This window comes from Lontra canadensis, unplaced genomic scaffold, assembly GCF_010015895.1.
Source record: "Lontra canadensis isolate GAN:19392208 unplaced genomic scaffold, GSC_riverotter_1.0 scaffold4, whole genome shotgun sequence".
Lineage (NCBI taxonomy): Eukaryota > Metazoa > Chordata > Mammalia > Carnivora > Mustelidae > Lontra > Lontra canadensis.
Window position 1 is genome coordinate 37,291,319 of NW_022630998.1, and position 138,545 is coordinate 37,429,863.

General features: G+C 40.1%; 3 protein-coding genes across 7 annotated transcripts; 1 reads left to right on the plus strand and 2 right to left on the minus strand.

The window, feature by feature from the left end:
• Nucleotides 1-3,613: 3,613 nt before the first annotated feature.
• NSA2 (NSA2 ribosome biogenesis factor) lies at nt 3,614-11,757 on the minus strand. Its single transcript, XM_032848428.1, has 6 exons — nt 11,653-11,757; nt 9,978-10,165; nt 9,735-9,885; nt 7,882-8,061; nt 5,363-5,555; nt 3,614-3,874 (listed from the first exon to the last, which is right to left on the minus strand). Exons 1-6 carry the CDS (start codon nt 11,653-11,655, stop codon nt 3,807-3,809), a joined length of 783 nt encoding a protein of 260 aa, XP_032704319.1. The 5' UTR covers nt 11,656-11,757; the 3' UTR covers nt 3,614-3,806.
• Nucleotides 11,758-11,957: 200 nt separating this feature from the next.
• On the plus strand, nt 11,958-79,145 carry GFM2 (GTP dependent ribosome recycling factor mitochondrial 2). Of its 5 annotated transcripts, XM_032848451.1 has the most exons (22): nt 11,958-12,065; nt 17,021-17,147; nt 18,174-18,260; nt 19,760-19,844; nt 21,977-22,034; nt 22,471-22,568; nt 39,934-40,059; nt 40,739-40,827; nt 45,457-45,545; nt 46,744-46,804; nt 47,254-47,433; nt 51,555-51,635; nt 55,357-55,505; nt 57,325-57,465; nt 57,549-57,648; nt 60,450-60,639; nt 63,199-63,275; nt 67,058-67,196; nt 72,751-72,930; nt 74,895-75,010; nt 78,063-78,245; nt 78,799-79,145. In XM_032848451.1, the coding sequence occupies exons 3-22, from the start codon at nt 18,198-18,200 to the stop codon at nt 78,934-78,936; spliced, it is 2,343 nt and encodes a 780-aa protein (XP_032704342.1). In that variant the 5' UTR covers nt 11,958-12,065; nt 17,021-17,147; nt 18,174-18,197; the 3' UTR covers nt 78,937-79,145. The 5 variants fall into 5 exon arrangements, with proteins under 5 accessions (XP_032704342.1, XP_032704332.1, XP_032704357.1 ...); XM_032848441.1 differs by lacking the exon at nt 17,021-17,147; XM_032848466.1 differs by lacking the exons at nt 11,958-12,065; nt 17,021-17,147 and adding an exon at nt 12,395-12,509.
• Nucleotides 79,146-79,193: 48 nt separating this feature from the next.
• Nucleotides 79,194-104,635, minus strand: HEXB (hexosaminidase subunit beta). Its single transcript, XM_032848478.1, has 14 exons — nt 104,382-104,635; nt 101,101-101,246; nt 95,990-96,055; nt 93,429-93,475; nt 93,088-93,198; nt 87,481-87,582; nt 84,917-85,046; nt 83,521-83,701; nt 82,958-83,044; nt 81,663-81,735; nt 80,760-80,934; nt 79,866-79,956; nt 79,644-79,748; nt 79,194-79,390 (listed from the first exon to the last, which is right to left on the minus strand). Exons 1-14 carry the CDS (start codon nt 104,600-104,602, stop codon nt 79,342-79,344), a joined length of 1,584 nt encoding a protein of 527 aa, XP_032704369.1. The 5' UTR covers nt 104,603-104,635; the 3' UTR covers nt 79,194-79,341.
• Between the last annotated feature and the right edge of the window lie 33,910 nt (nt 104,636-138,545).

Genomic DNA, 138,545 nt, shown 5'->3' on the forward strand with positions numbered 1-138,545 from the left:
TATACTTCAGAAATGTGAGGGCCCTTCTGAGGCTTCTCCTTAACCCTGCCACTGCCTTTATTCTAGAATCGTATATTCTCCTCAGCTTTCATCCACTTCCCTAACTTAGAGTGATTCCTGCCAAAAGATCTGCCTGCCTGTCTGCCAGCTTATGCCCTTGGCATCCATATCTGGGTAAGTTTGGACTGTGCCCCACAATCTTAGATCTAGACGGCAGGAATGGATCTGCCCAAGGAGCTATAGCTAAAAGAGCTTAGGTGGAATTGGAGGCTTTGGTTGTTGCTCTGGTCTTGCTCACTCTTAATTTGTTTGAGTACAGGTTACAAACTAGCCTGAGTGTATACATTGTGGTACTACAGCAAAGCCTTTGTGTAGAACTTAAAAAACAAATCCTCCTGTTAATTTTTATATAGTAATTTATTTAAAAATGAACAAAATTGTTATTCTTAGAATCCAAAGAGAATCTTTTTTAAAACAGTCTTATTAACTCTTTGGAAGTACTGTGTGTACTCAGATTTGCAGTTAATTTGGAGAATGCTTTGAGACCATTTAGATTGTTTTTAAAACAGCTTGGTCCTGTGTGAAAAAACCATGTTATGACATCATGCCATTATTTGAGGTACTAAGGATTAATGTCAAAGGTTTATCCAGTTTACAGTCCAGTGATACCATTAAATTTTATTTTGGAATGTTGACATTTTAGGTCTAATAAGCTAAGTTAAAATGTTTAAGGAGGCAAAACAGTAAGCCCTCCTGTTCATGTAAAATTTTGAGTTATCCTCTACATTTTCCTTAATTATTGGTCAGAGCAAGCCAAATGATTGCACTCCAAATGAAAATTAAAGCACTTTGGCCATTTGTTTTCTCAACAAATGCTGACTAATTGAAAAAATAAGTATGACTGGTACTAGTACATCTATCACATTTATGCTGTTTTATAGATTTTGTGAGAAACTTTACTACCACAATTAGGAAAATAAAGATTCGAGGATTTAGTAAATTCTTAACCTTTCCATTTTTAATTTCGTAAAATAGACTTAAAAACCTAACACTTAGATATTTTACTTTTTTACTTGGATTGCTCATTGTTCTTTTGAGAATAGTTTCTTTAAAAGGGGGTGGTTTAAGATTGAGCTCACTGACAACTCTTGATATGTGAATATAGTTGCTGAGTTCACAAAAACATGTTTAGTTATTGATATATAATGGGACTAACAGTATAAACTCATACTTGTTAAACTTGTTTGGTTTATTCTTAATCAGCAAGAGCATTTTAAGCAGTTTCAGAACTTTTTGCTTAGCATACAAGAAAACTTTTATGATAATGCTTTTGGGGGGGTGTTACAGATGGTAGAGAAAGCTAGATAACATAGAAAAACCCAACTTTCGTGTTCAGTAACACGTTCACGGTTCAGTAAATGAGTTCTGTACTCAATGAGTATAGAATTTATAACAAAATTTATCCTCAATAAGGAATCTAAATAAAACTAATCAGATACTTAGTTTTTTGCAAGGCATTAGAAAAACTTGAGAATTATAGAGGACTGAAATCTGATTTCAGCCAGCTAGTCTAGTTGTTGTCTAGTCACATTCTAGTCCTTTGTGAACTGCTTTTTTCTGTTTAGAAGTTTTATTTCTGGAAAAGGATTTCACTTCAGTTTGTGTAAATACGTGTATATTTCCTTGTGTAATATAAAACATAGATATTAGAATTTCAGTTCTACTTTCAAGCTTAAATTATCCAATTGCTAGACATCACAGAAATATATTTAAGAATTTATTATAAAGCTCCTCTACAACTTTTAAAAGTGAGAGGATCTATTATGATTTTTTTATAAAATCAAATAGCATGACAGAATGTCTTCTACTTAAAATGTCTATATTCATGGTGTTTCCATTCACTGCGGAGAATACGGCAAGGATAACACTTAATAGTAATTAATGGTTCACTTTTAGCTGACCAGAACACTACCTAAAATTGTTTCAGTGACTTTAGAAAATAATCTTGAAGGTTTATGATTACATCAAATTGAATCTTTATCTAGTATCTAAATATCTGCTCTTATGTACTGCTTCACCCTTAGGGATTACCTTCTAAGGTTTGGTCACACCAGCAAACTGATACAGATCTTAATGTAAATACAGAATTTATACTAACATTACTCATCTGTGTAACAGCATTTTAGAAATTTCTGCCTTGTATGTCCACTAGTAGCTAATCTGGTGTTTAAAGTGTTACTGGTCTTTCATGGATGTGATTAGTTACAAATGTTACGCTTCTGTTGGCATACTTAATATAAAGCTTTCTTTGTATAAGACAATTAATTTGCTTATTTTGAGTTCTAAAAAATAAGCAGAGTGAGTTCTGTGGGATTATGCTTACCTTTACCTTTAGTCTCTTTTTTTTTTTTTCACCTTCCAAATCTTAAAGTTATTCACACATTCCTCATTTCTATTAGTGGCAAAATCAGTTGTTAAAATATAATTGTAAGAAAGGTTCAGCTTCTGTCATCCTGAAATAATTGTATCACACTGGATAGTCATTCCCAAGGAACTAACTTTGTTTTTAAGTGTGTGTGTGTGTTCTAAAACTTCTATGTTTATAGAATTTAGAAAAGATGTTGTTATTCAGAACAGCAAGTGTTACTGAGATACTCAAGTTTGTTTTCTTGGTTTTTTTTGTTTTTGTTTTTTAGTTTAAAAATAGTCCGTTTTGTGATTGTTTCTTGGCCTGTTTTGATATTCTTTCCCTTTTCCCTACTTTAATTGACAGTGATGTGTTTAGATATTGAATTTGTTTAGACATTAAATGATTTTGTTAAAGGCACAATTAATCACATTGGTTGTACTTTGAAGACAGACTTTAAAAATAAACAATTTAAAACCATTAATGTGATCATAGATTAATGTAATATTATGGACAACTTAAAGCTCAAAGCTACAAACATAATTCAGATCACAAAAGTGCTTTGACCAAGTTAAAAACCTAAAAGATTACCTTTTTTATACTATCCAGGTAACTGCAAACAAATTTCTCTAAAAGGCGTCAGTGCAGTCTTTTTCTTTTTAAACAATTCTACCTGGAATCACTTAAATTTTTAATCATTCTAAAAATGGGAAAGCATAAACATTTTGGTGCATTTTTTTCTATATATTTGGCGGAAAAATACAGTTCGAAGTATTACTATACATGATTGAGGAAGAAAATGTTTAAAATATGAATTCACCAACTTACGGTGTGAAGACAGGTAAAAAGTTACCTAAATCCTTCTGAACTCCATTTAGTGTAGTGTGCCTTTTCTCTCCTGTACTTCTAGTAGAGTATACTTTATAAACAAATGCTACCAAGTGTTAATGCTGCATTTCTTAGGATTAATGAAAATGGGGTGAAAGAAACTTGAAGGTCTCAGAAATGACCGTTCTGTAGTTTTGGGTCTATATTTAAGTGTGCACGAACCTTTATAATAAAAGCTATTTTCAACTACACTGGTTTTTCCAGTAACAATAGGTCTGCATTGCTGAGTATCCACTACTTAATGCAGATATGGACCAAGATATTTCTATAATTGCTTTTTAAAATTATTCAAATTTATGAACATCCAAATGCTAAAAAGACAAAAATAAAGACCATTTATTTTAATAAATGTCTATTTTAATGTTTTTCACAATAGAATAAATGCTTCTCTTGATGACTGCAGATACGTAAGGCTGTTTGGTAGTATTCAGAACCACCACAGGAATGGTTGTCTTCCTGATTGGTGCGTAGTCTTCAGTAATTATAAGGAATTACTTGTCTGGAACTGCTGTCAAACCAGCAGGACTGCATTTATGCATCCATCATTTTCAGGATTGTTGGTAACCTGGGCATATTTTCCTGAGGAAATAATGGGAAAAGGAGGGGTGTTAATGCTGATAAAAATTAACTTTGCCCTAAATATTCTTAATCACCACTTTGAAGAAAGAAAAAAAATTATAGTAGGATCAATGAGATTTTTACAAATCACTCAAAATCAAATGAGTTCTGAAAACAATTCTTATATACTGTTTTTACATTTTTTTTACAAGTGGTGTTCAGTTCCATTCTGTTAGTAAGTTGTATTAACAAGCCCTTGTGGATTGACCTGAGCATTGTTGCTTTTCCACATAACTTTTCTTACTGGAAAATGCAACAAATTTTAATTTTCAAATCAATTTAACCTATTTTATTTTTAAAAATTTAAAAAAAGGTTTTATTTAGGGGCACCTGGGTGGCTCAGTGGGTTAAACCTCTGCCTTCAGCTCGGGTTATGATCCCAGGGTCCTGGGATCGAGCCCCATATGGGCTCTGTTCAGTGGGGAGACTGCTTCCCTTCCTCTCTCTCTGCCTGCCTCTCTGCCTACTTGTGATCTCTGTCAAATAAATAAAATCTTAAAAAAAAAAAAGATTTTATTTATTTGACAGAGATCACAAATACAGAGGCAGGCAGAGAGAAGGGGAAGCAGGCTCCCCACTGAGCAGAGCGCCTGATGTGGGGCTCGGTCCCAGGATCCTGAGATCATGACCTGAGCCAAAGGCAGATGCTTAACCCACTGAGCCACTAAGGCACCCAATTTAACCTATTTTAAAACTGAGATCCAGCAATAGGAAGTATGAGTTAGTGATTCATATGAAGATTCAAGAAATTAGTGTATTCTTCAATTTCAGAGAACATTAAAGTTTAGAAATACCTGGACCCAAAAAGCAGAAAACTAAGAAAATGAGGGAAGAAGAATTAAAATTGCTGCATGACACCTTTTATTTTTAATTACTACTGAAATAGTGTGGCTATGTATATGCTATGTCTCTCTTCCTTTGCTCATGGTTAACAACTTACTGTATTATCTTTCAGTATTTTTTGGTTATGACTGTAACTCTGCATCTGCTTCCCTCCTGATGCCTTTTTTTTTTTTTTTTAAGATTTTATTTATTTATTTGACAGACAGAGATCACAAGTAGGCAGAGAGGCAGGCAGAGAGAGAGGAGGAAGCAGGCTCCCTGCTGAGCAGAGAGCCCAATGCGGGGCTGGATCCCAGGAGCCTGGGATCATGACCTGAGCGGAAGGCAGAGGCTCTTAACACACTGAGCCACCCAGGCGCCCCCTCCTAATGCCTTTTAAAGCAGGCTTAAATTCTAACAATATAGTACACTTGTAACTGAAACCAGTTATCTAAGTTAAAAAGAAACACATTCACAACTTTGTCTACAAAAAAAATTCTTCCTAAAGATTTAAATCTGATTTCACACCATTTTAACTCTGCACTGAAATCTGCTGTGTCCTTTCAACTTGCAAATTTCAATTTTAGCATTGTGTAGCAGCAGCCCCATATTCAGAAATTTACTTACCCCAAATAACTTTGCCTCCTTGTGTCACAAGGCCCAACTCGCTCACGTTCACCTCAATTACAGTACCTTTGGTAATAACACCCAAAGTTGTATATAGTGGGGATGAAGGATTTTTTTTTACACCAAGTATTGGTAGGCAAAAGGTGGCTTTCAATTCAGGATGTGTTACATGGGCCTTTTTGAAACGTAAGCCCTAGTAAGTCAAACACAAAAATGTTATGAGTCTAAATTGTTAACAACAATGAGCAATGATGATCCCTTTTTGCTTTTCTAGTTGTCTTTGAAATAAAAAAATCCCATGAACAATTTCAAATCTTAAGGCATCAAATTAAAAACTTCTAATTATATAGACTAAAAACCTGATAAATGTGTGAGGGGAAATCCCAAACACACACTGCTGATGTTTTCAGCACGGAGTGTTACCTAGCATCATACTCGGATTTTCCTATTACCTACATTTTCTGAGGATTTGCAAGCATGCCAGGCACTATGATGGAGCATACAAATAGCTTATTTAAGCAGGATAACCTTACAACAACTCCCCTGTTTTTTTTTGCATGATAAAGAATGGTAGGTGAAATGACTTGTTCCCAGGTTGAATGGTGTGTGGATGGAATTAAACTTAACTCTTCTGATTCCAAGTCTCTGTAGATCTCCGCTTTTTTTTTTTTTAATTTTATTTTTTATAAACATATTTTTTTCCCCAGGGGTACAGGTCTGTGAATCGCCAGGTTTACACACTTCACAGCACTCACCATAGCACATACCCTCCCCAATGTCCATAACCCCACCCCCTTCTTCCAACCCCCCTCCCCCCCCAGCAACCCTCAGTTTGTTTTGTGAGATTAAGAGTCACTTATGGTTTGTCTCCCTCCCAATCCCATCTTGTTTCATTTACTCTTCTCCGCTTTTTTTTTACATGGTGAAAAAAGAGGGTGGATTGTTAGCTTTTCATTGATGGTAATACTGGTCATAGACTGGAGACTAGAGAGGTCTGTTACAGAGACTGGAGTCATCTCATCACCTAGATATGGCCTTTTGGGGGGCAGCACTTCAGAAGCCGCAACACTACAATCTCTTTTAAGTTTGATATCTGCCTGTAAGGGGGTGGAGGGTAGCAATACAAAAGTTCTTAGTAATGGACTCATTAATGAATTTTGTAATAAACTTACATAGCTGGGAATGCCATCTGACTAATGCACAATGAGATTTATCTGCCAAGCTACAAAAACCCTAGAACAGTATGATGACTATATTCTCTCCCTATAGAACTGAGAGTTAAGAAACTATATTTAGAAAATTAGGAAATATGAAATCAAAACAAGGGAGTCCATAATTCAATCCAGGGATAGGTGAAGTTTCTGTAAATGAACAGCAAACACTTTAGGTTTTGCAGGCCATACTGTCTCACCTACAACTACTCAAAATCTACAGAAAAAAACAGCCATACACAATATGTAAATAAAAGAGCATGGCTGTATTCCAACAGAACTTAATTTACAGAAACAGGCTGCTCGACAACATTTTAATCCATCAAAAATTATTCAGGTTGAGAGCTAGGGTAACACTGTCAACTTGCCTCTGTCTGTTTTTCAAAGCAGAATGGATTTCCAGTGAAGAGAGCAATTCAGTGTGTTTTAAAGGGATTCTGCAAAAAATACATAGCTGACCCTTGAACACAGGTTTGAACTGCACAGGTCCACTTAGAGGCAGATTTTTTTAATACAGTACAGTAGTACAAAATTATTTTCCTTTAGGATTTCCTTAACATTTTCTTTTCTCTCATTTTAAGAATTATAATACACATAACATACAAAATACCTATTTATTAACTGTTTATATTATCAGTAGGGCTTCCAGGCATTAGTAAGCTATTAGTTTAGTTTTGGGGGAATCAGAAGTTCTGTGTGGATTTTGGGCTGTGCAGGGGGTGAACACCCCCAACTTGAGTTGATGAATGGTCAACCAAATGTTCAGTTACATTTGGGAAAGGGGAGGAGAATGGTTTTGACTGTCATGGTAATCTATAGAAATTAAAGTTCTACTTTTACATTACATTCTTTTTTCAGTGACAACATAATGTTTTCAAAAGCATTAAGGTAATTTTCTTACTAAATGTGAATTGCTTCTTGAAAAAAACAGTCCTACTCAAGTTTTCTAACTGTTTTCAAAGAGAACAAGTGTCAATAGATTACTTGCTGAATGAGTAAGGTGACTTCATGTGGAAAACAAAGGTTCTAATATGACATATATATAAAAATCAGGACTCACTGACACTGCAGTAAGAATTAGTTTTCATTTCCTGTCTCTCATGAAGCCAAAGACAAGATTCTTGATAGTAGTAGAATCCTTATCAATAACTTAAGATAGTATCCTTATCAATAACTTAAAAAAAAAAAGCCTAAAAAGGTTTTTCAATCTCTTTTCACACCAATTTTAGGAATTTCAGGTAATTATACTTTATTCTATTTAACACAGCAACTAATATTTAATCCATTCCACTCTTGCAATGGACTTACCATTGGCCTAATGAATCTTTCATATTTAGGTGGTTTTCGAGTAAAGCCATCTCCAACAAAGCAGACTTTAGTGACCATTCTCTTCCATGCTTTCTTCTTTCTTTTTCCTGTTCGAATAACTTTTAATACTTCTGTTTCTCCCTGGGCACGAACTTTGGGTAAAGGAACTTCCCATTTTCCCTAAAAATAGACCATAGTTAAAATTTATCATGTTAGTAAAAAGCAATGAGAATAAAAATTTAAATATGTTTTAGCTGTACAAAGTAGTGTATTCACTTTTTTCCTAAACCAACAAGATTTTGGCTCCAATGTTTTCTAGAAGTCTGCACTGTCTCCTCAAAAACCCCAAATTAATTGGAACTAATTAAGTTTCTTATCACGGACACATTAAATAAAATGGTTTGTGGGGTGCCTGGGTGGCTCAGGTCATGATCCCAGGGTCCTGGGATTGAGCCCCACATCAGGCTCCCTGCTCAGCCGGGAGCCTGCTTCTCCCTCTCCGTCTGCCCTTCCCCTTGCTTGTGGGATAAAGAAACTCTAAAATACATAAATAAATTGTTTGCTTATGCTAAAAATCTCAATGCCTTTTTATGAATGAAAAATGCCACCTGTAGTAAGGCAGTGATTTCTCAAAACAGTGTATGTGCTTACTACTAAATAGTGAATAGTATAAAAGTGGAAGGCTGTCTCCACCTCTTAATTTATCTCGAGTGGACTTTTAGATTTCATTACTAGAAGGACAAAATCATTGTCACATATTTTAACTTCTGCAGAATGAAAATTCTATGAAAAACTGAAGCAGTACAAGGTAGAAAAAAGAATGATTTTATTAAGACAGATTTTAGAAGCAATTCTACCACTCTACAGATAATGACTATGAAGAATGATTTACAACCTCCTGGACTTAAGTCTTTTATCTGTAAAACAAGAAGGGGTTAAGCAGATAACCTCTAAAGTTTCTTTGGGTGCTCAAGTTACACCATTCTAATTTTAGATAGCATACACCAAAATACAAGCAGCCTGGCTTTTTTTGTTAAAGATTTTATTTATTTGAGACAGAGTGAGTGGGGAAGAGAGAAGCAGATTCCCCACTAAGCAGGGAGCCCGATGTGGGGCTTAAGCCAGGGACTCTGGGACATGACCTGAGCCTAAGGCAGACACTTAACTGACTGAGCCACCTAGGTGCCTCAAACAGTTGTGTGTTTTTAACTCACTGAGCCACCCAGGCGCCCTACAGTTGTGTTTTTTTTTAAATCAAAATTGGACAGTGAACAATTTCTGATGCTATCTGGATTTCTGTCAATTTATCCACAGATGTTTAAAAGTAGTATATATACCTTTATCTGTTTTTAGCAGGCTTTAACCTAATTTGATACCAAGTGTAATCTAGTAATATTAAAAAAATGTTAAATTTTTGTTTAAGTCAAATCAGTTAGAGGGTTTTCCCACCATTCTACTTTTTAACTAATTTTAGCAATATAGGGCAGCAAAAACAAGTAGCTGTATCTTTTTCCACAAGAGCACAGCATTAGGAGGTGTCAAGTACAGAAAGCTGTTAAAATACTGAATTTGAGATTCATGCCCTACTAACTTTTTAGATACTTTTTTTACACTAAAGATGTGTGGTATTCTAGTAACTTTTTAAAAACCTGTTAAATGCGAATGTTCTCATGATGAGAAAATAAATCTTTTATTACTTAAATATTTAATACAAAATGAACTTTACAAAGGCTTTGATATCTAAATAATGGGAATAGTAGCTGGACACCATATTTCCAATTACTCTGAAGAAAAAGACTAATATTAAGTAATTCTCCTAAACAAAAATGAAGATTTCAATTTTTATTTCTTACCGCTTTCTCTTTTCGTTTTTGTTTAATCATATTAGAAAGTACTTTAGCTCGAGACTGTCCCTCCCTGTCCAGTAGATATGCAGGTACTGCTCCTTGTGGAGTCTTTTCATCATTCTTTTGTTTGGTGTTTCTCTTTTCATGCATCTTGATACTACCGAGAAGGAAGAAGATTCAAGATTTCAGTTTTTAAAAATTATTACTCAAAAGATGTTAACTGGTTACAATGAAGAACTCATCACTTACGTCTTTTTCATCTGTATTTTCTCAGCATGGCGCTGTTTATGGTAGAGCTTAGCTTTCAGACCAATCATCTTTTTTGCCTTCTTTGAACGTTCATGAGCCTCTCGACCTTCTTTCTTTCTCTTTTTCTCATGGTAATCCAAACGATAGCCATAGCGCTTCCGGTGTAACTCAATATATTCATTTTGTGGCTGTAATGTAAGAAACATTAATTTTAAAGAATGTTGACAGAATTATGCTAAAAAACTTTCTGAATACCAAGTAAAGTACAGAAGGCCTTATGTCATCCAAATGTTCACTTGCTTAAGTAACTCTTGCGCTATTAAGCCTATTTACATTATATGAGTTAAATACATTTTGATCCTGAATGGTATGAGGCATCAGGATTTACATCTGTAATAATCTCAGTGAAAGTTAGTGTTCGTTGAAGGGAACTGTCCAAAATCCACTGGACCACAAAAAGGATGACATCATTACAGGATCTCTTTTCCTGAGCATGACTAATCTGGTTTTTCAATAACATCATTATTCTTCATACTTTTTATTTAAAAAAATACCAACTACAGAGTTTTGTAACCACCGCAATAAAAATAGAGACTATTTCCATCACCTCAGAAAATTCCCTTGCATTGCTTTGAAGATAATCCTCCTTTTTCCACCTCCAATCTGTTATCTCTCACTCTGGTTTTCCCTTTATCATTGTGAAGAAGCTTATCGTACCTACAGTATGTAGCCTTTTGCCATCTAGCTTCTTTCATTTAGGGCTTTTGAGATTTGTCCAAGTTGTTACATGTGTCAGTACGTCAATCCTTGTTATTGCCAAGTAGTATTCCATGTATGGATATACCCTCATTCATCCTTTGATTGGTTCATGGATATCTGGGGTGTTTCCCGTTTTTAGCAAATAAACCCTGGCACAGAAGTCTTTTGTGTGGCCACATGCCAAACTGTTTTCACAAGGGGCTGTACTATTTTGCATTGCACCAGCAATGTATGAGATCCCTTTTTGCTTTTTCAGTGCCCATTTTTATTTTATAGGCCACTTTTGTTTTATCTTAAACATGTGGCCACAGTCCATTTGTATTTTAAGACTGCAAACTAAAACAATGATGCAACCTCAACTCTAGCACAGATAACTCCAAATAACAACCAGCTACTATGTATCTGGTGTGGTGTTTTCAACTGCTAGCACAATAAACTTTGCAGAAATCATGAGGAAAGCATGTGGAATGCCATTCCGCAGAGATACAAATGAGAGACATAGTAGAAAGAGAACGGACGTGGCAGTCAGATCTGTGCTTTAAGCCGAGATTAATTCATTAATTAATTCATTAGCTGCTTGGCCCGTGGCCGGCCCGGTCTTAAATTTCCTCAGCAATAAAACTAAGTGGCAGCTGAATTTCGCCTACAGTATAGGGTTATCGCTGGGGTCTGGCACTGACAATACACAAACGTGGCTAAGCCAGGAATAACAGAGTGAAACCGATCTCGCTCTAAAGCGTGTACTCTGGCAAATACCCCAATCTGTGTCCACCAGATGCATTTTTTCCCCCTCACCCTCATTCCCTTCGGCAGTACCTCCCTTCCGCCTACCAGCCCTCGCCTCCCACCCCGGGGCCTCCAGGCCCCACCAACTCTGAAGCCCTACGATACGAGTGCCCCCGAACTACCTCCTCACCATGGTGACGGCTGCAGAGCCGTGGGGTGCAGCTGTCGGGACGCAAAGAAGATCTGTTTTCGGATCTCCCAGACCCACGAGCTAACTCCACGCAAGCCGCGACGGAAAAGAGTCGTAAAACCACGGACTCCGGAGAAAGCGCGACACATTGGTTCCGGACCTCTGTTCTTCACGTTTAGCTGGAAGGGCGGAAGTTGCTCGCAGGCGGCATTTGAGTGTTGCACCGCCGGAACTGGGGGAGTGCGGCTGCTGGAGGAGGTGGGTGTGAAGGGTATTAAGTTCTCTTCTGGAGGGATTAGGACGTTCACCGAGATAGTGACGCGAGGCCTTTGCGGACTTTGGCACAGCCTGCACCTGCGGCTCTGAACACCCAGCGGGAAAAAGCCGGCCTCCAGTATGCGTCCTAGTTCTAGGTGGGTATCTGACTGCGCTGTCCGACCCCCGCGTGCCTGTTACCCTGCGGCGCGTTGGGCACCGTGCCGGGTCTAGGGAGGCAACAGCCAGCTACAGAGAAGGACGAGACGGTCTCCCGAAGGCCTTAATCATCTTCCTAAGTCTTAGTTCGTAGAGTTGAGGCAGTAAGGTGGGTTTGGTTTTGAGGGTTTTCAAGGCTCCATTTTCTAATGTGGTATTTTCTTTAAAACTCTATTTCTAACCAGCGTTTTCAGGTGCAATAAATTATGTAATCTCTTTTCCTACAACACGCTTCCACCAGGGTTTGCTTCCTACACCTTCTTGACGTTTTTGCTTAAATGTCATTTAAATCTCACTTGCTTAAGTGACTTGGCTTATGGTTACGAACCAGTTCCCGGTTCCTGTATAATTCTTTTCTACAGCACGTGTCACCGTAGGAGATGGTATTTTATTCCTTTTTATTGTCTAGTGACTAGGATAAAGACAGTGTGAGTACAAGGATGTCTTTTGCTCACTATTTTTGAACCATTTACTAGGAGGCAGTGGTAGACAAAATAACAATAAATTCTTGTTGAGTAAATGAACTTAATTCTCATACTGGTCCGGCAATGTGATAGATGGAAAGGAAGGTTCAGAGATTTTAAGTTATTTATCCAAGATCGCAGAAGACTTGGGACTACAGCAAGTCTTCTGTAAACTACTCAGGTCTTTGCCCACTTGACATTTCTATTATATTGAAAAGTTTATGGAAAGTTTTAAAAAGGGGCGCCTTGGTGGCTCAGTGGGTTAAAGCCTCTGCCTTCAGCTCAGGTCATTATCTCAGGGTCCTGCATCTGACTGTCTGCTCAGCGGGGAGCCTGCTTCCTCCTTTCTCTCTGCCTGCCTCTCTGCCTACTTGTGATCTCTCTCTCTCTCTCTCTCTCTCTCTCTCTGTGTGTGTGTGTGTTAAATAAAATCTTTAAAAAAAAGTTTTAAAAAGACTTTTTACTGAAGTGTAAGATACACGCAAACAATGCACATATAAGATAGATGCTTCAGGGGGTTTTCAAACTCTGACACCCTGTAAGCAGCATGTGAATCAAGAAATTATATAAACCTGCACCCCAGAAGCCTTCCTTAGGCCTCTTTCCAGTCACTCCCAAGTGTAAATACCATCCTGACTTGTAACAAAATGGATTAGTTTTACCCATTTTAAACTAAATAATTGGAATCATACAGTATGAACTCTTTTGTGTTGGTTTCTTTTCCTTAACATTGTGAGATTTATCCTTATTGTTTCCTGTTGTAGTTCTTTCAGCTTATGGAAATTTTTCGTAGGCTTAAGTTGTGAACTCATCAATGTTGGTTTTTTGTTTTTGTTTTTTTAAATTTGTGATTCTCAAAGCCACTCATGCCTTTTTTGCCTTCTGGACCGGGAATAGAAAGTAAGTTCTTAAAGTGGTCACATTTTGATTTGTGTAAAATAGAGGAGACAAGTGGTTGGCTGTTTATCATTTGTTCTCACTTTCAGCTGTGATTGCAGGCTAAAAATTGCCTAAGCAGATCAATGTCAGCAAAACTTTCTGAGAAAAATTTACTTCCTTTTTACCTGGCAGTAGCCAAGTTGGATATCATCACTTCCTTGTTTTATCTACCAAAAGGTTATAGTAGATACCCACTTTTTGCATTTTGGCAGTCAGGAGCATGAAAATGCATTTCTCTGATTGGATGAAAATTTAGATAGTATTTATTGCTATAGGAGAAACTATAAGTGAAAAGTCAGGAGGATGTGAGAGCTGCTTTAAAAGTTGATTGTGGGGGCACCTGGGTGGCTCAGTGGGTTAAAGCCTCTGCCTTTGGCTCAGGTCATGATCCCAGGGTCCTGGGATCGAGCCCCGCATCAGACTCTCTGCTCAGCGGGGAGCCTGCTTCCTCCTCTCTCTCTCTGCCTGCCTCTCTGCCTACTTGTGATCTCTGTCTGTCAAATAAAAGAAATAAAATCTTAAAAATAAAAAAATAAAAGTTGATTGTGTATGGTTAAAAAGTCAAGCTTATTTACACTGAAGAAGAGGAACAGGTACAGTAAGAGCTTTGTAAAAAGTATTATGATTGAAATGTTTGCTATTGTAATATGCAGGAGACAGGCTAGAATTTTTTTTTTTTTAAGATTTTTATTTATTTATTTGACAGACAGAGATCACAAGTAGGCAGAGAGGCAGGCAGAGAGAGAGAGGGGGAAGCAGGCTCCCCGGATGCAGGGCTCAATCTGAGGACCCCAAGATCGTGACCCGAGCGGAAGGCAGAGGCTTAACCCATTGAGCCACCCAGGTGCCCCCAGGCTAGAATTTTTAAAGCTAACATTTTTCTCCAGATTGGAGATCATGTGCTACTCATTTTTATATTCCTAATAACCAGCTGTTGCTCCAATAAATGTTAAATGAACAAGGGAATTGTACTTTATCGGTACAGTTGACCTAAATTTAAAAGTATCTTTATCTACTTAGGCTGTTTTTTTAGCAAGTAAAAGTTAATTTGGTAAACTTTTTTCTGGTTTAAAAAATCAGGTGAAACTTTTAAAAAGCAGGTGAAACTGATTTTTTAAATTGAGATAAAATTTATATAACTTCAAATGGTTTGTTTTAGAACTTGTGCTAGAAATAGTAAAAACAAGTGTTTAGATTGATAACATGAGATCTGTTGAACATAGGAAAAAATCAAAGATGATTTTAAGATTCGACAGTAATAAACATATTGGCCTAATTTATATGTGATATTTTCCTGAAAAACACTGGATTTGACAAAAATGTGAAAAGGAGTTCTAATTTGGGAGAAATTACTAACTGTAACAAAAACCATCTGCAAACACAGAACAACTTGATGCTTTAGGATCTCCTTTCATATATTACTTGATTCTCAGCAACATCACCTTCAATTTTGCTTGCATACTGATGTATTTTATGATTTTTTTTAAAGATTTTATTTATTTGACAAAGAATGAGAGAACAAGCAGGGGGAGTGGCAGGCAGAGGGAGAAGTAGGCTCCCCTCTGAGCAGAGAGCCCACATGGGGGTAGATCCCAGAACCCTGGGATCATGAAAGTAGAAGCCTAACCGACTGATCTACCCAGGCCTCCCGTGATTTTTGTTTAGTGGTCCATGATTTCTCTCTCTCTTTTTAAAGATTTTATTTATTTGAAAGACAGAGAGTGAGCGAGAGCAGGGGCAGGAGGAGGAGCAGAGGAAGAGAGAGAAGCAGGCTCCCTGCTGAGCAGGGAGCCCCGTGAAGGGTTTTATTCCAGGACCCCCGAGATCATGACCTGAGCCAAAGGCAGATGCTTGACAGACTGAGCCACCCAGGCACCCCCATGATTTCTCTTTTTGTATATTAGGCCTTACAAACATGGTACTCTACTGATTCACAAAAAAAATAATCATGGTTTCTTTTTGTTTATTGGTAATGTAACTTGTTGCCAGTAATGTAGAATGTTACCTGTTTTTCTTCCCCATTATTGCTTTTGTATTATTAGGTGTTAAAACATTTAGTGAAAACTTTATTCTCCAAGGCCTTAGGGAGGTTCGGGCCTTGTAGAATAACTCGCCTATAGCACCTATAGTAGGCAACTATTTTTGTTGAAAGTCATTGATCCATGGGAAAGAAGAAAATCCTCTATCCCTGGAGAATCCTAATCAACTTAATAGGTCAAAAAATGACTCACCATTGTGCCGGGCAGTGCTGGTAGAAGATCCCTCCTTTTGGAGAGCTCACAGTAATGGAGAGAGCTTGTAAATACCATATTTGTCATGAGTAAATACAAGTTCCAAATGTTATGGAAACGTGGGGAAGATAGTATTAAAACTTTCTTGGAAATCAGGAAAAGCTTTCAAGGTGGGGCATGAAGATGAGTGGAAATTGACCAAGAATGGAGTCTTGGGGATTCTAGGATTGCTTTCAGGCAGTGGCAACATTACATATGAAAGTGTGAAGGTGCCAGACTATGATGTTTCTGGGGAATTTTGGCTAGAGCTCCCTGGTATAGAGGGGGGAATGGGAGAGTACAGGCTGTGACTATAGTTGGGGACAGATTTTGTTTTATTAAGAACCTTTAAATGTTTTTGAGTAGGTAAGTGTTGAGAGGAGGTTCTTTATTTGAAGGATATATGTAAATAATGGATTAAAGCAGTATATCCCACTTGAGTGATTTGAGTACTACTTTTTAAGACTGGTCATATCTGAATGTCACCTATGTTATTTACTTAATTTTCCTCAAATTCACATTTTAATGTAAAATTTGACTTCTTAAGTATTAGTATATACAAGATGTGTTAGTTTTTCTGATATTTATTTAGTAAACTTTTTTTTTTTTCTTTCTGTAACTTAAAATAATCGTGGTCATTCACTTGGGGAAACAGGATGTTGGAATATGTTTTCAAAATTTAGTCTATAGCATCCCTTCACACTCTTAAAAATGATTTAGAACTCCAAAGAGGTTTTTTTTTTTATGTAGGTTATAATACATACTCAATTATTAGAAATAAAAACTAAAATACTTTAATAATTCACTTAAATCCACTGAATCTTAATGTATGTAATATAGTGTTATGAGAAATACCTTTTATTTTACAAAAGTAATTTAGTTTGAAGAATATTTTACCTTGCCTTAGAATTTTGCAAGTGTCTTTAATGTTGGGCATAAAGAAAACAGCTGGCATCTGCTATCACCTTCTGTATTTGTTACTATGTATGTATGATCTTTATTTTTGGTTGAACTCTCTGAAGAAAATCCAGCCTCATACACATAGGTCATATAGGTAGTTGGGAAAGGTATTGAGTATTTTAATAGTCTTTACAGAAAATTGTGGATGATCTTAGATGCTCTACCAGGGTGACAAGTGGTAGTTTCTTAGTTGCAATGTGGAATCAAAACCTATTGGGTTTTTTTGTATTTCGTTGGTTAAAATATTTTGTTCTATTTTAGAGTGGATCTAACATGCACGATATTGTAAACTTCCTGAACTTTGACACTGGAAGTGAAAAAGAGGGAATGGATTCAAGATAAATTTAGGAAATAAAATCACAAGGATTTGGTGACTTGCTAAATGAGGGTTAGTGAGGTGTGCCTGAGTGGTTTGTCAGTAAATCAGTCTGCTCTTGATTTCCGCTCAGGTCATGATCTCAGGGTTATGAGATCCCCCCCCCACATCAGGCTCCTCACTGAGTGTGGAGCCTGCGTAAGATTCTGCCTCCCCCTCTCCTACCATCACGCACCCCCACCCGTGCCCCTGTGCTGTCTCTAAAAAAAGAAAATTAAAAAATAAATGAGGGTTAGTGAATGTGGCTGTTTTAAAACACAGATTTAGGAGGAAAAATAATGGATTTTTTTTAAAAGATCTTATTTTTTAAATAATCTCTTCACCCGGTGTGGAGCTCAAACTTACAACTCTGAGATCAAGAGTTGCACATTCCGTTGACTGAGCCAGCCAGATTCCCTAAAATAATGAGTTTTGACATGGCTTCTTATATAAAATGGCACACAATGTTCCCTTGCTCTCTGCTCTCTACCTAGTCTCAGATGCTTCCATGAACTTCTCTTAGCTTTAATAGTGCACTTGGAACATGGTTCATATTCAGTAAATGTTTTTAAACCAAAATTACTTAATTTTTATAATCATAAAAGAGGACTTGCTTTTGTGTATTTTTTTTACATATTTATGGTAGAAAAATCAATATACAGATAAACCACTAAATTACACTATCAATGAGAAATTACCAAGTTAACATGTAGTTGCTTACCTTTCTGTACTAAATTCTGTATAATTACATAAATAACATTGTAATTGCTGTGATATATTTTTGTAATCTTAATCTTTTCCCACAATATGTCCATATCTTTAAGAATTAAAACATGTTGAAAAAATAAAGAACATTTTAGCTTGAGAACCATGTTTCTCATTTTGTCAGAATTTTCACTTTCTGATTGATATGTTGAGTTTTTTGATAGCTGAAAATACTGTACTTCTAAAATGTAATACATTTTTATGATATGTATTACAAATGCCTTACTTTAAATATGTCTTGCTGATACATACTACATAAACTTAGTTTTAAAATTTTGTATTTTTCCTTTTCAGAGAATAACAGTTTAGAGGGTCAACATGTTCTCCAACTTGAGGAAGTTTGGAGTAAATCATAAGAAGATATCCATCCTGCACGTTAGTGTAAGCTTTTCTTGTAAAATTAAATATACTTCAGCAACTTTATTTCCTGAAAGGCCTCGTATACTCTTAAACTATTATATCTTTATCTTCATCAGTTTTTCTTAACAGAGAGTGTGGGAGAAACTGTAACCAAGAAGCAGAAGGCTTTATCCCTAGTCTGAAATGCATTTTGCTACTTCAAAATTCCCTGTGCAGTGTTTTGAAGACTATCCATTTGTATATTCCATTTTGAGGTCCTTAGCACCCCAAGGAGTTACACAGGTTTTCTTTGGTCTTTTCATTGCTGATGCTTTCAGACTGCACACCTGTGGCAGGTAGCACTGTCTTTCCCTCGTCATTATGCAGTGGAAATTTAAATAGTTTTGAGACTCTACTCTTGAAATATTTTATTAGAATCATAGTATTGTATTGCCAAAAACTGGGTAAGTAATGCATAGGGAATATAGAATACACAGGCATATGTTCCAAGATACCATAAAAGGCAGATGTGGCAGCCCAGAGTTATTACTAAATACACTAAATGTCACAATTCTAAATGTATTGGCAGTCAATAATGTGTATCTAGTGGTCTGGGGATGGGGAATATTCAACCTCTTAGTGGAAACACTGGGAGAAGATACCTCAGGAATTTTTAAGAATACCAGTCCTAGTTCTCCCAACTTCCCCTCAGATGTTTTTAAAATTTTCCAGGTGATTCTAATGTGTAGCCACTTTAATTCTGAGTTTCATGACCCCTACCAGTTCTTAGCACCTGTAGAAAATCAAGGAATAGCCAGTGTGAGAGACCTTATTTAACTTTTCTGGCTTTCTGGGAATTTCAGGTCCTGAGTTTCAAACTATAGCTGTCAGAGTCACCTGGAGGTTGGGGCACCTGGGTGGCTTAGTTGGTTGAGCACTGGACTCTAGGTTTCAGCTCAAGTCCTGATCTCAGGGTTGTGAGATCGAGGTCTACATCAGGCTCTGCACTCAGTGCTGTCTGCTTTGGACTCTCCCTCTCCCCTTCATCCCCCATCTCCACTCAAGAGTGGCTGTCTCTCAAATAAATAAATCTTTAGAATCACCTGGAGTGCTTGTTGAAACTCATATAACACTATATTAATTATACTTCAGTTTAAACCTCCCCCTCCCATAGTTTGTTTATCTCTCCTCTGAGTTTCTGATTCTCTTGTCTGGAATAGGTCCTGAGAATTTGTGTTCCCTCTGTTGCTAATGCTGCAGATCTTAGAGAACCATTTTCTAAGATCAGCTCAAAATAGTTTTATTTTTTTTTTTCCTATTGTATAATTTTGGGTTGTCACTTTTTAAAGAAACTGGAGTTAACAAATGGAAAATATTTTAAGGAGATTCAAAGTATTTTCTCTAACAAAGTATTATATATTATTATATATATAATATACAAAGTATTATATATAAAATACAAAGTATTATATATATTAAAAGTATTCTAATAAGTCATGCTAAAATAAAATTAATATCAGGTTTCTTTTTCTTCTCACTAGAATATGTGTTGCTGTAAAATAAAAGCAAGTTTAAAAAGATTAAAGCCATATGTGCCTCTTGGAAGAAGCTACAGTTCTCTACCAGGTACAAATTTTTATTCTTCTCATTATACTTAAACTGCTTGTTTGCTTTCTCTCATTGGCAAACATTCCTTTATTAAGGGTCTCCATTTTGGAAGTAGTGGGGTAGTTTTACTTCTTGGCCCTTTCCTTGAGATGATTAGGAGTTGGAAGTATTGTGATAGAAGCCAGGAGGGAGTATCAGTAAGCCTGTATTCCTCATCTGCTGGCTCTCCAAATGAGCTAAACAAAGAGAAAGGTTGCTGGCTTTAGTAGCTAGCTTAGAAGTTAAGAGGTGTGTACCTGTAGAGTGCTCTTGCTATAAAATACTGTTTTTCTAGTACGTTTCTGATTTTTACACAGAAGTATTTTCTGTCAATGGAGGTTTGCCCAACTAATTTATTTTGGAGATTCTTAAGATTAGTTGGTTAAATATTTATCTGGGGTAATTTGCATTAGGTAAAATGGCTATTAAAAGCTTGATGCTTGGAGCGCCTGGGTGGCTCAGTTAGTTGAGCATCTGCCTTCAGCTCTGGTTATGGTACTGGGATTGAGGCCTGGCATCAGGCTTCTTGCTCAGCAGAGACCCTGCTTCTCCCTCTCCTTCTGCCTGTTGCTCCCCTTGCTTGTGCTATCTCTTTCTCTCTCTACCAATAAATAAATAAAATATTTTAAAAAAACAAAAACAAAAACCCGATGCTTGAAGAACTGACAAATTCTGAATGTTCTTCCTGTGTTTGAAGCAAGCAAGCATATGGGAGACTCTTTGAAACTAGTTTCATTATGTGGCTGTTTTCATTACCATCTTTGTCCTGTGAGAATTATGGAGTAAAAATACTGGTAGGATATGTGACTTGTAATGGTGTGTGAATTTAATGCCCTGCATTATTGATTTGTAACTGTATTTCTATATATTGTCAGGCAAATTTATCTGTAGCAATACAGATGATCTGTAAGTCTTAAAACTGCCATCAGGTTTTCAAAATACAGTAGAACTGTTCTTGATTTATTAGAGAAATATTGCAAAGCTGATTTAAATAATAGGAAGGTAGAGGTTAAAATTATAAATGTAACTGCATTTTTGCTTTAATATTATTAATAAAATATATTGTAAGCATGGAGTAAATTATTATGGGCTCTTTGTACTCCAGAAGTACTACTTGGCCTTTTAGAAGTATTAGGTTGTTCTAGCTCCTGTTCAGTTATACCTCCTAAGCCATCTTTTTTTTTTTTTTTTTAAAGATTTTATTTATTTATTTGCCAGAGAGAGAGAGAGAGGGAGAGCGAGCACAGGCAGACAGAATGGCAGGCAGAGGCAGAGGGAGAAGCAGGCTCCCTGCCGAGCAAGGAGCCCGATGTGGGACTCGATCCCAGGACGCTGGGATCATGACCTGAGCGGAAGGCAGCTGCTTAACCAACTGAGCCACCCAGGCGTCCCGTCCTAAGCCATCTTTAAAGGTACTTTGTGCTTGGAATTACTGAGGGAAGATAGATTTCAAATTGTATGAGAATTCATTATTATCTGATACGAGGATCACTCTTCACTTTTCAAGCCTTGACAATGCACATTTACAGGGCTGTGTATTTTATTTTTCTTTGATTTAAATGCTGTGGCCATAAGATTATTGTTTTGTTTTTAAGATTATTTTTAGAACATTCTAATTCTACAATTCTATCTATTACAGAATTATAGAAAGTGGCAAAGATTGGGGTAAATTTTTATTTTTCTAAGTCTGTGATCTAGAAGTTGATGTTTCAAAACTTTATCTTAGGGGTGCTTTGGTGGTTCAGTTGGTTGAGTGTCTGCCTTCAGCTGAGATCATGACATGGAGGGAGTCCTGGGATCAAGTCCGGCAATGGACTCTCAGTGGGGAGCCTCCTTCTCCCTCTGCCTGCTGCTCTGCCTACATGTGCTCTCTCTGTCAAACAAATAAGTAAAGTCTTAAAAAACAAAAAAAACAAAAAAAACAACTTACATCATCTGTTGCCATTTCTCTACAGATTGCAGGAAAATTTTAAGTAAATCAGAGTTCTATTTAGCTTGAATTTTACTTTAATTGGAATTACAATATTTGCTTAAAATTGTTTTAACTTTCTTGATTTGCAAATTAAAGGGAAATTTCTTAAACTTTTAAATTGTAACCCTCTTTCCATTAGGTTTAGTTGGAAATGATATCAAATCGCTTCATTCCGTCATCAGTCCTCCCATAGCTAAGTAAGTACTATCACTGATACATTCTTTTCCATACCCTGCTGTAAAAAGCCAAGAGGTTCTGTCATGGACTTAATTTAGCATTGTTAATTTAGCTTTCTGCCCTAGCTAAGTATAAGTAGATGTTGGTATGTATCTTAAAAGAGGTGTGGGTACATATCTAAATGCTATTTTTTTCCTGAATTTAATACTAAATGTTTTTAATGTAGGAACAGCACATAGAAATAAGTAAAAGATCATAAGATTGTAGTTTGCTCTTTTGTTAGCTATTTTGTCAGAATAATGTGTTTTATGTTTCTCTTTTTCTGGTTTTTCTACCATTATAAAAATTACTGAAATACCGGCTTTGAAATTTGTGTAGCATACATGTTTTAGTTTTACACTTTTATTAATGTCCATCTTATAATACGTGCTTTTTTTCCCCCTACTTTTTAAACAGAATCCGTAATATTGGAATTATGGCTCATATTGATGCAGGCAAAACTACCACCACAGAAAGAATATTGTACTATTCTGGATACACAAGATCACTGGGAGGTTAGAATGGATTCCTCCTCTCCCCAACCCCCATTAGCAAAAAGCATCATTGGAAAATATTTTGATTAAGAAGTCAATCTAGAGATCTTGTGTATGGCATGGAAGCACTGATGTCTAAACCACAACACAAAGATAAGGTAGTTTGAACACCCATGTAAGAGTCTTCATAGGTTCAAGTAAACATTTAGATTCACAGGACTATCTTGGGCCACAATTCACCCTGGTCTATTCAGAAGGCTGTTAGAACAGGAACCAAAGCTTCCTGGCACAATGGTAGTTTGTTTCTTCATTTCTTAAAGCAGTCCACCTAGTGTCTGGGAGCTACCTTCTTTTAGGTACTAAAAGTGATAGTTTCCTTTAACAAGATTCACAGGAGCCACCCTGGCTTATAATCCTCATGTCCCTTAGGAATGTGTACTTCTTGTTATAGCTCCATGGGCAGTCTTCCAGGTTTACTATAAAAGACATGCCATAGCCCACTCAGGGAGGCCTAAAGCTGTTAATCTCATCACGTATTTACAGTTTCATAAAGCTCTTCTCAGTTCAGATGTAGCTTACAAATTACAAATTGTTTTTTCTATAATACATGTTGCCTAGCACCATAGTTGACATACTTGTGTTCTCTGGCTTCTAGAAGAAAAGAACAAGAAAGTTAACCAAAGGTAAAATTTTCAGGCAGAAGAAGGAAGGATTTTGTTAATCCCAGTCACAGTAGTAGTACTATTTACCTCAGTTTTGATTTTTAAATTATAATATGTCAAAAACTGTTACTCTTGACCAGTTGTGCACATTTGAATCCCCATGTAGTTTTTTGGTTTGGTTTGGTTTTTAATTAACAGTGCCATAGCTCTACTCTGGAAATTAAGATTTAGAAAGTATATATATGGCTAATTGTCATATTTTTATATCATGTATTTTAAAAGTCTACATTAATCTCATACACATTTATGATTGTTGTGTTTCTCTGATGAATCCACTTTTTTTTAATCATTATGAAGTGCCTTTATCTCTGGTGAAATAGTTTGTTTTGAAATTTGAGATTTCAAGGTCAAGAGGTCCCTCTGACCGGAAGTGGAAATGAGTAACTTTTTCAGAAGCTCCACAGAAATTTTGAAATGCGTTATATTGACAACCATTTCTTTAGACCCTTCAAACTGGTTGAGACTTAATAGTATTTATAGAGGAAAAGAACACCCAGGATTAGAATATTTATGGTGACAGTTTCCAAAATGTTTGAACACATGTGTTTCTCATAGAACTATTGCTGTGTAAATGGGGCTAAAACCCCAAAACATGGAACATTATTAGGCTTCCTCTGTTGTGACACAAATATGTTCCTTTTTTTTTTTTAAAGTTAACATATAATGTACTATTTGTCTCAGGGGTACAGGTCTATAATTCATCAGTCTTAACACAATACACAATGCTCACCATAGCACATACCCTCCCCAGTGTCCATCACCCAATCACCCCATCCTTCCTACCCCTCTCCCCTCCAGCAATCCTCAGTTTGTTTCTTGACATTAAGCGTCTGTTATGGTTTGTCTCCCTCTCTGGTTTCATATTGTTTCATTTTTTCCTCCATTCCCGTATCATCCTCTGTCTTGTTTCTCAAATTCCTCGTATCAGTGAGATCATATGATAATTGTCTTTCTCTGATTGACTTATGTTGCTTAGCATAATTGCCTCTAGTTCATCCACGTCCTTACAAATGGCAAGATTTTGGTTTTTTGATGGCTGCATAGTATTCCATTGTGTGTGTGTGTGTGTGTGTGTGTGTGTGCGCGCGCGCACACACACCACATCTTCTTTATCCATTTGTGTGTTGATGAACATCTAGGCTCTTTCTATAACTTGACTGTTGTGGACATTGATACTATAAGCATTGGGATGCATGTGCTCCTTTGGATCACATTTGTATCCTTGGAGTAAATACCCAGTACTGCAATTGGGTGGTCATAGGGTGGTTCTGTTTTCAACTTTTTGAGGAACCTTCATACTGTTTTCTAGAATGGCTGCACTAGCTTGCATTCCCACCAACAGTGTAGGAGGGTTCCCCTATCTCCGCATCCTCACTAACGCCTTTCATTTTTTGATTTGTTAATTTTAGCCATTCTGACTGGTGTGAGGTGGTATTTCACTGTGGTTTAGATTTGTATTTCCCTGATGCCGAGTGATGTTGAGCACTTTTTCATATGTCTATTGGCCATCTGGATGTCTTCTTGGAAGAAATGTCTGCTCATGTCCTCTGCCCATTTCTTGATTGGATTTATTTGTTCCTTGGGTGTTGAGTTTGAGGAGTTCCTTATAGACTTTAGATACTAGCCCTTTATCTGTTATGTCATTTGCAAATATCTTCTCCCATTCTGTCAGTTGTCTTTTGGTTTTGTTGACTGTTTTCTTTGCTGTGCAAAAGCTTTTGATCTTTATGAAGTCCCAGTAGTTCATTTTTGCCCTTGCCTCACTTGCCTTCGGTGATGTTTCTAGGAAGAAGTTACTGCGGCTGAGGTCCAAGAGGTTGCTGCCTGTGTTCTCCTTAAGGATTTTGATGGATTCCTGTCTCACCTTGAAGTCTTTCATCCATTTTGAGTCTGTTTTTGTGTGTGGTGTAAGGAAACGGTCCAGTTTCATTTTTCTGCATGTGGTTAATTTTCCCAACACCATTTGTTGAAGAGACTTGTCTTTTTTCCATTGGACAGTCTTCCCTACTTTGTCAAAGATTAGTTGACCATAGAGTTGAGGGCCCATTTCTGGGCTCTCTGTTCTGTTCCATTGATCTCTGTGTGTGTTTTTGTGCCAGTGTCATACTGTCTTGATGATGACAGCTTTGTAATAGAGCTTGAAGTCTGGAATTGTGATGCCACCAGCTATGGTTTTCTTTTTCAACATTTCTCTGGCTATTGGGGGACTTTTCTGTTTCCATATAAATTTTAAGATTCTTTGTTCCATTTCTTTGAAAAAAGTTGATGGTATTTTGATAGGGATTGCATTAAGTGTGTAGATTGCTCTGGGTAGCACAGACATTTTCGCAGTATTTGTTCTTCCAATCCATGAGCATGGAATGTTTTTCCATTTCTTTGTGTCTTCCTCAGTTTCTTTCATAAGTATTCTATAGTTTTCTGAGTACAAACTCTTTGCCTCTTTGGTTAGATTTATTCCTAGGTATCTTATGGTGTTGGGTGCAGTTGTCAATGGGATCGACTCCTTAATTTCTCTTTCTTTTGTCTTGTTAGTGGTGTATAGAATACAACTGATATCTGTGCATTGATTTTATATCTTGACACTTTACTGAATTGCAGTATGAGTTCTAGCAGTTTTGGGGTGGAGTCTTTCGGGTTTTCCACATACAGTGTCATATCATCTGCAAAGAGTGAGAGTTTGACTTCTTGGCCAATTCAGATGCCTTTTATTTCTTTTTGTTGTGTGATTGCTGAGGCTAGGACTTCTAGTACTATGTTGAATAGTAGTGGTGATCATGGACATCCCTGCCATGTTCCTGACCTTAGCGGAAAAGCTCTCCGTTTTTCCCCATTGAGAATGATATTCGCTGTGGGTTTTTCATAGATGGCTTTTATGATATTGAGGTATGTACCCTCTAACCCTACACTGTGAAGAGTTTTGATCAAGAAGGGATGCTGTACTTTGTCAAATGCTTTATCGGCATCTATTGAGAGTATCCTATGGTTCTTGTTCTTTCTTTTATTAATGTATTGTATCACATTGATTGATTTGCGGATGTTGGACCAAACTTGCAGCCCAGGAGTAAATCCCACTTGGTCGTGGTGAATCATCCTTTTAATGTACTGTTGGATCCTATTGACTAGTATTTTGGTGATAGTTTTTGCATCCATGTTCATCAGGGATATTGGTCTGATATTATCATATCAGATATCATCTGATATTATTCTCCTTTTTGGGGATAATTCTCCTTTTTGATAGGGTCTTCTTCTGGTTTTAGGATCAGGGTAATGCTGGCCTCATAAAATGAGTTTGGAAGTTTTCTTTCCACTTCTATTTTTTGGAAGAGCTTCAGGAAAATAGGTATTAATTCTGTTAAATGTTTGGTAGAATCCCCTGAAAAGCCATCTGGTCCTGTACTCTTGTTTGTGGGAGATTTTTTTTTGTTTTTAAGATTATTTATTTATTTATTTGACAGACAGAAATCACAAGTAGGCAGAGAGGCAGGTAGAGAGAGAGGAGGAAGCAGTCTCCCCGCTGAGCAGAGAGTCATGATGCGGGGCTCGATCCCAGGACCCCGGGATCATGACCTGAGCCGAAGGCAGAGGCTTTAACCCACTGAGCCACCCAGGTGCCCCGGGAGATTTTTTTATTACTGCTTCTATTTCCTTACTGGTTATGGGTCCATTCAGGTTTTCTATTTCTTCTGGTTCAGTTGTGGTAGTTTATATGTCTCTAGGAATGTATCCATTTCTTCCAGATTGTCTGATTTGCTGGTGTATAGTTGGTCATAATATGTTCCTATAATTGTTTATGTTTCTTTGGTGTTGGTTGTGATCTTTCCTCTTTCTTTTGTGATCTTATTAATTTGGGTCCTTTCTCTTTTCTTTTTGATAAGTCTGGCCAAGGGTTTATCAGTCTTATTCTTTCAAAGAACCAGCTCCTAGTTTCATTGAGCTGTTCTGCTGTTCTTTTGGTTTCTATTTCATTGATTTCTGCTCTAATTTTTATTATTTCTCTTCTGCTGGGTTTAGGGTTTGTTTGCTCTTCTTTCTCCCAACTTCTTTAGGTGTAGAGTTAGGTTGTACATTTGAGACCTTTCTTTTTTCTTGAGAAAGTCTTGTATTGCTATATACTTTCCTCTTAGGACCACCTTTGCTGCATCCCAAAGGTTTTGAACAGTTGTGTTTTCATTTTCATTTGCTTCCATGAATTTTTTAAATTCTTCTTTAATTTCCTGGTTGACCCATTCATTCTTTAGTAGGATGCTCTTTAGGCTCCATGTATTTGAGTACTTTCCAACTTTCCTCTTGTGGTTGAGTTCTAGTTGCAAAGCATTGTGGTCTGAAAATATGCAGGGAATGATCCCAATCTTTTTTATCTAATTTGTGACCAAGGATGTGATCTATTCTGGAGAATGTTCCATGTCCTCCAGTGAAGAATGTGTATTCTGTTTTGGGATGGAATGTTCTGAATATATCTGTGATGTCCATTTGTTCCAGTGTGTCATTTAAAACCTTTATTTCCTTGTTGATCTTTAGCTTAGATGATCTGTCCATTTCAGTGAGGGGGGTGTTAAAGTCCACTACTATTATTGTATTATTGTTGATATGTTTCTTTGATTTTGTTATTAATTGGTTTATATAATTGGCTGCTCCCATGTTAGGGGCATAGATATTTAAAATTATTAGATCTTCTTGTATAGACCCTTGAAGTATGTTATAGTGTCCTTACTCATCTCTTATTATAGTCTTTGGTTTGCAATCTAATTTATCTGTTATAAAGATTGCCACCCCAGGTTTCTTTTGATGTCCGTTAGCACAGTAAATTGTTTTCCACCCTCTCACTTTAAATCTGGAGGTATCTTTGGGTCTAAAATGGGTCTCTTGCAGACAGTATATTGATGGGTCTGTTTTTTTTGTTTGTTTGTTTGTTTGTTTAATCTATTCGGATACCCTGTGTCTTTTGATTGGGGAATTTAACCCATTTACATTCAGGGTAACTACTGAAAGATATGAATTTAGTGCCATTGTATTGCTGTGAGGTGACTATTACTCTATATTGTCTCTGTTCCATGTTACTTTTAGGCTCTCTCTTTGCTTAGAGGACCCCTTTCAATATTACCTGTACAGCTAGTTTGGGGCTTACAAATTCTTTAAGTTTTTGTTTCTCCTGGAAGCTTTTTTTCCCCACCTATTTTCAGTGACAGCCTAGCTGGATATAGTATTCTTGGCTGCATATTTTTCTTGTTTAGTGCTCTGAATATATTGTGTCAGCCCTTCCTGACCTGCCAGGTCTCTGTGAATAGGTCTGCTGACAATCTAATATTTCTACCGTAGTAGGTTACAGACTATCCTGAGCTGCTGTCAGGATTTTCGCTTTGTCTCTGAGACTTGTAAGTTTTACTGTTAGATGAAGGGGTGTTGACCTATTTTTATTGATTTTGAGGGAGAGATTCTCTGTGCTTCCTGGATTTTGATGCTTGTTTCCTTCCCCAAATTAGGGACGTTCTCTGCTATAATTTGCTCCAATATACCTTCTGCCCCCACCTCTTTCTTCTTCTGTTTTGTCTTATGGTATCACTTATCTCTCAAATTCTCCCCTCTTGATCCAGTAGTTCTTTATCTCTCTTTTTCTCAGCTTCTTTATTTTGTATCATTTGATCTTTTGTATCACTGATTCTCTCTTCTGCCTCATTTATCCTAGCAATAAGAACCTCCACTTTTTATTGTACCTCATTAAAAGCTTTTTAAATTTCAACTTGGTTAGATTTTAGTTCTTTTATGTCTCCAGAAAAGGATTCTCTAGTATCTTCTATGCTTTTTTCAAGCCCAGCTAGTAACTTGATAATCATCATTCTGAACTCTAGTTCTGATGTCTTACTAATATCTGTATTGATTAGGTTCCTAGCAGTCAGTACTGCCTCTTGTTCTTTTTTTTTGAGGTGAGTTTTTTTGATTTGTCATTTTGCCCAGAGAAGAATAGATGAATGAGAGAACAAAATGCTGGAGTGGTAACAACCACCCCAGGAAAATATACACTAAACAAATCAGAAGAGACACTAAACAAATTGGGAGGAAAAGAAGAAAAAAACATATATATGATCAGGCTAGTGAATAGAACAAAGCCACACACTTGATTTTGGGTGTATTTTATTCTGTTACAAGAATCTGCCTCCCAGAATTTTAAAGAATGAAAAACTTACATACACAAAAATAAGGGTAAATACAGTGAGGGGATGGAATATAATTGTAAAGATGAAAATGAAAAGTTTTAAAAAAGGGATTGATAAGTTGGTTGAAAAAAGGGAAAAAAAGAAAGAAAAAAGGGAGAGAACCATGATCAGGTGGGAGATTAGAACAAAGCCATACACTAGATTTAGGGTATATTTTGGTCTCTTAGAAGAAACTGTATCCCAAAATTTCAAAGAAAAACCTATATATCCAAAATATAAGGTTTAATACAATGAAGGGCTAGAATAGGACTGTAAAAATGAAAATTAAAATAAATTTTTAAAAAGGTATTGGTAAGATAAAATAGGAAAGAGGAAAAATTTTTAAAAAACAGAAAAATAAAATTAAAAATTTAACTTTGAAAGACTAAGGAATCATGGGGGAAAAGCTGTGAATTCTATGTCCTGTATTCCCCTAGCACTGGTGTTTTGCAGTTCTCATTCATCAGTAAACTTGGTCTTGGCTGCATGTTCTTGCTCATCTTCTGGGGAAGGGGCCTTCTGCAGTGAGTCTTAAATGTCTTTGCCTGAGGTAGAATTGCACCGCCCTAGCCAAGGGCCAGGCTAAGTAATCTGCTTGGGTTTGTTCTGGTAGCTTTTGTTCCCTGAATGCTTTCTATACAGTTTTGGAGAGAACAAGAATGAAAATGGTGGCCTCCCATTCTCTGGCCTTGGAGGAGCTGAGAGCTCAGGGCCCACTCCTCACTGGGCCCTCAGAGAAAAGCAGTCAGTCATTCTGGTCTCCCTGGTCTCTGGCCACGCTCTGTGCTCACTGGTCCTTTGACCGAGCTTTTCTATCTCTGGTGCATGACCCTGTTTGGAGTCTCCAAACCTAGCAGATTCCTGTGGCACACTCCTACGCCACACCTCCTGTTGGAGGAAGTGGGGGAGGGTCTCCCCGGATCTGCCAGTTGTGTCTCTGCTCAAAGCATAGTGGTCTGACTGTGCTGCGGGTCACAGTTTACGGCAGCCCTGAGCTGAGAGCCCACTCCTCGGCCCTGTCTTTGCAGCCGGCTTCCCCACTTTGATACCTGGGAGCTCTCCCACACTCAGGCACCCCCAGTCTTTCTGTGACCCCGAGGAGCCTGAGACCACACCGTCCCAGTGAGAATTCCACCCCCTGCTTAGCCACTGGAGCGATGTCCCTCCATGAAGCAGACTCCTAAAATTTTGATTTTGTGCTCTGCTCCTCTCTCACTTGCCAGTAGCTGGGTGATGGAGGCCCCCACCCGCTGTGGTCTGTCTTCCCAAATACTGCCTTGGATTCACTTCTCCACACGTGGTCACTTTTTTGTTCATAGAATTGTGCTATTCTTTTCTTCAATCTCCTGTTGAGTTTGGAGGTATTCAGAATGGTTTGATAACTATCTAGCTGAATTCCTGGGACCAGACAAAATTTAGGTCTCCTACTCCTACATCATCTTGGTCTTCCTACAAATATGTTCTTTTTTTTTTTTTTTTTTTTAAAGATTTTATTTATTTTTTTGTCAGAGAGAGAGAGCGCGAGAGTCAGCACAGGCAGATAGAGTGGCAGGCAGAGGCAGAGTGAGAAGCAGGCTCCCTGCTGAGCAAGGAGCCCGATGTGGGACTCGATCCCAGGATTCTGGGATCATGACCTGAGCCGAAGGCAGCCGCTTAACCAACTGAGCCACCCAGGCGTCCCTACAAATATGTTCTTAATTCTTCCCTCACATCCCCAGTTTGTATCCCTGATGCAAGGGCCCAGGTGAGGTGACAGAAGCAATGTTCAAGTTACCTTTTTTTAAATTGTGGTAAAAAATACATAATGTTACATTTACCGTATTAACCATTTCCAAGTGCACATTTGGGTTGTATTGTGTATATTTATGCTGATGGTAACTGATCTTTCAGCACTTTTTAATCTTGTATAACACACACTAAACCCATTAGTAATAACCACCTTTTTTCCCTGCTGCCTAGCTTTTGGAAAGTACCATTCCACTTTTTCTATGCCTTTGATACCTCATGTAAGTGGGATCATAGAGTATTTATCTTTTTTGCGGCTTATTTAATACTTAGCCACATGTCCTCAAGATTTGTCTCTACAACTCTCTCTCTGACTACTCTATAAATTATACTCTATAAATTATACTAGTGCTCACCACTAGTGTAGCTACCATCTGACGTCAGACAGTGTTATTACAATGTCACCAACTGTGTTCCCTATACTGTACCTTTTATCACTGTCACTTATTCATCCCATAACTAGAAGGCTCCCTCTCCCCTTTACTCATACGCCCATCCCCCCATCTTCCTTCCCTTTGGCAACCGTCCATTCTCATTGTATTTATGGGTCTGCTTCTGCTTTTTGTTTGTTTTATATTTCACTTAGCTTGCTACCCTCTACTTCCATCTGTGTTGTTCATGTGGCAAGATCTCATTATTCTTTGTAGCTGAGTGGTATTTGTGTGTGTTTGTGTGTGTGTGTATCACCTCTTTATCCATTCTCTTATAGATGGACTCTTAGATTGCTTCCATATCTTGGCAGTTGTTAATGCTGCAGTGATAATTAACCCTTTATCAGTTATATCATTTGCAAATATCTTCTGGCATTCAGTAGGATGTCTTTTAGTTTTGTTGTTTCCTTTGCTGCACAGAAACTTTTTATTTCAGTGTAGTCCCAGTAGTTTCTTACTGCTTTGATTTCCCTTTCCTCAGGAGACATATCTAGAAACATATTGCTAAAACTGATGTAAGAGAAATTACCTCCTATGTTCTCTTTTAGGATTTTTATGCTTTCAGTTCTCAACGTGTCTTTATTCCGTGTAAGATTATTTTTGTGTATGGTGATAGAAAGTGGTCCAGTTTCCTTCTTTGTGTGTGGTTGTCCAGTTTTCCCAGCACCATTCATTGAAGAGACTTTTTCCTATTGGATATTCATTTCTCCTTTGTGGAATACTAATTGGCCATGTATTGTGGGTTTTTTTCTGGGGTTTGTGTTCTAGTCCATTGATCTATGTGTCTATTTTTATGCCAAGTACCATATATATTTTTTTAATTACTGCAGCATTGTAATAAAACTTGAACTCTGGGGGTGACTGGGTGGCTCAGTCAGTTAAGCATCTTCCTTCTGCTCAAGTCTTGATCCTGGATTCCCAGGATCAAGCCCCACATCAGGCTCCGTGCTCAGCAGGGAGTCTGCTTCTCTCTCTCCCCTTCCTACTGCCCCTCCCCCGCTTGTGCTCATGCACGCTCTCTCTCTATCTCTGTCAAAGAAAGTCTTACAAAAAGAAAAAAGAAATCTGGAATTGTGTGATACCTCCAGTTTTGTTTTTCTTTATCAAGATTGCTTTGGCTTTTTTGGTCTTTTGTGGTCCCATACAAATATAAGGCTTATTTGTTCTAGTTCTGTGAAAAATGCTGTTGATAGTTTGATAGGAACTGCATTAAATATATAAATTGCTTTAGGCGGTTTGGACATTTTAACAATATTTATTCTTAGACATGGAATGTCTTTCCATTTCCTTGTGTTGTCTTGAATTTTATCAGTGTTTCACTGTTTTTAGAGTACTGGTCTTTCATGTCTTTGGTTAAGTTTATTCCAAGGTATTTTACTGGTTTTGGTACAGTTGTGAATGGGATTGTTTTCTTAATTTCTGCTGGTTTACTATTAGCATATAGGAATGCAACATGAACATTGATTTTGTATCCTACGACTTTACTCACTTGATTATTCAGTTTGTAGTAGTTTTGTGGTAGACTCTTCAGGGTTTTCTGTATATAGTATCATCTCATCTGCAAATAATGAGAGTTTTACTTCTTCCATACCTATTTGGATACATTTTGTTTTTTTATGTTGTCTGATTCCGGTGACTAGGAGTTCTAGTACTATGTTCAATAAAAGGGGTGATAGTCTCATTCCTGACCTTAGGGGAAAAGCTCCCAAGTTTTTCCACCAAGATGTTGGCTTGGGTTTTTCATATAAGGCCTTTATTATTTGAGGTATGTTCCCTTTAGACCTACGTTGTTGAGGGTTTTTATAATGAATGGATGCTGTACTTTGTCAAATGCTTTTTCTGCATTTTAGTTTTTATTGTTTATCTTACTGATGTGATGTACTGATGTTGATTGCTTTGTGGATAGTGAGTCACCTGTGCATCCCAGGAATAAATCTGACTTGATTGTGGTATATGATTTTTTTAATATACTGTTGGATTTGGCTTGCTAGTATTTTGTTGAGGATTTTGCATTTATGTTAATGAGAGGTAATGGCCTAGAGTTCTCTTTTTTGGTAGTGTCCTTTACTGATTTTGGTCAGGGTGGCACTGGCTTTGTAGAATAAATTGGAAGATTTTCTTCCTCTTGTATTTTTTTGGAATAGTTTGAGAAGAATATGTATTAACTTTCTCAGCATTTGTTGGAGTTTACCTGTCAAGCTGTCTAGGCCTAGATTTTTGGTGATTGATTCAATGTCATTGTCGGTAATTGGTCTGTTCAAATTTTCTTTTCCTTCCTGCTCTAGTTTTGGGATGTTACTAGGAATCCATCCATTTCTTCTAAGTTGTCCAATATGTTGGTGTATAGGTTTTCATAATGTTCTGTAATAGTTGTGTTTCTATGGTATTGGTTGTTATTTCTTCTCTTTCATTAGTGATTTATTTGGGTCCTCTTTTGTTGTTGTTGTTGTTGTGTACATGAGTCTTGCTAGAGGTTTATCAATTTTGTTTAACTTTTCAGAGAACCAGTTCCTGGTTTCATTGGCCTGTTCTGTTGTTTTTTTAGTTTACATATCATTTATTTTTGCTCTAATCTCTATTGTTTCCTTTTGCTGGGTTTGGGTTTTATTTATTCTTTTTCTAACTCCTTCATGTGTAAGGTTAGGTTGTTTATTTGAGAATTTTCTTGCTTCCTTCTTTTTTAAGATTTTATTTATTTATTTGAGATAGAATGAGAGTGAGAGAAAGAGAGAGTGTGTGCACAAGCATGGGGAGCAGCAGGCAGAGGGAGAAGCAGACTCCCTGCTGAGCAGGGAGTCTGATGCGGGGCTTGATCTCAGGACTCCAGGATCATGACCTGAGCTGAAGGCAGACACTTAACCGACTGAGCCACTCAGGCACCCCGAGATTTTTCTTGCTTGTTAAGGTAGATGTGTATTTTTTAAACTTTATGCTTAGAACCACTTTTGATGCATCCCAAAGATTTGGGGCTATTATGTTTTCATTTTCATTTGTTTCCATGTAATTTTTTTTTAATTTCTTTGATTTCTTGGTTGACCCACTCATTGTTTAGAAGCATGTTATTTAACCTTCATGTATCAGTGGTCTTTCCAGATTTTTTCTTATAGTTAATTTCTAGTTCATATTATGGTCAGGAAAGATTCATGGTATGACTTTGATGTTTATAATTTGTTGAGACTTATTTTGTGGCCTAATATGTGATCTTCTCTGAACAGTGTTTTGTGTGCACTTGCAAAGAATGTATTCTGCTATTTTAGGATGGAATGTTCTGAACGTATTTGTTAAATCCATCTGGTCCAGTGTGTCATTCAAAGCCATTGTTTCTTTATTTTCTGTTTGGATGATCTGTTGATGCAAATGGGGTATTACAAACCTCTGTTATTACTGTGTTATTATCAGTTAGTTCCTTTAATTTTGTTGTTAAGGGTTTTATGTATTTTGGGTGCTCCTATATTGGGTGCATAAATACTTAATAGTTGTTATGTTCTCTTGCTGGAATGAACTTCTTATTATTATATAGTGTTGTTCTTTGTTTCTTGTTAAAGATTTTGTTTTAAAGTTTGTTTTGTCGGGGCACCTGGGTGGCTCAATGGGTTAAAGCCTCTGCCTTCAGCTCGGGTCATGGTCCCAGGGTCCTAGGATCGAGCCCCACATCGGACTCTCTGCTCAGCAGGGAGCCTGCTTCCTCCTCTCTCTCTCTGCCTGCCTCTCTGCCTACTTGTAATCTCTGTCAAATAAAATAAATAAAATCTTTAAAAAAAAAAAGTTTGTTTTGTCTAATACAAGTATTGCTACTCCAGCTATCTTTTGACATCCATTTGCTTGATAAATGCTTCTCCATCTCATCACGTTCAATCTGCAGGTGTCTTTGGGTCTGAAATGAGTTTCTTGTAGGTAGCATTTAGATGGGTCTTGTTTTTCATTCACTGTCTTCTGTTTTTTTATTGGAGTGCTTAGTCCATTTACGTTCAGAGTAATTATTGGTAGATCAGTGTTTATTGCCATTTTGTTACTTGTTTTGTGGTTTTTGTAGCTTTTTTCTCATCCTTCTTTTCATGCTTTGTTGGCTTTTTTTAGTGATCTACTTGGGTTCCTTACTCTTTATTCTTTGCATGTGTATTACTGGTTTTTAATTTTAATTTTGGTTACCATATATATATATGGTGTATATATATGTGTATACATATGGTATATATATGTATATATGTGGTATATATATGTATATATATGGTACACACATATATGTGGTATATATATGTATATATGGTATATATATATATTTAATTTTGGTTACTATATATATATATGTATATATAACATCTTCTGCATATAGTAGTCTATATTGTCGATGATTGCATAAGTGTAAGCCCATTCTTTACTCCTTTCCCCTCCATGTCTTAGGTGTATGGTATCATACTTTACATCCTTATATTTTATGAATCTTTTGACTGATTTTTACAGAAATACTTATTTTTAATATATTTTTTTTATACTTTTATTTATGGTCTTTGCTTTTCACTCAAAGAGTCCCCTTTAATATTTCTTTTAGGTCTGGTTTAATGGTCCTGAGCTCCTTTAATTTTTGTTAGGCTGAGAAACTCTTTCTCTCTCCTTCCAAATGATAGCCTTGCTGGGTAGAGTATTCTTGGGTGCAGGATTTTTTTCCTTTTAGCACTTTAAATATAATATGCCACTTTCTGCTGGCCTGCAGAGTTTCTGCTGAAAAAGCCACTGATAGCCTCGTGGGATTTTCTTTGTGGGTAATGGTCTTCTTTTCTCTTGCAGCCTTTAAAATTCTTTATCACTATTTTTTCCATTCTAATTCTCTGTCTTGGTGTGAACCTCCTTGGGTTGGGGATCTCTGTGTCTCCTAAATCTGGATCTTTGTTTTCCTCCCTTGCATTTGGGATATTTTCAGCTGTTTTTCCTTCAGATACATTTTTCTGCCCTCCTTTCTCTCCCTTTTTTTGGATCGCTATAATGCAAATGTTAATACTTGATTGAGTCACTGAGATCTCTAAGTCTATTCCTATTATGGAGTATTTGTCTTGGATCTCTTCAGCTTGTTTGCTTTCCATTACTTTGTCCTCCAGGTCACCGATACATTTCTCTGCTTTTTGTAGCCTACTGTCTATATTCCGTCTGTTGTATTTTTAATTTCATTTATTAATTTCATGTCTTGTAATGTTATTTTTTTCTCTCTTTGCTAAGGGTCACACTGATAATGTCCACTCTTTTCTCCAGTTCAGTGAATATCTTTATGATCATTACTTTATTTTTTATTTATTTTTTTAGTTATCATTACTTAAAACTCTCTGTCACGTATACTAATTTCTGTTTCACATAGCTCTCCAGTTGTGGTTTTGTCAAGTTCCTCCTTTGTCTCCTCATTCTTCTTCTTCTTTTGCTTTTTTTTTGTTTTTTGTTTTTTTGGTTTACCTCTCTTTGTCTGTTTCTGTGTCTTAGGAAAGTCAGCTATGTCTTCTGCTCTTGAAAGTAGTAGCCTTGAGGCGCCTGAGTGGCTCAGGGGGTTAAGCCTCTGCCTTTGGCTCAGGTCATGATCTCAGTGTCCTGGGATCGAGCCCCACATTGGGCTTTCTGCTCAGCAGGGAGCCTGCTTCCGCCTCTCTCTCTCTCTGCCTGCCTCTCTGCCTACTTCTGATCTCTCTCTGTCAAATAAATAAAAAATAAACCTTTAAAAAAAAGAAAAGAAAAGAAAAGAAAGTAGTAGCCTTATGAAGAGGTTCTGTAGTGCCCTGAGCAGAGTTTCCTATGTGTGTTTCTTGCGTCCCGTTATTGTGCTTTCCCTATCAGTCCCATCTCATGCATAGACTCTGCCTGTTGTGAGCCGTGCTTGCTCTTTGTGGTATTAATGAGACCCAGGCTGCTTTCCCTGAGGGGACGTGACCATAGGAAAGCTCAGGGGTGATGCAGGAGTGTTTGCAAAATTTGCAGGGTTGTTAGGAATAGGTCAGATCTCCTAAACTGAGGTGGTGGCCAGTCACACAGCATCTCTTCGCAGCCTGGTGCAAGGCACGTGGTCTGAGGTAGCAACAAGGGGTGCATAAGTTTTTGTACACAGTGCCTGGGGGCCTATGGCAGCTGGGTAGGGCACACATATGACTTTAGCAAAATCTGCACTGAGCAGCTAGACTTGGTCACATCCCCCAAAGAGCAGTGGCCACAGCAGCACAGCGGGCAGAGGTATTGACTGGGTGGGATATGCACAATGTTAACAAAATTTGCCCTGAGCTCAGCACCAGCAGACTTGGAGTCCATGAGTCCTCAGGCTTGGTGCACTGCCAGCAGGTTAGTAGCAAGTGTCCGTGCAGCACTGCATCCAGCAGGTGTCTCTGTGTTTATGCTGAGGAATAGGGGAGGACAATGGCACCTGCCAGTTCCTCTGTTCCCAGGGAAGTTCCCCAGCTTGCCCTGAAATCCATATAAACAGATCTCCTTTCCCTAGTGCAAACTGTTGCTTTTAGGTTGCTTCTTAACTCAGGCTGTTAACTCTTTAAGGGTGGGGACCTGGCTATCACACACCCTCCTGGCTTCTCTACTTGAGTCAGCTGACTGTCAAAGCTCCAGACTCCCAAGTCTGTGGTTATACAGACTCATGGAACTCAACGCTTCTGGTTTTCAAGACTAGATGTTACAGGGATTTACTTTACCTATGTGGACTCCTTGGTGTTTTCCCTCCTCTGCACCATAGCTCCCCTCCTCCTGTTGGCGACTCTCCATCACCTTTCTGCCTTTCCTAACCTCTCCAGTGCTGGCTGCTTCTCTGCATTTGGCTATGGAGTTTGTTCTGCCAGTCTTCAGAATGCACTTCAGTTTATGGACTCAGATGTGAGTGATACCTAGTTGTAAACGTGGGACAGAGTGAGGTTAGGGTCTTCCTACTCTGTTGTCTTGCACCCCTCCCCCGCCTAAGAAATGTTTTACAAATGGCATCATTTGGAACTTTTGGTTAGCTATTTGGTTATTGTCTCATTAATGGTGTTTGCTTGGTTATGTTGCAAATAACAACACTAATTCTATAACGCAGATATTTGGAGCTCCTGACAAAAACATTTTTCTTGCTATTTCTCCCTCTATTGGTACATATGTATATATACACAAATATACATATACCCACATATACACACATATACATATACAAACAGTGGGGAACCTGGCTAGCAATTCAGAGATTCAATGCTGACATAAGTAGTGGTAGTATAAGGTTATAATAACCTGTGTTTTTGAATTTTGAATAGTAAAGATCAGCTCATTTTCATAACTTCTATATAAATTTAATCAGAATACAGTGCATAATTCAAGAATTTTAATGCAGAATAATTTGACCTCTTGGCAGTCAGGATGAACTCTATCCATGACTTTGTACTGTAGAAATTCTACCAAGAGTTCATTTTCATTAGTACAAATAAATGCCCTTTTTGGGAAAAATTTAGTAATGAAAAAGGTTTGGAAAGGAGAATTTAACTTTGGAGGAATTTTTTCTCTACCTTGTTTCATGTAGCTACCATTTACTTAACATTTACTGAGCTAGGTACTTTATATAGTCTCATTTCATTCTTTTAACAACCCCATAGGATTGCCTTTATTAACCTTATTTTACAAACTAGGTTAAGTAACTTGCTTAAAGTTAACAGAATAGTCATGGTAAAGGTGGTACTTAAATCTAGGTATGTCTGGGCTCATTCATTGCAGTACCCTGCCTCCTGTCCAGGGATCAGGCGTGAGGAACATAAGTAAAGAAGGGATAATGAAAGTTAAACTAGGGGAAAAAAAATGAAAGGAATATCAAGTTCAATAAAAATAAAATATTTGAACCAATTTTATCTTAGTTGTTACAGAAAAATTATTTGTATGGAAAAATTACTAATTTTGCTGGAAAAGCTTTTTCTAGAACAAGGGCTTATTTAGAGAAAGATTAAGGGCTCTGAATATTAAAATATTGTACAAACAGTGTTGGAGCAAAGTAAACTGTCAAGTAGAGGGTCGCCTGGGCGGCTCAGTTGGTTAAGCATCCCACTCTTGATTTCTGCTCAGGTCATGATCTCAGGCTCCTGGGATTGAGCTTCACTCAGTGCACAGCCTGCTTGGGATTCTCTCTCTCCCTCTGCCTCTCCCCTTACCTCCACTTGCATGTGCACACACTCTTTCTCTAAAAAAATAAACTGTCAAGTAAACACCCTATCACAATGAAGTGTGCTTGGTGTCAAACCTAACTGTGTATCCTTTTCTTTGTTAGATGTTGATGATGGAGACACGGTGACAGATTTCATGGCTCAAGAGCGAGAAAGAGGCATTACTATTCAGTCTGCTGCTGTTACATTCGACTGGAAGGGATATAGAGTCAATCTAATTGATACGCCAGGTATGGTACTATTCTAGCACTGCAGAGATGCTGCATCATTGGAGGTTTTAGTTTGTGGATGTGTTTTCTTTTAAATTGTAGTAAAAAAAAATATATATGCATCATAAAATTTACCATTCTAACCAGTAGTTAAGTATATTTACATTGTTGTAAGATTCTCCAGAAGTACCTCATCTTTCAAAACTGAAACGACGTATCTATTATACAACTACTTGACCTTGTGCCCTCCTCCTATCACCAATAAATACCATTCTACCTTGTTTATCTAGGAGATTAACTACTTTAGATACTTCATATAAGTAGAATCCTAAAGTATTTGTCCTTTTGTGACTGGCTTATTTTGCTTAGCATAAAGTCCTTCAGACTTCATCTATATTGTAATATGTGACAAGATTTCCTTCATTTTTAAGGCTGTACAATATTCCATTGTACATATATGGCATATTTTGTATATATGCAGAACTTTATCTATATGCCATTCATCCATTGATGGCCATTTGAGTTGTTTCCACCTCTTGGATACTGTGAAGAGTGTTGCTATGAACATGGCCTGCAAATATGTCTTGACTCTTCTTTAAGTTCTTGTGAATATATACCCAAAAGTAGGTATATGCTGGCTATGCTGGCTCCTTTTTTTTTTTTTTTTTAAAGATTGTTATGTTTCTCATCTTTTTCTTAGGTCATGTGGACTTTACGTTGGAGGTTGAGCGCTGCCTTAGAGTGTTGGATGGTGCAGTAGCTGTGTTTGATGCCTCTGCTGGTGTAGAGGTAAAAATACTGCCACAGTGACAAGCTACAATAGCATGATTTTTTTTTTTAAAGTAGAATGTATCACCTTTAGTTACCTATAACCATATATAAGTTCATATAAGTCAAATTATGAAAGGAAATTAGAATTTCACATTGCTGTGTGATCTATATGTGATATCAGATATTTCATAGTAAAAGGAAAGTAGTTTGCTTTTCTGTAGGAAATATGAAAGTTGGTGTTTGAGAACTATGAAGGACTTGAGATTCTACCTTACTTTCAAGCTAACTGGTTAGTCTGCCACAGCTTTATGGCATGTTGGCAGAAGACACAAGACTCTTGAGTCAGGGACAAAGAACTTTATAGTCACAGAAACAGCAAAAGCCAGGGTGTTAGTATTATCTTATGTTGTTTCCAAGACCCAGTTCTCACAGGACAACCTAAGGGGAGGCAGGTGACAGCTGCCCATGCAGGGGTACCCTCTGCTTAGAAAACGCATGTGTTTTATAATGGGCAGTAGACATGCTTGCTGTTTGCTCTGAAGAGAGTTACTATCTTTCAGGGTTATAAGCAAACCTACCTTTTGATCCAGAGGGAGACACTGTCTCTGTCTTCCCAAGCTGATGATTATATCAGCATCTTTGAAAACATAGTCCAGAACAAAGGCAGTCACTGCCTCTCCTAACAAAATATGTAGAGAGGTGAAAGACCGTGAAGAATTATCTTCCAACAGCTAATATATATTGAATTCTTGAATAAATCTTTTTTTTTTTAAAGATTTATTTATTTATTTGACAGACAGAGATCACAAGTAGGCAGAGAGGCAGGCAGAGAGAGAGGAGAACCAGGTTCTCCGCTGAGCAGAGAGCCCGACGCGGGGCTCGATCCCAGGACCCTGAGATCATGACCCGAGCTGAAGGCAGAGGCTTTAACCCACTGAGCCACCCAGGCACCCCTGAATTCTTGAATAAATTTTAAAAATGGATTTGTAATAAATTACATTGGGGTCAGTTATGCACTCTTTAGTTGATATCCGCATTTGTCTTATAATCTCAAGATGGGCTGTGTTGAATAAAGAATCATCTTCAGTTCTTCTAATCTTAAAATTTTACTAAAAGTGATATCTTAATTAAGTGATCAAAATTAACATGCTCCAAATGGTACAAATGACAGCATGGGCTTCCTGATACGATGCACTAAAAAAGACACAACATTACCAATGTTTTATTCCTGAAAGAATGTTTGGCCCCAATCTAATAATGAGAAGACAGTCAGATGAATGTAAATTGAAAGACATTCTGCAAAACAACTGCCTGGGGCTTTCAGAAGTTGAAAAAAAAATGTAAGTGTAAGGAAAAATGAGTGATTACAAGTAAAAAATTGAGGTACTATTTTAGTTTAAACAATTCCAAAGATACAAGAAAATTAAATATAATATGATCTTCAGGGTTCTGGATCTAAAAATAGTTAAAAAGAACATCTTTAGGAAAAACAAAAAATACATATATGTATTTTTTTGAAAAACAGAAAATTTTTTTTAATAGTTTTTTTTTTTTTTAATATTTTATTTATTTATTTGACAGACAGAGATCACAAGCAGGCAGAGAGAGAGAGGAAGGGAAGCAGGCTCCCTGCTGAGCAGAGAGCCCAACGCGGGGCTCGATCCCAGGACCCTGAGACCATGACCTGAGCCGAAGGCAGAGGCTTAACCCACTGAGCCACCCAGGTGCCCCCAAAAAACAGAAAATTTTTAATACAGACTATATTTATTAGAAAAAAGTATGTGTCAGCTTAAATTTTTCTGAATGATGATTGAAAATAGTTACGTAGGAAAATGTTTGTATGTTTAGGAAATACAGGCTGAAGTATTTAGGGTTGAAGTGTCATGATATGTACATCTTGCTCTAGTGCTTCATCTTCTACCCACACATGAACATATGTTGTTAGTTTGCATACTTTGACCAGTAGATGCCAAGATGGGGGAAATGCCTGTGAAGAGCAGAGAAGAAAAGAGAGCAGTGGGAGAGAACAGTCAAACCACAGGGTAGGTCTGATAACTAAATATCAAGGAGAGGGTAAAAGAAGGAGGATTGGGTAGGAAGAGTCTCAGACTACAGCATAGTTCTGAAAGAGGTTCGGCGAAGTTGATGGGGGAGTCCAAAGTCACCTGTTGGAGAAGTCCCACAGGTCTTAGGAGAATAACCTACATTAGTATTCCTGCTGTATTCAGCCATTAGCTGGGCCTTGAGAGACTATGGCTGTAGACAAGAGGAGCAGTAGTTGGGGCTGGCAGTTAATTATGCTCTACATAGTAGATCCCAATGGCACGTTCCCAGAACCACACGTATAATGTGTGTATATGCACATGTTGAAGAAAAAAAGGCAAGTGTGGCAAAGTGTTCATATTTGGTGAGTCTAGGTGAAGGGTACATAGATTTTCATTGTACTATTCGTCAACCTTTTTTGTTTTTTAATAGATTCGAGATTTTTCTGAATGACAAGTTGTTGGGGAGGGATAACATATATATATAATTTGTTATATTAGATAAGATATTACATGAATGTTAAGTTTCCAGAGTGCATTAACACTATTGATAATGCAGGAAAATATCATTGTTTTAGGAAGTATGTGCTGAAATTTTCACAGTACATGTGTATGATCAAGGGCTTATATCCAGAATATCTAAAGAACTACAAATCAATGATAAAAACTAACAACCCAGTAAAAAAGTAGACGAAGGACTTGAGTGGATACTTCACTAAGATATATGAATGGCCCAATGAGCACCTGAAAAGATGGCCAGTCTCACTGGTTATCAGGGAAATGCAGATTAAAATTACAAAGAGAGACTGTTTCTTACCCACAAGAATGGCTAAAGTTAGAAGAATGATGGAAATATTGTTTGAGAATGTGGAGCAACTGTTTGAACAAGACTTGTTTATAGCAGCTAAACTCATAATAACCCTAAACTAGAAATACTCTAAGTGTTCATCCACAGGTGGGTAGAAAAGCCAGCTGTCACATTTATACAAAGGAGTTTAGCAAAAGGAAAGAAAGAAAGAGAGAGGAAGGGAAGGAGGGAGGGAGGAGAGGAAGAACCAGTACACCTAACAACACGAATGAATGTCAGAAACTTTACGTTGAGTGAAAGAAGCCATGCTATTTATATGAGATTCAAAAATAAGCAGAATGAATCTGTGGTGACAGATATGAGAACAGGTTTTTTTGGAGGATGGGGGATATATGCAAGTGTATATACTTATCAGACTCACTGTACACTTGAGTGTTTTTTATTCTATATAAATTTTACTTAATAGAATTATAAAGTGGCTTCTGTTTTAGGTAATGCCATTACATTAGGCTTTTTATGTTCTTCTTCAGGGCTTTGGGACTCCACTAGGCACAGATACTATAACAGACTGGAAGTATTGAAATATGTATAAAAAGTAGAATTAAAAGAAATCAAATAGAAAAGCACATGAGAATTGCTACTTAGAAATACAGTTGCTGGCTTTTTTTTCTCCTTTTAATCTTTTTTTCATTTTACATCAGCATCCAAATATTCATAATAAAAATTTTTATCACAGTAGCATTTCGATAGTACAGTCCTATTTGGTTTTTTAACATGACAATAACTATATGAACTAAGGCAAAAGTCCGTATTTCATAGGTCAGCAAACTTAGGAGTTCAGTATTGTGTAAACTGTATTAGGTAAAGTGAAACTTGACAAAAAGATACATCTTCTAATTCTTTCTCTTTTTAAAACTTTTTAAAAAAGATTTTATTTATTTGAAAGAAAGCAAGAGAGGTGGCTGGGTGGCGCACTGGGTTAAGCCTCTGCCTTCAGCTCAGGTCATGATCCCAGGGTCCTGGGATTGAGCCCCGAATCGGCCTCTCTGCTCAGCCTGCTCTCTCTGCCTGCCTCTCTGCCTACTTGTGATCTCTGTCAAATAAATAAATAAAATCTTTAAAAAAAAAAAAAAAAAAGAGAGAACATGAGCCGGGTGAAGGACAGAGGCAGAGGGAGAAGGAGGCTCCCCACTGAGGTGGGAGCCTGATGTGGGGCTTGATCCCAGGACTCTAGGATCGTGACCTGAGCCGAAGGCAGATGCTTAACCATCTGAGCCACTCAGGTGTCCCACAGTCTTCTAATTCTTGATGAAGTCTTTTTTTAAATTTTATTTTATTTATGTGAGAGAGAGAGAATGAGAGAGAGTATGAGAAGGGGGGAGGATCAGAGGGAGAAGCAGACTCCCTGCTGAACAGGGAGCCCAATGCGGAACTCCAGGATCATGACCAAAGGCAGTTGCCCAAACAACTAAGCCACCCAGGTGCCCCAGTGAAGTCTTTTTTACATGACTCTCAGTTATCTTCCAGTTGTTTGTTCTCTTTGTGTGGCAATGTAAGTCACCCAAAGTAGTAGTCTCAGTTTGAAGCACACTGTTCATCACCCTTCATTACGTTCTTAACTCTGTTAACCTACTAACAGAAAAGTGACTCCAGAAGTGTAAATGCAGCAGCACTAATTCTTTGCTAGAACAGGGCCCAACTCCATTATAATAGCTTCTTAGATCTGTTTGTTCTGTATGTAGTAACATAGTTATTTTTGTTTCATATGAGTTTTTTTTTCCTTTGTCTTTGCCTTAGGCACAAACTCTCACAGTATGGAGGCAAGCTGATAAACACAAGATACCTCGAATCTGCTTTTTAAACAAAATGGACAAAACTGGAGCAAGGTATTTTTAAGTGTTTTTTTTTTTTTTTCCACATGTTAAAGTAGAAATACAGTTTGAGCTTTTAATGGACTATAACTTAAATTTACAAACAACTGTTCCCCATAGAGTATAAATATTCTATGGAATCTCAATTCAGTCCCATTAAAAAATTTCTTTTTTTTCCCCCCATTAAAAGGTTTCATAGCAGGTAGTTCATAGGTTGAATAACAATGTGGGATTAATAGAGAAGTGATAGGTGTTGAATCATCATGATTCTAATGCAGAGAGGCTATATCCTGTTTTCTAGAATCCTGACAGAGTGATGTCTTAATGATTCCACTGGTTCTGTCTAGAGCAGTATGAAATAATCCCTGTATTGCTAAAGACTGTGATGCTCCCCATCATTACTAATGGTAGAAGGTAGATGATTGTTTTCTGTCCCCTGATTTTCTTTAGCTACTGGCTAATATGCTCTCACTAAAAGGGAACTGGGAGAGAATGTAGATGTTTTAAGACCTGCATAGAGGGCAAAAAAGTTAATACTAAGATGTGGTGGTAATGCTCAAAGACTCACAGAATGGTAATCCAAAATAGATTCATGGTTCTGAGAACAGAATTCAGAGAATCAAGAATATAAGGGATTTTGGGGTAATGGGATAGAGAGATCCTGGTCTGTGGTGTGAGAATGACAAAAACAAAACCTAAACTGTCCCTCTCCTAAAACCACACAGTATTATTTCTGTTTATGTAATTTTCTGCAGTAATTCTAAAGCTGATAACAGGATACTAAGAATGCCTGTGATAAAGATACAGAAAAATTAAGGCTGCTTTTTGGGAAAAAGGTGGGAATTATGTGTAATAGCAAATATAATTGATAGAAGAAACAATCCTTGACTCATAATCACAAATCATGCATTTTAATCTCATAACTGTAATTTATTATCAGTGACCTTGATCAGTTTATCTAATCTTAATTTCAAACTGTAGGTAGGTGAAGTTTATAATAATATCCTAGATACCTGTGCAGCAGATTATGGTAGATAGTCCAGCACTGTTATCTGAAATTGACATTGAAAGTTTACTCAACATATTGTCCTATGGAAAACTGTTAAATGGTGAACATTGGAGACAGTAAAAAGGGATGTAATTTTAGGATACATTCTGAAACCTGTTTTAAGAATCTTAACATTTTTAACTCTAGCTATTTTGCTTTCTGCAGTTTTAAATATGCAGTTGAAAGCATCAGAGAGAAATTGAAGGCAAAGCCTTTGCTTCTACAGGTTGGTTGATACTTGGTTGATTAATAGCAACAACTCCAGGGGCACCTGGGCGGTTTAGTCAGTGCGACTCTTGATGTTGGGTCGGGTCATGATCTTAGGGTTGTGGGATCGTGGGGGACCCTGCTGAAGATTCTCTCCCTCTCCCTCTGCCCCTTGCTCTGTGCTGGCATATGCCTGTGTTCACTTGCTCTATTTCTATCTCTGTTTAAAAAAAAAAAAAAAAAAAAAAAGGCAACAACTTCAGATATCCTCATCAGTTTATTTTATTGTGACTTGTATTTTTCTAAAACTATCTCAAATCTTTTTTGAAAAAGTTGGCATATAAATATTAGACTGCGGTAATAATGATAATAGACATGTGGGGGGAAGTAGGGGAAGATAAACTTCATCACCAAATCGATTGTAATTGAGTGGTCATGTAACAAAGTTAATCTCACTCTGACTTGAAGTTACCACTTGGTGAAGGCAAAACTTTCAAAGGAGTTGTGGATGTTGTAAGTAAAGAAAAACTTCTTTGGAATCGTCCATCAGAGGATGGAAAAGACTTTGAGAGGAAACCCCTCTTGGAAACGAGTGATGCTGAATTGCTGAAGGAGACAGCTGAAGCAAGGAATGACTTAATTGAACAGGTAAACTAAATACTTGGAGTTTACATTTGCATAAGTATTTAGAAACTTTAAAAATATTTTATATATTAAATTTTTATAAAATTACATATGGAATATGTAAAGTGTAATGAATAATAGAATGAACACCAATGTTTGCATCACTCACATTAAGAAATAGAATATTAGCAAATCTCTTGAATCTCTGTGTGCCATTTACTGTTTATATCTCTCTTTTCCACCGATCATTTACACCTCCCACCACCACTATCCTGACTGTAGTGTTTTTCTTGCATTTGCTTTGCTTTTATAGTTCGTTACAAATGTATGGATTCATGAAGGACTTCATTTCCCATGTTTTTGCCCTTTACCTAAATGGAATGATAATTGTTTGTATTTTATAACATTTTATTGCAGATTCATCCTGTTATGTGTGGTTATGCTTCATTTTTAGTATTTCAGTATTATACCACAATTTATTGTCTCTTCTTCTGTGGATGCACTTTGAGGTTTTAATCTTCTTTTTTGTTGTTGGGAACAATGTTGATGTGAACATCTTTGTTTGTATCTCCTTGTGTATATGTGTAAGAATTTGTTTAGGGTTAAACTTGGAAATGAAATTGCTGGGTCAAAGGGTATGTCCATCTTTTACTGATCAAATGACACATTAACTTAGAAAATTTTAAAACCATTAATTTTATAGTTAAAAGAGAACTCTGGACCTCTTCCACCATCAAAGTTGGTGTTTTTTTTTTTTTTTTTAAAGATTTTATTTATGAGAGAGAGAGAGAGAAACAGAGAGAGTGAGTCTGAGCAGGGGGAGGGGGCAGAAGGGAGAGGGAGAAGCAGACTTCCTGCTAAGCAGGTAATCTGTCTTGGGGCTTGATCCCAAGACCCTGGGATCATGACCTGAGCCAAAGGCAAATGCTTAACGAACTGAGCCACCCAGGCACCCCCACCCCCAAACTTTTAATGGAAAATAGTAAGATCGTTAATATTTATAATACTTACATAGTACTGTTCATATATAGACTAATAAGTAAAACATACCTTAAATAACCTCTGAATCTTATGGTAGAGAAAAACATTTGCATCCAAACCCTTTGACTTTTTTTCTTCTAAATTAAACTATTCAAAATAGATCCTCTCATCATTAATTTTTTTCATTCATCTTTGAATTTATTTTTGAAGTAATTATTTCCCATTATATTACATACTGATCTTTTTTTTTTTTTTTTTTTTTTTTTAATTTGACAGAGAGAGACACAGCGAGAGAGGGAATATAAGCAGGGGGAATGGGAGAGGGAGAAGCAGGCTTCCGGCCGAGCAGGGAGCCTGATATGGGGCTTGATCCCAGGATGCTGGGATCATGACCTGAGCTGAAGGCAGAGGCTTAACCCACTGAGCCACCCAGGCGCCCCCATACTAATCATCTTTATCATTACCAGAATGTTGATTATTATTTTTATTATCGGGTAACAGTTACTGAGGACCTATGATGATCTGGTTTAAGTGCTTTATGTATATTATTTGATCATCACAACTTGTATTATCCTTGTTTCACTAGTGGGGAAACAACAGCTTAGAATTCTTTTTTTTTTTTTTTAAGATTTTATTTATTTATTTGACAGAGATCACAAGCAGGCAGAGAAGGAAGCAGAGAGAGAGAGGGTGGGGGAAGCAGGCTCCCCGCTGAGCAGAGAACCTGACTCCGGGCTCCATCCCAGAACCCTGGGATCATGACCTGAGCTGAAGGCAGAGGCTTTAACCCACTGAGCCACCCAGTCGCCCTGAAGCTTAGAATTCTTAAATAAGTTGTTACACAGCTAATAAGTAGCAGAGCTAGAATCCGAACCCAGGTCTGTCTTCATCTGGAGGTAGAGCTCTTAACCACTTCACTATACCACTTCTTTAATTTGGGAGGCCCTAAACAGAATATAAGTGGAATTTACATTCATTAATCAGTAATTGGGTAAATAATTGGTTCCCCTTTGAGGTTTTTTGGTTGTCTTATGCATGTCTTAGGACATAATGGTATATAATGAAAATAAAGAAAATTTGAGACTATATGTATAAAATAAAATAAGTGCTAATTACAAAGAATATATATTTATAAGGAATATATATAATTATAAAGAATATTCCTCAGGGAATATATATTCCTTGTAATTAACAGTTTATTATTTTGTCCAGATAGTCTCACATTTCTTTATTTTCATTAGAGAAGAAGATCACATCATACCCGTTAGGATAACTACTGTCAAACAAAACCCCACAACACCCCCCCCCACCACCACCAACCAAAAAACAAGTATTGACAGAGATGTGGAAAAACTGCAAGCATTGTATACTATCGGTAGGAATGAAAATGATGCAGCCACTATGGGAAACAGTGTGGTGGTTCCTCAGAAAACTGAAAATAGAATTACCATATTATCTAGCAATTCTGCTTCTGGATGTATATCCAAAAGAACCGAAAGCAGGGTATTGAGAGATAATTGCATATCCTTGTTCTAGCAGCATTATCCATAGTGGCCGAAAGGTGGGAGCTACCCAAGTGTTCATCTATAAGATAAATAAATAAAATATGGTGTATACATACAATTGAGCCTTACAAAGGAAGGACGTTCTGACACATGCTACAATGTGGATGAAACTTGAGGACATGCTAATTGAAATAAGCCAGACACAAAAACAAATACTTTACTGATTCCACTTACATGAGGTATTTAGAGTAGTCATGTTTGTAGGGATAGAAAGTAGAATCATAGTTGCCAAAAGCTAAGAGAGTGGAGAGTGAGGAGTTTTGTTCCATGGTAGAGATTTTTGGTTTTGTGAGATTGGGAAAGTTCTGGAGATTAGTTTTACAACAGTATGAAAATACTTAACACTACCCAGTTGTTCAGTTAGAAATGGTAAAGATGGTAAATTTTATGTTTATGTTCTATTTTATCACAATTAAACTTTTTTAAGAGAATAAGATTAGTGTGGACTAGAATCAACTTCCTGTGTTCTGAAGGTGAATAGTGATCATTACACTTACTGTATACTTACTGTATGTCCTAGAAGCATGCTCTGAATTGGTTATTTAATCCTACCCCTGTGAAGTAGGTAATATTATCTCCATGAGTAACTAAGGTAAAAAGAGGTGATGTAACTTGACCTAAATTTTTGAACAAGTTAGTTAGTAGTGGAGCAATTTCCAGGCAGTTTGGCTCCAGAAGATGGAGTCATATATACTTCTTTTCAGAGGAATGGTTAGGTATGTTTCTATAATAGTTAGCGGGTAGGAGTGTATTTTTCTTCCCAGGTTGGAATGTTTTGCTCCCTTGTACTAATATAAACTTTTGAAACTTTTTTTTTTTAGATATTTATTTATTTATGTATTAGAGAGAGATCATGAGTGGGGGTAGGGGAAAGAGGGAGAAGCAGACTCCCCGTTCAGCAGGGAGCCTGACTTGGGACTCGATCCCAGGACTGTGGGATCATGACCTGAGCCGAAGGAGAGCTTAACCAACTGAGCCACCCAGGTGCCCGCTTTTGAAATATTTGTTAAATTTATTGTCAGCTGAATTGTTTCATACAGGCAGATGATTAAGAAAAGAAGGTGAATTAGATAATAGCATTTTTATTGCTGAGTTGATACCTTTGACCCCCAACTTAAATCTGTTACCTCAGTGCAGGATTACAGTAAGATGAGTTACTTTAGTTGGAGTGTCTTAGGAGATCTGGTAAACATTCATAATGTTAAAGGAATACCAAGGGAAGCTTTTTTTTATGAACTAAGACTTACAAATTTATCTGAAAATAGTAACCCCTCACATATATTATCAGTGGTGTAAATTGTGTATCTTACTTCTTTTGAACATCTGAGTAAATAGCACTTTATTGAGATACTTTATCTGGCTATTGCTTCCCATGACTATAAAGAACTCATAATTGCCTATCTTCAGTTTTCAATCCCTTCTCCTTTCCTTTGAAAGAAACACTATTTATTTCTTGAGAAGATGTGGAGAGTTCCTTGGCCTGAATAAGATAGATCATGTAGCTGTCTTGAAACATCTGAATAATGTACATTTATGGTATTTGGACTTAACAGCTGTGATAATAAAAGCAAGTTATAGAACTAAAATCTTTCTTTATAGGTTGCGGATTTGGATGATGAATTTGCTGACTTGGTTTTAGGAGAATTCAGTGAAAATTTTGATTTGCTACCAACTGAAAAGGTAAATTTTATTATTCATTTACTTTGATAAAGTTTTATTAATTGGATGTGGTTTGATTTTTCTGTCTCAGGTGTTTTATTTTTTTCGACTTTGCATAGCATTAGAAAAGGCTGACTTAATTGGGAGAACAGTAGGGTAAAGTCACTATTAATACAAGTACTTAAATAATAGTAGTGATTTACTGTTGTCATAATGGGCTTTGTAAAATCAGAGCTTGTATCCTTTTTACTGCTTTGAATCAGCATAAGTTAATTATTCCTTCTTTGCAGCATTTTCATTGTGATCATTTTTCTCAGCAGTTTAGGGAAATTATATGTAGAAATTTTGTATTGAAAATTTATTGGTTTTGTAGACTGCTGCAATGATTATTTTTCTTACATTTTTTCTGAATATGATTTAATTTTTTTTGGAAGCTCATTGTAGGTGTTTATTTTTTTGTTTTCTTTTCAAATACATTAAGCCAGAGAATAGGCATGTTTTAAATAGTGATAGTAATTGAATTAGGACAGATTTCTTCAAAGCATTTCCGTTATTTTCTACCAGACACCTTCCCCCATCTTTAGTTTTCTTTATGAAACAAGAGTTATCAAGTAAAGCTGGTTTTTTGTTTATTTGTTTTTTTTTGTTTTGTTTTGTTTTTTAAAGATTTTATTTATTTATTTGACAGACAGAGATCACAAGTAGGCAGAGAGGCAGGCAGAGAGAGAGGAGGAAGCAGGCTCCCCACTGAGCAGAGAGCCTGATGTGGGGCTCGATCCCAGGACCCTGGGATCATGACCTGAGCCGAAGGCAGAGGCTTTAACCCACTGAGCCACCCAGGCGCCCTGTTTATTTGTTTTTAAGTAAGCTCTATGCCCAACATAAGGCTTGAATTTAGGAACCTGAGGTCAGGGGTTGAATGCTCCACCAACTGAGCCAGCCAGGAGCTAGCCCCTGCCACACCAAGTAAAGTGTTTTTAGATGGGAGTATGTGTAATGGGATCCAGAATGAGCCCAGCAAATTTACCTAGTTATTTTTCACAAAAGAAGAAGGAAAAACACGAGTCTCTAGATTAATTTTGAGACCTTTGGGGTTAGAAATGGAAAAAAGTATTTTTATTTTGAATGAAATGTCCTAATTACTGAAAATTTTTGTTTAATATTTGAAAGTTAGATGTGATGTTTATTGTGCCCTATAGTCACATGATTTCTGTTTTCAAAGAGCTTATAATGTGAGTTGAAATTGACCCATCATGTCTTTTTCAGTAGCTTACAAGCACATCCAACCTTTTCCTGGCTTTTGAGTTCTTTCAAATTTGATTTCTACTTTGATTTCTGATTTTCTTTGGATTTGATTTGATGTGGGTCTAATTTCTTTGAAAAATTATAATTCATATTTATGTTTTTAATTTCTGGTCAGTTCCTCTGTTAAGGTAAATTAGAAGTATATTCATTTATTCAAGACTTATTTTTAGATACCTACTTATTTTAAGTACATTTCAGGTTTCTGGGGATTCAGCAGTGTTTTTATGGGATTTGTTACAATGCTTATATGGATTTTGTATTCTGGTGGGTGGAGAGACAGACAATAAACCATTAAATATATATGCAAGATACTAAGTAGTGATTAATGTTATTAAAAAAAAAAAAAAAGAATAAGAAGGCCTTAAAAAATGATGACCAGGAAGAATTTGCTACGGCTGAGGTCGAAGAGGTTGCTGCCTGTGTTCTCCTCAAGGATTTTGATGGATTCCTGTCTCACATTGAGGTCCTTCATCCATTTTGAGTCTATTTTCGTGTGTGGTGTAAGGAAATGGTCCAATTTCATTTTTCTGCATGTGGCTGTCCAATTTTCCCAACACCATTTATTGAAGAGGCTGTCTTTTTTCCATTGGACATTCTTTCCTGCTTTGTCGAAGATTAGTTGACCATAGAGTTGAGGGTCTATTTCTGGGCTCTCTATTCTGTTCCATTGATCTATGTGTCTGTTTTTGTGCCAGTACCATACTGTCTTGATGATGACAGCTTTGTAATAGAGCTTGAATTCCGAAATCGTGATGCCACCTACTTTGGCTTTCTTTTTCAATATTCCTTTGGCTATTCGAGGTCTTTTCTGGTTCCATATAAATTTTAGGATTATTTCTTCCATTTCTTTGAAAAAAATGGATGGGATTTTGATAAGGATTGCATTAAAGTGTAGATTGCTTTAGGTAGCATAGACATTTTCACAATATTTGTTCTTCCAATCTAGGAGCATGGAACATTTTTCCATTTCTTTGTGTTTCCTCAATTTCTTTCATGAGTACTTTATAGTTTTCTAAGTATAGATTCTTAGCCTCTTTGGTTAGGTTTATTGCTAGCTATCTTATAGTTTTGGTTGCAGTTCTAAATGGGATTGACTCCTTAATTTCTCTTTCTTCTGTCTTGTTGTTGGTGTAGAGAAATGCAACTGATTTCTGTGCATTGATTTTATATCCTGACACTTTACTAAATTCCTATACAAGTTCTAGCAGTTATGGAGTGGAGTCTTTTGGGTTTTCCACATATAGTATCATATCATTTGCAAAGAGTGATAGTTTGACATCACCAAAGGCAAGGGAAGCAAGGGCAAAAATGAACTATTGGGATTTCATCAAGATCAAAAGCTTTTGCACAGCAAAGGAAACGGTTAACAAAACCAAAAGACAACTGACAGAATGGGAGAAGATATTTGCAAACGACATATCAGATAAAGGGCTAGTGTCCAAAATCTATAAAGAACTTAGCAAACTCAACACCCAAAGAACAAATAATCCAATCAAGAAATGGGCAGAGGACATGAGCAGACGTTTCTGCAAAGAAGACATACAGATGGCCAACAGACACATGAAAAAATGCTCCATATCATTCGGCATCAGGGAAATACAAATCAAAACCACAATGAGATATCACCTCACACCAGTCAGAATGGCTAAAATTAACAAGTCAGGAAATGACAGATGCTGGTGAGGATGGGAGAAAGGGAAACCCTCCTACACTGTTGGTGGGAATGCAAGCTGGTGCAACCACTCTGGAAAACAGCATGGATGTTCCTCAGAAAGTTGAAAATAGAACTACCCTATGACCCAGCGATTGCACTACTGGGTATTTACCCTAAAGATACAAACGTAGTGATCCGAAGGGGTACGTGCACCCGAATGTTTATAGCAGCAATGTCTACAATAGCCAAACTATGGAAAGAACCTAGATGTCCATCAACAGACGAATGGATAAAGAATAAGTGGTATATATACACAATGGAATACTATGCAGCCATCAAAAGAAATGAAATCTTGCCATTTGCAATGAAGTAGATAGAACTAGAGGGTATCATGCTTAGTGAAATAAGTCAATCAGAGAAGGACAACTATCATATGATCTCCCTGATATGAGGAAGTGGAGATGGAACATGGGGGGTTTAGGGGGTAGGAAAAGAATAAATGAAACAAGATGGGAGCGGGAGGGAGACAAACTGTAAGTGACTCTTAATCTCACCAAACACACTGAGGGTTGCTGGGGGGCGGGGGGTCGGGAAAGGGGGGTGGGGTGGTGGACATTGGGGAGTGTATGTGCTATGGTGAGTGCTGTGAAATGTGTAAACCTGGCGATTCACAGATATGTACCCCTGGGGATAAAAACACATTATGTGTTTATAAAAAAATAAGTAAAAAAAAATGATGGCCAGTATACTGCGCACGGAGTACTTAATATCTCCGCTTTATAGCTACAGGCTGCAATACACAGAGTAACACTGGCTCAGACAGCAGTTCCTGTGCTTTGTGGAAGTGCCCTGAAAAACAAAGGGGTTCAGCCCTTGTTAGATGCTATTACTATGTACTTGCCTTCACCCGAAGAGCGCAACTATGAATTTCTGTGAGTATGCAAGTAATAGATTAAAATCTTACAGCCTTGAGAAAACAGCAGAGAGTTCTTGTTTCAAAAAAGTAGTTGGGGCACCTGGGTGGCTCAGTGGGTTGAGCCGCTGCCTTCGGCTCGGGTCGTGGTCTCGGGGTCCTGGGATCGAGCCCCTCATCGGGCTCTCTGCTCGGCAGGGAGCCTGCTTCCTCCTCTCTCTCTGCCTGCCTCTCTGCCTGCTTGTGATCTCTCTGTCAAATAAATAAATAAATAAAATCTTTAAAAAAAAAAAAAGTAGTTAAATCACCATTTTCAAAATAACATTGGCGAATATAATTGTAAACAATATAGAGTTTTATTTGAAAGGGACATTTGTCATTATTTTTGTGACCTGCTGTATTTACAGATGAAGGTAGAACAATGTGTCTTTTTTGCTGTATGAAAGTATAAGTGTTTACCGTGTTGTCTTAGTTAAAAAAAAAAAAGGCAGTATAGTGGGGATGTTTGATAAGTTTTCTGTAAATATGTTTATACTAGATTTTAAGATTTTTTTTTTTAAAGATTTTATTTATTTATTTGACAGAGATCACAAGTAGGTAGAGAGGCAGGCAGAGAGAGAGAGAGGGAAACAGGCTCCCTGCTGAGCAGAGAGCCCAATGCAGGACTTGATCCCAGGACCCCGAGATCATGACCTGAGCCAAAGGCAGCAGCTTAACCCACCGAACCACCCAGGTGCCCTAGATTTTAAGATTTTTAATAAGCTCAAAAATACTTTGTGGCTGTAAAGAAAGGTCATCATTTTACTTCTCTTGGCACTAACAACTTTGTACTTAATAATAAATCCTCTAAAATACCAGTGAGCATTGTGTAAAATGGAGGCAGGAATGGACTTTAATCCTTTAATTAGGACATTAATCACTTTTCGTATCTCTCAATTGGAGATGTATTAATGGTGAAATGATTATGAACATGGATTGTGTACTGCCTGGATTTAAATCCCAGCTCTTCCAAGTTAGTAATCTCTCACCTGTAAAATGCAGAGAAATAGGACCTATCTCACTGGATTGTTACAAGAATCAAATGTGTTAATATTGATAAAGCATATGGAACAGTGCCTATTATATGGTAGACTCTAAGTATTTACTAAAGTTAAAAGTTAGAATAGGGATAAGATTGGAGAAGTTCTATAATAGAAGTGGCTTACCTGCTTTGAGTCATGGGCTTCTTTGAAAGTAATGAGAACATGGAGCTTTTCCTCAAAAAAATATGTGCCTACATATAAAGTTTGGCAATTTCAGAGGGATTCAGGCTTTCTGAAACTTAACAATGCACACTAAGGACATCAGTCTGTAAGAATGTTGGCTATGTTTATAGTTTAGATATATAGTTTAGATTGTTATCAAGTTTATAGTGTAGATTTCTATGATTATGCAACTGGAGAGAAAGTGGGAGGGAGTTGAAAGTAATAATTGGAAAGCATCTACCTGTATGTATACCCTGTACAGGGTTTTGTGAGAACTGGTAAGATGTCCTTACATGTATTTCTGAGGAATGAACTCCATGCAGTAGAATTACTTGCATGTAGAGGTAATATTTGGGAGAGAATCCATTATTTTTAGTTTTGAAGAATTAATGATAAGATCTCCATTAAATAGTTTAGTCAAGTGGAGGAAGGGAGGTAATTAGTACTGACATGATTTAATTAGTCTGAGTAGCTTAACTAGAAGATAATGAGGGAGTACATTAAGGTTAAGTTTGTACAGTGATACTGATCTGATCTGCATAGATACATGGGAAGTGTATCTTAAAGGCTTTTCTGGAATGTCTCATTTTCTAGGCAGTGGTATAAGGATGACTTATGTGCCCTGGCATTTAAAGTTCTTCATGACAAGCAGCGGGGACCACTGGTGTTTATGCGCATTTACTCAGGCATGATAAAACCCCAGTCAGCCATCTATAATATTAATGGAAACTGCACGTAAGTAGAAGCTTAGGTTATTTTCAAAACTACACTCATTTCTTTAGAAATTCTTTTACTAATACAAATTGTGGTTTTCACAGGGAGAGAATAAGTCGTCTTCTTTTGCCATTTGCTGACCAACATATAGAAATCCCTTCACTGACTGCTGGTAACATTGCTTTGACTGTTGGCCTTAAACATGTAAGTGACCAGATGGTTTCTCTAGGAAATGATAGCTTAAAAGTTTATTTAAAAGCAGGTATTTTGCAGTAGCAAAAACCCACAAACAATCCAAATAGCTATAAATAGCGGGATAAAGAATTTTGTAGCATATTCATCAACATGGTTGAATCTCATAATAGAAAGAAAGAAAATTACAGAAGACTGTGAGCAGTATGGATTATACTTGTGTAAAGTTCAAATTCAAGTAAAAAAATACACTATTCCTGGATGCACACCTCTGTTTTAAGTTTAGTAAATATTTTTATTTTTTTTAAGATTTTATTTTATTTATTTGACAAAGATTACAAGTAGGCAGAGAGGCAGGCGGGGGAGGAGGGGGGAAGCAGGCTCCCTGCTGAGCAGAGAAGCCCGCATCAGGGGCTCGATCCCAGGACCCTGAGATCATGACCTGAGCCGAAGGCAGAGGCTTAACCCACTGAGCCACCCAGGCACCCCAAAGTTTAATAAATATTTTTTTACTTAGTTTTCTTCCTGTCTTGATCGCTGCTGACAGTTTAACCTTCCAATCCAGATAGTAACTGAAGATATTTTTCCAGCGAAGTCTCCGTGAGAGCAAGGATTTTATTTTTGTTTTCTCTTTAGTCCCTAGATCAGTGTATCACACATAGTAGGCAATTCATAACCTTTGTCAGTTGAATGGATGAAAATAGTTGATGTTGTATGTGTTTTTTGTTTCTTGTTTTTTGTTTTGTTTTTTGCTGTTTTATTTGTCAGAGAGAGATCACAAGTAGGCAGAGAGGCAGGCAGAGAGAGGGGGAAGCAGGCTTACTGCCGAGCAGAGAGCCCAATGTGTGGCTCGATCCCAGGACTCCGGGGGATCATGACCTGAGCTGAAGACAGAGGCTTAACCCACTGAGCCACCCAGGCACCCCTCTGTATGTGTTTTTTGCTAGGTTAAAACTATAAGGACATTTCATTTACATATAGATTAAATTGAATACATTTTCTCATTAAACTTTGGTATGTTTGGCATTTAGGATAATCATTGTTATTTTGAACATTTTTAAATGTCTTTATGGATAATTGCAGGATTCAGGATCCATTAGTATAAAATTTTCGCAGTCCAGAGCACCTGAGTGGCTCATTTGGTTAAGTGTCTGCCTTTGGTCTGAGCTGGGATTGACCTCCACGTTGGGCTCCCTACTCAGCGGGGAGTCTGCTTCTCCCTCTGCGTCTCCCCACTACTCATGCTCTCTCTCATTCTCAAATAAATGAAATCTTTTTTAAAAACAATAAAAATTTCCACAGTCCAAATAGTGGACTTCTAGCATTGAAAATGTCCTCTGTCCACCCTAAGGCAGGAGCTTCACATACATATTTGAGGGAGTTACAGAAATATGTTTGAAATACTGCTTCAGTAGGAATATCTTTACAGAGAAGGAAGCTAGCACAGATCTTTGTAGTATTGAAGTTCAAAAGTGATACTATAGTTATTAACTGGAGTCTATAAGGAAGCTATCAATTTTGCATAGTCTGGAGAATGCTAGTTAATTGCTTATTTTAGTTAATAGAGGATTTTTTTTGTAAAACAGTAATAAATTTCCACTGGTGGTAAAACTCTATAAGGACTTCTAGGAGAACTAACCTATTTTGACATGATTGAAAATTTAGGAAGGTACTGGGGCATCTGAGTGGCTCAGATGGTTAGGTGTCTGCTTTTGGCTCAGTCATGATCCCAGTGGGATCAAGACCCCCATGGGGCTCCTTGCTTGAAGGGGAGCCTGCTTCTCCCTCTTCTGCTGTTCCCCCTGCTTGTGCTCTCTTGCGCTCTCTGTCAAATAAATACATAAAGTCTTTAAAAAAAATTTAGGGGCACCTGGATGGCTCAGAGGGTTAAGCTTCTGCCTTCAGCTCAGGTCATGATCTCAGGGTCCTGGGATCGAGCCCCACATTGGGTTCTCTGCTCAGCGGGGAGCCTGCTTCCCTCTCTCTCTCTGCCTGCCTCTCTGCCTACTTGTGATCTCTGTCAAATAAATAAATAAAAATCTTTAAAATTAAAGGGGCGCCTGGGGGGCACCTGGGTGGCTCAGTTGGTTAAGCGACTGCCTTCGGCTCGGGTCATGATCCTGGAGTCCTGGGATTGAGTCCCACATCAGGCTCTCTGCTCAGCAGGGAGTCTGCTTCTCCCTCTGACCATCCCCTTCTCATGCTCTCTCTCTCTCATTCTCTCTCTCTCTCAAATAAATAAAATCTTTAAAAAAAAAAAAGGGGGGGGGCGCCTGGGTGGCTCAGTGGGTTAAGGCCTCTGCCTTCGGCTCAGGTCATGATCTCAGAGTCCTGGGATTGAGCCCCGCATTGGGCTCTCTGCTCAAGCGGGGAGCCTGCTTTCCCCTCTCTCTCTCTGCCTGCCTCTCTGCCTACTTGTGATCTCTGTCAAATAAATAAATAAAAATCTTTAAAAAAATAAAATAACAATCTTAAAAAAAATTAAAAAGGAAATAAATAAAATTTAGGAAGGTACATTTGTTTCACCACACGAATTTTGGATATGTAGTGTGTGTGTGTGAGAGAGAGTGTGTGTGTGTGTGTGTGTGTGTGTGTGTATGTGTGTGTGTGTATTTTATTGTTAGGATTTTATTTCAGTATTTTGGATAGAATTCTTACACAAGTTAGCTTTACCTCTGCAAAGTTTAATGAGCTTTATGCATTTGTCTCTGTTGGAAGTGTCACATGAAATTTTTTCCTATTCGCGAATCTTGGTAGAAGCTGAGTGCTTGCCAAGAGCTTGTTTTGTTCCAAAGTATCTTTTTTGCTTACAGACGGCCACTGGGGACACCATTGCCTCGTCTAAGTCCAGTGCATTAGCTGCAGCTCGTCGAGCCGAAAGGGAGGGAGAAAAGCAGCACAGACAAAACAACGAAGCAGAGAGACTTTTACTGGCTGGAGTGGAGATTCCAGAACCCGTTTTCTTCTGTACCATAGAGCCCCCTTCAGTGGCTAGGCAGCCAGGTACAGATAGTTTTAGTGTATTAACTAATTAGTGCTCCGATAATGTAGATAGAAATAGTTACGTTATATTCTCAAAAGATTTATGTGATTTGAGATCAGTTTTACCAGAATTTGTGGGTATTACTTGTGGTTAGTCTTGTTTTTTATTTAAGGTGTTTTGGTTTTTACAAACTCCTTTTACTTACTCTTTTCTTAGATCTTGGCCACTTTTTGCATATCATAGTCTTCCTTACTCCTGTTCTTGTGGTGCTTTCTGTGGCATTCTGAGTAACTGGCATCAGGACTGCCCTTCCAGTTACAGTAATTGATTAGACAGTTACCGATTCCTAACTCATTCATTTTCTCATCACCATTTATAAAATGCTCCTTGTTTTCTAGCTCAACCTTTAGAACTCAGTGAAGATATTTATATACTGTAGTTAATGTTATTTGACCTTTTTGACTGTTATGTGCTTCGTTCTCTAGCCTGCTTACTCAGAAATCGGTAGTGGCTTCTCATTACTTAGAGCACAAACCCACTCCTTAGTATGCTGTATAAATATCATGATTTCAGGTGTATTCTTTCCAGTTAGCTTTGGTTACATATTACAGAAACCCCCTCAAATAACAGTTCCTTTAATGACAAAAGTTTATTTCTCTCCCTTGTAAAATATGCCTTGACTTGGTGGCCCAGGGTTTAGAGGTTGGCTCTACAATGTCATCAGGCACCCAGGCTCCAGCTGTTCTGCCCTGATTCTCTGAATGCATAGCTTCTGTCCTTAGTTATATCATGATGGCTGCTAGGGCCTTTGGCATCACAGTAGAGTTCCTGACAGAGGAATGGAGTAAGGAGGAAGAAGATGTGTCCCTTTCCTTTTAAAGATTTCTTCTATGTCATGGGCTGTCACTTAGACATATGGCTGCTCAGTTGCAAGGGAATCTGGTAAATGCAGTCTTTTAGATGGACAGCAGCAGAATAGAGTGGAAGACTACTAGCAGCCTCTCATACCAGTCTTCTTGCCTGGCCTCATTTCTTGAAACTTCCTCCTTCATTCTGAACCCTCTTCTTTCACCAAACAAAAATAAAATAGAATACTCTCACCTTTTTTTTTTTTTCCAAAGATTTTTTATTTATTTATTAGACAGTTGGAGATCACAAGTAGGCAGAGAAGCAGGCAGAGAGAGAGGAGGAAGCAGGCTCCCCACTGAGCAGAGAGCCCGATGTGGGGCTCGATCCCAGGACTCTGGGATCATGACCTGAGCCGAAGGCAAAGGCTTTAACCCACTGAGCCACCCAGGCGCCCCTGAAGACCACTTTAAATGTGTGACTGATAAGGTTGGTTCATTAATCCATTGCTCAGCTCTTTTCTTGAGCCATACTCAATGTCTATGAAACTTTTTAAATTAATTTATTTATTTGACGGAGAGAGACAGCAAGAGCAGGAACACAAGCAAGGGGGGAGGCAGAGGGAGAATCAGGCTTCTCCTGCCCATTGAGGGAGCTCATTGTGGGGCTCCATCCCAGGACCCTGGAATCACGACCTGAGCCAAAGGCAGACACATAATGACTGAGCCACCCAGGCGCCCTATGTCTGTGAAACTTCTAACATCTTTTGTAGAGAGGGAGAATATACTTGACAGTTAATTGATTGTATTAAAGTATCACTTGTCTTAAGATGCCATATTTAACACAGGGAATAGATTCTTCCTCTTTGTGTGTGATAATACATCCTAGAGTGACCATTTTAGCATCTCTTTATTCAAGATGTCATTTAGTTTCCTTTGGCCAGTTTTTCATTATCACTTCCATTTCTGAAGGCATTTTGCTTTTTTGTCAGCTCCTAGATTGATCTTTGCGAAACAATCAGGTGGTTAGCTGTCCCAGTTAAAACCCTTCATTGGCTTCCCAGTGGAGATCCAAACGCTTCACCCTGGCTTAAAAAACTTCACATGATGTGATTTCTGCCATACCTTCCCCTCCTAATCTAATGCTACTTTCCCTTTTACCCACTAATATCCAGCTACCCTGGCCATATTGTTATTTTTCCACTGGCAAAACCATTCCTTGCACCACCATTTGCTGTTTCTGGAATTCCTTTTCTTCAGGATTTTGCATACATGGCCATTCTTTTCTGTGTCTTCCTCTAAATTATCTTGGAGAGGCCTTTCCAGATCATTCAGTCTCAGATAACATCCTATCACTCTTACCATCTTCTTTTATTCTCTGCAAACTATTTATAGCTGTTTGAAATGTTCTCTTTTTTAAAAATTATTTTTATTAACATATAATGTATTATTTGCCCCAGGGGTACAGGTCTGTGAATCATCAGGCTTACACACTTCATAGCACTCACCATAGCACATACCCTCCCCAATGTCCATAACCCCACCCCCCTCTCCCTACCTGCCTACCCCCAGCAACCCTCAGTTTGTTTTGTGAGATTAAGAGCCTCTTATGGTTTGTCTCCCTCCCAATGAAATGTTCTTTTTCAAAATTTGTTTACTTGTTCATTTTTTCCCCCACTTTAACATAAGTCACGTTATGAAATATAAAGATAACCGTTACTGTTTATCCCTTAGATTTGGATTATGCACTGAAATGCCTTCAGCGTGAAGATCCCAGTTTGAAAGTAAAGCTGGATCCTGATTCTGGACAGGTATGCATTATATTAATATATCCCAGAAATCTTTCAATAATAGCGTGTGTGTGTGTATGTGTGTGTGTGTGTGTGTGTGTGTATTTAAATGGGTATATCTAAAATATGATTGGTTCATGGTAGCATATGTGTGTGTGTGTGTGTGTGTGTGTGTGTGTGTGTGTGTGTGTAGTGTGTGTGTGTATGTGTATTTAAATGGATATATCTAAAATATGATTGGTTCATGGTCCCTGAAAGAAAAAACTTTCTCTTTTGGTTCTCTTGTAATAGAAATTTCTGATTATTGTGTTGATTATCAAGCTGTTGGTTTCTCAGTATAATTAATTATACCTCGCTTACCTAAACCACTGTTTATCATTTCAGCTTTCCAGAAGACAGTCTTTTGTACAATTTTGAAATAAGGTTCAACCCTGACAAGGTCTTAACCCTCTAAAGCTAGGGTTTATAAACAGCATACTAAAGGGAGGGTGTAAAGCTTTTTTTTTTTTTTTTTTTTTAAATTTTATTTTTTATAAACATATATTTTTTTTCCCCAGGGGTACAGGTCTGTGAATCGCCAGGTTTACACACTTCCCCGCACTCATCATAGCACATACCCTCCCCAATGTCCATAATAACCCCATCCCCCCTGTAAAGCTTCTTTTAATGTCACTAACTCACCTAAGATGGGGGAGAAGTGACTGCTTAACATCCTAACACAGTGGGAGGAAGTAGAGAGAGCTAAAGTAGGTGGTAAGAAGTTTGTGTATGTTACATTACAGTAGAAGAACACATGTTCCATTCTGTGTCTTCCTTTTAGGAAAAGAGGTAAAGTTTATCCAAGATTTTAGAAAAAGTTCCTTTAAAAGATTATGAAGTTGTTTTTAAGGATAAACTGATTTAGTTAATCTTTAAAACAGGGAGTATTTTATTTCCCAAATACTAGCTAAATGAGGTAGTAATTTATTTAATTAATGCTGGAGGATACAACAAGCAGTTAAACTTTCTTGAAAAAAAACTTGTTTTAAAAAATGCCAATACATGTTTTTCTTTTTTAAATAGCAAATAACACACAAGGGTACAAAGTACAAAAAAATTTTTTTTTCAAGATTTTATGTATTTATTTGAGAGACAGAATATGAGAGAGAGCATGTGTGGGGTGGGTGAGAAAGGAGGATGTGGGGCTCAATCTCAGGACCCTGGGATCATGACCTGAGCCAAAGGCAGATGCTTAACCAACTGAGCCACCCAGGTGCTCCACGAAGTACAAAATTAAAGCTCCCCCTTTTGTTCATTCTCTTTTACACAGGTAACAACTGAAATGGTGACTAATGTTTCACACTGCCAAATATCTTCTGCTGTGTTATGTTATAAATAAAGCACAGTATACTTTTTCCATATATATATATATATATATATATATATATATGTACAGATATAGATTATAACAAGTCATCCTAGTTGTATTATTCTACAGCTTGTTTTTCCCAAATAATCCACTTGTTTAACTTTGTATTAAATTGTACACAAAATAATCCTTTTTGTTGTTGTTGTTCCTTACATTTGTAGTTCTATTATAGTGAAGGGATAAAATTTGAGCCAACCAAAGGAAGAGTCAAATAGGGCAGAATCAAATAGGGCATATTTTCCTTCATCAAGAGTACTGCCAACCAAGGAGTCTCACCCCAGCCCTGTTCAGAGTTTTTATTAAGGCTGGATCAGATTCTGCTTTTGTGGTTGACCTTTAGTTTCTAGTACATCCTATAAGTTGAGGCTACTACCTTTACTCTCCAGGTTGGAACTGATGGGGCTCTTCCAAAGCCCACATCATAAATCACATCATTATGCAATCTGGTGGACAAAGCCCCCAGACAAGCAGACACTTCTGCCAGGCAGCATCCTGCCGTAAACATAACATACCAGTAGCCGAGGGCAAGGGCCATATCTCTCTTTGGGTGAGGTTAATTCTTCACTATATAGGTGGCATATGAATAAGATTGAGCAAATAAGGTTTCCTTGCATTATACTTTCTCATACACAAAGACCTTCTTAGGAATAACCATTGTTTTACAGAAATTTTCTGAAAAGCATGCCTTGGGTGTCTCAGTTAAGTATCTGCCTTCAGCTCGGGTCATGATCCTAGGGTCCTGGGATTGAGGGCCCCCAGCCCTTGCATTAGCCTTCCTCTGCTTCCGCCTATTCCCTCTCCTCATGCTCTCGCTCTCAAATAAATAAAATACTTAAAAAAATAAAAATAAAAAGCCTGTCTTGCTTAGTTTTGATACAAATTTGGCTTGTTCTAACGAAAGCTCTAAGTAACACTGGTTCATGAAAGATAAACGTCAGTTTATTTATTAAATAAAGATCCAAACCAGTCTGAAAGATTTGACTACTCAGAAAACTGTAAGGTGGTGTCCAGGATGATTGGTAGATACCAATGTGGTTGGGAATGCTTGGGGGAAAAGGTTATCCTCTTCACCGCCCTAGTTAACAAGATATTGTCCTCATCTGCATATTTCAAGATAGTTTCCTGCATCTTCAGTAAGAGAAGGGCTTTATCCTTTCTTTCTTTCTCTCTCTCTCTTTCTTTCTTTCTTTCTTTCTTTTTTTTAAGATTTTATTTATTTATTTGAGGGAGAATGAGTGAGAGAGAGTATGAGAGAGGGGAAGGTCAGAGGGAGAAGCAGACTCCCCAAGGAGCTGGGAGCCTGATGCGGGACTAAATCCTGGAAGTTCAGGGTCATGACCTGAGCCAAAGGCAGTTGCTCAACCAGCTGAGCCACCCAGGCGCCTGCTTTATCCTTTCTTTAAAGGTATAACCCAGAAGTTGCCAGCATCAGTTACAACCCTGTTGCATTGACCAGAACTAAACTGTATGGTTGGGAAGTATGGTACTTCTAGATGCTGCCTGCCTGATTAAACTGTCTTGTAAAAAGAACAATAGCCTAGCAATCACTTTGTAAATCAATTTTTTTTTAAACTGAGCTTTATGTACAGTGTAGGGCTTGAACTCACAACGCTGAGATCAAGAGTTGCATGCTCTACTAAGGCAGCCATGCGCCCCAGCAATTCACTTTTTTTTTCTGATTTTTTTAAATTTATTATTATTTTTTTTTATTTATTCATTTGAGAGAGAGAAAAAGAGTGCTCAAGTAGGGGGGTAGGCAGAGGGAGAGGGAGAAGCAGACTCCCTCAGGCTGTAAGCCTGACACAGGCCTTGATCTCAGGATCCTGAGATCGTGACCTGAACCTAAGCCACCCAGATGCCCCAGCAATTCACTTTTTTTTTTAAATTAAATTTTTTTATTTTTTTATAAACATATAATATATTTTTATCCCCAGGGGTACAGGTCTGTGAATCGCCAGGTTTACACACTTCACAGCACTCACCATAGCACATCCAGCAATTCACTTTTTTTTTTTTTTAAGATTTCATTTATTTGACACACACAGATCACAAGTAGAGAGGCAGACAGAGAGAGAGGGGGCAAAGCAGGCTCCCTGCTGAGCAGAGAGCCCGATGTGGGGCTCGATCCCAGGACTCTGAGATCATGACCTGAGCTGAAGGCAGACGCTTAACCCACTGAGCCACCCAGGCACCCCTAGCAATTCACTTTTAATTGACTTATCCACTCAGAAAAGTTAAAAACTGTTTTGAGGAAGTGCCAAAAAAAAAATTTGCCAAGAAACTTGGTTTGTGATGAATGAAACATAACATTGATAACATACATTTATATAGTATTTTGTGATAAACATAACTTTTTCCTTGGATCTTGTTTTTATTTTATTCTTCTGTTAACCAGACTGTTCTCTGTGGTATGGGGGAGTTACATATTGAGATTATTCATGACCGAATCAAGAGGGAATATGGACTGGAAACCTACCTAGGGCCTCTCCAGGTGGCATACCGAGAGACCATCCTAAATGCAGTTCGTGCCACAGGTAAAACATAAAACACTTAAAATTTGCTATTTTTGTTTCTCTAGGATCTGTTTTCTGAAAGCAGGGTTCATAGTCACTAGTATCTTCCATCAGTGGGCATAGGGTGTTTTTATTTTTAAAGATTTTATTTATTTATTTGACAGAGCAAGCACAAGCAGGGAGGGAATCACAGAAGGAGAGGGAGAAGCAGGCTCCCCACTGAGCAGGGAACCTAACTGGGGGGCAGTGGGTGGCCCTCAGGCTCGATCCCAGGACTCTGGGATCTTGACCTAAGCCAAAGGCAGATGCTTAACTGACTGAGCCATTCAGGCACCCCAGGCATAGGTTTTATGTGTGAGTTTTCTTGTTTTTTTTTAGAATTTTGTACTGTTTTGTTTTAACCCATCTCTCTTTTTTTTTTTTTTTTTAAAGATTTTATTTATTTATTTGACAGAAATCACAAGCAGGCAGAGAGGCAGGCAGAGAGAGAGAAGGGGAAGCAGGCTCCCTACCGAGCAGAGAGCCCGATGCGGGACTCGATCTCAGGACCCTGAGATCATGACCTGAGCCGAAAGCAGAGGCCTAACCCACTGAGCCACCCAGGTGTCCCCCATCTCTCTTCTTTTACCACTCATTACATCAAACAGATGATGAGCCCTTACCAAACAAGTATGCTTTTCAGTGGTGTTCATGGAATAGAATAAGCCCTTGGTGTAGGTGGCTTACACTCATCCTCACTACCAGAATGCGTATAAGAATTTGAAGTTCATGGTTGTTTTTTTTTTTGTTTAAGATTTTATTTATTTATTTATTTGACAGACAGAGATCACAAGTAGGCAGAGAGGCAGGCAGAGAGAGAGGAAGGGAAGCAGGCTCCCCGCTGAGCAGAGCCTGATGAGGGGCTCGATCCCCGGACCCTGAGATCATGACTTGAGCTGAAGGCAGAGGCTTTAACCCACTGAGCCACCCAGGTGCCCCAGTGTATTATTTTTACTCTACAAAGTGAGTGGAAAATAATTTCATCTGTTTAATAAATATGGTAATGCTATGCTGATGATGTTCTTGAGAAAGTACAGGATTTTATATTTCTGTCTCAAAATTTAAGAATTCATATTTTTTCTTTTATAGTTTCAGTTTGCTTTTCTTAAGTATAGGACTATGACAATCACTGCTCTTCCACAAGGAGTGAAAACATGGAGTGATTTCTGAAAAGAGTCACAGAGAAAACATGTTAAGGATAACCAGATGTAACTCGGTGATTTATGAAAAAGCCAGGTAGTTACTCTTCAGTAAAACTTGAAAAATTATACAAGCAGAATGTAGAAGCAAGTGATATGAGGATTTTTATTCTTGGACTTTTTATATGGAAAATGCTGGGAAAATATGTCTTTCATTTATTTTTATTTTAATGTTTTTAGAGAGACCGTGCAAGCCGGGGTTTGGGGCATGGGAGAGGGAAAGAATCTTAAGCAGGTTCCGGACTCCATGCAAAGCCAACATGGGACTTGATCTCATGACCCTGAGATCATGACCTGACTTGAAATCAAGAGTCAGAGGCTTAACCTGCTGAGCCACCTAGGCACCCCTAAATAGTATCTTTTAAATTAATGTCTGAGCTGCTTAGAACATGAAAGGAAGCTGGAGCAGGAATCTCGGAAAAAAGTCAGCACCAAAACTGCTAGCTATTCTGGAGGAAATCTGTAGTAGTTATCTCTAACCTAGTACTTGAGGGTCACATGCTCATGGAAATAATTAACTGGGAAGTCTTCTCCATAAAAAGACAAGGAAACGCGGGGCAAAATTTGTAAGAATTTGTAACCATTGGCTTCTGATAGGGTTTTTAGCCTAAATTCATAAGAACCGCTTTTTTTGGTGAAAAAACTCCACAAACAAAGAAGAATTTAGTATAAAATGCTCATGAATTGATAATATTCCAAGGATCCTGGAAAAAAACAAACAGGGACTCTAGATAAATGTGTCTTTAACCCATTCCTCAAAGAAAATCCTATAGATAAGGGAGTGTTAAATCACAGTTCAAAAAATATTTTCTAGTTACAAAATCATGAGATAAGAAAGGCACAGTGAGGAAAGAGGCAGTTTAAACAGTATCAGTCAGAACAGCAAAGGCTTCTGACACTGGAATTACTGGATACAGAATATAAAAGTATATTTATTTCTAAAGAATAAAAGGACATAGAAATTATTAGTAAGGACCAAGAGACCATTAAGAATAAGCAGGCAGGGGCGCCTGGGTGGCTCAGTGGGTTAAGCCTCTGCCTTCAGCTCAGGTCGTGATCACAGGGCCCTGGGATCGAGGCCCACATCGGGCTCTCTGCTGGGGCGGGGAGCCTGCTTCCTCCTCCCTCTCTCTCTTCCTGCCTCTCTGCCTACTTGTGATCTCTCTGTCAAATTAATAAAATCTTTAAAAAAAAAAAAAAGAATAAGCAGGCAGTAGAACATTATGGTATATTAAAAAGGAAGGAAATGTTCAATCTTTATGTTTATGGGGGACTATCATAAGGACACAGGAACCAACTTGAAGAGGCTCTATTGGCCATATCTGAATGAATTGGAATAGCACTTAAGTCTAGGAATTATAGGCCTTTGAGACAAAGTAGGGATTCACGAATCTTTATTGATACTAGATAAACAGATGGGGAAGAAGAGGAAATTCTTCCTTAGAGTGGAATGCCAACTGCTGACTGTTAGATGCTGAGGAGAAGGGTTTCAGTAGGAAAATAGTCATTTTGCAACTATTGTGATTGCTAAATATTGGGTATCTTAAGGAATAGCATATTTGCATAGTCTTTAAAGGCTTTCTGCACAGACTGCTTATAAGTTGCAAGGTAAAAAACTAGTAAGTAGGTAGGAGCTGTAACAATATGAGGAATAACCCAAAGAAGTGTATCAGGCTTGAATATGTATTATAAAGCCACAGTGTGGTTCTGATACTAATGAAGCTCAAAACAGACCAGTGGAACAAACCAGAAAACCTAGAAGCAGACTTGTACATATATGGAAATTAGATTTATATCAGTATTATTGAAGTTCAGTGGCCAAGGATGGATTGACTATTCTATAAATGGGCCTGTGATAATTATCCATGTGGAAAGACATTTAATTAGATTCCTGCCTCATGCCATACACAAAAATCACTTCCAACTGAATCAGAAAACTTAAACATGGGGGTGCCTGGCTGTCTCTGCCTATAGAGCATGTGACTCTTGATCTCAGGATTGAGTTCAAGCCCTGCATTGGGTGTAGAGACTACTTAAAAGACAGAATCTTTAAAAAAAAAAAAAAAAAAAAAAAAAAGGTGGGGGGAGAGGGGTGACACCTGGGTGACTCAGTGGGTTAAGCCTCTGCCTTTGGCTCAGGTCATGGTCTCGGAGTCCTGGGATCGAGCCCCAAGTCAGGCTCTCTGCTCAGCGGGGAGCCTGCTTCCCCCCTCTCTGCCTACTTGTGATCTCTCTCTCTGTCAAATTAAAAAAAAACAAAAACTTAAAAAAAACCCCTATACATGAAAGAAGAGATGCAAAATTTTCCTTGTAGTACAGAAGTATAAAGAAAATAAATGCTAGTATATGAAAAACAACCCCAAAACTTTATGAAAGGCAAACCTTCAGATTTTGAAAGAAAATTCAGAATTATCTTACTAACCAGGACAGATAGGGTAGGACTTACAGAATACCAAAAGTTGAAACTATGAACTAAAAGATTGATAAATTTGATGTTATTAAAATGAAGAATTTCTTTGCTAGAATACACTATAAAGAAAGCAAAAAGATACATCAAAAGTTGAGGAAAGATATTTGCATCATATAAAAAGTGACACAACATTAATATCCAGAATATATAAACAAAGTTTAAAGATGACTAAAAACATGACAACCAAGTAGAAATGTGAGCAAAAAAGATTCAACAGGTGTTTCACACAAAAGATACCCAGAAGGCTGATGAACATATTAAGAGATTCTTAGTATCAGTAAGGATTAGGATCCTGCAATTTATGACATACTATTTTACACCAGTACAATTGGCAGGAATTAAATCAGACAGTGACAAGTGTTGGTGAAATGTTGAGCAATGGAAAGTCCTAAAAACTTCTGGTGGGATTGTAAATTATACAGCCACTATGAAAACATTTTGATAACTTCCTAGTGAAGTTGGCTGTGTACAGACTTTACCACTCAGCAGTTCTTCTCTTGGGTAGATGCCTAGGGAAACTCTTAACACATGTGCACTCAGAGATAGGTTGAAGAATTTTCATAATAGCACTGTAATAAAAAACCTGTACGTGGAAAAAAAAAAGTCCCAATTATTTATGGACGAGGAATGTATAAGTTGTACTGTGGTCATATCATAGCATATTATACAGCTGTGAAAAAGAGTGAGCTGCTTCAATATGCATCATTCAGAGGACCTACAGATGTGAAGCAGGAGGCATCTGGGTGGCTCGGTCGGTTGAGCATCTGCCCTGAGCTACGGTTGTGATCCCAGGGTCCTGGGATTGAGCTCCACGTCAGGCTCCCTCCTCAGCAGGGAGCCTGCTTCTTCCTCTCCTTCTACCCCTCTCCCCTGCTCATTCTCTCTCCCTCAAATAAATTTTAAAAATCTTAGAAAAAATGTGAAGCAAAAGAAGCAAATAGCAGGGTACATATGGAATAACAAATTCAAAACACAGTGGAGTGAACTGTGTTGTTTAGGGATACATGCATATGTAATATGACTAAGGAAAATCATAGGAATGACTGAATATATCATGGTAGTGGTTACTTTGGAAGGCTTGTATGTTACTGGTAATGGTTTATTTCTGAGTAGTTTTGGGTCTCATAAATGCTCCCTTAAGTAAAAAATATTTCATAATATAAAAATTAGCTTAAAAAGGAATCATTAAAAAAATTTAAAAAAAAAGAATCATAAAGAGGAATTGTAGGCTGTAATTCCTAGATTTAGTTTGAGCTGTATGTTACTCTGTTACATGGTCCCCTCATGTAAATATAGCATTGTTTTGTTTGAGTAAAATACTGGAGATTGATGACAGATGTAGGTTGTCAGGAAATGAGAGATACTGTTTTCAATCTTGAAGTCACAAGTTTGAGAAGAATCATAAATGTGTAAAACATCACAGGAAGAGTATAGAATTTAGCAGCTTGGGTTAACAGAATTTAAAAAGCCTTTTAATTTTCATTAGATAACCTTTTATACTCCAGATGTTTATAGTCAAATAAGTTTTGCAATTAGAATTTTAGTCACATAAGGTATTTTGAAAAGTTTAAATGTGTCATCTGCATGTCAAAACTTGTAGCATCATCTGCCTTAACACATCTCAGCACTGAAGCAGTATTAGTGATTCACACCTGGCTTGTAACATCCGTAAACACAGAAGCAGATGCTTTCTTGGTAGAACTGTGTACTCTGTTGTGTTTATATTGTACTTAGTGTCATTGTAATATTTTTTCCCACTTTATCTTCTATGAGACTTCGAACTTGTTGACTGTAATATTGTGATTTGCAGCATCTTGACATCTTTCTGGAACAAATCTCTGAGGTACTATTTTCAATTTGTTTATAGATACCTTAGATAGAACTTTAGGAGACAAACGGCATCTTGTGACCGTAGAACTGGAAGTAAAACCAATTGAAACATCTTCTGTTACACCAGTTATCAAGTATGCTCCAAGTGTTAGTGAAGACCTTCCAAAGGTCTCTCAAGAGGCCATTGAAAATGGAATTCACAGTGCATGCCTCCAAGGTAAGCTACTCAAGTACAAGTAAGCTTTAGTATCACAATGACCCACTTAATCACTCCTAATATCGTAGATTATTTCCATCTTTTTTTCCAGCTTTGATAGTGTTTTCTTACTGTGTCTTCTGATTATGTGTATGTTATACCTTTTTGCATTGTCCCACAGTCCTTCGATATTCTGTTCTAGGTGGGTTTTTTGTTGTTGTTTTTTCCCCCAGTCTTCACTTTGCTTTTCACAGTTTTAGAGGTCTCTATGGATACAATCTTTTTTTTTTTTTTTTTTAAGATTTTATTTATTTGTCAGAAAGAGAGAGAACAAGCAGGGAAAGCAGCAGGCAGAGGGAGAAGTAGGCTTTTCTCTGAGCAAGGAGCCCAGTGTGGGGCAATGGATACAATTTCTAACTCGGCACTTTCTTCAGCCATGTCCAGTGTACCTACAAGCCCATCAAAGACATTCTTCATTTATTCTACTGTGTTTTTTTTTTTTTAAGATTTTATTTATTTGTCAGAGAGAGAGGGAGAGCGAGAGAGCACAGGCAGACAGAATGGCAGGCAGAGGCAGAGGGAGAAGCAGGCTCCCTACAGAGCAAGGAACCCGATGCGGGACTCGATCCCAAGACGCTGGGATCATGACCTGAGCCGAAGGCAGCTGCTTAACCAACTGAGCCACCCAGGCGTCCCGTTTTTTTTTTTTTTTTTAAGATTTTATTTATTTATTTGACAGAGACCACAAGTAGTAGGAAAGGCAGGCAGAGAGAGAGGAGAAAGCAGGCTCCCTGCTGAGGAGAGAGCCTGATGCGGGGCTCGATCCCAGGATCCTGGGATCATGACCTGAGCCGAAGGCAGAGGCTTTAACCCACTGAGCCACCCAGGTGCCCCTTTACTGTGGTTTTGATTTCTGGCATTTGTTTTTTTTTTTTTTTTTTTTTTTTTTACTTCTCTCTGCTTTAATTGTCCATCTGTCTCTTCTTGCATGTGGTCTACTTTATCAGAGTCCTTAGTATATCAATTATGTGTTTGGATTATTACAACATCCTTACCATGTCTGGTTCTGTGCTTGTTCCGTAGTCATATTGTGCTTTTTGATATGCTTTGTACTTTTTTCTTGATGGCCAAACACAGCGTACTGGTAAAAGGAACGACTATAAATGCATCTTTAGTAATGTGGAGGTCAGGTGAGAGGACAAGGGAAGTATTCTCTAATCCTAGGATTAGGACTCAGGCTTAGGTGAGCCCATGCCTCTGGACCAGGAACTGCACCCATGTTTCTTTTTCTTTTATTTTTTTTCTTTTTCCCCCACTGGCCTCAGGCTGGTTGGACAGGATGGTTAGAGTAGACTGGGGTTTGGTACTTCACCCAAGTTGGTTAGGTCCTGCTAATGCCCCTGCTGGTTAGTCTCTAGTTAGCTAGTTTCCCCTGACAGCAGGCCTTTGTAAGAACAGTGTTCTAGAGTATTTCAGAATGGTTTCTTTACCCTTCTGTCAGAAGCATAAGGAAATTTTTCTCTGATATGTATGGTAAGAATATGCTTGAGCTCCTAGAGGTAAACCTCACAAAATTGGCCGGTGAGGGGGGGGGTGTCTTCCTTTTGATTTATGACAGGATCCCCTCTGGAGTTTCTTAACTCCCAGACTTGCCCACACTGAGCCTCCAGCAGTTCATCAATTGAAGTTGATGTTTTCCTACCCTGGCAGTGGTTTCTGGGCTGGTGAGCCTCTGCTCCAGAAAGCTGTGACTCCCGGTATTCACTGTCTCTCGAGGTTTGGGGGCAGTGGTTTTGTTCTTTGTCTTCTTTCTTATGGATCCAAGAAGAGTTGCTGATTTTTAATTCTGTTCTGCTTCTTACTTGCTGGGACAGAGTGACAATTTATAAGCTGCCTACTTGAATTGGAATTAGAAGTCCTCTCCCTGTATCTACTCCTCATTGTATATTGAGTGCTAACACAGTTGTTTTCTTCCCCTTGCCTAGGACCATTGCTTGGATCCCCAATTCAGGATGTGGCGATTACTTTACATTCACTGATAATTCATCCTGGTACCTCCACAACGATGATTTCTGCCTGTGTCTCGAGATGTATCCAAAAGGTATAGAACTATCCTGTGTTACCCGTTTTGCTTTAAGGTGACTCTTGACAGTACTGTACCGTTGCTTTATAGGCAGCTGTGCTTGGCAGTGAGTGCCTCAGACTGTTAATGTTGCCTTCTCAGCCTTATAGTCAGGAAGGGTTTTTACCTTGGAGAATCTGTGTGTTCTTAATCACCACAGTTATATTTGATAGAGGACCTAGGAAATTACTGTTCAGCACGATGACCAGGAAATATTCTTTGATTTTTGGCAGGGACGTAGGTTTCCTTCACTGGAATTTCTGATTTCCCCATCCCAGACACATTACTATTAGTGGGAAGCTTGGTGGTTTGAGTAGGGGACATTTTGGGGGTCAGCTGGGCCCAAGATGGACTATTATCTTAAGAAAATTGAAAATGTAATATTAGTTCCAATTTTGGAGTTCCTGTTTATCTGAGTAAGATTACCTTAATCAAAGATCATTGAAATCAGAGAAGTCACACTGAGAAAAAGGTTCAAGATAAGCACCTAACCTTACAAAAAGTATTAAGCAATCTGATTTTCTTGGCATGGTTACCTCTCTGGATATCCCTGAGTGTCTTGCATCAGTAAGCTACCAGAGCTGAATTAACTCATGGGATCTTAGTGTGCTAAATGCTGACTATGTGCATTACTCTCAATGTGGGAATACTGTAGTTTTTGTAGGTGACTGATTTGCATTAAAACACTTACTGTTTAAAACAATTTCCTAACATTTTGGACTGTGTTTGAGACTTGATTTTCTACAGCTCCTTTGAATCCAAAATTATGAAGTTAATATGAATACCCTAAGTCCCTGACTTATGAAAGTGGAACTCAATGTCTTGTTTATGTGAGTTCAAGTTCATACTTTTTTTTTAAAGTAGGCTCTATGCCAGTTGGGAGCCCACTGCAGCGCTTGAACTCATAACCCCAAGATCAAGATCTGAGCTGAGACCCAGAGTCTAACACTTAACTGAGTGAGCCACCCAGGCATCCCTCAGGTTCATACTTCTTAGTTTTTTTATTTTAAAAAAGCTATACATCAAAAAACATTCTGTAAATATTGTTTGCTTAAGCTGTAGTTAGAAATAATACCTATAAATCAGTCATGATTAAAATGTTGAGAATCTTTATAAAAATTTTTAAAGTTTCTCCTGAAATTGGTTTTAGTCAGTAACGGTAACCTGGAAGATGTCATATTTCTAAAATAACCCCAAGCCCCATTATATTGATCAGTCCTTCAAAGCTTCATATGCCTTCTAAAAGCAAAATCTGTAAGTGTATCTTAATTGGGTAGTATATTTATTGAGGTCATTAACTTCTTGGGGGCTGACATTTACTCTTTAGTTTTAATACATTAAATGCAGTACTCCCAATAGACTGCAGCCCTTGTTTAGCTTCACCTAGTAGGGAAGCTTCTCTCTGCTTATTAGAAGTTAATGATGTTTCCTGTATTTATTGAGCCATCTTTGTGGAGCTTACAGTGCACTGAGATGGACAAAAGTGGGATATTTATGTTTGTCTTAACCCAAAGGACCTTAAGATTTATAAGACGATTAAATATACGTCTAAGAAAGATTATGAAGCCATCAACAGAAATAAGAGCGAGCACACAGGAATGTTTGTGAAAGGAAATGATGAGGTCATCTGGGATTGCTGGGTATTTGGACACGGTCTTAAAGCAGGCTAGTAGGGTATAGGCTGCAACACTCAGACCATAGTCTGTGAAGTATGAAAGTTTTGAGGAAGCTACGTCGATGTTTTTGAAACTGAATTAGGTGGAAAGAGCATTGAGGACAGATGCTGTATATCTTAGTTATATAGCATTCAGTCCTTTCCTTGCTTATAGCATTTTTCCTTTTTTAATTTTTACCTTTTCCCACTCATTTATTTTGTCCTGAAAGATATTATGCGAACTCTGCATAAGAATTGGAAAAAGATACATAGTTGTTCGCTACTGATGGTCATTATTTTTAGTAGTATCTTAATTAAAGGACTGTTAGATGTATTTTCTGTAGGTGAGTCATTTCAGTTAGATTTTAAAGCTATGAAGAACTGATTATTTACTATGTATGTGTGCTGTATTTTGAAATTTTAATGACAATGAGAATATACTCTTGGTTTTAGAAATGTGGCCATTTTTCATGATTGTGCTGGTGAGGGGCAAGAGAAGAGGTGGAGAGGTGGTGACTGATCAAGGACAAAAGGATTTAGGGTCCAGAACTTTTACCAAATACAGTGATAATGCCCCTTTTCTAAGGCCTCAGTAATAATGAGAAGTGAGTGGTGGTGGAGTGGGAACGGAACAGTGAACACCTCACAGTAAGGGTGAGGGCACATTCCAGAGCCCTAGCTCTCTTACTTTGGTGGTTTCCATTGCTAGGTCTGTTTAGTAAATCCCACCTAATAACCAGAGGCTTAAAATTTATAGGAAATGGTTTTGTTACTTTAGAACTCTGGCAGGGCCCCAGCAGGATAGCTTTTAAAATCAAACCCACTGGTACTTAGAGTGTTTGCATATGCCCTCCAAAACCCATTAACCGATTTGTCTGATGTAGTGATGGTCTGAAAGACTGTGTCTGATGGCAACTCCAGTTCATTTCGTCCCCTACTCACTTGCCCCATGTGCTGCGCTGGCTTTTTTCAGTTTGCATGTTATTTATGTGCTTGGTCTTCTTGCCTTTTGTTGTGCTTGTGCTACCTTATTGTAGTACATTTCTTGATTTGCCCTCATGTGAACTCTATGTAAACACACATTGTTTAAGCGAGGAAGAAACTTTGATTGAAAGGAGAAAACTATTTTATTTCATTGTATCTCTGTCCATACGTTCACAGGTCCTCTCTGTAACCAAGCTTTACTAAGTACCCCCTTGCTGTGTACCTGAGTTCTTATATTAGCTTTATAGACCATTAAAACAGCCTTATTGTATCTTTTTTGCTAGAGCTCTAGGCTTACAAGGACAGGGAACATTTATGTATTTTTTATGAATTTTTAATGGAAATTTGATTTCTAATTTAAGGAAGGGGGTTAACACTATTTAATTTCTTTAGGCTCTGAAGAAAGCTGATAAGCAAGTTTTAGAGCCCCTAATGAATCTCGAGGTGACAGTGATGGGAGATTACCTCAGCCCTGTCCTGGCAGATCTGGCACAAAGAAGAGGAACCATTCAGGAAATCCAGACTCGTCAGGAAAACAAAATTGTTACTGGATTTGTTCCTTTAGCAGAAATTATGGTAGGTACTTACTAACTGAAAAGTACCTTTCTTTAATAAGATTATTTATTTGAGAGACAGCAAGTGAACAGGAGCTGGCCGGGGTGGGGGAAGCAGACTCTCCACTGAGCAGAGAGCCCAATGCAGGGCGGGATCCCAGGACCTGAGATCATGACCTGAGCTGAAAGCAGGTGCTTAACAGACTGAGCCACCTAAGTGACCCGAAAAGTATCTATTTTTTTTAAAATATTAGGGATATTTATGCTGAAGCAAAGTAGACAATCAGGGCTTTGATTTTAGAGGACACCTGTTAAGTTTGAACTGTTAGGTCTTTGGATTTAAACTTACAGATATCCAGGGGATGGTGGATCACGTCCATCCTTCACAAAGGTTGAGGTGTGCTGTACCACGCTGTGGCACCAGCCTCAGTGGCCAGTTTTTTCCCTTCCAAGCACTTACTAAATGCTGAGTCCAGGGACTATATCTGAGTATATATCCTGAAAATGGTGAAATGATAAGCAGCAGGAAGAGATACGGGAGGCTTAAATTTGCTAATGTAAATTATTTTGATTAGGGTTATTCAACTGTGCTTCGAACGCTTACCTCTGGCTCAGCTACTTTTGCCTTAGAACTCTGTAACTATCAAGCCATGAACCCTCAAGACCAGGCGACACTGCTCGGCCGGAGAAGTGGCTTGAACCACGTGCTGTAGGTCTTTGGAGACAACCTCACGGGCACCTTATGTTCAACTGCATTTTCAGTAAGAAGAATTTTTATTGTTTTACTGAACTAGATAAACTTACAGTGGCCCTGGAGCGGCCTGTTCTGCTCTATAAAGTTATGTATGTGAACTGTATTGTGGACCTGTAAAGTTACTGCTGTGGGATACACTGTGTTATCATAAGGTTTTCTGGGTTTTTTGAGCTTTTGAGCTTCTTACACAAGCAAGTATTCTATAAAGTAGAGGGGTTCAGTCTTCAAAAAGATACTTTATTTAAAAACAATATGAAATCTCAATTTCCATGATTTCAAAATCAAGTTGAGTGTCGAACAGATTGCTGTGGGCTTTGTCCCCTTCTGTTTTCTTCTTTGTTTAAGCTCATTTTTGGTTTTGTACTCAGTATTCACAATATCCAGTAAAAAGAGGTTCTGCAGCTATTCCCCGTCTACAGAACAGATAAATTATGAATTAGAGATGTTTTAGATTGATGGAATTCATCTCCATTTTAAAGAACTTTAACTCAGAATCACCAAAGTGGATTTAAAAGTTATATCAAAATTCGGTGCATGGTTATATACACCTTTCCTATAAAAATCAGTGACTTAATTGGAAACTGTTAGGGGCTATACATTTCTGTTTACAGGAAAAAAAGTTAAAGGTCACTTGGACTTAGTGTCCTAGCTTTAAAAAGTTCTTACCTGGTCATCCTGCATCGGTGAACGGTTAGTCTGTTGTAGGCATCTTCTATATCTTTGATGTTCCTTGGACTCCAGAGTCTCTCACCAATGGCACTTGCCCGAGGCCTGAAAATTAAATTGCTCTGGTGAACATGTGGTTTAAATTAATATTTTCTTATATCTAAAGTTTATGCTTGGGAAAATTTCTAAAAAAATTCAAATGTTACCACTTAAATTCCATACCATAATCTTGGAGTGAGGTTAGTTGCATCCACAAATTCTCCCCATAGACAAGCTTCTCCACCAATGACCAGTTCTTTCTGTTCTTGAGAACCTACATTAAAATCATTGAATTGATGTAAATGAAGTAGTTGCTCAAAATTTTTACACAGAGACACTGACTGGTTTCTCATTCCACCTTTACTGTGGGGCAACATTTCTGTTGTGTGGTCAGCAGAACCTTGGGAGATACTCATGCTTTTGGCACCAAAAAAGGGTAGCAAACTTTATTCCCAAGGTGCTTGTTAGCCTATTTTGACTTTTAGTTTTACAAAAACTTACTTGGGTTCCAGAACCACTTTTCCCTCTGCTTGCCAGTGAACAGTGTGCCAGGGGAATACAAGTTGGAATACTAGTGACTGTCCCTTCCTAATAGACCTCCAGTTTTGAAATAGTTTTTTAAGACTAACATCCTTTTTCTTGAAGGAAATTTTGTAAAATCTGGTATATAATAAAGCTGGAAAAAGAAGAACTGTTCTTCAGGAAGAAGGTCTGAGAGCCTAAAGCTCTACCATTCCTCCTACCACCCCTACCCCCATGGATGCAGACCCAAAGACCAACTGGACTATAGCCTTCCTTGTGCCTTACAATGGAAAGGCCCATCAAAAGAGGATACAAGGTTAATGCAATCAAGAGTCTTTAAAATGTAGGGTGAGGAACAGTGCTCATCACCAGTGGAAACAGATAAAACCCAAAGAAATCTACTTTTGAAGTTGTGGTTTCTTTCACAAAGTTTAAAATGTACTGGGGCCTTTCTTTTTAAGTAAACAAAAGTGAGGATAGTGAATCAGTAATATCCTGGTGGGAGATTAGGGAAGAAAAGGAACAAATCAAGGTAATGAGGGGTGCTTTACTTACCATCAAAATCAAGAGGGTCCACGTTATAGAACTTTCTCCAATCTTGTCCGTAAGTAATCCAATCTAAGTACCAAGGAGCAGAAAGGATCATAGGGAAGCCAGCTGCTGTGACTTGAGCTTGTTTTTCAGGATACATTTCCTGTTTCCATACTTGAACAACTGTGCCTGGCTTAAGCTATTAAAGTTAAAAACAGTATGATGAGGTCCAACAATTACAAATGACATTAAAAGTTGAAGCCATTGTAGTTAGAAAAACAATTCCGTAAGATTCTTCAAAAAACACGTATTTTTCCTCTTCAGAGTTAGTACTAAATGTTACTGGTTACTAGCCTTTCTGGAAAGATAATACTGGATTTGAAATTGTCATTTAACGGAGGGAAAATAAAAAGCATATAAATTGACAATTTAAATTTTTTTTTTTTAAAGATTTTATTTATTTGAGGGAGAATGAGTGAGAGAGAGCATGAGAGAGAAGGTCAGAGGGAGAAGCAGACTCCCCAAGGAGCTGGGAGCCCAATGAGGGACTCGATCCTGGAAGTCCGGGATCATGACCTGAGCCGAAGGCAATCGCTCAACCAACTGAGCCACCCAGGCACCCTAAATTGACAATTTAAAACTACCTTTATACCAATAAAGACTCATTCATTCTTGTTTGTTCTGCTCTTATGAGAAAAGAACTTCAAAGTACTCTAATATGTGACAAATAATGAGGTAGTGGGGGGTGGGAGGGAGAGATGGAAAGGTGGCATTAGTCTCAGTCTACAGTTTCTGCCCAAAGTTTAAATTCAGAGGTAAGCTAATTTCCCCATCATGTTGGCAACATTATGAGGGTTCCTTCCTTCCAGCATGTTAAAATAGTAAGTCTCTCATATTAACAGAATCAGATGCAGTCCTCCTACTTACCTTAACATGATCATCAAAAACCTCTTGCCAGACTATAGCTCCCTTGTTTATAGTTGAAACAATATACAAAAGCCTACCGTTGGGGGGGGGAAGAAAAAGTTATTTCAGAGCATAAGCTTAACAATGTTTTTAAAGCATTAATAGTTTTCTATAAAGGACTGCATTGTTGGGAGTTGCTTTTCACTACAGCACAGCTTTATAGCAGAACTTGCTACAGTTGGGTCCTGACCCAGTGTGGTTCCTTCTTTCCAGCACATGCTTCAGCATGTCACGTGGGTTAAAAGTCATTTGCTGAATGAACATGCTAAGCATGTTCCCCAAAGTGGAGAAGACATGGCAACTCACAGGGTAGAATACAAACCACAATCTCTCGTAGTGGCATGGCTAGCTTACAATAAACTGTAATTTAGCCTGTGGTATCAACTACATAGAGTTCAACAATTGCTAATACATAGTCCACAAATATTTCCTTGTATTTCGATAATGCCAGGTATGCTGCAGGTTTAGAAAATTAGAATGTACCACACAAAAGGAAAACAGGAAAAGGCTAGAATCTGACCTTCCTTAATTCAGGATTTGGCAAACTATAGCCTATAACCTGTTTTTGTATGGCTCATTAGCTAAGAATGGTTTTCACACTTGTAAAGATTGTTTAAAAAACAGTACTATGCAACCATGGGTCCCATGAAGCCTAAAATATTTACTATCTGGCCCTTAAAAAAAAAAAAAAAAAAAGAAAGCTTACTTGTATACAACAGTACCATTCATTTCCAAGTTTCTGCAATGATGGAAACAGTCTATCTATGTGCTTTCCAAATGGTAGCCACTAGCCTCATCCTGCTATTGAATACTTGAAATGTGGCTGATGTGACTAAGGAACTGAATTTACAGTTTTCTTCCTTTTAATTCAAATACATCCACATGCAGCTGTGGCTATCATACTGGACATCACAGAAACCAAGTAAATGTTCTTGGAGTTGACCAAAAAGGGATTGAAATCCACAGGCTAGACAGTGATAAAAGCTTCACAGGGAAGCCAGGGGCTTTGAACTGAATTCTTTGAGCAGGTGAATGCTGACCTTCAACATTTATTACAAGTCTTAGTCATCACTTCATTGCTTTAAGGAAAGCAGCAGATATTGCTTCCTTCTGACACTTTGTACGATAAAGTATACAATATCTGCACTTTGACATGGAGTGGAGAGAAAGTACTAAATAGCTAAACCTTTTACAAAGGGTACAGATGAAGTAGGCTTACAAATAACTTAGTAGGAGTAGGCTTACAAGTAACTTACTTCTGAATATAGAAAGATTCCAGTCTTTGAAAATCTCTGCCGAAGCCCTTCCGCTTCATGAAATCTAGGACTTCTGGGTTGGACTCCCTTAAACAGAAACAGTGATTAAAATTGCATTGAAAGTTTGATAAACCCAAGGTCTTTAAAGCAGCATATAGCCCTAACTTCATATGTGCAGATTTAAAACTATTAAACTTTGTAGGGAAAAAATGAGCCTAAAAAACTTTATTATGAGTTATCCTAGTTTTCCACTGCAGATAATTTTTTTTCCGGAAGCCAGTTTCTGTTGGAAATGGCCTCTCCCCTCTATCTAAGGCTATTGGCACAGAGGATTTTTACTTGAAAAAATCTCCCTCACTTAATCATTGCCCTTCCCCAAAGTTGTTCTTCTTCACCATAGTCTTTTCAGTCTCCACTGTCTTGCACATCTTGATTCTCCTTCCTCAAAGCTGCCACTCTTGAGTTATGTTGCTTACTTAAACCCCTGCAAACAGAGATCTGTCCCCCAATCTTCCCTTTTCACGTGGAGACCTCTAAAAAAGGATTTTAAAGAATGGTCATACCAACATGTAAAGTCCACTTCATCTCCTCCCAAGTGAACGAAGTGATCTGGAAACACTGTACCAACTTCTTTGAAAAACTGAGCCAGGAAGCAGTAAGTTGAATTCAGAATAGGGTTTATAGGTCCAAAGGTCCCAGACTGCTCAGGTCCCTTGTAACATGGAGTCAGGAGGTTTTTCTGACCTGGAAGAAGTATTTTAATCACAAAGACAGACATGGGTTTGGAGGTGATTATACTACTTTCTTTTGTTGAAGCTCTAAAAATGGTAAGCACATCTGCTAAGAGTTACAATGGCAACTCCTTCCAAACAGGATGAGGAATTCTTTTCTTGAATCCTATTCCCTGTACCTCTTTTTTCCCTTTCCACTATTCTATCTATTTCAGATATTTCAAATATTAGTAACTCCCAAATCTTTGGCTCACCCAGACCCTTTTTCTTGATCTTCGATCCATATTTCAAATTTCCTGTTCAACACAATTTCCAGTAAGGGTGCTACTATTCTTCCCCTCTATAACTTTTCCTTCTCCCAGAGTTGATCAATTGCCAGGTTCTATGGATCGTATATCCAGAATGTCTCTCAGTTCTGTACATTATTTTCCATTCTCATTGTTACCATTCTGGTGTAGGACTTGTTTCTTTCTCCTTCCAGTCTGTCACTTCTTCAGGTTTCCCTGAAGTGTGGTCCTCCTCATGTGATGCTTCTTTCCTGTAACTTTCAGTGGTTTCCATGTGTCCTGATGGAGCCCACATTCCTCACCCAAGGCCCCCTACATTGTACTTCACCGGATTTCCCAATATTCTCCGAGTCCTCCCTGGTAATACTGAACAATTATAAATGCGAGCTGCTGTGCTTTGTGTTCTATATTCATTATTTAACCCTCAAAAAATTTACATGATAGTTACATTTTAGAGATGGGGAACCTAAGATGAGACACTCTAGAACTCGTTCAAGGTCACTCAGTTTAAAAGGCAAACAGAGGATGCAAACCCAGGTGGTGTGGCTCCGCTGCCAGTTCTTACCCACCCTATAGTGCTTACTGCTCTTGGCTGCACTACACTCGGTCAACTACTGCCTTTCCTGTTACTCCCTTTATCAGAAACATGAATATATTTTTTGAGCTCTCAAAAGCACTTTAAGTGTTCTTCTCATCCAAGAAACCATTTCTTAAATTGACTTAGCATGCTCTACTTGTAATTTTTCTTTTAGCCCTTGTTTTCATACTTTGGGCAGCGCCTAGCATAGTAACTTGCTCACAATAATTACTCAATACCGTCTGTCAACAGTGGTACCTTTGTGCAAACCACAGTTAAGAACAAAATGGATTAACACCAGGTCATAAAAGATGGAGGAACTCAGGTACTCACTCTCTGCAACTTAAAAAAAGACACTCCTTACCTTTTCCCCAAGACTGTGTATGTCCAGGACTATCAAATTCTGGTAGGACTCGAATGCCTCGTAATCGGGCATATTCTATCACCGCACGGACATCATTTGGTGTATACACGTGAGACAAAGAATAGCTTCCCTATAAAAGCCATATTTAATAAAATGTATGGAATGTATTTGTCTATGACACTGTTAATTAACAGTTCTGTTTGTACACTGGTATTGGATAGCTGATTTCTCTAGTATCACAATGTATTAAATAGTCCTGTGTGATTCTGGAGGACTTTTTAAAATTTTTCTTTGATCCCATTTTATTTTCATTCATTCTTTAGTAAACTCTGCAGCCTATGTGGGGCCTGAACTTACAACCCCAAGATCAAGAGTTGCATGCTGTACTGACTGAGCCAGCCAGGCGCTCCTGGAGGACTCATTTCAATTACTTATTTACTGTGTCTTATCAGTAAGCCCTCAGCACACTGTGTGTTAATTCCAGATTTATGACTAGCTCTATCTCAACTAGCTCCTCTTGTTTCAGGAAAATCTACCATCATATAACCATACAACAAAACAGAAATAAAATGTTTGACTCCAAAGTCAAACTTGTGGAAACTCCTGAGTATACGCTTCTTATCAGGTTTTGAATAAAAATTAAAATACTATTACAAAGCTGGGCTGTCACCTTTCAAAGTCATTTTAATTACTATCAGCTTTAAAAATATCCCCAGACAGGTACGCCTGGGTGGCTCAGTTGGTTAAGCGACTGCCTTCGGCTCAGGTCATGATCCTGGAGTCCCAGGATCGAGTCCCATATCAGGCTCCCTGCTAGGCAGTGAGTCTGCTTCTCCCACTGACCCTCCCACTTCTCATGCTCATTCTCTCTCACACTCTCTCTCTCAAATAAATAAATAAAATCTTTAAAAAAAAAAAATATCCCCAGACATGCTGTGATAATTTTTTTTTTTAAGATTACCCTCAATCCGGGGGCGCCTGGGTGGCTCAGTGGGTTAAAGCCTCTGCCTTCAGCTCAGGTCATGGTCTCAGGGTCCTGGGATCGAGCCCCACATCGGGCTCTCTGCTCAGCGGGGAGCCTGCTTCCCCCTCTCTCTCTGCCTGCCTCTCTGCCTACTTGTCATCTCTGTCTGTCAAATAAATAAATAAATAAAATCTTTAAAAAAAAAAAAAAAAAAAAAAGATTACCCTCAATCCCTTTATAGGTCACTTAAAAAGTATGGGTTGTAACCACAGACAAAGGTGTCAGTTAAAGGTGTTACTGTAGCATATTTCTCAAGGTATAAATAGATAAATATTACATGGAAATTATAAGCTGTATCTAATTTTATATGTAAATATAAGTTAAAATGTCTGATCCCATGACCCCCATCAAATTTATATGCAAGATCAGATCTAACTACTCAATTATAATATAAAAGACAAAAGAACATACTAATTGATAGTAGAGGGATGCAAACAGCAAAACCCAGACTTTGGGAACTAGAAAAATGATTTAGTTTTAACAAAGATAAATTACAAAAAAAATAAAAGAAAAAAGTAAATGGCCTGGGATGGTCACCTATATATCAAAAGACAAGGAATGGACATACTAACTGACCACTACGTGTGGAACTCATATGCATCTCATTGCAGGTAAGCTTTTTTTCTTTAAGAAAAGGTAAAGGCTCTTGGGAAAATGTAATGACTGGCTAGCTGGATGGTTAATTTTTCAGCTGCAATAATATATTATGGGCCTTTTGTTTTAACAAAAACAGAACTTTTTACCAATGAGATAATGCTGTCCGGGATTTTCGTAAAAAATAATGGTGCCAAGGGTGGGTGAGCGCAGGTGATTCAAGATTGGCCAAGTACTGATTACTGAAGCTGGATGACAAGGACATGGAAGTCATTATTCTACTTCTGCATGTGTTTGAGATTTTGTGTAATAAAAAGTAAAGCAAAAGCAAACAAAAACGGAGTGCCACTAACATTTCAACCTGTACTACATCATAACATTGGATAAAGCTTGAGAGTGTGGACAAAGGACAACATTTAGAGGCCTGGTTTTGTCCCTTCTTAACTCCAATTTGGAATGAGGTCAGCAACTGCCTCTGAATTTTATAGGGGGATTAAAAAAGATGACATGAGGCTTGCTCCCACCTCCACGGTTTCATAATACAGTTAATCTGAACACTGCTGAGACAGCCATTTATTTTTTAAGGAGCTCTCTAAAATTCTCTATATAGCTTTTCAGAGAAAAAGGCATTTACAGAATCCAATTACAATTCTAGGCTACATGATAAAAATACTCAACCTTTTATTAGTTGTGAGTGCTACAGGTCTCCTACATTAAGCTTCTTAAATTTTGTGTAACTACTAGAGATTATTTACATTTACAATAACAATTATAAGAACAGTTTTCTGGACCTACATTGCTAAGCTACAGCCTATTAAAGTTTTTAAACCATGAACATCTACTTTTATACTTTAATTCTATCCATAAGAAACATTTAAGCTGAAAACTTATGATGAAACCATACACACATTTTTGAAGACAGACTACAGTAACATTAATTACTCACTTTGTTGCTTAACTCAGGAAAAGCAACGCTCTGGTAAGGGAAAGACTGGTCATCAACAATGTGCCAGTGGAGAACATTAAACTTATTAAAAGCCATGGCATCCTGCAAGCAAACATGTTAAAAAATTATATATAATACACAGATGTAATATACAGATATAATACATACACAATCCAATTATCTATATTCAGGATCTTTTCCAACATGTCTACTTCCTTTTAAATTTTTTTCAGCAAAGCAGGAATGCAAGAGAAGTATAAATCATTTATCTTATACACTTCAAGTGGGTGGCACCTGGAAGGCTCAGTTGTTTAACGTCTGTCTTTGGCTCAGGTCATGATCCCAGGGTCCTGTGATCAAACCGAAAATCGCAAATCGGGCTCCTTGCACAGCAGGGAGCCTGCTTCTCCCTCTCCCACTCCCCCTGCTTGTTTTCCCTCTCTCCCTGTCTCTGTCAAATAAGTAAAATCTTAAATAAATAAATAAATAAATAAAATCACACTTCATTTGGCATGTCACTTTTCAAAAAGCCCATTCAGCGTTTGTGTTTATTCTAAACAAGGAGTTAGAATTTTGTTCTCTGAGAACGCAACAATCTTCTAAATTCCAAATATTTATAAACGGAGTTGGGCAAGAATGGAAAAGAGTTCTTAGAAACAATGGGGATATATAAGTACCAGGACTTATAATCCCCAGAGAAAAAGTCATTTACAGAATTTAACACAATTCTGAGATCTGAGGGGTGGGTGGGTGGCTCAGTCATTGGGCATCTGCCTTCAGCTCAGGTCATGATCCCAGGGTCCTGGGATTGAGCCCCGCATCACATCGGGCTCCTTGCTCAGCAGGAAGCCTGCTTCTCTGTCTCCTGCTCCCCTTGCTTGTGTTCCCTCTTTTCACTGTCAAATAAATAAAATCTCCAAAAAAAAAAAAAAAAATTCTGAGATTTGAGTGCCATCCCTTCCTTTAGAAATGAAAGAAACCTGGTAAGAGTACAGTACTCTCAAATTCTGGGGGAAATTGGTATCAACTTTATGTACATTCTGGAGGAATAAACAATGTAATACACAAAACATAAGCTGACTACTTGACAAAGATTAAAAAAATAGTAAGAGAGGGAGACTGGTTTGCCATACCAGATAACTAAAACTTAAAGAAGCTTCCCTTCTCCATCAGGACTGAAAAGATTTGCTGATGCATTTGGGAAACAGCTTACCTAACATGGGAATTATGCAAAGAGGTCCAAGTTTTTTAGTGGATAATGGCAAGATTTTTACCATCAGAGGAGGGAGTTCCTCAGTAGAGACCAGGGGCTTGCAAACTTTTTTCATAAAGGGCCCAAAAGTAAATATACTGGTTTCATGAGTTACACAGTTTCCATCACCATTTATCCTGTTGTCACAGAGCCACACAAAATGGAAACAAATGGACGTGGCTGTAGTCCAGGAGAACTTCATTAGCAAAGACAGGTGACAAAGTGGATTTGGCCCTCGGGCTCTAATTTCCCCAACCCTTGATACTGATAATTTTTTAGTATATGTGCTGCCAAAGCGAGCACCTTTAATACTGATAAGATACAGAATTAGATAATGATGTGAGGGTCATGTAGAAGATAGGGTAGGAAGATCGCAGGTTCATCTTGTCCCACTGACACACCAAGGTAATAGTTACATGTAGACAACTAACACTGAAGGCAGAATAGACCTTCCACGGTCTATCACAGAGAGATGACCAGTGAAACAGCAGTGGAGATACGGTTGGGCCCTAAAGCCCTGACGAGACCTAATCCTAAGCAGGAGGGACTAAGCTGCACAGAGAAGTGAGACCCCACACCAGGCACCCCAGGTACAGGGGACCTGTACTGGGAGGATGAGTCTTTTAACATCTGGCTTTGAAAACCAGTGGGACTTTTAACCCACTGAGCCACCAGGCACTCCCCTACACCAGCCCCCTGCCTCCCGCTGTGGCCCAGAGGGCAACAGGAATCGAAGTCTGCTCTTAAGAAGCAAGAATAATAAACCAAAAGACACAGCAACAAAGTAGCAGTTTGAAAAAAGCCTAGGGTATACTAAAGATTTATTTACTAATCTCAGAACTTGCACTAGAAGGGGAGAGATCTTTAGGAGGCTTCCCTAAGAATCAAAACGCTGGCAGACACCATTTATTTCTCTTATTTCTCTTCTCTTCTCTTCTCCCCCAGCCCAGATAGCTAACACTTCACCCATCTTGCTAGACCACATGCCCTGCCCCATTTAACCCACTGGCCTTGGCAAGTATCCCTCCAAAGTGACTCCTATGTGGAGAGGAGGAGAACCCCATCTACCAGCACACCTGCAATGGAGAAATCTAGCAGACAACGTCTGTCAACATCCTGGCAGTTAACATTACCAGTACTGGAGTAAGTCACCATGCCACCTGACAAGCATGGAGAAGAAAACGGCCTCACTTCGATCTTATTCCTGCCCAAAGCTCGTGACCTGAAATCCAATCATGTAGAAAACAGGCAGAGGTGTATTCTACAAAGTAACAGAGTCATACTCTTCCAAAGTGTCATGGTTTTGACAGACATGGAAAAATAAATGGTACAAGATTAAAGGTGGCTAAAGAGACATGGCCAATAAATCCAACACCTGATCCTGGACTGGGTACTGATGCGAACAACTAATGTAAGATGAATGAGGTCTGCAGAGCAGGTGATCACATGATGTCAATTTCCTGAGTTTTGATGGCTGTACTGTGGTTACTGAGGTAAGCAGTTGTAGGAAGTGAAAAGGGAAATCTCAAGGGGTGTGGGGCCTCATACGTGCAACTTGCTTATGTTTTAGGAACACATCTTTAAAAACAGAGGGGGAGAATAAGGCAAATGTTCAATTTTGAAACTGGGATGTCTGGGTAAACAGTCTGTGGGAGTTCTTGGCACTCTTAAGAGCTTTTCTTTAGGTTGGAAGTTACTTCAAAATAAAAAGAAAAAAAACTTCTAACATTAGAGAAATGAAAACCATCTGTATTGGCCCAAGAAGACAAACTGATAGACTGAGAGTTCAGAAAGGGACTCATGTATTTGCAGGGAGTTAGTATTTGCTACTCATGGCACTGGGAGCAGTGGGGAAATTACAGATTGCTCAAAAATGATGCTGAGACTACAGGCTAACCATTTGGAAAATAAAGTATCATCCAGAACACAATGAAGTAAATTCTAACTGAATCAAGAATTTTGTAGGAAAAGGTAGAAATTTTTTTTATGATTTTATTTGTTAGAGAAAAACCACACAAGCACACAACCAGGGAGAGCAGCAGAGGCAGAAGGAGAAACAGGCTTCTGACTAAGCAGGGAGTCCAATTCAGGGCTCAATGCCGGGACACTGGGAACATGACCTGAGCAGAAGGCAGATGCCTAACCCACTGAAGTCACTGAGGCACACCTAGAATATGCCTTTTAAACATTTTATTTTTTAAAGTAATCTCTATAGCCAACGTAGAGCTTGAACCCACAACCCTGAGATAACCCTGGCTCTACCAAATGAGCCAGCCAGACGCCCTGAAAGAGTATATTAAGAGAAAATCTGAGAGGTGATTTTCATATTTAAATCATTGTTCTGGAGGCTTCTCAGATCACTTTCCAAGGCCAAAAATAATAAAGGATTAGATAGAAAAATATACTACATATAAAACTGTTTATACTTCTACAGAAAAAGATACTAGTTTAAAAAACACATCTAGAAAACTTCACTACAATACAGAATGGGTAAACATATAAAAACAAGCAAATACCAAAGTACCACTGACACACATATAAACAAATTAACACCGAAGAGCTCTTAAGTCAACAAGGAATCAACATTCCGGAGGATAAAATGGACACTGAAAATAAACTTGCTGCTTGCAATATAAAAAATACAAATAGCTAATAAGTAAAAGAGGCTTCTATTCACTAAAAAAAAACACAGAAGTGCCCGGCTGATGTGGCCACACATTCACTCATATGTCCCCTCTAAAAGGCCATCTGACACTAAGAACTAACTTACGATATCCACCAAGATAAAATGTATCCTTCTTTAAGCCCGGAAATTGACTTGCAAGAATTTATACTCAGGAAATAATCCTGAAGATTGTACATATATAAGAATACTTACTTCAGGGATGCCTGGGTGGCTCAGTGGGTCAAGCCTCTGCCTTCAGCTCAGGTCATGAGCCCAGGGTCCTGGGATCGAGCCCCACATCGGGCTCTCTGCTCAGCAGGGAACCTGCTTCCCCCTCTCTCTCTGCCTGCCTCTCTGCCTACTTGTGATCTCTATCAAATAAATAAAATCTTAAGAAAAAAAAAAAATACTTACTCTACAGTACTGTTTGTGATAAGTTAACCTAGATGTCCATCAGCATGAGAACAGTTAGATTCACATCATGCATCATGATATATAGTATGTAATATTCAACTCCTTAAAAAGATGGTATAGACCTCATAATTCTTTTTTTTTTTTTTTTTTTAAATGACTTTACTTATTTGACAGTGCACAAGCAGGGGAAGCAGCAGGATCCCCAATAAGCAGGGAGCCTGATGTGGGGCTCAATCCCAGGACCCTGAGGTACATGACCTCAGCTGAAGGCAGAGGCTAAATGGCTGAGCCACCCAGGCACCCCCAGACCTTATAATTCCTTCATTAAAAAGATGTCCACAACAACTTTTTCTGAGGTAGCAAAAGTGCAATTCTATACAAGTTTTTATTAATTTTTTTTAAAAGATTTTATTTATTTATTAGACAGAGGGCCTAAGTGTGGGAGAGGGAGAGGGGAGCTGGACTGGACAGAGGAAGAGGGAGGAGACTTCCCACTGAGCAACATGGGGCTCGATCCCAGGATCCTGAGATAATGACCTGAGCCAAAGGCATTGCTTAACCAACTGGGCTACCCAGGTGCCCTCCATTTAAGTTTTTTAGAGAGTTATGTCATATGTGTTAATACTTTCATTTTTAAGTGTAAAATGAGATAAATGGGACATAGAAATTGATATCAACCTTTGGTAAATGTAAATACGGGATTACCACCTCTGCACAGCTACATCCCAACTTCTTACACTAAGCATTCCTTTCTTTCATGAAAGTGATATAATGTCTTTTGAAGAAAAAAATTCAGGGTATGAGTGCAAATGCAAAAACTACTTTTTAATAAGACACTGTGCATAATGATCAAGTGAAGGTGCAGAAAAACACAGGAGGAAAACCTCCATACCCCTACAAACTGGTGGTCACTGTTGGGATGAATCAGTAAATGGACAGGAAAAAACGGTTCCTATCAACCTCCACCCCAGCTCCCACCATCTGAAGTCATGTATTCCTTTGAAACATCTCCCTAGGGATAAAGCAGCTTCCAGCCTCCTTTAAGCAAATTAAATGGAAATCACAATGTTAAAAGACACTAACTTTCTCGACTGAGGAAAGAGATTTTCCAAGGGAGGCAGGAAAAGAAAGCTCAATGCTTTACTATATGACAAACAACCACCCCTCCCCAACCATGTTCCAACTTATAAAACGGAGTCAAGAACCCATGTAAAGTAATACCATAAAAGGACACGGCTTCAGCAGAGACAATGGGGAAAATAAAATAATTACCTACCAGAGTTTTAAGTATACTCTTAATGGGCAGGAAGTGTCTAGCTGTATCAATTAAAATTCCTCTGTGTGGAAACCGTGGAGAATCAATAATGTTGGCCTCATTGATGGTGAACTAGAAAACAAAATAGAAGTGCTTTATTTTTAGAATTTTTCTCTTGACTTGAGCTAAGTGAAGACTGTATTTATGCAAGTACTGCATAAAAGATTTAGAAGAAAGTGAAATTTTTACCAGAGAAGCTAAACATTTGGAAAGAACATTCAAGAACCAAGTAAGTAGCTAAAAACTTTATATTTTTCTTGTAGTAATCCAACAATTTTTAGTAACATAATAATCATACTTACAGTCCCATAAGAATCTTGATAAATTAATTGGCTAAAGGTCTCTAAACCTAGGAAGAATAAAATTTATAATTTATTGCATTAATTTATGTAACAGATTGAGTGAATAAAAGTCATATTATGCAAACGTACACCCATAACCAGAAAAGGCAAATAAAACTAAATACAATGTCACACCTATGACCTCTAACATATTTTCTAAAATCAAAGCTCAGTTTTTATTATTTTTAATTGTTTTTTTAAAATATTTTATTTACTTATTTGACAGAGAGAAAGAGAGAATACAAACAGGGGGAGTGACAGGCAGAGGGAGAGGGAGAAGCAGACTCCCTGCTGACCAGGAAGCCTAATGTAGGACTTGATCTCAGGACCCTGGGATCATGAGCTGAGCTGATGGCAGATGCTTAACCAACTGAGCCATCTAGGCACCCCCAAAACTCAGTTAAAAAAAAAAAAAAATCCCTGTTGCCATCTCATTAAAAGCTTTACTTCACTGTCCCCACACACTGGGTTTTGTCTGAACAAGAACACAAAAATGAATAGTGATTTAATACAACAAAATACTAGTTACTTAATAAATTAGTAGCATTATAAAGAATTTTTATGATAAAATATATTAACTTTAGAAAGTACATAAAGTTAACAGAGAGGGGAAATGGTTTGAAACCACCATGAACCTATATTAAGTAAGGGCCCAAGTTAAAACTTAAAAATGTTTTACTCATAGCTGTAAAGACTATCTCCTGAACATTTTCACTCAAGTGGGTTGTTTCCTTAATACACTATATTAAAAGCCAATTCCTTTAGCTGCCCATGACTTTACCATAATTCTTTTCTTAAAAGCTTTTAATTTTTAATGGATCTCTACACCCAACACGGATCTCAAACCCACAACCCCAAAAATCCAAAGTCACATGTTCCACTGACTGAGCCAGCCAGGCACACAACTTTACCCTAATTCATCATTCTAGCTGACAGTGAAAATTTCAACCGAATAGTCCAAAGTCAGAACGAAAAGAGGAGACCTAACTGGATGACACGGAAATAAAAAGGATCATCAGAAACAACCATGTACAATTATAAGCCAGAAGATTTGACAACCTAAAAGAAATGGATTAATTCCAAGAAACATATATCCTACTAAAACTGAATCACGAAGAAATCAAAAACACTGAAAAGACTGCTTACTAGTAAGGAGACCGAATCATTAATCCAAAACTCTTTGACAGACAAAAGTCCAGGACCAGGCTTCAGAGGTGAATTCTACTAAACATTCAAAGAAGAATTATCACCAATTCTTCTCAAACTTTTCAAAAAAAAAAAAAAAAAAGGAGGTAATACTTTCAAACTCATTTTACAAGGCTGACATTACCCCAATACCAAAAACAGGTAAGAAAATGACTGCCCAATATCCCTGATGAACATGAATACAAAAATCCTCAACAAAGGTGGCAGGGGCACCTGGGTTAACACTCAACCTGAATCAAATCCAAGGCCTTCTTTATTTTTAATTACTGTAACCAGTTAGCTCACACTTAAATAATTTTTTAAAAACCCTACTATTTGGAAGTCAGAAGAACAATATCTCATCAAATTAGAGGAAGTAAAAGAAGCTTCTGAATGAGATAAATAAATGTCCCAATACCCAAACCTTGTTCCAACTCTGAAATTCAGAAAAAGCTTTTAGGATTTCTCTCTGCCTATCATCTCTAACCCCTCTAGGTATGTATTTAACACTGTTCCTGTAAACGTGGTTATGTTTCTGAATCCACAGGAATTTAAAATGGTAGAAGGGCCCGCTCCCTCTTCCCACTGTTACAGTGTATGTGGTTGACTGCGCCTCACCAAGACTTTCATGATCAAGTGATTCCTGGCCAAAAAACAAAAGCAGAATCAACCCCGTTCCCCCTAGTGGATTCAGATAAGAACTGGTAATAAAATCAGAAACAATCCCAAAAGGAGACATTGGAGAAGAGCCAAGAAGACTGAGTAAGGAGTCACACAGGAGATGAGATGGCCCACAGTTATTTACGCTGTATGGAGATCACTAGGGTCTCACTGTATTAAGCTGAAAACTTCATCACTAGCTGGAGGATGTGTTTTATTGAGAAAGTTATTTTTCTCTTTGTTTCTATGCTTCTGCATTAGCAGGTTTAGCAATAAATCTGAGACATTTTGCTTGTAAGTAAATACATTTTGTAAACGAGGGGAGAGAGATACTTGCTACCGAGGGTGACAGGAAATGACAGTGAAACAGACTGGAAAGAAATGCCCTCCTCCGAGCAGGCCGAGGCATTTATAGCTTCGTCCACATTACAGTCCCAAGAGCATGAGCTAATTACATTCATACATACATATGGTAACGTCCAAACATTTTTCCAAAAGTCAAACGATCTTTCTCGCATGCTTTAAGTGTACATGTGTGATAGAAATAATTTTGGAAATACCTGACAAATCATCTGTGAAGGGCCCAAGGAAACAAACTTTTGCTGTGCTTGATATCCCCAAGCACCAAACGGAGATATCTCTTTACTAGACAATAACAATCAAACTACATAACTTACCTCGTAATACTCCCCAAACTCTGTTGGCCTTGAGAAAAGCCACTGGTCCTGCCACAGCTAACGAATCTGCATTGGGGGCGGGGGGGTGGGGGGAGAAGTTTGTTAATCCCTCGGTCACACAACAAAGTATTCCTTAAACATATAATTGATATTTCTGGAGCATTCCTTTCTCCTGAGCTCCAGGCTTATTTCTCCAACTCCTCCTGTACATTTTCACAGAGATATCCTGTGGATTCCTACAACCCCGCAAACCCAAAGCCAAGCTCCTCCCTCCTTCCTACTGCAAGCTGTCCCTGCCTGTCCCCACTGTGCCTCATCTCTGCAGGGTACAGCAGTGCCCTCCAACCAGGAAAGATGCTCAAGTCAAGAATCTGGGTGTCATCTCCACAATTCCTCATTTTCCTTCAGGTGCATTATTGTCTCCACTGCCCCTCAACAGAGTAAGTTCCTACTTTGGCTATGATTTTAAATTCCTCAGTTCTGTAATTCCTTGTGAAGCCTCAAGGAGCATTCAAATCTTCCACTCCACCTAAGGCCAAGTGTTATCTCTACTCTTTATCTTCTACTTCTACGCTTCTCTACTTGCCTTGTACCCACCTTTTTCCCACTATCCTCCTAAATCTCCCTTAAGATTCACCTCTTAACTCACTTTAGCTAAACTGAGCTGTGCCCCACTCAATAAAGGTTCACACCCAGCTCCAGGTGGCTGCTTCTGGGCCAAGGGGGGACACTGACCTTTCAATCTTCTAAACCACACTCTCCCTAAGGCTGCACCAACAGTCCTTGTAGACTTTTGGAGAGGTTTAGAGTGGAGATAACCACAGATAAAGCACCAGACATTACAGAGACTGGAAGCTAAAGGGCATGCCAGACGTGGGCTCTGCTGCAGTACACTGCGGCGGCAGGTTAATGGCCCGTGGCCTATCTGGACCACACCATCGCCCTCCACCACCACTGCCCACACAGGCACCCAACAGCAGGCTGCAGGTAGGGGAAGGAGCTCTAGCAACAGCCCAGAATCACGTAACCTTCTCAGATGACAATCTTCTGACTAGGCAGCCCTTTCCATGAGAAGACCGCAGTGCTGAGTTAGCAAAAGGCCAGGCTAAGCCAGGGACTGCTGTTTTGAGTACAATCTAATCGTGTTTCCTCTCCAGCTCTATGAAGTTCTTAGCCACCAGACTCACTGGCTGCTGTTTAAAACTTTTTTTTTTTTTTTAAAGATTTTATTCACCAATTTGATGGAGTGCACGCACACGAACATAAGAGTAGGGGGAGCTATAGGCAGAGTGAGAAGCGGACTCCCCACTGAGCAGGGAGCCGGATGTGGGGCTCCATCCCAAGGACCCTGGGATCATGACCTGAGCCAAAGGCAGATGCTTAAGCTGTTGAGCCACCCAGGCATGCTAAAAACATTTTTTAATGCATCATAGTTTTCAGAGCTCCAGGAGATAGTTTTAAACACAAAAAAATCATCTAAACACATCAATACATTGCATGGACTCAACACTCATTATTTAGGAGCTGCTGATCTTGAGGACTTAGACTCCACTCAATGCAAAACCCATGAAGAGAAAGCAGTTAAAAGGAGATTTTGTTTTCTAAATGTATGGACACCTAAGCTGTAGAATTTCAATTTTTTTTTTAAGGATTTTTTTTTTTTTAATTTATTTGACAGAGAGAGGGAAAGCACAAGCAAGGGAAGTGCCGTGCAGAGAGAGAGGGAGAAGCAGGCTCTTCGTAGAGCAGGGAGCCCGATGCAGTGCTCGATCCATGGACCCTGGGATCATGACCTGAGTTGAAGGCAGAGGCTTAACCCACTGAGCCACCCAGGTGCCCTGGAACTCCAATTTTTTTTTTTTTTAAGATTTTATTTATTTATTTGTCAGAGAGAGAGAGAGAGAGAGAGAGAACACAAGCAGGCAGAGCAGCAGGCAGAGGCAGAGAGACAGGCAGGCTCCCTGCTGAGCAAGAAGCCCGATGTGGGACTCAATCCCAGGACCCTGGGATCATGACCTGAGCCGAAGACAGCGGCTTAACCAACTGAGCCACCCAGGCATCCCTAGAACTCTAATTTTTAATTCAAAACCGAACTACAGCTGTTAACAGCGATTACCCTCCCTGATGTGGGATCGGAGTGGCATCTTGCACTTCTCAGTTATCCCTTTCTGCTTTTTGCACTGTAACTACTTTGTCTTCAAGAGTGTACATACAGATAACATCAATAAGTGATTCTTTAAAAATAAAACAGATTGGGACGCCTCGGTGGCTCAGTTCGTTGGATGACTGCTTTCGGCTCAGGTCATGATCTCGGAGTCCTGGGATCGAGCCCCACATTGGGCTCCCAGCTCCACGGGGAGTCTGCTTCTCCCTCTGACCTTCTCCTCGCTCATGCTCTCTCTCACTGCCTCTCTTTCAAGTAAATAAATAAAATCTAAAAAAAATAAATAAATAAAAAATAAAACAGATTGGGGGATGCCTGGGTGGCTCAGTCGGTTGGGCCACTGCCTTTGGCTCAGCTCATGGTCCTAAGGTTCTGGGATCGAGTTCCGCATCCGGCTCCTTGCTCAGCGGGGAGCCTGCTTCTCTCTCTGCCTACTTGTGTGCTCCCTCTCTCTCCCTCTCTCTGACAAATAAATAAATAAAATCTTTTTAAAAATAAATAAATAAGTAAATAAATAAATAAAACAGACTGGGCGCCTGGGTGGCTCAGTTGGTTAAGCATCTGCTTTCAGCTCAGGTCATGATCCCAGAGTCCCGCCATCTGGTTCCCTGCTTCTAGTGAAACCAGCTTCTCCCTCTGCCTCTCTCCAATAAATAAATAAAATCTTAAAAAGTAAAATCAAATAAAAATAAAATAAATGAGGTTAACATCACTTTTGAGATGCCCACTCAATTCCCTCTATTTTGGCCAGAAAAAACACACTTACCAGACCTTCCCCTGGGCATTTACATACACGTATGTATTACAAATGTTGTCCTGCCATATATGTGTTCCTGCATATGTCCTGATACACAAACAGTACCCTACTTTTCATATGCCCTATGCCCACCTCCGCAGTTTATCTCGGCAAGCTCTCTAGGCTGTTCTCTCACTCGGCCTCTTTATTCTTCCCTCTAGTACAGCATTCTTCAGCGCCCACGGACAAGATACACGCAGTCATTCTTGTACTGATGAACATGTGGTTTTGTTTATAACTCTTCACTATGACAGGCAAGCTGCATCAAACAGCCTTGTTACACGTAATTAATTCTCTACAGTAGACACTAATTCACTTCCAGTTCAAGGGCATATATGTTTTCGCTTTTAATACAGAATACTGTGGCACTTGTCACTTCCTTCAACATTTTCTCACACTCCAGAACAACATCGATATCATTTCCATCATTACAATAGCGGATTCATTTTCTCATCATCTTCATCAACGAGTTCAAAACTGAAGACTAATTTCTCCTTCAACCAGAAAATTTCACAGCTTGTCCTAAGAAGCCTCCCCTTCAGAAAAAAGGTTTGCAAAGCTGAATGGATGACAAACTATACCTTTCTAGTCTCAAAACACGGCCATTTTCTGGAATTTACGATATGTCATCAGTATTGCTAACAGACAGCAAAGATTCCTTGGCAAGTTAATGACCACTTCCATCTCAATGCATATTGCAAAACCTAATTCATGAAGTGTATGAGTGCTGTCGACTAAAATCACATGTCTGACGGTCACAGATAATCCTGTTTATCTTCTAAGAACAGCTAGAGAACTGAAGAGAAATGAACTTACTTTCCAGAGATGCAAAAGAGATCTGATCTAGGGGCGCCTGGGTGACTCATTCGATAAGCATATACCTTCGGCTCAGGTCATGATTCCAGGGTCCTGGGATCAAGCCCCGCATCAGGCTCCCTACTCGGCAGGAAGCCTGCTTTTCCCTCTCCTGCTCCCCCGCTTGTGTTCCCTCTCTTGCTGTGTCTCCCTCTGTCAAAGGAAGGAAAGAAGGAAGGGAGGGAAGAAAGGAAAGAAAGGAAGGAATCTGATCTACACTCAGAGAATGAAGAGATGAACCTAACTGTAAAGCCGTCTGAGGACAAAGGGGTCACTCTTCTCTTAGATATGGGGTAGCCCCTCTATCCTTACACTCCGCTCCCCCGTCTGCTCCGTCTGCACTTACCCTAGCATCTACGTCCTCACATTGCTCCCCTTGGTTCCTTGCTGTAATTCCACAATCTTCCCAGTCATTAGGCCCTATGAAAACAGCCTGACCAATTGCTTCCTTCCAAAACAATCGGGGAAAAGCCAAAACATTTTAGGCAACAAGAATATATAGCTAAACAGTGACTGCACTGTAAAATGAAACAACTCCACCCCACTCCCGGTTCTGCAGTATCTCTGTGTCAAACTAGATTATAAATAGAGATCACAGATATAAGCAGAGATTGATTCTCAAAATAAAAGTTAAGAAATTACCAAGATGTCAAAAAAAAGGGGGGGGGGTTAGCAAAGTACCTTATTGCACCAAAAAGTACTTAATACAGGTTTATAATGTTAGGCCAAAGAGCAGACTACAAAAGCCATATGGACAGTATTACACCATTTTCATGTCATTTTTATATGTTTATACTTATATTTATGTATATTTCAAAGTTTAACTCTAAAAAAAACCACATCTGAAGTAATAGCGATTAACTGAGTGCTGGGGTTATGATGATTTCTTTCCTCCTCTTCACTTACTGTACAGATTTTCCACAATGACTATGAATTACTTTTTTTTTAAGGTTTTATTTATTTGACAGAGAGCAAAAGATCACAAGTATGCAGAGAGGCAGGCAGAGAGAGAGGGGGAAGCAGGCTCCCTGCTGAGCAGAGAGCCAGATGCAGGGCTCGATCCCAGGACCCTGAGAACATGACCAGAGCCGAAGGCAGAGGCATAACCCACTGAGCCACCCAGGCACCCTATGTATTACTTTAATCATCAGCCTTTAATGATAATTTTAAAAATCAAACTTATAAACTCACTGACCAAGAACTCAAAATAGTTCACGGCATGGAACCTATTTGTGGTACATAAGCCCCTCACGAGCAGCTTAGAACATGATACACTCACATTACACGGGTACTCACAGGACTCATCTGAAGTGATATTGGGGTAAAGATCACACTCCGATTCCAGGACAACTGAGACGAGAAGTTGCTTTAACTCCACTGCACTATTACGTTTAGGAGGGCCGAGCTGTGAGTTTTTGAGATCAAAAATATAGTCATGGTATCTGTGTGAGAAATAAATGCAAACAAATTTTTAAAGCACTGCAGCCAAGTTTTAGATACACGTGTAGCCGTGGACATTGCAGCTGACTCCTCCCATCCATGCTACCCAGTACTGGTCCAACAAGAGGCTCTCACCCCAAGCTGCACATTGCAATTTCTGGGGGACCGTTTTGGAAATACTGATGTCCAGACCATCAGAATTAGAATCTCTGTGAGTCGGATACAGGCACAGGAACTTTGGAAGTTACGACCCCCACACTTCCAAGTGCCTCATACGAAATTGCTGTTAAGAACTAGTAATCAAACCAGTGATGGTAATCCCATCACTCTTCCTTATGCAAGCCAATTAATTATAACTAGCGATGGAGGTGGGGCATCAGGGGTGGTGGTGGCAGGAAGTTTCCTACACTAAGTGTGCAACAAGAGTCCCATTTCTCAGTATGGACACCTGGACTAGTTGCACCCTAGTTGCAGCCACTAAAGGTGGCAGAAATAGAGTATGGATTCCCTAATGATACTGTTGAATGCCTTAATCAACTAGAATCCTCCCTGATTTTGGACTTCCTCAAGTGTGAGATAATAGGTGTTATTACTGCTTGAGCTTGACTGAGTCAGAGTTCCTCCTCCAACAAAAGTATCCTAGCTATTGCATACTCCCCTCTCGAGGGCCTTCGACAGGGCCTTGAAAATTTACCTTCTGCTGATACCCAAATACCGGAGAAACGGGATATTAAAACAACATTTAAAGGTGTTCAAGGACCAGGTAGACTTCAAAGCAGTTAATATTTTAGATTTTGGTAAGCCAGAGGTTGTGTATGCTACTTAAGTGTAAGAACATCTGGTGTGCTTCCAGAAAATTAAGGAGAGCTAGTTAAGTTCCAGTAAGTTGGAAGCATGAGTTAGTTAACGAGTCAGAGAGTGGAATGGATGAAGGTGCTGAGAGCCCCTTCCTTGGGAAAACCTCAGTAGATTCAGAAGCAAATTAAGATCAATGAATTGTAAACTTAGAAATGGTTAAGATGGTCAATTTAATTTTATGTGTATTTTACCACTCTTAAATAAATTTTTTAAAAGGAAATTAAAATTGCCAGCAGCTCTGAGATCTGAGTTAGGTGCTGGCTTGTCACAAATACGGAAAAGCTTGGTTCTGGACATTGAAACTCCAACAGAAAACTCAAAGGGTTCTAAAGCAGCGGTGTCCGAGGGTTAATTTTGCCTTTCAGGAACCGAGGGCATGCAGCTTTTTGTTCAGAGAAAACAAATGAGTGACTAGCATGTGATGGACCTCATTCTACAAGTTGAGGAAGTTGTCACACCTGACCGAGCTCTCTGCTTCCAAAATGCATACTATTTCAATGCAAGGTTTACGATATAAGCTGGGCACTTCAAAGACAGGACCGGTGGTTCTCAACAATCTAGGGCCTACACTGTGTGTGCTCCCGACCACCTAGCACCTTTGGAACATCCCCATCATCTCTACGTTCTACCAAGCACACTGCACTTTTACTCTGAAATAAATACCCTTGCAGGTTCCTAGAACGCTCACCTGCATGCCTTCAAGTCTTAACCATAGGGCTAATGTTTTACAACCTGCTTCCTAACAAGGTAGGGTATAATTAACAACAGCTGCCTCGCATACCAGGCATGAATTAGTTAGGCCAGCTCCAGTTAATCACCTGCACTGCCTCAAAATGCCTAGCCTTGTTGTGAAACCATCTCACACCTGACTCAAGTCCTGGTTATCCAACTATCACCAACTCATCTTCCCTGCTTGCTTGCCATACTCTTATCAGTCCTTTCAAGCCTATTACCAAGTCCTTTTCTACTAACAGTATGGCACAGAAGAAAAATAGTTTTACCAACTGAGTCCCAAAGCAAAGATTTCCTAGCCATGATTTTCCTTTAAGATGACCTTCATGTACTTCTTCCTCCTCAATATCCCAAAGCAACCAACCACCTTGGCTTTATTCCCTCACACTGACTCTAGCCATTCTGACCAGTTTAGCAGATTCAGTACCAAAGGCTTACTAGAGTATACATCTAAAATGAGGGTAACACTATCCACTCAGTTGCAGGAAAGTGAAGGAGAGAAATAAGCCACCCTGGGACTCTTTAGCTTATACTCCAGGTCCATCTGGGGCCAGTAGGTGTTACTGGTTTTGCACACAAACACCCCCCACCAAGTGTCTGCTGTTCTGCAGGCAAAATTAAGCTATGATGCCCACCGGACACAGACAGACAAACATCTGGGGGAATAAAGCGGCAATACAGCCAGCACCAAACGACACTCGTCTCCAGCACTACAGGCCTTCGGGAGAGTCCAGCAGACAGGGGTCTCACAGTGCGGCGACGCCACAGGCAAGCCGAAACACCTTCCCAAGAGCAATCTGCCTCGTATTTGGTGTGGTCAGCAAAGCCAGGCTGTGGGCTGCCTCCGCGTTACGGAATTCACCCTGTCTGTGGCCAAAGGCGTTCCAGACGTGGAAATGTGGGGGTGCTCCGGGACTAAACGGGAAGCTGCCGGGGCCAGCACGTGACCTGCCCGCCGCGAAATGCAAAGCAGATACTGCGACACAGGGATCACATCTAAGTAATTAAATGAAAACGGCGAACACTTCGTATGAAACAGATTGGGGGAGTTTGGGCAACGCTCCAGCCTGAGCACCTTCAGAACTGTTACCAGATTTGGCGAGTGCGGTGGGGAGGTGGCCTTTAAATGGCAACCCACCCGGGAATCCTAGTCCCAAGCTTAAAGCACTCAGCCTTTTCTTGAAATGTCCTTCAAAAAGGAAGCTGCCACCCCCAACCCTCTCCATCCGCCCTCCTGTCCCCTCCAAGGAGAACACGGCCACGGATTCCGAACAACCTACCCTCTCCCCTCAGTACTCCGCACGCAAACAGGGCTCTCGAGCGCCCAGAACGTCCCTTAGGAGGGGGAGGGGAAGAGCTTGGGTTTCAGCACCTCTGAGTCCGAGCCGGCTCTCCCACCTTCTAGACCTGCCACTCTGGTCAGGTCCCTGACCGGTCCGGGCTGTTTCCTCATCGGGGAAACGAGGATAAGAGCGCGCCCCCGACTTCGCCCCCCGCGCCCGCACTGCCCCCGGGGGTCCGCCAGGGCGCGCGCGGGGAGCGCTCACCGCCGGAACGCTTCTTGCAGGAGGGAGCAAGAGGGGCCCGCGGTGGACGAGGGGTCGTAGGAGAAGGAGAAGTTCTCGCGGGAGACGACCAGCAGGCGCGGAGACATCTTCACCGAGAGCGGCATAGGCCACAGCGTCGGGCCGGGCGCGGCGAAGGAGCGTGGGGCCAGCGCTGCCAGCAGCGCCAGCAGCGCCGGGAGCCCCAGCCCGCGGTGCTCCATGGCCGCGCGGCTGTTCGGTCGGCCCAGGTGTGCGCGAGCTGCAGGATGCCCACCTGGCCTCCCCGCCGACCGGGAGGAGGAAGTGCGGAGCGCGGGGGTGGGGGAGTCAGCTGACCGCGCGCCCCGCCGGAGCCCGCCTCCGGGCTGCTGGGCCCGCCCCCGTCGCCTCCACGCCCCGCCCCCGCCCCTCCACGCCCCCCACGCCACGCCACGCCACGCCACGCCACGCCCCACTTTGGCAGCTGCGAGCCCTCCGCGGAGACCCGTACGGCGGCGACCCGAGGGAAGGCCGGGGGAAACGCTGGAAACGCGGATCAGGGCGCCGCCGGCGAGGGCGCCTGACGCGGGGGTTTTGTTGGCTTACCCCCAAGCCCAGGCTGTCCTCGGATGATAGCTCAGCTTGAACTGAAGCCTCCCGTCAGAAATCCCCGGGGCAGGGTTTGGAACAGGTGGGAGATTAGAGATTCTGCAGATTTTCCGTGAGAGAGTGTCTCGGCGCAGGACTCCTGGACACTTCGGAAGGACACCGTGGACCCAGTTAGTTAGGCAGATGATACAAAGAGGCAATGTATTTTAGCGAGGGGTTAATATTGCCAGACTATAATTTTCGAAAAAACTACAAACATGACAATTACAAAATAGAATACAAATGTGTCAAATATCTTATTCGCCATGATTAAATAAGTCTGGTTCAAAGATAATTTAATAAAGCAGCGTTAGAATAAGGTTGAAAAATAGTTTTAAAATTGGGAAATGTGCTGCAATGACTCAGCCCAAAGTAACCTGGAAACTCCCATCCTCAAAAAAAAAAAAAAAAAAAAAAGGAAAGAAGGAAATTCCATTTATAATGAACTGCTAAGAGCAACTTAAATATTCATTGTGGCAGGCCTCTCTATATATCTGGAGATTAGAAAGCGGATCTAGAAGCAAGCAGACATAATGTCATTAAAACCTATGTGGTGAGAATTCAAATGTCCTCTCTCTCCTCTCTCCCCCACCCTAGCCCTCCTCTTCCCCCCTCTCCTTTCCATATATACATCTATTTTTCAACTCAGTTTTTCTCCGCATTGGCTTCATTCTCAGGCTCTTCATGATAGCTCTCTAGATCTTGGGTAGCAAGAACAACGCTTCAAGGAAGCTTAGGTCCCCAACTCATTCCTTCCTAGCAGTGCTGATAAAGGATTCCAATTGAAAAGCTTGATTTCACACCCACCCCTTAACAAATCGAGTTAAGTTACATGACCAATGTGAAATGGAAGATGCTGATGTTCCCCCAAGAAGAGGTTATCAAAAAGAAAACTACAGCCCCAAAATGGCATCACATAGGTTAGAGCCCCAAGTCACCAAACAAAGACTTAATACCCAATGTAAATATAATTCCAACCCCCCAGGAATATAACCTATAACCAGTCAACATGGAATCTCCTGGTCAGTACTAGGAAATTTACTGATGGACCCTATGCACTCTCCTAAGGAGGGCAACCCTGCCTAAACAATGTATTCCTTGCTAATACATTCTATCCTTTTTTTTTTTTTTTTTTGCCCTCTCCCCCTTTTTTTTTTTTTTTTTTTTTTTTTTTCAGTGTTTCCCCCACCCTACAGACAGAGATCACAAGTAGGCAGAGGGACAGGCGGGTGTTGCGGGGAGGCAGGCTCCCTGCTGAGCAGAGAGCCGATGCGGGGCTTGATCCCAAGACCCTGAGACCAGGACCTGAGCCAAAGGCAGAGGCTTAACCCACTGAGCCACCCAGGCGCCCCTGCCCTCTCTTGCTTTTAAATGTTTCTCTTGTTTAGCTCAGCAGCATTCCCTTCTACTTGCTAGATGGGAATGCTGCCTGATTCCTGAATCACTTAATAAAGCTAGTTAGATCTTAAAATCTATTCAGTTGAACTTTGTTTTTTAACAAGGTGTTCTGTTGCCAGAAGAAGGAGAAAGGGATCCTAGGCAAACCAAAACCGCCTATCTACTAGAGAAAGTATTCTGAAAATTTTGGCAAAGAGCTATAAGACTTCAAAGAAACTTCATGCGATGTGCTTAAAATACAATTCTTCCATAAAAGCAAGCATCAATGCCACACTATTCTTCCCTCATTTTATAATGAATATAAGTTTAATTTGCAGTATCCACCTTCACTGCCACTTTTCACTGTTAATTGAGGGCTAACAGCGTAATTTTTCAAAGATTCCATCTCTAGTTCATATTGTTGAAATTACCACAACTTTAATGACAACTTCACCTTGTGTCTTAGTTATCTATTGCTGTGTAACAAATTACTGCAAAACACAGGAACTTAAAACAACAAGCAATAAATGATAATATAATATCTCACGGTTTCTGTGATTCAGGAATTCAGGAGTCTTTGCTGGGTAACTGTTTCAGAGTCTTTCATGAGGTTGCAGTCATCTGAAGACATTTTTCTAAAGGCTTTGCTACTGCTGGAAGATGTGATTCTGGGCTAGCTGGCATGGTTATTGGCAAGAGACCTGAGTTCCTTGTTGGCTATTGGCTGAACACCTCATTTACTTGCCACATGAGGGTATCCCTAGGGTTTTTTGTGCATATTCACAATATGGCGGCTGGCTTCCCCCAGACCAAGTGATCCAAGAGACAGCAAGAGCAAAGACGAGGCTAGGACACCTTTCCATGGCTTCATCTTGGTTTTGTTTTTGTTTTTTGTTTTTTTTAATATTTTATTTATTTATTTGACAGAGATAGATCACAAGTAGGCAGAGAGGCAGGCAGAGAGAGAGAGAGGGAGAAGCAGGCTCCCTGCTGAGCAGAGAGCCTGATGCGGGGCTCGATCCCAGGACCCTGAGATCATGACCTGAGCTGAAGGCAGAGGCTTAACCCACTGAGCCACCCAGGTGCCCCGGTTTTGTTTTTGTTTTTAAGATTTTGTTTATTTATTTGACAGAGATCACAAGTAGGCAGAGAGGCGGGGGGTGGGGGGGCTCTCCGCCAAGCAGAGAGCCTGATGCGGGGCTCGATCCCAAGACCCTGAGATCATGACCTGAGCCGAAGGCAGAGGCTTAAGCTTAACCCACTGAACCACCCAGGTGTACCAACCATGGCTTCATCTTGGAAGTGACACTTCCATCACATTCAATAGCCCTTAAAGTGAGTTATTAACTGTAGTTACATCTACACGGAGAGAAATTAGGCTACACCTTTTAAAATATTGGGTCCATGGTCAAAGGAGCGAGACTGATACAAAGCAAAGGTCAAGCAAAGCTTTATTTCGCGCCAAGCATCAAGAATCAAACTGACCAGCCAGGGCTGTCTCTTGCAAAGAGGCGACCTCTCTCTGCCTTACAGACTAGCTTTTAAGGACAAAGGCCATATGGTTGGGCCTGGCCACGCACAGGTGGCCAATGAGATTGTAACACAGAGAAAGCTGCACAGTCATGCTATGTCACACATAAGTGACCAACTGAATTACAATTTACCTTATAGTAGATATTTGAACTAGCCTATCACCTTGGTCAGAAAGAGCGCCGAAAAGGCACCCAAAGGGCAGGGCCCATACTCCTTGGTAGCTAGAGAGACCGTATGCGCCCCCACTGATTGAATACCTCCACCTGGCCTGACCCACCTTTGTATTTGGGCTTTGTTACCTGGGACTGGTTTCCGGGACTTGTTTTTAAGTCAGTCCCCTGGGGGGAGGGGGAGCAGGGACAGTTTAAGTTTTACTGCACAAACAACAAAATCACCGTTTAACCAGATGGCATCGCTCTGGCTAAATAGGCCCTTACAAAAGGGAGAAGTCTACTCTCTGACCACAAATTATTTATATTCCTCCCATACGTAAAATGTATTTCCTTACTCCCAAGAACCCCCAAAGTCTCATCCTTTTAGAAAATTAGCTTGAAATCCAGAATGCTGGCATCTAAATTAGTGCTAAGTATGGATGAGGCTCCTAAATGTATCCTTAAAGTCCTTAAGTACAGTTTCTCTAAATCTATAGAACTGTGAACCAGAGACAAGTTATTTGCACCGTATACACATAAAATACAATGGTGAGACAGACCTAGGATAACCAGTATAAATAGTTCTGTTCAAAAGAGGGAAAATGAGAAGCACCAAGGGGTAAAGCAATCCCCAAATCCAGGCAGGCCACTTTTGGTAGTTCCTTGATTAGGTTTCAAAGACAGGATATAATTCTCTGTGACTCTTGACTCCACTCTCTGGCTTTGGATTCTGCCTTCTGAGTCATGTTTCCTTGTTCACAGAAAATAGCATGTGTTTGAGGCTGCGTAAATTTCTCTGTTGCTGTCCCTGTTGCTCAGTTTAAATGGGCAGCATTTCTGCAATACATTTCTGCTAAAAACTGTTGATTCCCTGTGAATCTCACTGAGGTTCATGCCATTAGATAAAAGCTATGCCCACCAATCTCTTCAAGATATGCCCTTCCCTACCTTGGGCTTCTACTGGGAAGAGCATCATTGGAAACCCTAATGTCTGATTGAGAGGATCTGTCAGGCATACCCTTAAAAATATTTAGATGACCTTTTTTTTTTTTTTTTTTTAAAGATTTTACTTATTTATTTGACAGAAAGAGATCACAAGTAGGCAGAGAGGCAGGCAGAGAGAGAGGACGTGGCTCCCTGCTGAACAGAGAGCTTGACGTGGGGCTCAATCCCAGGACCCTGAGATCATGACCTGAGAAAGGCAGAGGCTTAAACCACTGAGCCACCCAGGTGCCCCTTAGATGACCTTTTGTCAATGACAGATACTCTGAGACTTTCTGAGGTCTTTAGGGATTTTATATCCACAACCTTGGTTTTGTGTTTAGACCTGTTTCCCTGAGAGCACTTGGGCTTGATCTTTGCCCGGTAGCCAAGTCTTCATTTTCATTGGCTATCTAGAAAATTTGGAAATTTAAAAAAAACAATTAAGTCTTGGTGGCTTGGTGTTTAACAGTCCTTCCTTTCCTTTACCTTCTTTCACATTTTTGTGCAGCAGAAAGATGAAGCTAGGAGGCACCTTGAATATTCTAGTTGGACAGCTCCTTAGTTAGACACCAAATTCATTAGTAAGCCCATCTTCCACTTCCTGTAGTTCATTGTGTTGCTGATCTTTCTGCCAAGGTAGTAACAAGGATCAGATTTCCTCCAGCTTCTGCAAGATTTTCCTTGCTCTCCTTTAAGCGAGCCTCTTGAGGTCTATATCCTTCTAACAGTCTTTATGCTGTCACTAACCCTAGCTTCATAATCATTCCAGCTTCTATCCACTTCCTGAGTCCAAAGGCATGCACATATTTTAGGTATTCAAATGTCAGTGACCCACTTCCAGGGATCAAAATGATTTTTGTAATCTATTGCTGTGTGACAAATGAACAACATTTAAAAGATGGGTACTAATAAAATTTTGATAGATGGTGCAAAATTTCTCTTCAAAATAGATTAATGGTGTAGGAGAATATCCATTTCCCCACAACCTCATATCACAATATTATGAATCTTTTTCAATTTTAAAACTTGTTCTAGTTTGTGTTTCCTTGATTAGTTGTGGAGTTGAATAAAATGACCATTATACACACACACACACACACACACACACACATATATACATATATATTTTTTTAAGATTTTACTTGCTCATCTGACAGGGAGAGAGATAGCAAGAGCAGGAACACAAGCAGGGGGAGTGGGAGAGGGAGAAGCAGGCTTCCCACTGAGAGGGGAGCCTGATGCAGGGCTTGATCCCAGGACCCTGCATTCACGACCTGAGCCAAAGGCAGATGCTTAACGACTGAGCCACACAGATGTCCCTATATATTCTTCTGATAAGAGTTTTTTCATATGCTTTGGGTTTTCTTTAATGATGTATATGAGGTTTTTTTTTTAATTATGGATAATAAACTCTACTGTATAATTATTTTCTCCCAGTCCCTCCATTTTCTTTTATCTTTATGTGGCATTTTGTCTTCAAGTGTTTTTAACTTTTTTTGAGCTCTAATTTGTCAGTTTTCCTTTTACAGCTTCAGGACTTGTCTTGATTAGAATTCAAAGATGATAAAAATTCTATTTTCTTTTAATGCTTTCATTTTGAAGTATATATTCCAGCTGTTGTTTACTTTGGTGCATAGCTGAGGTAAGGCTCTAACTTCTTCCCCACCCACAAGGATAGCCAGTTGTCAAAATGTCATTTATTGACTAGGCCACTCTTTCTTCACTGATTTAAAACACTTCCTATACTTTATTCTAAATTTTCATAAAGATGTGCAATTCTGTTTGGGGATCTCTGTTCTGTTAGTCTATATATCTTTTCTTGGGCTAAGTGCTATGCTGTCAATGTTACATATAAAATCACTGTAATTTTGAGTTATACTTTGATACCTTGAAGGGCATACAATACAGTGTTCTTACTTCTAAAAATTTCTGGGCATTTTTCATCATATATCCTTCCATATAAAGACTTTATTGCCAATGTTCAGAAAAGTTGTCAAATATTACTTCAATGGCATTGATTTTGTAGATGAGTTGGGAGAGAACTCATGTTTGATGTCGATCACTGAGTCTTCCTACTTAGAAATAATTTATCTTAATTTATAAAGTTGTTTTATGCTTATCACTGAAGTGTCATAGACAACTTTACAGGGGCTTTCTTATTTTTTAGCCATGCTCCTAGACCTTTCTTTCATTCTTTTGTTGCTTATGTTACTAGAAATCCTTCCCCTCCTCCCCCCCACCCCCCGGAAATGACAAAAGAATGAAGTAGAGCTTCAGGCATTGGCCTGGAAAGATGTTTCCACCAGCTTCATTCCTACCTTAACCAGAGTGGAAATGGTTGCCAAAATCTTTTTTGTAAAAGGTAAACTAGGTCATGTCACTTCCTTTCTCAACACATTTCAATGGCTTGTTTCCCACTACCCATAGAATCAAACACAAGTTCCTCCCCATGATTCACACAGTGGCACAGAATCTGTCTGCCCAGCATTCTGATCATAGCACTTCCTCCTTTGATGACCCTGCTTCAGGCACTCTTTGGGTATTTCCAGTCCCTGAGGTTTCACCTCCCTCCGCCTGACCTAAGACATTAGCAAAATGGGGAAGAGAAACTGGCATGGCCTCTTGTGCTGTGCTGAGCATGTCTGTATCTATTGCCTGACAAAGAGATGCTCTTTGACTCACCTTTGGCCCAGGCTTTCTGAGCCCTCTTCTTCTTCTTTTTTTTTTTAAAGTTAAGATTTCATTCTATTTAACATTTTTTAAAAAGATTTTATTTATTTATTTGACAGAGATCACAAGTAGGCAGAGAGGCGGAAGCAGACTTCCCACTGAGAAGAGAGTCCAATGCGGGGCTTGATCCCAGGAACCTGGGATCATGACCTGAGCTGAAGGCAGAGCCTGTAACCCACTGAGCCACCCAGGCTCCCCCTCTTCTTGATGAGCAGAACACAGTTGTAGCAACAATCTTAAATCTGTTCAAGAATCCCCACCAGTTTTGCTATCCCATTACCCTGGCCTCCTTCAGCAACAACCCTCTTATGTCAGTTTAGCAAAAATCAAATCAACCCTATTGCTGATGTTTCCTTTTAGTAATTTTCCATCCACTAACACCCCTGTCCCATACTCTGCTCATTGGCTATAAACCTCCAGGTGTTTTTGTTGTATTCAGAGTTGATCCCAATCTCTCTTGGTAGTCTTTTCTTCTCCTCCTCCTCCTTCCTCTTCCTCTTCTTCTTTCTCTTCTTCTTCTTTTTTTTTGGAATTTTTAAGTAGACTGCATGCCCAATATGGGGCTTGAACTCAACCGCCATGAGATCAAGAGTTGCATGCTCTACTGACTGACCCAGCCAGGTGCCCCTCTCTTGGTAGTCTTGACGTGTATTACATAGTCTTGAATAAAGTCTTCCTTACCATTGTAACAAGTGCCAGAATAATTCTTTATTTAAAACAAACTTATTTAGATCATATTTGTGGATCAATTGGGAACGAGGGGGGAAAGAGGCATTCAGGAAATTTCTCTTCCTAGCTCAGGCCTGTAGGCAGACAACTAGGCATTTAAGGATTAGTTTGTGAGGAACAGAATCCACTCCAGCTAGTTTTAGCAGAAATTCATTAACTAGAGGCTACCAGAGCACAGGATATTAACTGCAGGTACAGTGGCTCATAGAATCTTGTGAGAGCTCAGTAACTTGACTCTTGGCTGAAATTCCTTGAGCAACTGCTCCCTTGTGACTAGAAAGCCAAATGGTGGATGGAGAAGACTTTACTACAGCTGTAATTCTAGAATCATACCAGATCAGTTCCAATCATGCACCAGTAAAAGGGATACTTTATGCACTGCCTCTGTCTGCAGTTAACTCCCTTCTGAATTCAACTCTCAGTAAACGCGTCCAGCGGGCAGAAACTAAAGAACATGGAAACCCAAGAAAGGAGTTTCCAGCTTCCATAATACAGGTGTTCCCGCTTTTTGAAAGTTCACATTGGGACACCTCACTGTTATGAAAGTCTTACATTAGAACCTGTTTTCACTAACTGGAAGAAAGTCAAAGAGGATTTTTCACTTTTATGAAAAAAGGCAAATAGCAAAAATAGCATTCAGGGTTGCCTGGGTGGCTCAGTGGGTTAAGCCTCTGCCTTCAGCTCAGGTCATGATCTCAGGGTCCTGGGACCAAGTCCCACGTCAGGCTCTCTGCTCAGCAGGGAGCCTGCTTCCCCCTCTCTCTCTGCCTGCCTCTCTGCCTACTTGTGATCTCGCTCTGTCAAATAAATAAAATCTTAAAAAAAAAAAAAAAAATAGCGTTCAGCGTTGTTTTGCCCCAAGCATTACAGAGACGGCACGCACCCCCAGCAGCTAGAGTGGCGCCCCCCAGCTCCTTCCCTGGGAATTGCACTCAGCATCTGAGCTTGGGATGCCACAGCTTTGAACGGTGTCTGGGAGCATCTGTGCTTGATTTCGGTTTATTTTGAGCATCATTAGCAAAATGGGTCCTATGGCATCAGAAAAGCCAAAAGAGGTTTATTTTGGGGGGTCTGGGAAAGCTCAGACTTTTTTCCGTTTAAGTTAATGGCCATTGCTTCTTTATGCCGTTTCATAGGAATTCTCTACTTTTGGAGAGCAGGAAACACCTATACAGGATGGCGTAACTGAAGGAGGTTGAAATGGATGGGTGCTGGGTGAGAGAATTAAGCGGCCTCATAGGAGGTGAGACAATTCATTGAGAAAGACAGACAGCCCAGGACGTGGGCACACAGATGGGCAAAGCAGCCTAACTCCTGAGGAAGCGTGAACAGCCTGCGGCAGGGAGGAAGCTCCTGACACTGGATGTGGATCTTCCCTCTGACTACAGTTCTCTGCTCTCAAGGCACATCCTTAGACCATCCTGAAATAACTGGGAATTCCGTCACTGCAATCATGAAAACCAAGACTGAGCTCCATGGGGCCTGCAGTGTTAACCCGGCCTCTCCCAGAAGGGCAGGAGGGTGTTTGAGTTCCGCCTGCGACTGGCCAGCATTTCTTCCCGTTGGGCTAAGACGAGCGGCGGAAACCAGGCTCTCACGCCCCGTCTTCGACACAGCGCCCCCTGGTGGGAACCCGCGCCCGCTCTCTCCTCCAGCACTCCGCTTTCCCCTTCCTCTGTTAATGAGCAACGTTTATACAAACTGGCTGTTCGTTTAATCTGTTGATGCAGACCAACTGCCAAGACGCTAAACAAACAAAATCCCGAGTCCATCTGGAAACACATGGTGACCAAAAGCTGCTGTGATGCCACAAAACGCTTAGGTTAGTGGAGAAGCTAACCTAAGACTTGTATAACCAGCCTCCAGATTGAGGGCAAGGGTCAGCTTGCCAGCATGTCTCCCAGTCTTCCTAAAAAATACCCGTGCTTTGCCTCCTCCCAACCTCCACAGTTCGTCATGGGATGTGAGATGTCATGATGGAGCAATGGGAACTGGGTGGGACTGGGAAATGGGATGGCTCAAGGACCTCATTGGCTCCATGTCAATGAGCTGGTGGCCTGAGAGGACAATGGCTTAGGTAAGAAGACATGGCAGTAGCTAACAGGTGAGGCTGCGCTGGGAGGTCACTGCTGCTGGGCCCACATGGCCACCCTCCCTGTCCTCCCAACGTGAGGAGGTCAGAGAGAGGGGGACAGAGTTTGTACTCCTAGGGAGAGCCAAGTTCTTGAGGGTTAGGGATTGGCATTCATTCTGGTCTATTGCTTCAGAGGCTGGGAGGTCCCAGAAGAATCCCCAGGACGTGTGAGGCCGATGACCCAGGGGCATGGAATGAGGGTTCACCTCTCACTGGGACTTGCAGGCAGCTGCACTCACAGAAGTGCTCTGGGCAGTGTGGGCATGAAGCACGGTGTGGGGTTGGTGTGTGAAGGATCAGAAAGCTCAGCCAGGGGCCTCCAGGAGAAACAGTGAACAGGACGTGTTTCCCTCTGTTAAAGATGCACTGCTTAGATGAGGGAGCCGGGGGCTGCCCTGGAGAGCTGCCCCACTGAGCAAGGGGGCATGCAGCCTAAATGGCTGGCAGTTATACCTCAGGCAGGGAGATGAGGAAGACAAGGCCACCCCCACTGACAGTTTACCACATCATGAGGCCAGAGGGGGTGAGGGTGGGCAAATGGCCTGAGAGGAAGCATCCCATCCACCGGGACAGCAGAAACAGATCAGATAGGAATCTCCCCAAGAGCACACCACACAGACCTCATCAGCCCCAAGGGCCAGGGAAGGGCAGGCAGGGATTACCAGCAGTAAAGGAGTGGCCACTCCCTGGACTTTCCAAGAACTGGACTCCACACAAGCAAGAAAATACTTGCCTAGTCTCCACCAAGGAACTCCCCCCCAATTCCGAAGAACAGAGTCTGAGAACCAGGAAGGAGCTCAGATATCCAGGGGTTCACAATCGCATTGTGCATCTATCACCCCCCAAATATTTCCTCTGGCTCTTTTGCAATCGCTTCCTCCTACCCTGCCCTCCCCACTCTGCCCCCACACCTCATCTCCCTTCCAGACACCTGCTGGTCAGCTTTCTATCACCACAGATTCGTTTGAATCATCTAGGATTCTATAGAAATAAAATCATACTGTATATTCTCTTCTTTGATCTTGTTTTTTGCTCTGCAGAATTATTTTGAGATTCATGTAGCATGTGTCCATGTTCATTTCCATGCGCTGCTGAGTCATACTCCATTGTAGGAGTATACCACAGTTGGGTTTTTCCCTTTACCAGGTGATCAACATTTGGGTGGTTTCTAGTCCTCCAGACATGCGACAGAGGGGCGGTCACATCTGGGTAGGATGAATGAGAAGACAATCTTTCTGCTGGCCTTGGAGCACTTTGTCGGGGATGCTCTTGGGGCACTGCTGGTCCTTCTTACAGCTGCCATTTTGTCATCAGTGTCGCTGTGTGCTGCCTTAGTCCTTAAGCACAGCGGTTAGATGTCTTCCACGATTCCACATCCCTACAGCACTGCATGAAGTCATCTCTTGTTGACCTGGGGCTCCAGTCTATCACACTTTGCATCCTCTGCTACTTTCCCATTCTTCTCCCCAGTCCCTTATTTCCCTCATCCCCAGCCAAACTCGGATATTTATTTTTCATCCTTTGATGAGGACTCGACCTTCCCTTTTGCCCTATTTATGCCCAGATGGCGCCATCTGCCCTGGAAATCCTTCCCTCATTTCTCTGCCCGCCCACTCGGTGTACCCTCTACCCCCAGCTCGGCTTATCAACATTCCACAGTTAGCGAGGTGTTGCTCTAGGCAGAGGCAAACAGGTCGATAACACAGAATCGATGGCCTTGATATATTAGATGTAAGAATTTAAAATATGCTGGAGAAGGCATCGCAGATTAGCAGGAAAAAGGTTGTCAATACATGGCATAGGAACAATTGATGAGCTTCTTGTGGGGAAAAATCAATTCAGGTAATTATTTCAGCCTTCCCCAAATTAATTCCACATATATTGATGAAGTAAGTTTTTAAAAACCTAGAAGAAATTGACAGTGAATATTTATTAAATCTTTGGAGAGGGAGGACTATCTTCCTCTTAGCTTAGATATGGGCGATGCTTATGAAGGAAAAAACAATCAGTAGTTTAAAAAATCTATTAAACTTTTGCATGTCAAAAAAGCAATCCAAAATAAAATGTACTCTTTGAATTTTAAAAGATATTGTGGCAAATGTATCTTCTAACGGCACAACACAGAACAATACCCGTTCTATAGGAAAATTGCCAGAGGACATATGTCCAAATAAGGAAATGCTGTTGGTTAATGAACATATGGACAAATGTTCAACCTTATTTGCCGTACTCAAATATGTGTGCAATTAAAAACAGAATGAGAGGAGGTATAATCCTTTATAGATTGAATTACTCAAGATTAAAGACAATTAGAATATTGAATGAATTACACTTCAGTTACCCCTGCCGCATCATGACTTGTGTATTTGTGTCTCTATCTGTGTGCTCACAGCTAGAGGCTCCCGGGGGCTAAGAAGCCAATGTTTTAAAAGCCCTGTTTTAGGGGCGCCTGAGTGGCTCAGTGGGTTAAAGCCTCTGCCTTCAGCTCAGGTCATGAGCTCAGGTCATGATCTCGGGGTCCTGGGATTGAGCCCTGCATCGGGCTCTCTGCTTGGCGGGGAGCCTGCTTCCTCTTCTCTGTCTGCCTGCCTCTCTGCCTACTTGTGATCTCTGTCTGTCAAATAAATAAATAAAATCTAAAAAAAAAAAAAAAAGCCCTGTTTTACCAGAATCTTTCTACCATCTCTCAAATCCTTATGACAACCTTTCAAGGTACGGAGGGTTAGGCTCATTTTTCACATCTGGAAAGAGAGGCTCAGAGAGTCACTGCTAGGATGTTTGAGGGCTAGGATTTGAACTCCATCTGGTCTAACCACACATTCTCTGTCCTTTTCTTTCTTTCTTTCTTTCTTGCTTGCTTTCTTTCTTTCTTTTTTTTTTTAAGATTTTTAAAGATTTTATTTACTCATTATTTACTCATTTGACAGACAGAGATCACAAGGCAGAGAGAGAGGAAGGGAAGCAGGCTCCCCATTGAGCAGAGAGCAAGACCCCAGGACCCTGGGATCATGGCCTGAGCCGAAGGCAGAGGCTTTAACCCAGGTGCCCCCTCTGTCTTTTCTCACTGGGGTAGGCTGTCTCTCTAAAATGCTCTTAACCAATAGGGCAACTTGCTGTCTCAGTCATTAGAGCATGTGACTCCTGATATCAGTCATGAGTTTGAGCCCTATACTGGATTTAGACATTACTTAAACAAATAAGTAAACTTTAAAAAAAGTTGCTCTTAGCTGATAAAGAAGGTGGCAGTTGAAGCGGTTCCGCAGTTGAAGCCTATATCTGGAAGAACTGCTTCCTCCCTCCCTCTGTAACCCCCAATCTGGAAGGAAGATGAACAAGAAGTTATGAAGAAGAAACAGAATGAGGACTGAGAACTGAAAAGCAGAACTCAAAATCAAAGAACAAAGTGTGCAGAAGTATGCAGAGAAAACAAAACCAAAATAGCTGCTGGGAGAGACACAAGGCTATCTCTTTTGAGACCACTCACCCCCTACCCAGATCCCCCCAGAACTGATCCTTGTCTCCAGTAGGTAAGCCGGGGGTGCTGGGTCCAGCACCATTTTATGGTGGGATATCAAAAACCAGGCTCCAACCCTCTGTGGAACAACATGACAGGTGTGTCTGTCCTCTGAGAACCTTTGCCCCTTAACAATCAATCTGCCCTTTGTGGAGAGAGGATGTCATATAACTGGGGATAATTAAGTTTAATATTACCGAGTATAAACAGTGTGATGCCTGTGGAATCAGCATTTGAGGACCCCTAATCAGAAATCCATGCTTCAGGGAGGATAAGCGAGCCCCTGAAGGACCCTCCCTGATCAAGAAGGCACACTCCATGACTACACACTGGATTATTGTTTTTGAAATTGAACAACAGAAGTTCGGTTGACGAGCCTCAGGAATGACTGGAATGACTTCCCACTGGTGAAATACAGAACTGAAATTCATGGCTAACTAGAAAGACTGTACCCGCCCTATTGCCCTCACCCAAGCAAGTCCACTCCACCCCAGCAAGCCCAGCCCGAAACCTCCGCAGCAGCACCTGACTGTGTTCTGCCGGGTTGCCATGGCCTCAGTTTCCTGGCCCAACTAGAAATCTGGCTAATCTTGGTTTAAAAATATTGTTCCTTCCCAGAGTGAAGAGCTCGCTGGAATGCCTGGGGAGAGATGGGATGTTTCCCCACCTCACCAGAATGGACCATCTGATCATTTTTATACCTGCCTGTGTAAGGACCTATTTAGAAACTGTCCCTGCTCTGCTTTCCCCAGGAGATTTACTTGGAGACAAGTCCTGGAAACCAGCTTCAGGTAACAAAGCCCAGATACAAAGGTGGGTCAGGCCAGGTGGAGACATCCGATCAGTGGGGGGATGCATACTGTCTCCCTGGTTACCAAGGAGTAATGGGCCCCGCCCTTTGGGTGCCAATCCCAATCAAGGTGTAATAGGCTGGTTCAAATGCCTACTAGGGTCAATTGTAACTCAATTGGTCACCTAGCATCACTGTGGAGTTTCCTGTGTGTGTTAGACTCCCATTGGCCACCTGTGCGTGGCCAGGCCCGACCGCATGGCCTTTGCCCTTAAAAGCTAGTCTGTGAAACAGTGAAGGGTCGCCCTCTCTTGTAAGAGGTGCGGCCCCGAACGTTCGGTTAGATTCTTGATGCTTGGCGCGAAATAAAGCTTTGCTTGACCTTCGCTTTGTATCAGTCTCGCTCCTTTAATCACGGACCCATTATTGGGGCATAACACCTGTTAATCAACACTGGCACCTGGCGCCAAATGTGGTCTCAGACTCTTTCACTGTAATAAAACACATGGTAGCAAAGTTGTCAGGGAGAGGATATGCCTTACTGTATCTAATACCAGAGGCTCCCAGCATTTAGGAGAATAACAACAGCAACAACAAATAGATTACCTGACGCTTGTAGACACATTGACTTGGATCAGTATGCAACTGTGGTCCTTTTAGCCTGAGAATACATCTCCAAGATGCCCCGAGAGCTTTTCCCCACCTTTGAGTGTGAAGCAAAAGCAGGGATGCTAACTTCAGAGATGTGAAGCTAAAACAGATTCCACTTCCCATCAGGTCTACTTGGATTGACAGGTAGAGAAGATGGACCACAGTTTGGTACCTTCTAATTAGCTGCTAAGACTCTGGCTGCGAGGGCCAACTCCAGTAATGCCCCAAGGCTACTGCTCTGCAAGCTTTAATTTGTGTGTGTGTGTGTTTAAGAGGTGGAGTCCTGTTGCTGAAAAGATGGGGGAAGTGACACCTGCTCCTGCTGAGCCTGATCCTGTTGTCCTTATGAAGACTAGACTTCCTACTGGTCCAAGTGAGAATTTTGCGGCTAGTAGACAATGAGAACCAGGCCTCTGATCCCAGCCAACCTGGGCCATTTTCATTGTCACTGCCAACTGGACCTACTATTATGGAAATTGCTCCAATTAGGTGCATAACATTTGCATGTGAAATGACAACTAAGTGCTTGCCAAGAGGCAATTTTTGCAAATGAAGCTGGTGTTTCCAAAATAGGGTCTTTTGCCCTTTGTTGGGATTACTTGTGACAGATGAGATGACAGCCATCCTCAAGCATTGCCTTGTGGCCTGTCATAAATTACTTGTCCCTGAAATGCTTCCTATGGCTTGCAGACGAGCCCCCTGAAATACACGGGCTTCAATCACTAGTTTCAACAATTCTCCTGTCTCCAAGTAATAAAACATCTGGAAAATTGGGCTAAATGGATAAAACAGTTCTCTGTAATAAAGATCTGGCATCCTTACAACTCTGTATAATGCATTTTTTTTTATGACCAGATGTTGTACTTCTATGTTATGAAGAACAGAGGCATGTTTAGTCATGCTTTTTATTACATTTAAAATGCAAGGTATATTTTCATAGCTCCCTGGAGAAATGCTATCCCATTGATTGGGAATTGTTGATGTGTTGGTTTACAAACTTGAAAAGTAAGTGAATGGCTCAGAAAATTGCAGATACAATTTAAGCAGTCATTAAACTGGACGCTCACAGGGAAGCGGCTGAAGAAAAAGAAGTCGGTCTATAAATTTTCCTTCACTCCTAGTGGATTTGTTCTGCAGAGTGTTTGATCTTGCAGTCGTTTATGTTCTCATGTGTCTTCTGTAATATTTACAGCTTTATGAAGAAATGATTTCATCAAATTTGCTATTCACTCTGCCCAATTTCTCATTAAGAGAGCTTAGCTGGTAACCCACCTGTGTAGTCTCAACTTTACAGTCCTTTGTGGGGTTCCAACAAGATGTTTTAAACATGTGTGTGGGTGTGGGAGGGGCACGGAACTATCTAGAACGCTGTCCCCTGGGCTACTATTCCACAAATCTCCCCAAACGGACAGCACACCACCAAACACACTTACATTATTATTATTTGAGAAAGTCTGGAAAACACAGAAAAGTACATGAAGAAAACAAACAAACAAAACTATCTGTAACTATATCCAGTGATTACCACTGTTCATATATGTATTTTATAAAATTATAATCATGCTCTCTCCAGTGTTTTGTCACTTTAAACACCACGAACATTTTCCTTTTTTTATTAATTAATTATCCCTTCAAAATATGAGTCTTGTTGGATAGCACATTTTTAGTTTATTTGGGGACATTTATATTTTTCAGAAATTTTCACTTCCATAAATAATTGGTGATAAACACCTTGAGGTAAAAATCTTTTTACAGATCTCTGATTCTTTCCTGGAAGTAGAATTACTGGAGCAAAGTGTAGGAGTTTTGTTTTGTTTTTTTAATTTTTTTATTATTATTATTTTTTATTTTTTATAAACATATAATATATTTTTATCCCCAGGGGTACAGGTCTGTGAATCGCCAGGTTTACACACTTCACAGCACTCACCATAGCACATACCCTCCCCAATGTCCATAACCCCACCCCCCCTCTCCCAACCCCCCTCCCCTCAGCAACACTCAGTTTGTTTTGTGAGATTAAGAGTCATTTATGGTTTGTCTCCCTCCCAATCCCATCTTGTTTCATTTAGTGTAGGAGTTTTTTAAGACTGTATTTTAGGGGCACCTGGGTGGCTCAGTGGGTTAAGCCTCTGCCTTCACCTCAGGTCATGGTCTCAGGGTTCTGGGATCAAGCCCTGCTCAGCAGGGAGCCTGCTTCCCCCTCTCTCTGCCTGCCTCTCTGCCTACTTATGATCTCTCTCTCTCTGTCAAATAAATAAATAAAATCCTTAAAAAGACAAACAAACTGTATTTTAATACCTGCTGTTCCAAGTGTTCTGCAGAAAGGGTGCGGTGATGTCTGCCACACCTGCCCGCCGTGGGACACGAGTGGCCAGTTTGCATGCCATGTCCTCCCATTAGTAACAGTTTCCCAGGGACTGTGGCCATCTCTGCCCACTCCTTGAGTTGCCAGCATTTTCTGGTTCAATACTTGTCTTTTAACGTGGATGATGAGCTGGAAAATTTTGTTTGGCCAGGTTCCTTTCCCTCGCTCCTCTCTTGTTTAGATACTTTAAACTTCTTTCTTTTCTTTTTCTTTGTGGAATCTTCCCCCTTTTTTTGGCTTTTAGGTTTTGCCAGCTTGAAATGAAATTCTGGATGTAGGCTTTTCTTAAATTGGTGCTTTTCTAGTTCTTTAGTGGTTTCATTTTTAGACTGAACACCAATCTAAACAGAACTGATTTTGATGTAGCACCTGAAGTTAGGGACCCGATTTATTCTTTGCCAAAAAGTTAATGGCTTGTATTAGTACCTTGTATTCAATATTCTATTGTAAAATAATCCCATCTTTTAAGAATTAAAAGTAGAGGGGCGCCTGGGTGGCTCAGAGGGTTAAGCCTCTGCCTTCGGCTCAGGTCATGATCTCAGGATCCTGAGATTGAACCCCACATCGGGCTCTCTGCTCAGCGGGGAGCCTGTTCCCCCCCCCTTTTCCTGCCTCTCTGCCTACTTGTGATCTCTGTCAAATAAATAAATAAAATCTTAAAAAAAAAAAAGGAAGGGGGAGGTGGGAAATTACTTAAGTAGGCCTCAGAAACCCTGAGCTGGTTTCCTCAGTTTAGCTATTTTAATAATTGTGTGGCCTTGGGAAATAGTTTCACTTCTGCCGGCTTTTTTTCCCCTCAGCAGTAAAATGAGGTTTGCCTCTGGCCTAGGACCGAATTCTTCATAAAAGATGAAATATAGCTGGTTAATGCATTTTTGGAAAGGTACACCAACCTCAGTGGTCATCCAAGATATGTCAATTAATCTAGTAGTGAGACATAATTTTTTACCAATAAATATACATATTTATTTTTTTATTTTTTATTTTTTAAAAGATTTTATTAATTTGTCAGAGAAAGCACACGTGAGAACAGCAGGCAGAGGGAGAAGCAGACTCCTTGCTGAGCAAGGAACCTGATGTGGGACTCGATCCCAAGACCCTGGGATCATGACCTGAGCCGAAGCAGACACTTAACCAACTGAGCCACCCAGGTGCCCCCCAATAACTATTTTTTAAAAACACACACTTTTTTAAAACACACACTATTCTTTAAAACACACTGCTGTGAGGGTGTGATTACACAGGCACTTTGGGAATGTAGGATGGGACCACGCTTCGGGAGGCAATTTTGTGGTCAAGCACCTCAACATTTCTTTCTTTGAGAGCAGCAGTTCCACCTCTGATAATTTAGCCTGGAAAAGTCTGCCACAGATGTAGAAAAATATGTATATGTAAGGATGTTCATGAGAAAATGAACGATATAAGGAAAACTCATGGAAGGAAGAGTAATTAGCCTGGTAGATTTTATAATGGCCAAGTTCTTTTAGATTTTTGCTTAAATGACCCTAACAAGGTAATCCGAAACAAAATGGGCAAAGTATTTCACTGTTGGTAATAATTAAGTCAATTATAGTGTGCAACCTTTAAATGACAGAGTAACAATATCCTTAGAAAAATAGGCATGTTATGGTGTTAGGGTAAAAAAAAAAAAAAGTAGAAAATAAATTGTTTAACCAGTATAATGCCTGAGTAAAAATAACCTGGGCAGTACAAATACTAAAAGAAAACCTTACGTGATGGGATGCCTGGGTAGTTCAGTCCATTAAGTGTCTGCCTTGGCCTCAGGTCATGATCCCAGGATCCTGTGATCGAGCCCCACATGGGGCTACTTGCTCAGCAGGGACCCTGCTTCTCCCTCTGTCTGCTTGTGCTCTCTCTCTTGACAAATAAATAAAATCTTAAAAAAAGAAAAAGAAACTTTATGGGGACATAATGGCCAGCATGGTGACTACTGTAGTGCATATTTGGAAGTTGCTGAGAATAGACCTTTAAAGTGTTCATCACAAGAAAGAAAAACGTGTAACTATGTGTGGAGACAGGTGTTAATGAGACTTACTAGCATTTTGCAATATATACAAATATCAAATCATGTTGTACACTGGAAACTAATATAATGTTATATGTCAACTACATTTCAATTAAAATTATTTTAAAAACTTAAAATCATGGTGGTTTTCTTTAGGGTATGGAAGATTTTTTTCCCTTTTTTCTACACTTCTATGTACTCTTATTTTCTGCAGTGAACACAGATAAATTTTACAATCTGCTAAAAGTAAGCCTATTTTTCAAAATGATTGTTGGCTCTTTGAACAAAGACACGTGATTTTGAAAGTAGTATCTATTCCTCTCAGAATCACTGCATTGTCATAAGCGTTAGATAGAGTGTCATGAAGACAAACGGGGTGTGGACATGTCTGAAGTTGGAAGCTCTTCGCACGCGTGTCATGGGGTTAGGATTACACACGGACCTACTGCTACAGAATTCTGCTGAATTCCCATCTTGAGGTACAGGTCCCAGGATAGCTCATTTTATAAAGAAACCCTGCACTTTGTAAAATGAACGCTCCATCCAGAATGTGAGTGATCTTCCAATTTGTTTTGTAGGTTCGGGTTTTTACTTGTTGAATTCCCTTTAATGAGAACTCAGTTTCAAAATCCGGAACTGCAAGGGGAAAGACTTCCTAAGGCAGAGGAAGATATGACTTGTTTGACTGGCACGGGTTCCTTTTCCACCAACATTGCTTTTCACCTCTGTGCATCCTGTTGATTTTCCGCTATCCTCCTTCCCATTCAGTGGGTAACTCTCGGGGCCAAGGACTGCGGACTTCAATTCCTGTTCAGCTTCCAGAATGCTGTGGGGATCTAATGAGTGCTTCTTACTGGTGTAACTGGCCTCTTTTAAAGCCCTGGGCTGGTCCCGCTGGGATCCAGAGAGGGACCAATGGCTGAGTGATGCCCCCATCACAGCACCAACAGACATGGCTCCCTGGGGCTTAATCTGCTGTGGTCTGGCATCAAGGGTGAAGGCTGAGCAGAAGCGAATTTCTTGTCACCCTTCTCCCTCTGTCAGAGGGATGCTAGGTGTTCCCGTGTTCCAGTCCCCACATTCTTACTTAAATTACTCTGTCCCTCCCCTCAAGTTCAACACCTTATCTGTCTTACTTTCACTGTAATTTTATCTCTGGCCGAGCTCCTTTCTCAACTGAAGCTTATAGAGCCAGAGAATCAGAGACCACTTTGATGGGATCCATGAGTTCTAAGACATGAATTCTAAAAAAATTTAGGGGAGTCTGGGTGGCTCAGCTGGTTGAGCGTCTGACTCTTGATTTCAGCTCAGGTCATGGTCTCAGGGTCGTGAGGTCGAGCCTCAAGTCAGGCTCTGCGCTCAGAGGGGAGAATCTGCTTAAGATTCTCTCTCCCTCTTCCCTCTGCCCCTCCCCGCTCCAAACATCCCCCTGTCCTCCCCTGCCCCTGGTTCCTGCTCTGTCTCAAATAAATAAATAAATCTTCAAGAAAATGTCGTGGGGTTTCTCTAGTGATAATCTAAAATATCACTTTACCGGTTATAAAGGCAATAATCCCAAACTGAAAGACATTTTCTTAGGATAAGACTTTTGTACTGTGGCTGCACTCAGCTACTGGGAGGAAGGGCAGACACGGCCAGGGCCGCTCACCGCCCACCAGGTCTGGCGGCGGGCAGCTAGCTGCTGGCTGAGCTCAGGGCTTTAATGATGTCAGGGCTGGTGTCACTGTGAGTCTCCTGTCTGGTCCCTTTGCTGCAAGTTGGTTGCTGCAGCTTCAGGCATCGTGATCTGTGTCAGAGGCAGGATGAAGAGGGAGAGAGGAGGTATCAGCCTCATTGATCTTTTCTAACTGAAAAGCGAAGCATTTTCCAGAAACCTCCTAGCAGACCTCCTTTTACTTTTCACCGGCCCCAAATGAGTCACACAGCTGTCCTGGCTAAGAGGTGGGGCCTAGAAATCCACTGGCGGGGAAAGGGCACAGGGTTGCCACGATGGGCTTGGACCAGTCGCCGCTCGGTAGGGAGGGCTAGATGCTGTTTGCGAAATAAGATTACGGTTTGGGGTGGCTGTTGGGCATGAGGCATGGGACACGCAGCTTGAGGGCCTCTGCCCCACACGTGCCCTGCCCTCTTGCTTCCCTCCCGGAGTGACCTTTGTTTCCCTGTTTCCTCTCCTTCTGCTTCTTGCTCTGTTCCTGCAGTGATTTCCTCCTGCCTTTGAGCTCCTCACCTACTTCTCCGCTCCATCAGTGATGGTCAGACTGGTGTCGGCCACTACCCCCTCCTCCTCCACCATCAGGGTGGAAAAGGTCTTTATTTCTAAGGCCATTCTTTCGAAGTAAAGGTCATTATTTTTAAGTTGACTTCAGAGCTATAACACTAAATGCCAGCTGTTTATCAAACTTTCAAGGTTCAAATTCCATTTATTCTCGCCCAACTGCAATTTCCTGGGTTGAGAGAGAAACACTCCTGCTCAGCTGACAGCAAAGCAAGGCTGATTTTTGCTAAAGGCCCCTAGGGTTAAGTGCTGGCTCACTGACAAGATAAGAGAGAAGGAATTGAACAGAACTCTGGGTTTTTCCTGGAGAGGCATGAGCTGGGCTTGGGCCGCAGCTGGCCATGCTTCCCCCTCTTCTCCAGGATATCCCCACTCCCCACTGTGGCTTTCTTTACCCCTCCTTCTTTCTTTTTGTTTTCTTGTCTCCTGCTGGCTGGGACCTCATATTTCACCCTGTGAAAGGTCAGCACTGCCTGTGGCTCCCCCTTCATTGTTTCTGTAATTTTCCTGCGGCACACAAGTTCCCTTGTCTCCTCCTGCCTCGGCCACTTCACCTGCTCCTTCCTAGTTATCCTGCGCTTTCTCCCGTGTTTTAAAGTTAATAGCACATCTCCAGCCCTGACCACGGTCTGTCAGGCAGTGAGAAGTCAGGCACAGTGCGTTCTTTTCTCAGATTTGCTGTAAGACTTGTGAGGTCTTAGGCAGGTGACTTAATTATGCTGCAAAATTAATACTGTGCCAGGAAATCATTTTGAAATTCAATATTCTTTTTTTTTTTTTTTTTTAAGATTTTATATTTACAAATAGGCACAGAGGCAGGCAGAGAGAGAGGAAGGGAAACAGGCTCCCCGCGGAGCAGAGAGCCCGATGTGGGGCTTGATCCCAGGACTCTGGGATCATGATCTGAGCCAAAGGCAGAGGCTTTAACCCACTGAGCCACTAAGGCACCCCTGAAATTCAATATTCTTAAAGTCTCTTGGGACTTAATGACACAAATATTACATAGTTATCAATGACATATTTTTCTTCTGTTTTAAAAGTCTGTTTCCTTTTTGACAGTTTTAAAATATTACACAGAGAATTATTAAAAGATAAAGTTCAGGGGAGAAAGGTGGGGCGCCTGGGTGGCTCAGTCATTTAAGTGTCCAACTCTTTGGCTCAGGTTGTGAACTGGGGCTGTGAGATCGAACCCTGCATCGGGGTCTGTGGTCAGCAGGGAGTCTGCTTGAGATTCTCTCTCTCCCTCTCCCTCTGTACCTCCCCTCTGAGTGTGCGCACTCTCTAATAAATAAATAAATAAATAAATAAATAAATAAATAAATACAATCTTTAAATGAATGAATGAATGGAGAAAGGAAACATGGATACAGTATCAGACCTTAGAACAGAGGCCCTAGTCTTCTCATGTTTGGGGATGTCCCCGGGGTCAGCCGACTACGAGGTTTGAAGGCACAGTTCCCAGGACTGTCCTCACTTCTGACACCACTGCAAGGCTGGGGGAGTGAGCTCACAAAACCACCCTCAGTGTTGAGAGTTCACTAGAAGGAAGTCTTATAGAACCTGCTGAAAGCTATGACACCCACAGTTATGCTGAATCACAGGAAAAGAATACAGATTAAAATCAGTCGAAGGAAGAGACACATGGAGCAGAGGGTGTGCGGGTTCCCAATGCAAAGCTTCTGACCACCCTGGCATCGATGTGTGACAAAACACATGAAATATTACCCATCAGGGAAGCTCACCCGAGGCCTTGATGTTCAGAAGTTTTTGGGTTCTCATTACCTTGACATGATTGAGTGACTGTCCCCTGGCTGATCGCAGCCTCCAGCCAAAGTACCCTGCCTGTCAGGTGGCTGGTCTTTCTGGCATGGCCAGTTCTCACCCTAAAATGATCAGGTGTGGCTAACCCCACCCTAAGATCTGTTTAGCCTGCCCTAAACAGACACTTCTGTCAGGAATGACCCAGATTACAACCCAGAAGCTGAGCCCAGGGTCCAGACCTCTTTCAGGGCAAAGTCTTTCCTGTGTAGGATGCCTGGGTTCTTACAGGATGCGGATTATGCACCCAGGAAAGTGCACAGTGAGAGAGGCATGGGGGCCATCCTCAAGGCCGCTGTTTATTAGTGGGCACTGACATTGAATCCTAGGTACCTGGGGGCACACATCCCAAAGTCCTCCGCTGCTCAGACATCAGAGACGCTGGCAAGGCAGAGGCTCTGGAATTTTTCGTGTTTCAAGATGGCAGTGCCCTGGGGGCTCAAGGACAGCTGATGTTTCTGGAAGTTAGTGACCTGCCATCTACTAGGTCAGAGTCTGTGAACACCTGACCTGGAGACTTGCGGAAGCAAAGACTTAGCAGATTCAAAGAGATCAAGCAGCTGGAGTTGGAAACTGAGCATTAAACCCTGAACTTTATATGGAACAGATAGGAGAGGTAGGCTGAGGATGGGAGACACTCCACAGTGTGTGACCTACAGACTGAGTCACAGAAGCAGCCATGGAGCAGACAGAACATGGAGATTCATTGGAAGACATGTGACTACACAAATACTCCGTGTCAAGCTTCAAAAGGAAAATACATTCTTCACTAAGAGAAGGATTTATTAACTTTCTAATTAAAATTTGAAGAATTATTATCTGTCTGTTTAGCAAATATTTATTGAACATTTACCAGGTATCATGCAATGTTCTAAGTGTTGAGGATTCAAGCAAAGAGCAAAACTGACAAAATCCCTCCCCTCACAGAGCTTGCTTCCTAATGGGAGATATAAATAATAAATAAACATACTGTATGAGGTGGTGGTAAGTGTGCTGAAGAAAAAATAAGCAGGAGGCAGGAATGGAGAGAGGGAGAGAGGTGCATGTTATCTTAGACCAGGAGCTCAGGGACAGTTTCACTAATAGGAGTAGAGATTTCAATAAAAGGAGGAACCTGGTCATGTGGATATCTATGGAAAAATTTTCTAGGTAGGTCAGTAAGTGCAAAGGTCCTGAAGTTGGGGAACGCTTGCCGTGGTTGGGGATGAACGAGCAGCCAGTGTGCCTAGAGTGGAGATAAAGCCAGATAAACAGCACCTTGTAGTTGTAGAAAGGATATGGAAGCAACTGGAAGATGTCCATGTAAGTTTATGTGACAGAGACAACAAAAGTTTGGGTATGCACATGCACAACCACCTCACTGACCAGGTTCTGTACAGACTCCTGGTTCCATCATCATCTTGAGCAGGGCTAACTGTGGAAGAGTCTTCCAGGCAGCTGATAGGCTAAACTGATAGGTATTGGAAAGGATGTGGAGTGCCCATGTAAAGATCTGAACTCTGGAAGGTCGGGTGGCCAACAAGGGGGTAGTAAGGGGCAGAGAGGGGGCTACTGAGAGCATTCTTTTGGGGAAGCACAATTTTAAGGGAAGCAGCTACCATGACGAGGGAAATGGAAATTCACAGAATGTTCTACTGTGTGTCGTCCACCATGGTTCCCTCTTTGCTGCTTCTCTAAGAGATTTCTTACATGAAGCTGCAAGGCTTTTTTTTGAGTTGGATTTGTGTTTCTTCTACATGCAACATTCTGTTGAGACCAGCTCTGAGGTGGCCCGGCTTTACTCAGGTTTCATTTCTATGGGCAGTGCCCCTGAAGTGATTAGCTAGCTGTTTTATAGCCTTTTCTTATCAACTTGAAATATTTTCTTTTCCCTCAAGCAATTAAAAAAACAAAACAAAAAAACACTTTGTTTCACTTCAGAATATTTCAACTGTCTTTACGTAACAGGTAACCTCAGCTGGATCTCAAATCTCCTATTTACAGCCGTGTTATCTCAGGTAAGTCACCTGACTTTTTTAGGCTCCAGGAGTCTTATCTATAAGTGGAGATAATTTTTTAAAAATTTCTATACAGAATCTCAAGAACAAAATGATATTCTGCCTGTATCATTTGCAAACGGCAGCCACTATTTTAACTACTGTTTTTAAATGACCAATTTGGACATTAACATGTGCCCACTAAATATATGTGGAATAAATTTAAGAATTAAAATGGATGTATAGATTCATTTGACCAGAGGAGACAAAATGTGTCCATCAGAGTGCAATAAATTTTATCGAATTGCTGGAATCTCTTTCTTATCCTAAATGAGTCAAGAAAGACAGAGCAAATGTTGCTTCTCTTTTATATTTCAAAGTGTGCAATCCTGAGAATAAATTTCCCTTACTAATAGTAGGGGATTGCATATATATATATGCAATATATATATTATACATATAATACTTATATAACTATATCTTATAAATCATTATAATGATTTATAATGATTATTGAAATTGCAACTTAGAAATAAACACCGGTTATATATATACATGTATTATAGAATCTGTAGATTCTATAGATCTATTAGGTAGAAGTTCTGGAAAATAACATAGAAAGCAGCAAGAATAATCATTGGTACAAAACTGGCTTTGTCACAAAAAGGAGATTTGGCTCCCTTAGAAATAGTGAACTCTGAGTTTTTCTCATCACTTTAAGTCATTTGCATTTAATAATACCAGGGCAGGTAATTGTGTGAATTAGCACAAAGGCTGATTGCTGACTAGTTCTAACTGGTTTTGCCACACAGTAATGAGCGCAGGATTTGGTAGACTCCGAGAGATCAATGGTCAATAATCTGAGACGCTATTCAAAGTTAAAAAAAGGAAGTTCAACACTGTAACAGTATGTCAGTTCTTATCTGAATGTTGCTTAGAACATTCTTTTTTTTTTTTTAAGATTTTATTTATTTATTTGAGAGAGAGACAGTGAGAGAGAGCATGAGCAAGGAGAAGGTCAGAGAGAGAAGCAGACTCCCTGCGGAGCCGGGAGCCTGATGCAGGACTCGATCCCGGGACTCCAGGATCATGACCTGAGCCGAAGGCAGCCGTCCAACCAACTGAGCCACCCAGGCGCCCCTGCTTAGAACATTCTTGAAAGCTTGATGTTGTCACAGCCTGTCTCAGTGCCTGGCAGAAACAGTCATGCCGTTCTTCCCCTTATCTTAATGCGTGTTGTTAGTGCTGCTGCTGATGGAAAAGGCCACCCACAGCCAGAAGAACCTCTTAGGGAAGCTTTCCCCTGTGGGGGGGGGCCCTCAGCACACCTCTGCCCTCCCTGGGAGGACTCCTCCCCATTGCCCCACCATTGCCCCCATGGGCCTGTGGGATCAAGGTCCATCCTCTAGGTCACACACCAGCTTCAGCTTGCCGCCGTGCTCCTCCTGTCCTTGTAACCCCCTCCCGGCAGCTACACGCACTGTCTTGCCACTTCCCCAGCCCACCCCACAAAGGCACCAGGTGCCACAGCTACCGGCTGTTGGGATCCTGCTTCCCTGCTTTCTTCAGCTTAGTCCAGGCCCTCGCTGTCTGTTGCATTAGAGCTAGCCGCCGTAGTCCTCACCTCCCTCTTCCCTGGTGGACTGGCTGCTCAGTGGGCAGAGTGCTCTAGAGTACATGTTGGATGACACGAAAATACATCACAACACACATCCTCCAGTTTAACCTTTCAGTGTAGTGGTGGGTGCCTTGTAGGGACTCACCTCTCTGTGCCAGCTCTTCCTCTCCACCCACTGAATTTCTGTCTTTACACGCCCAGCTCAGAAATCCCCTCCTTCTGGAAGCCTTCCCTGGCCTCCATAGGGAGTCTGTCATTCTCTTCCATGCTATTCAATATACCACATGTCAGATCCCCTTACTAAGGAAGGAAGCTAACCTCATCTCCGAGGACCCACAGTCTCATGGGACTGAAGAGCCATTCATCTGACTCGTGGGGCTGTCACTGTGGGATCCCGTGTTGACAGATGGCTGCCTGGACTCCCTGTCTTGTAAGACTTCGCTCCTTGGGTGTGGCCTGCCGCCCAGCAGCATGGACATCTCTCGACAGCTGGTTAGAACCTCGTCCTTTCTGTTCCTACTCCAGACCTTCTGGATAAGAATCTGTAGTTAAACAAGATCCCCAAGGAATTTGGTTGCACGCTAAAGTCTGAGAGGCACTGGTGTAAGGATTATTCAGGTCAACAGTTTAAATGGAAAGCATAAAATGCCTGGTGGTTCCTGGGGAGCAGTGTTTGAGACGGACTAGATTCTAGAAAGGGATTGGCTTCTTGGCACTCAGTTCCGGGCACTGGCGTGAAGTGGCACAGGGTCTACCAGCAAAGGCCTGGGGTGGGGGGTGGGGGCGCAAAGGGAGCAAAAAGAGCAAAGGCAGCTTCGGCGGGAAGCCTCACTCTCTTCCTGCAGTCCCCTGGGCTGGTGTCTGCAGGATAGCTCCATCTTTTCTTGAGTAGGAAATTGAGGTGTTTGGCATGAGGTGGCCTCATGCTGGTTCAGACTTGGACCAGAGCACATCCTGTGAGTCTCTGCGTTCCCTGAAGGTGTCCAATTGGCTGCTGTAACTAGACGGATGGTGGGTGCTCCATCAGTGTTTATGGTTGGATTTGGGCTTCAGTGACTGTGTTGTGCTTTCTCATACCTCTCCAGTCAGCTCTGCGTACGATGCCACCACTTTTAACAGAAATAATTCTGTCTCCACACAAGTCTGGGACCTGAGCTGGAAGCAGATGCTTAACCTACTGAACCACCCAGGCTTCCTGGTTTTAGCTGACATTTGGAGACATAAGCTCACAATGATTCTGCACTCGCATGTGACTGACTCCTCTGTCATGTCCTTTAGAGTGGTCACTTAGGGTAATATTACACAGAGCTGGTGGAGAGACCACCTACCAGACCACAGGGCCCACAGGAGGATTTGCGCACATTCCAATCAACAACCCACTACTTGCCGCAAAGCTCTCGCACTGGAAGGTGTGCTCTGGTTTTCCATTATCCAAGTCTTATCATTTCTAGCATCAAAGAATACAGACCAGTTAATCACCAAGGAGTAGAAATAAATTACCTCACCTTTAGGTGACTTGCTGTTTGGGTGATTTAGCACTTCTTACCTCTAGAGGAAAAGCACAGTGGGGCTGGTTGGTTCACAGTGGAAATGGTTCATGCTTCCAAGGGGACCCAAGTTATTGCAAAGAGGCATTCATTGTAGATTGATGACGTTCCTGTTCGGAGGTTTGGGGGAAGTTTCTTCCAATTCATCGCTCTGAATGTGATCCTATTTCTTAAGGAATCCAGTGAAACTTTCATTATGCAAAATATTGTGGAAATGGGGTTTTCCAGATAAGGTAGGCAGTCATCTGGGTTTAGCCCAAGTTGACAATCTATTTTAATTGCTTTCTTGGACTTTCTTGCCTTCACAAGTACAGGGCAGTGAGTGTACTTTGGATGTTTCTTTGTGAGATAGTTGAAAGAGTCATTCATTCATTTGTTAAACTATGCATTTATTCTTTCTACAAATACCTATTACATTAATACTGAGCTCTGGGCTAGGGGCCCGCCACGTGGCGGTCAAAAGATGGGTAGTCTAATGGTCTAACGGAAGCCAACAGAACTGCGTTCAGACCACAATACCGCCACCTAGCAACCATGTGATCCCAGGCAAGGTCTTCCTTCTCTCTGACTCAATTTTTCACCAGGAAAATGGGGCCCAAGAGCTCTAATATTTAGCTTGCCAAGGACATTTGAGGATTATAAAGCATAAAACACTTAAAAATTGCAGTTCTCTATGAATGGTCCTGTTATTTGATGACCGAGAATCTTGCCTTGCTTTAGGAAAATCATTCTAAATGGCCCAAACCATTATATCATTTTAAGGGATGAAGTCATTTCTATGTGGGCTCTATATTGTATTAATAATAACATTTTGAAAAAAAAATAATAACATTTTGAGGCAAAGACTATCTGGTTCAGTTCCTTCCTTTCACAAATTAGAAAACCAAGTCCTTAAGAGGTGGGCTGACCTACTCAACTGATTCTGTTAACAGATAAACTGAGGCATATTAAACATTTCGAGAGTTTATTTGAGCAAAAGTTGATTCAAATTGGGCAGCATCCAATCTAGCCGATAGGAAAAAAGCCAGTGGCACGACGTTGAACGAAAAACGAAAGACTTATAGACTGAAGGGAGCAGGAACAAGGGAATTATATTAAGCAAAAAGCAGGCTGGTTACTGTCTCGTTATTTTCCTTTAGGGGACGGAAGGGGTCCATCAGGCAGATCACCTAACTAGGGCTCATCAGGAGATTCCTGACTGACTGGTAATGGACTCCATTTCTGGGAGAGTTGAAACTCTAAGAAGTTAAGTCTGGGCTTGGTGACTTGGGGTTTAGATCAGCACCTTCATTCTGGGCCCACTGTCTTTTTTTTTTTTTTTTTTAAAGATTTTATTTATTTATTTGACAGACAGAGACCACAAGCAGGCAGAGGCAGGCAGAGAGAGAGGAAGGGAAGCAGGCTCCCCACTGAGCAGAGAGCCAGATGTGGGGCTCGATCCTCATGACCCAGGCCAAAGGCAGAGGCTTTAACCCACTAAGCCACCCAGGTGCCCCCCACTGTCTTGTTTTTAACAACACACAGAGCTGGGACTAGAGCTCAGTCAGTCCTGCTCCTCTGACCAGTTCTTATCGCTCAGATTGTGTCCCTTACCTACAAAACACAGGATGACACTAGCTGACGAGTAACAGTAGCCTGTCCACGGAAATTGGGCTGTAACTTCTCTCCACTTGAATCTGTCTTCAAGAAAGAATCACTGTCCCTTCAATCCATTTCCAAGAACTGTTAATTTTATCTTCCTATTTGAGCTGACATGGCAGGCAGAATTTTGGCCCTCATTGTCTCTGCCCTCTGATGTCATGCTCGTGGTTAAATTAATTGGAAAAAGGGATGTTGCAGATACAGTCAAGGTCACTAAGCAGCTGGCCTTAAGATAGGGAGATTATCTGATGTTATCCAGGTGGGCTTAAAGTAATCACATGAGCCCTGAAAAGCAGGAAAGGAAGCCAGAAGAGGAGATCAGAGAGATGCAGCAGAAGGCAAAGATGGAAGATGCCGACCATGAGAGGGGTCCCAGGTACGCTCGCTGGCTTGAAGAAAAAGGGGGTCAGGTGTCAAGAAAATGGGGATGACCATGCTCTAACCTCAAGGAACTGAATTCTGTCAACAGCCTGAAATGAGTTTGTAAATGGAATCTTCTGCAGAGTCTCTAGGGAAGACCCCAGGCTGGCCCAACCCAGATTTCAGCTTTGGGAGTCCCTGAGCAGAGGACCCCGTTGAGCCACTCTTTGCTGGGGACCCACAGTGAGATCCTACATGGGTGTCCCTTTAAAATGTTTTTATGTTTTTCTTTTATCTTTGGCATTGACTTTAAAATATATATTTTTAAAGATTTTATTTATTTATTTGACAGAGAGAGAGAGAACACAAGCAGGAGAAGTGGGAGTGGGAGAAGGAGAAGCAGGCTCCCCGCTGAGCGGGGGGCCTGATTTGTGGGCTCGATCCTGTGATCCCGGGATCATGACCTGAGCCGAAGGAAGACACTTAACCAAATGAGCCACCCAGGAGCCCAGACACCATTTACTTTAAAAAGAAAGCTCCAACAGGGACATCTTTTCTTGTGTTTAGTCTCTTTCTTCTAAAAGTTAAGTATAAGGAAAATGTTTTGTTTATCATTCCAGTGAGCTGGCTCCCACACAACTGAGGTTTTATTGCGTTAGCCTCTTAAAGGACCGAAAACCACCATCCCATGCTCAAGGAGACTCCACGCCTGCCCATTGACAATACTGTCCCATCTGTGAACGCTTGTGCTGTATGAAGACTCCAAACTTTAGCATAATCTGTGTATCTCGGGTTTTTAACCATAATGTCACAGTTGCTGGATACAGCCAAGAGATGAAATGCTTCCTTTATTTTCCATTGTACTTTCTCCCCAGATCCTTCCAGGAGGACGCTCAGAGCTTCCCCAGACATTTGCGCTGCAGACATTGCAGTGGGTAGAAGACGAGACCGTTACTATTTGGAGTTTCATCATAGCTGGGGAAACAGTGTTTCATTTCATAATTAAGAAATGATGTCTGGGGCGCCTGGGTGGCTCAGTGGGTTAAGCCTCTGCCTTCAGCTCAGGTCATGATCCCAGGGTCCTGGGATCGAGCCCCGCATCAGGCTCTCTGCTCAGTGGGGAGCCTGCTTCCTCCTCTCTCTCTGCCTGCCTCTCTGCCTACTTGTGATCTCTGTCTGTCAAATAAATAAATAAAATCTTTAAAAAAAAAGAAATGATGTCTGAACTGAATTTAACAGAGAAAACTTGATTAGGACACTATTTTGCTTGTGAGTTGATGTAGCAAACTCGAGTGGGTATAGAGTGTCAGAATGAAAGAATGATCTGGTGAGACATTTAATCAACTATGGTTAAAGGGTAAAAATTGATTTAAACGACAACAACAACACGTAATTTTAATCAGTTGATTTCAGCTTCTCATTTGTCACACCTTTATCAGTCCTGTCAGCACAAAGCAAAACAAACGGAGCAATTCATTTCTTCTTCTCTTGTTAGTTTACCACATATGTGCTGGGTGTATGAGGCTGGCAGTCCAGGGGACAGAAAGTAGAGGCCCCAGTTAATCAGGAAAATAGAGGAGGCAGTGTCAGTCAGTGGTTATGAACTCAACTCAGGTGGGGTAAAAACCACTTTGGGTTCTGGCTTCAACCATAAGACCTTCAGTCCTTTAGGGTTACCATGGGGATTAAATGAGATGGGTATATAGTGCATAGTATCCGATAAGACTAAATAAATGTGAGGGTTTCTAGTCATTAGTATTAGCTCCAAGACCAGCCCGGTGGACGTATGGGTCCCTGCCCAGCAGCCTTGAGGACAACTTCTGTTAGGATTGTATGCAGAAGGGGCAATGGCACTGGAATTGCCTAGCCGGTGCTGAGGAGACAGATTGCGCAGTGGCGCCCTCGGCTTGCCAGTCTGTAGGGCAGGGCGCCGGAATAATGCTGCATTGTTGTGGATTGGCTAGACCCCGCATTACACTTGGCATTGCTCATTTGAGGCACAACATTTATGGCTATGCAGCTGCTCAGTTTCTGCAAGGAGTTTCCACACCGTGTTCACCTTTTCTTTCTTTTTAAATTTAATATGTTATTTATTTATTTGACAGAGAGAGAGAGTATAAGCAGGGGGAACAACAGGCAGAGGGATAGGGGGAAGCGGACTCCTGCTGAGCAGAGGGCCTGATGATGTGGGGCTCAGTCCCAGGACCTGGGAATCATGACCCGAGCTGAAGGCAGATGCTTAACGACTAAGCCACCCAGGCACCCCTGTGTTCACCTTTTCTTTTTCAATATGTTGGGGCTTAAAAAAAAAAATACACTTTTCTACTAAAAACAACAACAACAACAACAACAACAACAAAACCCACTCTATTGAAGTGTGATTGACATACAAAAGCTGTATGTATTTCATGCATACAACTTCATCAGTCTGGGGATAAGTATATACTGGTGGAATCATCACCACGCCTAGGCCATTAACATATCCATCACCTCCAAAAGTTTCCTCCCACCTTCTTTATTTATTGTTATTGTGATGATAACACTTAACATAAGACCTACCTTCTCGGCACAACACAATACAGTGGTGTTAACTATGGCTACTGTGTGTACAGTAGGTCTCTAGGAGTTACCTTCAATTTTGTCACTCTTCTGTAATTAGTTCTTTATTGTAGCCAGAAGAGGGCACTGTTGCTTTACCCAAATTCTGCACTGTGGCCTGCAGGGAGTTGCATCTGTGTCCTGTGCTACAGTGTCTCATTCCTGGCTTTGTTGGGGGTGGAATTTCATTTCACAGGTGCCCAGCAGGGAAATAAAACAAAACAAAACAAAACAGCCTTTTGTCTGTAGCGGGACATATATAAAAACTTGATACTTGACGAACTTTAATAATTTTTGAAATCACGCAAAATTGTGTATGGGATTTTAAAAAATGCACAAGTGCAACTGAGAAAATGCGTTCTTTGAAACTGATCAAGGTTTCAACTTTCTGCAACCACTGTCTGAAAAATTAGAGTGCAATTTGGTGTTTCTGCTCATTTTTGGCATCACAAGGGACCTGGAAGAGACAGAAGAAACTGACTGACGCTCAGTTTTGGGGAACTCTGGGATGTTTCCTCCTACTGTGGCAAAACTCATAATCTGAAAACAGAAGTCTTTGTTAAGAGCAAGGAGGGCGCAATGTTGACACCCTCTACATCTGCCTGTGAAGTCTGCCTTTTCCTTTCTTGGCGAATGCCATTATGAGCCACTTTACCATTTTTAACAGGCCAGTTTTTTATGAGGCAATAATGGCTTTATTTATAATCCTTGGGTGA

What these genes read in the sequence shown, in the direction of transcription:
- NSA2 (XM_032848428.1), bottom strand. An exon ending in AAAATACAGATGAAAAAGAC is followed by an intron (nt 9,886 to 9,977) that starts GTAAGTGATGAG and finishes CCTTCTCGGTAG; the next exon opens with TATCAAGATGCATGAAAAGA. An exon ending in AGGAGGCAAAGTTATTTGGG is followed by an intron (nt 3,875 to 5,362) that starts GTAAGTAAATTT and finishes TTATTTCCTCAG; the next exon opens with GAAAATATGCCCAGGTTACC.
- GFM2 (XM_032848451.1), top strand. Translation starts at nt 18,198, where the DNA reads ATGTTCTCCAACTTGAGGAAGTTTGGAGTAAATCATAAGAAGATATCC. An exon ending in TATCCATCCTGCACGTTAGT is followed by an intron (nt 18,261 to 19,759) that starts GTAAGCTTTTCT and finishes TCTTCTCACTAG; the next exon opens with AATATGTGTTGCTGTAAAAT. An exon ending in CAAAGCCTTTGCTTCTACAG is followed by an intron (nt 46,805 to 47,253) that starts GTTGGTTGATAC and finishes TCTGACTTGAAG; the next exon opens with TTACCACTTGGTGAAGGCAA.
- HEXB (XM_032848478.1), bottom strand. Translation starts at nt 104,602, where the DNA reads ATGGAGCACCGCGGGCTGGGGCTCCCGGCGCTGCTGGCGCTGCTGGCA. An exon ending in ATCAAGATTCTTATGGGACT is followed by an intron (nt 93,199 to 93,428) that starts GTAAGTATGATT and finishes TTTGTTTTCTAG; the next exon opens with TTCACCATCAATGAGGCCAA. An exon ending in GAAGTGGACTTTACATGTTG is followed by an intron (nt 83,045 to 83,520) that starts GTATGACCATTC and finishes TTTCTGTTTAAG; the next exon opens with GGAGTCCAACCCAGAAGTCC.